The 122,643-nt window shown below is 40.9% G+C and overlaps 7 protein-coding genes across 17 annotated transcripts in view; 2 read left to right on the top strand and 5 right to left on the bottom strand.

The window, feature by feature from the left end:
- eif3d (eukaryotic translation initiation factor 3, subunit D) overlaps positions 1-8,200 on the bottom strand; it is a 10,176-nt gene extending 1,976 nt beyond the window's left edge. Inside the window, exons 1-15 of one of the 2 annotated variants that reach the window (XM_044099847.1) lie at positions 7,879-8,200; positions 6,558-6,683; positions 6,107-6,152; positions 5,256-5,392; positions 5,083-5,168; positions 4,939-5,011; positions 4,393-4,514; positions 3,537-3,669; positions 3,315-3,462; positions 2,146-2,276; positions 1,988-2,073; positions 1,682-1,811; positions 908-1,050; positions 647-839; positions 331-424 (exon numbers count right to left, since the gene is read on the bottom strand). In XM_044099847.1, the coding sequence (XP_043955782.1) occupies positions 331-424; positions 647-839; positions 908-1,050; positions 1,682-1,811; positions 1,988-2,073; positions 2,146-2,276; positions 3,315-3,462; positions 3,537-3,669; positions 4,393-4,514; positions 4,939-5,011; positions 5,083-5,168; positions 5,256-5,392; positions 6,107-6,152; positions 6,558-6,680 (1,645 nt within the window). In that variant the 5' untranslated portion in view covers positions 6,681-6,683; positions 7,879-8,200. The remainder of the gene's footprint in view (positions 1-330; positions 425-646; positions 840-907; positions 1,051-1,681; positions 1,812-1,987; positions 2,074-2,145; positions 2,277-3,314; positions 3,463-3,536; positions 3,670-4,392; positions 4,515-4,938; positions 5,012-5,082; positions 5,169-5,255; positions 5,393-6,106; positions 6,153-6,557; positions 6,684-7,878) is intronic. The other variant, XM_044099846.1, reaches the window with a different exon arrangement.
- A 3,420-nt stretch (positions 8,201-11,620) lies between these two features.
- sstr3 (somatostatin receptor 3) lies at positions 11,621-16,199 on the bottom strand. Its single transcript, XM_044100360.1, has 2 exons — positions 14,226-16,199; positions 11,621-13,691 (listed from the first exon to the last, which is right to left on the bottom strand). The coding sequence occupies exons 1-2, from the start codon at positions 15,702-15,704 to the stop codon at positions 13,680-13,682; spliced, it is 1,491 nt and encodes a 496-aa protein (XP_043956295.1). The 5' UTR covers positions 15,705-16,199; the 3' UTR covers positions 11,621-13,679.
- Positions 16,200-32,776: 16,577 nt separating this feature from the next.
- On the top strand, positions 32,777-43,256 carry LOC122822037 (cytohesin-2-like). Of its 7 annotated transcripts, none has more exons than XM_044100387.1 (14): positions 32,777-33,153; positions 36,871-37,007; positions 37,368-37,444; positions 37,604-37,668; positions 38,374-38,440; positions 39,330-39,448; positions 40,485-40,565; positions 40,695-40,807; positions 40,992-41,140; positions 41,458-41,569; positions 41,644-41,720; positions 41,806-41,877; positions 41,975-42,123; positions 42,868-43,256. In XM_044100387.1, the coding sequence occupies exons 2-14, from the start codon at positions 36,968-36,970 to the stop codon at positions 42,950-42,952; spliced, it is 1,206 nt and encodes a 401-aa protein (XP_043956322.1). In that variant the 5' UTR covers positions 32,777-33,153; positions 36,871-36,967; the 3' UTR covers positions 42,953-43,256. The 7 variants fall into 7 exon arrangements, with proteins under 7 accessions (XP_043956322.1, XP_043956326.1, XP_043956321.1 ...); XM_044100391.1 differs by lacking the exon at positions 32,777-33,153 and adding an exon at positions 36,187-36,273 and having other exon boundaries at positions 36,890-37,007; XM_044100386.1 differs by lacking the exon at positions 32,777-33,153 and adding an exon at positions 36,192-36,273.
- Positions 43,257-46,368: 3,112 nt separating this feature from the next.
- Positions 46,369-55,346, bottom strand: fam83fa (family with sequence similarity 83 member Fa). Its single transcript, XM_044099930.1, has 5 exons — positions 54,829-55,346; positions 49,179-49,346; positions 48,568-48,689; positions 47,537-48,303; positions 46,369-47,288 (listed from the first exon to the last, which is right to left on the bottom strand). The coding sequence occupies exons 1-5, from the start codon at positions 55,300-55,302 to the stop codon at positions 47,239-47,241; spliced, it is 1,581 nt and encodes a 526-aa protein (XP_043955865.1). The 5' UTR covers positions 55,303-55,346; the 3' UTR covers positions 46,369-47,238.
- Positions 55,347-56,744: 1,398 nt separating this feature from the next.
- grap2a (GRB2 related adaptor protein 2a) lies at positions 56,745-71,512 on the bottom strand. Of its 2 annotated transcripts, none has more exons than XM_044100329.1 (8): positions 71,178-71,512; positions 63,725-63,858; positions 63,536-63,627; positions 63,337-63,456; positions 60,756-60,942; positions 59,259-59,351; positions 58,796-58,912; positions 56,745-57,547 (listed from the first exon to the last, which is right to left on the bottom strand). In XM_044100329.1, exons 2-8 carry the CDS (start codon positions 63,800-63,802, stop codon positions 57,368-57,370), a joined length of 867 nt encoding a protein of 288 aa, XP_043956264.1. In that variant the 5' UTR covers positions 63,803-63,858; positions 71,178-71,512; the 3' UTR covers positions 56,745-57,367. The 2 variants fall into 2 exon arrangements, with proteins under 2 accessions (XP_043956264.1, XP_043956263.1); XM_044100328.1 differs by having other exon boundaries at positions 63,725-63,855; positions 71,178-71,510.
- A 4,907-nt stretch (positions 71,513-76,419) lies between these two features.
- Positions 76,420-100,366, top strand: si:ch73-281f12.4 (Ras-associating and dilute domain-containing protein-like). Of its 3 annotated transcripts, none has more exons than XM_044100156.1 (16): positions 76,420-77,059; positions 78,820-79,146; positions 79,409-79,644; positions 81,338-81,666; positions 84,369-85,058; positions 85,140-85,177; positions 85,412-85,578; positions 85,664-85,776; positions 87,616-87,835; positions 88,419-88,591; positions 90,654-90,798; positions 94,349-94,530; positions 94,609-94,903; positions 99,234-99,355; positions 99,430-99,569; positions 99,685-100,366. In XM_044100156.1, the coding sequence occupies exons 1-16, from the start codon at positions 76,932-76,934 to the stop codon at positions 99,785-99,787; spliced, it is 3,408 nt and encodes a 1,135-aa protein (XP_043956091.1). In that variant the 5' UTR covers positions 76,420-76,931; the 3' UTR covers positions 99,788-100,366. The 3 variants fall into 3 exon arrangements, with proteins under 3 accessions (XP_043956091.1, XP_043956090.1, XP_043956089.1); XM_044100155.1 differs by having other exon boundaries at positions 85,409-85,578; XM_044100154.1 differs by having other exon boundaries at positions 94,349-94,903.
- A 21,592-nt stretch (positions 100,367-121,958) lies between these two features.
- The window catches only part of LOC122821600, a 3,833-nt gene continuing 3,148 nt past the window's right edge, over positions 121,959-122,643 (bottom strand). Inside the window, exons 9-10 of the mRNA XM_044099671.1 lie at positions 122,209-122,292; positions 121,959-122,115 (exon numbers count right to left, since the gene is read on the bottom strand). Coding sequence (XP_043955606.1) covers positions 121,976-122,115; positions 122,209-122,292 — 224 coding nt within the window. The 3' untranslated portion in view covers positions 121,959-121,975. The remainder of the gene's footprint in view (positions 122,116-122,208; positions 122,293-122,643) is intronic.

Here is a 122,643-nt window from a genome sequence, read left to right as displayed (position 1 = left end):
GAAATGATAATGTTGTTGTTTTGGAGCCATTTTCAAATAATATGGTAATAATTACATAATAGTGCAAGAACACATTAATTGATTTATTGTGAAAGGTCAAATGACAGGAAGTGGTTGGAGCGCCTTGTTACCGTGTGAACAGACTTATTTATATGTAACTTTAATCTAATTTTTTATTCAAAGTAAAACCATAATTTCATAACTGTGTTTATTCAACGAGCAAAAATTGAACAAATTTTAGAGAACAATATTAATGGAAACCCAGATTCTGTAGCTCCCAGTAAACCAACTGAAGCTACAGAGGAAGGAGATAAAAAACCAGGAGCTCACCTTCCTCCTCCTCGTCCTCTTCATCCTCCTCTTCCTCCTCCTCTTCGTCGGAGCTAAAGGTTCCCTCAGGCAGGCTGTAAACCCGGATCACTTGCTGTAGGAGACAAAGAAAGGCGATGAGCAGCCGATTAGTCGGAGCGGCCGATTGGTCGGAGCGGCCGATTGGTCGGAGCGGCCGATTAGTCGGAGCGGCCGATTGGTCGGAGCGGCCGATTGGTCGGAGCGGCCGATTAGTCGGAGCGGCCGATTGGTCGGAGCGGCCGATTAGTCGGAGCGGCCGATTGGTCGGAGCGGCCGATTGGTCGGGGGTTCTCACCTTGTTGGGGTCCTTCAGGATCAGGTACTTGCCCTCGTCCAGCTTGCGGCAGATGTCGATGACGCAGCGCAGGATGCCCCAGGCGTTCTCCATGCTCAGGTTGATCTGGCTGGCGAACTCGTTGGGTTTGAACTGCTGGGTTCCCAGGATGACGTGGCGGGACGAGTCCTTCACGTGGTAGCGGGAGACGTACCTGCGGGGCGGGACGCTCTGGTTACGCGCTGACCTTTGACCTGGGAGCTAAAGCGGAGCGATCCTCACCCCAGCTTCAGGTACTCGGAGCCGGCCAGCATGGCGCAGCAGGTCCAACGGGCCAGCTTGTAGCTGTTGTTCTTCAGCTCGGTGGCCAGGACGGCGCCTCTCTGGGAGTCCAGCTTCTGACGCCAGTCCACCCCGTTACAGTACTGGGAACAAACCACAGAACCCAGCTCAGCTCCAACTCAACTCCATCGGAGAGAAAAATAAAAACTCTCTGGTTGTTTAAATACGGGAGAAGAGGCTTCAGGGTTTCACCTTATTTTGTCATTTTGTGCTGGAAGTACAAACAACATTTTAACCAAACATTTCTCCAACTGAATCAATCAGAAGTTGAAAAATCTCTGAACGTGGAGCAGCAGGAGGAAATCTCCCAGCATGCTGCCTGGTCATAACATTGTTCTGACTGATTTAGTTACTCTTTGCATAAAAGTGAAAAGGTCTCCACCTGGTGGTCAGGGTGTGAACTGCTGTAGGTCAAAATGACAGATGGCCTTCAGATTTTTCTGTCATTTAAAAAATGTGATCAGACAGAAAATATTCTGTTAAGTTAGAAACACTGCCACCTGCAGGTGAGGATAAGAATCACTTAAACCAAAAGTTGTGAGTATTTTTGATAAAAGTTTGCAATAAACACAAATATCCACTAGCATAAAATAATGTGGAGAGCTGATGATTTTGCGTTAATATCTGTGAACAGCTGGAGTTTTATGAACAGGAAACGTTTTGTGAATGTTTCTGACAGGAAGAGTCCAGCGTGGCGTCGTGGCGTCCTCTTACCCTGGAGTCCCACTCGTTCAGCGTCTTCACGTTGATGAACGACACTTCTCCACTGGCGCCGGTCATCACGCCGTCGTGCTCACAGCGCACGATCAGGTCGATGTCTTCCCCCAGCTTCCAGTGGCGGTACCTGGATCACATGGCAGATCAGAACCGCTCCGGTACCACACAGCGAATCAGAACCACACAGCGGATCAGAACCACACAGCGAATCAGAACCACACAGCGAATCAGAACCACACAGCGAATCAGAACCACACAGCGGATCAGAACCAAACGGCGGATCAGAACCGCTCCGGTCTCTACCTGTACGCCACAGACGCCACCTCGCTCTTGTCCATGTCCTCCTCCACAAACGGGTTGGGGTTGGGGAACTTGTGCCTCTCTCCGCCCTGAACACAGAGGACGAAACGTGATTGGTCGTCAGCGTGAAGCCGTGGGCCGGGCCGGGGGGCGGGGCTTACCGTGCGTAAACACTGCTGGCTGAAGTTGTGGTTGATGTAGGTGGCCTCCATGGCCAGGTTACGGGGGGAGTTGAAGGAGTTCCCTTCGTCCTGCGGAGGCTCGTTGGCCGTTTCGCTCACAGTCAGCAGATCTGGAGAAAAGGACAAACAAACACCTGAACGGGACTTCCACCTGGACGGTGACCTGGACAGGTCCAACAGGGTCCTTTAGTTTCAAAGGGTTTTCATGACTGCAGGAGGGAACTTGGAGAAGCTTCATGTCTGTCCAGGGATCCCCAGATTCAAACTCAGTATCTTCTCCGAAAGCCGCGGCGCCAACAGCTGCCTCAAAAACTCCAAAGAAACATCAGTAACCAGAGTTCCTGCTGTTTTCAAAAAGTCATTTAGAGTTTTAAAAGTTGCTAAGTTGGTACCAGAGCTTCCCTCGCCCGACCCTAATGACTCGCTACACTCAGCTACATGTTTGGCCACGCCCCCACCTCTTGGCTCCGCCCACATTTTTGGTGTCTGCAGACCAAGTAGGCGTTTCAAAAAAAACCAGGTGTCTAAAGAACTGATTGGACAAAATTAATGACCGTCTTTTGAGTTTTTTCTTTAAAAATATGGCTAGCTTAATTATTTCTAGCGTCAGACCTTCATTTATTTATTTAGTTTTCTGTTGTAACTCATTAAGCAGTTAGATATAATAACAGCAGATAGATTTTATCAGCTGGACCGACTTCAGCAACGTCTTCATAACTTCTCTCACAGAACTTCAGCTTACATTTCAAAATAAGAGCATCAACTCAACCACTGTTTTCATAACTAACTAAATCAATTTTTCTAAGATATTTATTAGTAAGCAGGGCTAAACGTTGATTCAAAAAATAAATCCGTTTTGGTTCCTGAAATAATGTGAATCTACAAACAAAATGATCATTCAAAAAAATAACGTTACATAAACTGGATTAGAAAAATCACCTTCTGAACTGCTCTAACTTTGCCTAGCGGGGCTAAGCCTTTTGGGGTGGGGTTACGCGTTTTGGGGTGGGGTTAAGCGTTTTTGGGGCGGGGCTAAGCGTTTGGGGCGCGGCTAGTTCCAATTTAAAGCTGCACTAACAGCGTTCAGCTCCAGAAAGAAAGAAGGTCTGAACTGGAAAAGCCGACATTCAAACTGGTGGAAGTCTGACCGAAGTCGGAGTTGTCCCTCTTGTCGAAGAACAGCTTGTTTCCGACTCTCTGGACGATGATGTCCCAGGAGTTGACTGAGCGTGTGCAGCACATCAGCGTGGCCAGGATGGCGTCGGTGGCGAACACGTTGCCCTGCGTCTTGGCCAGCTGGAGACGAGAGACGGACAGGGTTGACCCGCTGACCTCTGGGGAGCGGCGCGACCATGAGGGGCGGGGCTTACCTTTCTGATGACCGGGTCGTCGGTGGTGGTGACGGTGTGGAAGATCCTCTTGATGCTCTTCAGCTGCTTCTCGTTGCGGGTGGTGATGCGGTCGAAGGCCTTGTCATAATATTCCAGGGCGCCGCAGCACTCTCTGCAGGAAACAGAGCGCCGCTTGAAGGCTCCGCCCCCAAACCACAGGGGGGGGGGGTCACCTTGAGGCTCCGCCCCCAAACCACAGGGGGGGGTCACCCTGAGGCTCCGCCCCCAAACCACAGGGGGGGGGGTCACCTTGAGGCTCCGCCCCCCAAACCACAGGTGGGGGGGTCACCTTGAGGCTCCGCCCCCAAACCACAGTGGGGAGGTGGGGGGGTCACCCTGAGGCTCAGCCCCCAAACCACAGGGGTCACCTTGAGGCTCCGCCCCCAAACCACAGGGGGGGGTCACCCTGAGGCTCCGCCCCCCAAACCACAGGTGGGGGGGTCACCTTGAGGCTCCGCCCCCCAAACCACAGGTGGGGGGGTCACCTTGAGGCTCCGCCCCCAAACCACGGGGGGAGGAGGGGGGGTCACCCTGAGGCTCCGCCCCCAAACCACAGGGGGGGGTTACCCCCACCCCTGCTTCAAATGTAACAAAATTGGTGTCATATTAATGCTTTCAGAGGTCATCAGAGGTCATCATCAATATCTTCAAAGCAAAATCAGCAAACATTTTCAGATTTGAGTAATGGGGAGGGGGGAGGGGGGGCTGGTTGACCTTTCATGACCTCTGGAAACATTAATATCCTTAAAATGACAAACAAACAACTTCATAACATAAACGTAGTCGGATTAATTTTGTCTGATTTAGCGACGGTGAGCGGATCGGCGCCACCTACATGTCGACCGGGTCGGACACCTCCATGTATCTCATCTTCATCAGTCGGGGGAAGTCCATCTCCTCCTTCACCTCCCAGTCGCTCCGAACCTCCACAGACGAGTCTCTGGGCTTCAGCTGGGCCTGCAGCACAAACACACTCACAGTTATTCAATAATCGATTGATCCCAATTGATCATTTCAGCCCTAATACATTTAAATCATTTCTTTTACGTGTATCTTATTTCTTTGTAACTTCATTTATGTTTCAGATTTGATTGTTTTAAGGTTTTTCTTCAGTTACATTTCAGCGACTTTAAAACTAAATAAGCAGCTAAAAATATTACCAAATGTTAGAAAAAGATTTGGATTATTTCAATAATTGATTCATCATGAATGCATGAATTTCTGAAAGCTTTAAAATGAAACCTGTGATGATAATAATGATGTTTTAATCAGCTTTCTCTTGCTGACATGAAGGAAAAATGATTTTTCTGATGAACTTTGATCAGATTTTCAGCTCAGATTCATTTTATCTTCTACTTTTTTTCAGCGTCAGTAAAACTACCTGAGACTTCTGGTCCCACTTCTGTCGGACTCCAAACTGCTTCTGGAACTTCTTCTGCAGACGCATCCGATCCCTGAACACAAACCGGCGTTAACCCGTTGGTCCCCGCCGACTGTCCGCCCGGCGCCACCAGGCAGGTCTCACCTCTCCTTCTGCTTGGCGCTCTTCGGAAGCGTCTGCATGTTGAACTGGGTCAGATTCCTGCGGTCCTTGTCTCTGCGCAGGTTCCTCTGTGGAAACAGTTACAGAACCTTTAATCCGACTGGTTCTGCTGGTTCTGGTGAGGTTCTGCTGGTTCTGGTGAGGTTCTGCGTTACCTGAGCAAAGCGCATGCGGTTCCTCTGGTACGCCGTCTTCTGCGTCTTGGCCGTGTCCACCAGCTGGAAGCTCGTCTCGTCTTCCTCGTGGAAGTAAGCGTACTGACTGCCGCCGCCGAACTGAGACGAATATTTATCTGAAAATAATAATCAGAATAACCAAACTGATAACTGAAACACACGACTGTAGGACCAAAACGATTCACAGAATGATCCTCGGTTATTAAAGTTCCTCCAGACGTCGTTAAACTGTTTTACCCTTTACAGTTTAGTTCATCCACCAGCTAGCTGTTAGCAAATGCTAAGTGCTGCTAGCAGCTGCAGAAAGAAGGGATCACTGAACTAAACAGAAAGATCCCACAGCTCAGCTGGTCCTCAAACGCCTCATCAGGAAACTTCCTGTCTCTGCTTGGAGCTAACGGCTAACTCTTTGCTCCGTTTGTTAAATCTTAACTTTAATGAACAAAGAAACATGACATGAACCTGCTGACCAACAAGAACTAAAATTAATCACAAATATGTTTTAGAAAAAAGTTATTTCATAATTAAGGAACTTAATTGTTCATTAACAGCATTTTCTCTCTTTTCTAGTTTCAGAAGTTACAACAGAACAAGTTTTCATTTGATTACTTGATTAATCATCAGAACAGTCAATAAATTACTTGAATATAAGGCTGAATAATATTTAACCTTAAAATAATCATTTCTAAAATATAAACTAGAGCTGAACCGATTGCAGTTTTCTGTCCGATCTTTAACAAGCCTGACCTGATTCTGGTTTTCTGTCTAGAAGTTGCTCTTCATATAAAACTGTTTATCACATGTTCATCTCAAGCCGTCGTTTCACTCACTCGTGTATCTCTTGTCTTGGTAAGTTGCTCCGGTCCAGTCAGCGACCTGCCAGAACCAGAACACAAACAGAGTGAGGAACCGACTGGAGATCAGAGCGGCTCAGACAGAGCCAACCGATCACCGATCGTCAGACAGGAAGAACCGATCACCGATCGTCAGACAGGACGAATAGATCACCGATCGTCAGACAGGAAGAACCGATCACCGATCGTCAGACAGGACAAATCGATCACCGATCGTCAGACAGGACAAATCGATCACCGATCGTCAGACAGGACAAATCGATCACCGATCGTCAGACAGGACAAATCGATCACCGATCGTCAGACAGGAAGAACCGATCACCGATCGTCAGACAGGACCAACCGATCACCGATCGTCAGACAGGACCAATCGATCACCGATCGTCAGACAGGACAAATCGATCACCGATCGTCAGACAGGACCAACCTTCCCCAGTCGGTCTCCTTTGCTGAACGGTTGGTACGGCATGTCCTTGAACTTCTCTGGGACGGCGCAGGGGCCCCATCCGGACGGGTTGTCCTGGATGACAGGGGCGTGAAACTTCGCCATAACCTGAAGTCAAAACAAACAGATGGTTTATCAGTTTTGAACTTTAATAATCAGCATATTGATCTGCGTATTGGCCAGGGTCTCAGATCGGAGCAGCACTCATTTCTCCAGCAATGAACTCAAACACAGAGCATTGATCGGATTGCGCAGTGGGCTAATCATCACCGACCCGTGAAGGAGTGAGAGAAGTCTGCTGTGATTTAAGTTGGAAATATTTTCTATTAATTGATTAAATTAATTTATCCTTCACACTGAATCATTTCTGTAAATACTTTGAGGTTCAGTGAATCTGCCAACAAACAGAAAAGTTTTACTGAACTGGTTTCCTTGGTGACTATGTGATGATAAGGAGAAAATATTAATTTAAATTAAAAAGACATTATAAAAAGAAGTGTCAGTAAAACTTATTTAAAAATTTTTAATTTCCATTTGTGATTGTTATGCTTTTTAAAGAAGAGTAGCTGCACAATCAGAAGAGAATTAAACAATGTAATCAGAAATTTCCAATCTAAAAGCAAAAAATAAGGTCAGCATAACTTTGATACATTTTTATGAATAAATAAATCAGCTCAGAGTAATTGACAAACATATATGATAAAAAAAAACATTCAACATTTAGACCGGGAATAAACACATCACTTTTAATCAACTTACAGTCCAGCTGATTACTTTCACAGTCCGGAAAAATCTGAATGTTTAAATATCAATATGAAATTTTTCAGAATTAGATTTTTAAATATTTTTTACGTTATTCAAACATCAATGTCACAGAAAATATGCACACGTGATGGCAGATCCAAAACTATTTTGGTTTATTTGTGTATTGAGAAACAATTATTATCGATCTTGTTTAAATATTACTTAAACAGCTCACAGGTTTTCACAGTAATCCTTAACCTGGACTGAATCTATTCACCAACTTTACCTAAATGTTCTGTTTTTTCTCATTATACAAAGAAATGCGTTTACATGAAAGTTTTCGTCTCTCCAGATGGAAACAGTTTTAAATTTCGCATTTTTTACATTTTGGCCTCAACTAAGGCGGGTCGTCTTGCCAGGTGGCTCCCACTGACAATGCTAAGCTAACTAGCTAACTAACTCACTACGGAAACCTTCCGTCGATGATCGACTTCATCTCAAAACATCAACAGAAGCGGAAGCAGATTTCACATCCGTCTGTGTTTCATTCAACACTCACCTTTACCTGCAAACCTTTCAGTGAGAAATTCAACCCAAAAGCCTTTACAACGATGTAAAAGCCGACGGAGCGCCGGTGTGAAAGGAAGTGATGAAACACGAAGAGGCACAAGGCACTTCCTGCCGAAACTGAAGAGCAGCTGGCGTAAAATATAAAAATGGCGCTTTAACGCTTGTTATTATGTTTTCGCAATGTTGATTGTAGGTTTGATAAGCTAAATATAAACTAAACTGGAAAGTTCATATTAAAATACTTGTTCGCTATAAAAAATAACAAAACTACGGTAGTTTCTTTCCACTTTGCAGTTTTTGTCCGTGACCACTAGATGGTAGTAACGAGATATTTATGAACCACTTTGATTTGACTCCACTTTGTTACAGCAGAGAAAGTGTTTTGTAGTAATTAATATAACAGTTGCAGTTATAATAAACCCTCCACTTTTAACAACGCTGTAGTCAGCAGAGATTACTACTAGGGGGCAGAAAATAAATAAAGAGAAATTTGACTTCAGTTTCCAGTACTGAGTGTTGACATAAAGTACGACATAAGGATTAAGGAACAATATGATCATGTATTTGGAATCAACTTGTTTTGTTTTTGTTTTTTTATATAAAAGAAAAATAGGGGGATTTTTGTGGTAGAGAAATATTTGTTTCAGTGTTTAGTAGTTAGAGATTCAGAGCCCATGGGAGGAAACTGTCTGTGGTTTGTAAATAACGCTCTGCAGCACCAGCGTGCAGGGAAACCAAACAGATTATTTCCAGGGTGTTTGAGGTCTTCAGAGACATTAGCTGGCTTTTCCCTGACCTTTGACCTGTAAAAGTCCTGGATGGAGCCCTAATGGAGCCCCAGGTTGGCTGCAGTCTGGTTCTGTCATGTTTTTCAGATGAGCCAAACCACACAGTAATGGACAAACACTTAATACTTAATTTATTTTTATTTAACCAGAATAAAATCACATTGAGATTAAAAATTTCCTTTTAAGGGAGTTCATTGGGAGAGGAAGCAACTAATAAAACAAAGAAGTTACACAGTTAAAATCTTTTAATGTTGTACGGTTCTGAGAAAAGTTTAAGAAAAGAAGAAACAAGTATGAATATTAGTTTATACGGCATCTTTTTGGAAGCAGACATTATAAACATTTTTGAAAAGTTGCTCTGTTATTTTCCTTCTGTTTGTTCTCAACAGGAGCTGCAGCGTTTACAAAATAAAAGTCTGTCTAATTGAAATGTTGCTCATGCGTCTGAAAGGTCAAAGTCTGACATGAACGTCTGGGTTTGTCGTGCCTCTTGGCGGCTTCCTGTTGGACGCTGTGGTGATTAATGATGCTGCCATGTTTGCACATCAGCTGAGTCTTTGCTTAAACGTCAAAGAATCTCAGCGGCTGTAAGACCGAAGCAGCTCTGGGATTAAATCTGATTTCTCATCAAACATGTGGTTGGGCGTCCCTCAGGGATCTGACAGCAGACGCTCAGCTTGGTGTGTGTCTGTAGATATGTGACTGTTATTTTTACCGTCTCACTGAGTTACATGGAAAATAAAAAGTAAAAACAGAAGAACTCAATAAGAGCAGGCTGACCTTTTCCTTTTCTCAGAGCTGCAGCAGGAAAAGCTGCTCTCTGTTTTCAGAACAGAGAAATACTTTCTTTTAAATTATTTATAATTCAGTATTTGTAGCATTTCAGTTTCTCCACATTTTGCTATTTTACAGACTTTCTACAAATTGTTTTAAATTATCTTAAAATTTCTACACACCAATATCCCATTATGACATTTTAATGGTTTTGCAAATTTATTCAAAATAAAAACCAGCCATCTTTAGGCAGTTTGTCCTGTTCTTTGTAGTTCTTTATAGTTCTGCTTAAGCTACAATAACTATGACAATTAAGACCTGTCGCAATAATCAATAATCAATAATCAGTGAATTACATGATAAAACAGCCTTAATAATTTCCATAAACATGATTTATCATGTTTCTATTGATGGTAAAAGTTTCCATCTGGAGTTTTAGTTTCAACTGAAGGTTTTTTTAAAGGATTGTTTTGTTTAATTTATAATTCATTTTATTTATTTTGGATATTTAAAATGTCTTTCACTTCCAGTGTTAAATGTCCTTACAGTTTGAAGTTTGGGAATCTGTATTATGAAATAATATATATTATTACTTGAAAATGGTGTCAGAACAGCAATATTATCATTTATCAGAATAAGGTCTGGGATAATTTATCACCAGTAAAATTAGTTTCTTATTCTTTATTGAATCTGTTTAAACTCTGAGTTTTCTCATTCTGACTCATTAATCGTCCAACACAACATTTCATAAAGTATGTTCTAATATTTTAATATTCATGTTACATTTCTACAGGCAGATTGTTTGATGTGACTGAATGTAAAAGAACAAACAGTAAAAATGAATATTAATTAGATTGAGCAGAAAAATCTGCATGAATGAACATTTGATCTGCTGATTAATTCTGATGGTTTTTAATGCTCAGTTGACTCATCAGATCACAAACATTCATATTTTCTGCCATCCTGCTTGTTGTTGACAGAAACATGTCAGATTTAAACGTCCAGCTCTCTTCATATTGACCTTTGACCCTAAGCAGGCTGCAGCCTGAAACCTAAAATACGACCAGTTTCTGACCTTGTCAGATGTTTCAACTTAATGTCTGTTAAAACATGAAATGTCTTGAAAAGTCTTTTCTTGTCTTCTTGTATATAACACTGTGTGCACATTATTATTATTATCATTATATTTAATCAAAAATATATTCATTTAAATGGCTAGAACATAAAATAAAAGCTGTATGAGGAACGGGAGCGTTCTCATTCTCACTGTTTGTGTTGCTCAGGTTTCATCCTCATTGACATTTTGCTCAGATTTCCATGATTATTTTTCTCAGTTCCTCCTGCTTCTCTTTTATTTTTGTTGTCTCAGCTGGTTTATCCTCCTAATTATATTTTATATTTGATTATTTTTCTGCATCTCTTCCAAGCTGTAAATACAGAGAGCAGAAATCTCTCCTCCAGCTGAAACCCCTCAGAGGAAACAGCAGCAGATCACAAAAACACATTTTATTCCAGGAATCCTGAGAATCTGAGCCTGAATAGAAAAGCTGCAGCAGAAACTAAACAGGAAGAAAACTGGTGCAGGTGCAGGTTTATTTCTCAAGTCTCAAAGCAATAAAAACTCCCACCCTGTTTGCATTAGCAGAGCGGGGATTTTAAAAGCCTCTATAATTTCTGAAAACGCCGCAGTAAACCAGTAGGGAGCCAAACAGAACTGGTCTGTTTGACTGGTTTCCATTAGAGAGGAGCTGATGTGTTCCAGTCGTGTTTCTACTAAAAACAAAACTAAAAAGTTGAGTAACAGCCTGTTAAGTGAAGTTGACTCTGGCTGTGTGTGTGTGTGTGTGTGTGTGTGTGTGTTGAACAGTTCCGGCTCCGTTTTATTGTTGAAGTTATGAATGAAAGGACGGACAGTGAGACTCTGACAGATGATTCTTGTCATATTCTTTGATAAAAACAGTTAGTTTTTTCTTCATCCTCTTCACACATTTACTCTTCCAAACACGTTTCTAAACTCAGAAAATAAAACTTGTTGGATAAATTAAAAGATTTGTGAAGGATTGAAAACTTTCATGTTGAAATGATATTAATAATAAAAATCCACCCTGTTAAGTAAAGCACAAGTGACTTTAATAAGTATATTTCGATTAATTAATCACACAGAATGTAACACATTAAAATGTTTAACACAATTAATCACAAATTTTATTCTACATACAAAAATCCCGAGCTGGAACCTTTGTATTGTGTTTCTGGTACGCCTGTAAACCTGACGCACAAGCTACGTTTGCTAACGGCGATAGAGGATGAAGCTGCTTCTCTCTGGTCCATTAGGGGTTAATTTCTGTTTCTAAACCATCTGATTGGACGCTGGAAAATACTATTGTTGGTTCAAGTTGTGCTAAAAGGAGTTAGCCTAGCAGTGAAGCTATGCTAGCCTAAAATAGCATCGAAAACAGCAGCTAACGCTAATGTTATTTATTATGTTAGCGTCTAAAGAAGCTCCATGAATGATCTCCTGAAACTCTTTGCTCCAGTCTGATGGTTGGAGATCAGACTATAAACTATAAATATCTTTGTTTTTGAGCTCATCTGTCTGTTTATTTAATAATTTTGCAGCAAAAATGTTTTTATTTTGAAATATTGCTCATTTTGACAACATATTATGGTTGTATGTTTTTGACTAAAATGCAATTAATTAATTACAGACCCTGTAATTAACTAATTTTTTGTTTTAATTGAGTCACACAAATAAATACAATATCTCATAATGCTATATTCATATCATAATATTAGATAATAATGATTACGAGATTAAAATCCAAGATTTTATTTAATAAATTTGACATATTTGACAGCTTTGCGTCTCATGAACATTAAATCTCATAACTCAAAATATGATCATTATATGTTGTGGACTAATGCTTTATAAATATCCTAACTCACTTTTCACTGGAGAAACTCAAACTGGTCACTGCTCATTTTTGCCATAAAAAATAATCTGACTGGCTGAAAAATTAAGAATGTTTATGTTAATAATGTTTTCACAATGTACAGTCCTGTATATTTCTGCATGCTTTGACATTTCTGTGGTTTGGGAATCAAACTTTCTTCAGCTTGAGGTGCTGAATGTTTTCATGCTGCTGCTGTCTGACGCAGAGACCGGACCGGACCGGACCGGATCTGGAGCCGTGACGCTGCCAGGCTCATCTGCTGAACAATAACATGTGAATCACACCTAAAGCTGCCGATTGAGAGCTCTGATTACACCGTAATGTGTCTCAATGTGAACCAACTGAATAACATCGACCCACAGAAACGTGCAGCAGCTCGTCAGCGGCTGTCTGAGCTGCTCACAGAAAAAGAGAAAAACATCCAAATTACAGCTTCGCTTTCAAGAAACGGACCTAATGAACTGACAAACAGCTCAACATGAACAACACGCACAAAAAGCAACATGGATTCATTTTAAACAGCACTAATCTAAGCAGATATATCTGTGGTTATCTAATGAACATTCAGTTCTTAGAAATGAGACTTGATGGAAAGTTAATGTAGCCTGAAGGGTTCAAAGGTTAAAAAAGCTAAAAGGATGGAAAACATAGTTACAATGATACCAACAGCAGATAATATATAATATATGAGAAAAAGTTTTGTTTTTTTAACACCTTTTGGTGCTCAATGAAACAGGAAGTCCTTAAAACTTTCTGGTCTAAATTAAACATTTTATTGTTCCGCAATAAAATCTTCCAGACATCTCAGAAGTGAATCTGCAGAGAACATGCCAGTTTGCAGAGCATGCAGCTGGACTGCGCTGTCAAGGGGGCGTGGCCTATAATCAATGGGCGTGGTCTACACTGCAAAAAAGGGTGTGGCCTGCGCAGCCAAGATGTTATAAGTTGACAGATGTTTTGAATTCTCTCTGGATTTTCATTTCTAACTGGAATGTGAAATTTGTTCTTGAATTAGAATCATGAAAGTATCGCTCTCTAAAGAAAAACAAGAAATTCCTCTAACTTTACTGCTGACTCAGGGACACTGTTGTGCCGTTTCTACCTGTTATTTATTAAAGAAATATTTCTCCAAATGTGCTAAATTGCCAGTGATGTAAAATTGTTTACCTGAAGCTTTTTAAAGGCTGACCTTCAGAGCGTTAGCCGCACAAAGCGAAGCAGAACAACTTAACTGTGAAGGACTTTTGCTAACGTCAGGCGCTCTGACAGGCGCTTCAGAAAACCATCTGAAAACAGAAACAAAACGAGTGAAATCCATGAAAAATCACAACAAACATCAGAAGAATCTAGGAGTTAAATTACATATGAAGAAGCTTCACTGTTAAAGTTTTAATCTGTTTGCTAACTTTACTTTTTGATAATCTTTCTGCAACACTTAAACAAAAAAAGAAACTAATCACCCTGACAAAGATTTAACAAAACAAAGTGAACAAAGAAGTTCAAAAATGAACAAGAGCAAAATACACAAAGCAACGATATATTTTTATTGTTTCTGCAGGTTTTGCTCCCGTTATGATTCTGAATAAAGAAACAAACGTTCCCATCAGTTCAGCAGGTTGCAGCCAATCACATCTAGATCTTCAGATCTTAATGCTTTCCTCTTATTTTCTGTTCAAACCAACATTTAACACATTTAAAGGCACAGTTATACATCTATAGATCTACAGATTATAGTTATACAGACTGTATGAACGCCATTGAAGGCCACCATGATGTTAACTATTTTTTTTATTTCTTATTTTACACTATAAATAACTTATCTCCAGTGAGGCGCTCTGGTCCGGGTTTTCCTCCGGCAGAGTTTTCACACTTCCGTTTTTGGCTCCGTTCAGCAGCAGCGGGACTGTCGGAACCGATTCAGTCAGGACTGTCGGAACCGATTCAGTCAGGACCGACCCAGTCAGGACCGAACCAGTCGGAACCGACCCAGTCAGGACCGAACCGGTCAGAACCGACTCGCGGAGGGCCGGCCCATTAGCCGGTTCCTTCCCTCTGGGCTCCCCGCCGCCGCCGCCGTCGCCCCGGTCCCGGTCCGGGGTCGGACTCTCCGCCGCTCTCTCCGCGGCCTGAGGCGGGAAGCCGCTGTTCCCGTTGTGGGTGATCTGGTAGATCTCAGTCATTTCAGAAGCATCTTCATCGTCGTCATCGTCGTGGCGGACGGCCCGCCGCAGGCTCTCCCGGGGCAGCAGCGCCCGCCGCCCCTCGTCCTGCTGCCGCGGACTTTCCGCCGGTTCGTGACTCTCCACCTTCCTGGTGGAGCGGCACAGAGCCTTCCGGAAACCTCTCTTGAAGTTGTCGGACAGGAAGCCGTAGACGATGGGGTTGGCGCAGCTGTTGGCGTATCCGAGCACAACCACGAAGTAGTAAAGGCCCTGGTAGTCCGACGGCAGAGACACCAGCAGGTTGATGATGTTAAGTGCGTAGAAAGGCAACCAGCAGAAGACGAAGACCGCCACCACTATCACCACCATTCGCGTCACTTTCCGCTCCGACTTCCGCCTCTTGGTTGAGGTGGCGTGGACCTTTCTACCCGAACTGCGGATCTTGAAGACGATGAGCAGGTAGCAGAGGCAGATGATGAGCAGCGGGCAGAAGAAGCCCACGGTGGAGGTGTAGATGATGAAGGCGGCCCTCCAGATGTTGGCCGGCTGCGGCCAGCTGATGTTGCAGGTTCCTCCCGCCTTCTGGATGTTGGCGAAGATCACCACCGGCAGAACGACCAGGAAGGACAGAGCCCACACGGTGCAGTTCACCACTTTGGCCACCGGAGGGCGCCGCCACTTGGAGGAACGGATGGGGTGAACGACGGCGAGGTAGCGGTCGACGCTCATGACGGTGAGGCAGAAGATGCTGGTGAACTGGTTGATGGAGTCCACGGTCATGACGAGTCGGCACATGAAGGGTCCAAAGGGCCAGGCCTGCAGCGAGTTCTGGACGGCCAGGAAGGGCAGGCCCAGCATGAAGAGCTCGTCTGCGATTGCCAGGTTCAGGATGTAGATGTTGGTGACCGACTCGGTCTTGGAGTAGTGCAGCACGATGTGGATGACCAGCGTGTTGCCGCCCAGGCCGATGACGCAGACGACCACGTAGATGAGCGGGATGAGGATGGCGGCGGCGCTGGGCCCAGCGTCGTCCAGGGCGGTGGAGTTGGTGGCGTTCAGCAGCGAGTTCTGGTCGCTGTCATTGAACAGGACCAGCGGGACGCCCGGCGCGGCCCCGCCCGACGAGGCGCCCCCCATGTTGAGACGCGGCTGTCGCTCTGCTGGACGGAAAACCAGAGGCGGATTTTCCTCTGGGTCTGATTCACACCGGCTTTGTTCTCCAAGGTCAGCAGAGATCCAGATCGGGTCTGAAGAACAGCAGACGGATAATTAAACTTCAGCTCTATGCATGTTCAAACATGAATAACATGAATGACATGAATGACATGGATAATATGGATAATATGAATAACACGACATCAAGAGCTTTCAGTTATTGAGAAATAGAAAAATATTAAACATTCAGAAGAAAATCTCTGATTTCAACTCATTTATTCCCAGCAGAGATTTGATCAACATAATCTCAACATTTCATCATGTTTTATGTTTTGATTATTTTTATGATGAAACTCAGCAGAAAATGTTTGTTAGTTTCTCCTTTAGCAACGGTTTGATGTTTTTATGATCTTTTGAACAAACAGTAATCGGATCAAATGAACATTTCTTTCTTTTTTCTGTCACAAAGTGTAAAGGTTCAGATCTTCATAAAGCTGTGATGACGGCGGCATTCCTCCCTGATTTTAATATCTCGTCTCTCAGCATCAAGTCAAGAAGCAATTTTAATTTAGCAGCCAAAAAAAAAACAAGAACTATAAAACCTGAGCCTGGTGGAGGAAGCAGACAGGAAGGAGCATCGCTGCTGATTAGATAAACGTGGAGCAATTAAAGCCCGACAGTTTGGAGAAACTGCAGAAAACAGAGGAGGACAGAAAACCAGCGGAAACACCAGATTAATAAATGGATTAATAAATGGATTAATAAATGGATTAATAAATGGAAGAAATGAGGAGGCAGAAAATTTATAGTTCACTTTGTTCTTCACAAAACTGGATTTTGTTTTTGATCAGAAACATCAACATGAAATCTGCAGAAATAAAACAGAAAACTGAAGTCAGAGAGACGAGCCTGGAGGAGTCCAGCTGTCCAGAACCAGAACCAGAACCAGAACCGGAACCGGAACCGGAACCAGAACCAGAACCAGAACCAGAACCGGAACCGGAACCAGAAGCTCTTTATTCACTTTTCATTTAGTGGAGTTAATGTTGGTTATCTGGGCCCAAACATCTCCTCCTCTGCTCACCCTCTCATCTCAGTCTGTTGCGTTTAGCCTCACCCTCCCTCACCACTTCATTCATATTCATTCATATTCATTCATATTCATTCATATTCATGCTTTGCTTTTCCTTTTTGCTGCAGGTTTAGTCTGGAGGTTTTATGTTGACTCAGGGAAAATAAGAGGAATCGTTTCCTGAAGACCAAACCCCAACGCAGTCTTCACCTCCATCATTCATCCCTCATCCTTTCATCCTTTCATCCTTTCTTTGCTACTGAAAAACACATTAATTTTCTCTGAATGAATTTTGTTAAAGATTTTCTTTTTTCTCAGTTTTTCCTCATTTCTTCCTCCAACATGTTTCATGATTCATTTTAAATGATTCTTTATGAACATGTTTTATGATTCAATATTTCAGAGCTTTGGAGTTTAAATCATTTCTTTAAACTGTTGATTTAAATTTAAACCCATTTTATCAGTTTTCACTGCATGGCTGCTTGTTGGTGTTTTAAAGAATTTAATATTCCATTTCTGTGTGAAATTATTTATTTTTATTCTCACGTCCGTCTAAAGATGTGAAGATTTATAAATTCCTCTTCCTCTCTGATTCTCAGTTATCACATCGTTTCTTCCCAGCAGCAGTTTGGCGTTTCGTTGAGAATCAGTTCATCACTTGTGTTCAGAGAAACTAACTGCAACATTAAAGCTCTGCAACAGATCCAGCATAATTATATTATTTATAAAAACGACTCAACATCAACAACAAACCCAGAGTAGAAAGAATAAAACACAAGAAATGTCAGTAAATGTTCAGACTGTCTCTGAGGTTTACAGTAAATGTATATTTTTCAGAATAATTGAGGCTGGAAACAAATCAACAGTTAATGATTTCCAATCCGTCTGCTGGTGAAAACTTCCTATTTAACTCAGGAAATCATTAATCTACTGAGATTAAAGCAGATGGAACAGAAATAAAACATTAAACTCTGGATAAAACTCTTTAAATCAACGTTTCAGAAACAAACCGTTTCCTCCTCAACTCTAACGCTCTCTCTGATTTCTCTACCATTTTCAATAATCTCCAGTTTCTTGTGATTACGCTAAATGTGCCAAATCTGGGCGCCATGGAAACCAGGAGGAGAGAAAGCAGAGGATCATAAATCAGACAAAACCAAATTAATTCAGATGGATTTTTTCCCCGATGGAAACGGTTGAGAGAGGAGAAAGTCGACTCTCAGACTACAGAGAAGAAGAACGATGAAATCCAAAAGGTTTCATTAATTTATTATTGTCTAAAATGATTTTTGTCAGTGTTGCTCCTCACAGGTTGTCAGGAAAGGAAACAACATCTCAGACTAAATTTAACTGATTTTATTACATTTAGATGGTCAAAATAAATTGACAATCACCACCGTCTCCATGGTTACCGTCATCAAGCGTTTCAATATGGCTGCCCTGGTGGTTCACTCAGCTGAAGAACGTTTCCTCCGCTCTGATCAATAACTGATGTTTCTGTTAAATCAATTCAGCAAAAACAAAATCAACAACTTTCAGCTTCCAAAGCAGCAAAACAGCCCAGAGCACCACACTGCCACCGCCGTGCTTCACTGTTTACATAAAAGACGTTTCTGGAAAAGTTGGTACAATATTTAATATTCTTTATTTTCTATGTGAATGAAAAGCGATTTTATCGTCCATCACAGTTTGATGAAACGTCAGTAACTTGTTTTCATGTTTATGATGTAAAAATGTTTGGATTCTTTAAAGTAGTGAAATGTGAAAGGACGGCTGAGGATGAGCTCCAGGTCAGAGGTCAGAGGTCAGAGGCTGTTTGAAGAGTTTCATATCTTCAGAAGAAGTTCACTCTGGGTCAGATCTGCTTTCTGCTCATGTTTCATGGATTCATCCAGACTGCACTGTAAAAAATTAAATATTACTGTATTTTTGCTCTAGTTTTAGAGTAAATTTATCATTTGAAATAAAACAAAACTAACAAATAATATTTCAGAAAAATAAATGAGCTTGTTTTCAGTCAATTAGAAATAAATAAAAATAAAAATGCCAGTTCCTTTGGCAGATAATTCCACTTTTATGAAAATGTTTTGTTTATAAGTGGAACAAAAACAAACGTTTCCATGAAAATCTTTGAACTTTGCTGCTGGAAAATGATTTTCTCTGTTTCTGTTTGAAGGATGGAAATATGGAGACCAACAATATCTGCATATTTTACTAGATAATAAGTTACTTTTATTGATAAATGAAAAACATTTTGTGGCGCCTTAAGCTGAACCTGCCTGGCAGCAGGAAGTAGGACTGCAGTTTAAACTGTTTTAACTCCAGAAGAGTCTGAACCAAAATCACAAAGAAATCTTAAAACAAGGCAGAATCTAAAATCTGGTTGTTTCCTCAGGTTTTCTGTTTCCCTTTGAAGCTGTGAAACGTTTCATAAAAAACTTCAGAAACATTAATATTTATTAAACTTTCAGCATCAGAAATGTTTAGTTTCTGTTTCCAGCTGGAGAAACACGGAGACACTGATCCTGTTGTCACGTTGAAACAATAAAACGTTGAAGTTATTTCCAGATGTCAAAGTGTCAAAAGGTTTTGTGTCTGAAATTTGTTCCAATCAGATGAGATTGTTTTTTATTTCTGGTTCTGCTGGATAAATCTGATGCCAGCAGAGAAATGCAGGATGCCGGAAAACTCCCAGATTAAAAGCAGAAGAAGAACATGAAGCGTCCTGATTGGTGGAGACGCTGCTAATTAGAACTGCAACGATTATTTCAATAATCAATGATTCTATTGATCGTTCTGACCATTAATCAGATAAAAACAGAGAAATTAATAACTTTAAGATTCTGGATTGTAAAGAAAATAATTTGTGAGCTGAGATTAAAAGTCGTACCTGAAAAATTAACAGTTTAGATTAGATAATAATAATTCAGAGTACAGAGTCTCAACCTGAGTTAAAACCAAACATTATGAATATATTGTCTGTAAAAATATGAATCTATAAACTCTGACAACAAATAAAAATAATTCATTATAAAATATTGGACAGTTATTAGATTTGGCAAAATGTTTTTAGTTCATTTCCTAAAAGCCAAATTAATTTCTATAATGGAAGAAAAAAATTCTTTGCACTTTTCACAGATCAAATCACAAAGTGCTTCATAAAACCGTCAGATGAAGCTAAAGCCCGTCTGCACAAATAATCTGCATTTTGAAATAATAAATGGAATCAACGCGACGTAGAAACGACGATCCTGACGGGATTTAAACCGACGACCGGATATCCGGTGAGCTGAGACGCCGGAGGCTGCGATGATTTCTGAGCCGCTGCGTCTCCATGTGTGAACAGACTTCATGTGGGAGGAACTTGGTCTGTCGCCATGGAAACCTGAACCAGTTCCAGATGCTGAGCCGATTCACCGAGTCTCAAAGCAAACGGGTCAGACTCAACCGGAGGGGCGCCGGTTCCCCTCCGGTTGAGTCTGAAAGAAACAAATTCACTTTAATCTGTGATAGAAATGATTTAAATCCTGGAAAACGCTGCGCTGCTTCAGAGCTGCATCTCTGCATCACTTTCCTCTTTTTTCAAACAGAGAAATCATAAATGATGGAATCTCAGAATAAAATCCAAACCTGAAAAACTGAATTCATGTCAATAAACATGTTGAAGAAACTCAACAGCAGAAAGTTGAAACAGTTCCTCTGAACTCAGGAGAGGATTTACCCAGATTATCTGACAGATTAAAGATGAATTAGAGATTCTCCTTTTCAACATTAGATGCCATATAAAGTTATAAAATAGATAAATAAAGTAAACTGGAGCACGTAGATACTTCAGTAAAAAATACAAATTGTACAGGAATAAACTAGATGTTGGTGCAGATAAAGACTTAAAATGATTTCACAGATTATGCAGATAATCCCAGAAGCAGGTTCAGCTGTAAACAGATTAACAGCAAACTGAGACTTTCTCTGAAAAATCTTTTATCTGCATCTTTTAACAGTTCAGAGGCTAAAGCTGTTTTCCCTCCTCATGGTCCGGTCGACCCGGTTCTACTGGAACCAGAACTCCATCTTCTGCTCCACCTCCAGCTGGTTCTGAGTCAAACCAACCTGTTCCCCTCCTGGCCTGTGGGGGCGCTGCACCAACAACCACTGAAGGAAACCACACAAAAACCTCTGAAGACACTGAGAGCAACTTCAGATTTTAGTGTTGGAGGATTTCTCTTTAGTCTTTGGCTGAAGACCAGGAGACATTTCTGCTGCTAGCGCTAGGCTAGCATGTTAGCTTTGGTTGGATTTACCCAGAATGCCCTGTGCTGTAGTCCACTTCCTGGTTTTGGAGCGGTCTCTGGTCCACTTGGCGTTCAGATTTACATTGAAACTGAACCAGAGTTCACTTCAACCGAACTCAGACGAGGTTTGGAGGACCAGAGGTCAGAGGTCAGTTAGCATTCACACCTCACCGACCGGACTTTGACTAGACAACCAGACTGAACATTTCAAACATAACTGTATAGAAATTTAACTTCAGTTGGAGCCGAATCTGATGCCTTGAAATTGGGTCTCTGTCTCTTTAAGAAGCTCCTGCTGCCAAACAGAATCAAAGCAATATCAGAAAAATGTTTGAATCTCTGTGAAATCGGTTTTACTGCGTCTCTCCGTGTTTCTGCGTCCAAATCATGTTTTGCTTTGTTTAACTTAAAGATCTGATTATTAAACATTTTTCACCGACTGAGGAGAAAACGGCGCCACCTGGTGAAATCAGTTGGTTCATCACGGCGGAAGAGACACATTTACTCTGAAAACATAAGTCTGTGTGTGTGTGTGTGTGTGTGTGTGTGTGTGTGTGAGTGTGTGTGCGTGTGTGTGTGTGTGAGAGAGAGAGAAAGAGAGAGTGAGAGACAGAGAGAGAGAGACAGAGAGAGAGAGAGAGAGAAACAGCATCACTCCCCACTAAGGAGCAAATCCATCCCAGTTAACATCCAGGATCTGAATCAGATCATGATCGACTGAGTGGATCTGATGGGATTCATCAGAACCGACCCGTTAAATCAGCTGATCTTCACTGACCAATCAGAGCAGGAAGCTGTTTGGTTCTGCAGAGGAGCTGCACAAAGCAGTTTGCTTGAATTTTTCTATTTTTCTTCCTTTTGGCTCTTATTAAAGGTTTTCATTTTTCCAGCGTTCTGAGTTTCTGTAAATGTTTGTAGCCGATGATGAATAAACTCTGGATCATTTCAAAGCTTTTAATGACGTCAGCTGCAAACATTGATAAAAATTTATTTCACAATCTTCTTAAAGCTGCAGAACCTCAGCTCCCCCCTCAATCACACTTTTTCCTTCCACTGAACCTTCAGTTAATCTGCTTGGAAACAGCTCTTTCTGTCAGACGTATTCTGGCTTTTCTCCAGTCAGTCGCCATCTGTTGCTCAGTAACATTCAGCTGAAATCATTTTAATGTTTCATGTTTGAGTTCAGCCAGAAACATCGAAATATTTAGAAATAAACGAAAATCTGTGAAAAATGAATCCAGCATTTTAGATTTGATCATATTTTATACTATATGATTCATGAGAGTTAGATTTTATACGTTTACACTGCTTTTATTTAAACAATAATAATAATAATAATAATAATAATAATAATAATAATAATAATAATAATAATAATAATAATAATAATAATAATAATAATGTTTTATTATTACAGTAATGTTTATGCATCATGTCAGGTTAATTTGATAGGTTTGTGATAAAATTATCTAAGGAAATTTATCATGTAATAAAATGACAAATATTAAAAGTTAAATATTTCCTTGTGAGCATTGAGATGCTAAAAACAACATGTCAGCAAAGAGGAACAAAAATCCTGGAAATAAAATAACTCAAAACATGATAAACCAACATATAAAAATGTAAACATGACGGAGGAAATGAGAGCAAAACATTTATCATTTTATCTCTGCGCAGCGGGATTTCTGTCTTTCTAACCCATTTCTATTCATTTTATTAATAATTATTTTCAGTCTCATAAACTTTGATGCCTGTGCTGCCTGCATGAAGCTGTGATGAAATGAGTCTCAGCAGAAATTCTCCCTGAACTCCGGCTCACCTCCAGGCGCTGCGCCGTCCGCCGCTCCGAGGCTTTCAGCGGGGAAACCGGAGAGACCTCCAGGCGCGTCCCGGTCCCATCGCGCTCCGCCACGCCGCGCTCGGCGCTCCGCAGCCGGACTCAGTGCTGCTGCTCCGCCCGCTGGTGGCTCCGGCTCCGGCTGGTTTCTAGGTAACAGCGCTGCTGCTGCAGGCGGTGGGAGGAGTTCAGCTGTGTGTCTGCCTCTCAGGTGCTGCAGCATTCCCTCACACACACACGCACACACACACACACACACACACACACACACCACCACCACCACCACTACCCCTCTAATTTCATTACTGCCCCGTTTATTTTTGGTCTCTGCGTGGGGAAGCGTAAATCCTCTCCGGTTGAATGTAGAAACTATTTTTCAGAAATCTTTGGCTCTTTGGCTCCAATCAGCTCTGACGGATTTTAAATCAAACTGCTTGGGAGTCAAACTCTCAGAAATGATTTCATCTTAGAACCACCAGCGATGGGAAAGGTTGATGATAAATGGTTGATGATAAATGGTCTACAACATTTTCACTGACAGAAATCTGAAAAGTGTGGTGGGAATTTGTGTGTTGACAATGTGTCTTTTCAGTCGACTGGTGGAGAAAATCTGAAGGTAAATATTTTAGTCTCATTCTCAGATTAATCTCAGTCTAGACTTTGAATAATTTCAAAGTCTAGACTGAAAGTCTGGGCCTGGATTCTGCAATTTACCTGCAGAACGCAGGCCCACAGCATTATTCTGCCACCACTGTAGTTTGCTGTGGGTGAGATTTCTGAGCAGCTTTAAACTTCTCCACTGTTTTCTGCTCTCCTGTTGCTCTTTGAGAGTTTTTACTGGGAACTTTTGTGTTTTAAAAGCCTTTAAGCTCCACACATTAATCAGAGACGTGGTTCTGTTCGTGTAAAGTCCAAATAATCCATCAAACTTCTCCTTCCTGATCTCCATCAGTTCCTTTCTGATTATTTCCACTCTTTGGAGCGTCAGATGTTTTCTGTACCTTCATGTCGACCTTGCAGGAAAAATGCGCCATGATTCAAGAACAAGAACTATTATCGTTGCTTGAATGAATTCTCTCGCCCTTGAAGGAAATGAATGGAGTGAATTCAGAGAAACTTATTTCTGATCATTTCTGAGCGTGAATAATCATTTTCCATCCTGAACCCTGAAGCAGCAGCAGCTGCTGGGTTTCATTCAAAAGATTTTCTGTAATAAAAAAGCCTAACTATTTTGTTGCTTAATTAGCATTTTTTAATTACAGACTTAGTAATGCTCCTGATGTGTGGGAGTGAGAGGTCTTCATGAATAGAAGATCTCTGAAGCAGGTCGCACACCTGACTGCACTCACCTGATCCTGGATTATGAAGATTTTCATTAATCTGTGATGCTGCATGTTTTAATTTCGATCCAATACTAAGTAAATAAAGGACCATTATCGTCGATACCGATACGATACCGATATATCATCAAACTTCTCACCTTCTGGCGTTTTTATTGTTTTTCTATTAAATGATTTTGTTTAAACCATAAACAGACCATAGAAAAAATTTTTCATGTTTTTACAAAATATAAATAATGACAATTATATTTACATGATAAACAGTAAAATAAAACATATTTGTATGTATTGTTTTGTAAATATCATCCAAAAATGTATCATTTGGGAAATCAAATGTAAAATGGAGAAACTACAAAAAGAAAAGAAAATTCTGAGGGAATATGACACGAACGTATCGATCTTATCATCAGTCTGAGACCAACTTGGTATCGATATTATCGATATTTTGAATCGATTTGCAGATTACAATCTTTTCCTCAGATGTCGCTGAAACCACAAACTGAAGTTTAATCGTTAAAAAACAAACTTTACTTCTGGTTCTGCATCTGTATCTCTGGTCTGCTTCAGACCGCTCCAAAAGTAGGAAGTGGACTCCAGCGCCGGGCATTCTGGGTAAATACAAGCAAAGCTAATGTGCTAGCCTAGCATTAGCAGCAGAAATGGCTTCTGGTCTTCAGCCAAAGACTAAAGAGAAATCCTCCAACTGCTAAAATCTGACGCCTCCATCTTGTTTCCATTTGGTGAAGAAGGAAGTTGCTCTCAGTGTCTTCAGAGGTTTTTGGTGCAGCGCCCCCACAGGCCAGGAGGGGAATAGGTTGCTGCTGGACTTTAATCAGGTTTTTGTGTTGTTTCCTCTAATGTTTCTTCCAACAAAACAATCCCTCCTCTCTCTCTTTACCTTTTTAATTTTTGGGTTATTTTTTGTTTTTTAAATCTGCTTCCACTTTAGTTGTTTTGCATTTCCTCGCTTTGTTTGTGCAGGATGAATTCTGCAGACATTTCTAATGAGGTCTGATCAGGTTGAAGCCTTTTAACAGATATTGCTCTGACTTTGCAAGAGCATCTAATAAAAACGTTTCTGCCAGGCTTAATCAATATACAAAGGCACTTTGTGTTGAACGCTGCTCTCAAACCAATTTTAGTCTGATTATTGCTTTTAATTGAATCTCTGTGCAAACATGTCAACAGCATCATATTTTCCTGGATATTAGGTTTTTATTAATTCATCCACAGGAGACATAACTAGGATGTCGACAAAAACAACCCAATGTTTTTATTAAAGTGTGAGACCATCCATCATCAAAACGTGTTCCTGCTTCCACATTCATAATCCTTCAGTTTATTTATGATTCTCTGAGTTTCAGCTCAGACCTGCTGGGTTTGGACTGTAATCAACCCAACCAACCAGTCCAGTGAGATCAGCAGCATTTAAATCGAATTTCTATAAAATCACAAGATCTAAAAAGGTTCATGGATTTTATCACTGGAGAAATGTTGCTTCAGTCAAATGAAACTAAAGCTGAAGTTTTGGGAATCTTTTCCTGGAAGGTGAAATTCTGCTTCCTGTAACAGGTGAGGCTGAGTCTCTGGTCTATACAAAACCTGATTTTACACAAAATCATAATGAGATTTCAGTCAGAATGTTTTAGGGTGTCTGTCACTTTAAATCAAGCTGCTGCTGGCCACGCCCCCAACTCAACTCAAAATGGCTGCAAACTGACAGTGTCAGCGCCAGAGAAGATTTTTTTAAAAGAAGCGGAAAATTTCTGCTAAAAATGCAGAAATTATTAAATTAATCTCAGAAATTTTCTACAAAACTTTCATGTTTTTTTCTAAAATCTTCTGAGTTTTTTTGGCAGTAATTTACTCTTTTTTTCTGTACAGCGGCCCTGATTGGGCCGACCTGATTAAGAATCCTAACAGATGCTTAATCATACAGCTGTACATCTTTGAAAAGCAGAAGTGGAGCCTCCAGCACAAACAACAAGAATTCAGCAAGTGGTTTCTGGATGATGAGTCAACAACAAAAGTCTTGTGTTTTCCAGCAGCCATTGTACAGCGCACACAGCAGGAAAACCAGTTGACCAAACATACTTGAGCGTTGCTCTGGTTGCTAGGTAACAGAGAGTTGTGACTGGATTATTTTTGAAAAGACTCATTTTACACCAAATATCATCAACTTATTGCCAGAGAAAAATATTTAGGTTGTTTCCAGAAGCAGGAGATCCAGATGGAAATAGAAAAAGATGAAAAAAGTCAATGTTGAATTTTAGATCCCCGTTAAAAACAATAAAAACATCAAAAATCATGTGAGCAAAGATTTAATGAGGAGGAAAATGTAAGTTTGGAGTCAAGAACCAAATTCAAGATGGCTGAAAACACATTATGACTTGAGTCAGAGGACAGCTGCAAAGCAGCCTGGGTAAATTTACAGAGATCCAGTCATCTGCTCCCACAGCATGATGCTGCCATGTCAGCATTTACCAAAATCTATGAGGCTCAAATCCAACATCTCGTTAAAAAATAAAGCTTCAAAATAAAACCTTCTTCTTCTGAATGATGATGCTGTAAACTTGTCTGTTAATCTGAAGTAAAAGAGTAAAACCCTCAGATTTTGTTTTCTGAGTCCAGTTTTCTGTTTATCAGCCTCACAGCGCAGCGGGGAAAGACCTCCGACTGCGACCCGAAGGTCAGACACAGCCCACCACTTCCCAGCATGCATCTCTGCTGCGTGTGCTTTTATTGGACGAAGCGTGGCCCACACAGAGAATCATTCAACACGATGGCTTAAAGTTTCCCTCCTAACATCTAATGCTCGTTCATGGAGACGCTGCTGCTGCTGCTGCTGCTGCAGCTGCTCTACCAGTAGACAGTCCTGCTCCAAACAGGGAGACAATTCTGGTTTCTGAACTGGCTGTGGAAGCAGTGGACGAGTCAGAGGGGAAGGATGACAGGAGAGTCAAATAAAACTTCTTTTTAACGAGTCTCCATGGCGACCTTCAGCTTTTTTAAGGCTTCAAGGAACAAAAGCTGAGAGAAAACAAAGAAACATGGAGAGTTTGAACCAATTAGAGCAGAGAAAATATGAGAAGAGCTGGCATGAGGATTACAACGTATCCTATTGCTGTTCAGCTGTGGAAAGATTCTTAGTTTCTTCAATTATTTTTAGTTTCCTGGTTTGTTAAATTTAGAAACATCTCAACTAAAATTGAATCTCATGAGTCTGAAGTTACCCAGATGCGTCCAAACCAGTGGTGATCTGTTTCTTTGTTGTTTAGGAAGGAAATGGAGATATCGCTAGCATTCGCTAACATCCACTAGCATCCTGTAGCATCTGCTAACAGCAGGAGCTGCTGCTCTCAGCACATTCTGGATTCATTTTTACTTCCAATGCTGCAAAATGTAAACATACTTTTGTTTGTTCACTCAGATTTTATCATTTGGATTCATTTTGTTAAGTAAAATTGTTTGTTTGTTTTTGTTTAATAAAGGAAAAATGTAAAAAAAAAAATATTATTTTGACCCAACATGTAAAACATTTGATTTTTTTTCAGGTGTGTTTTCTTAAAATGAGACAGTCAGAAATAATTGTCTGAAGTTTATTTTCTTTGATGTAATCTTTAAATATTAAATGATCATTTGATCAGTAAACTTTTTACCAAATACTTTTTTACTTTTACTGGAGTTAGTTGAGATCATCTCTTGATTCCTCTGCAGAAAACTGAATCATGATTTAGGATTTCATTTCATTCATGTTGAAACAGAAGTGAATCTCCTTCCTGTGTGTGTGTGTGTGTGTGTGTGTGTGTGTGTGTGTGTGTGTGGGCGTGTGTGTGCGTGTGTGTGTGTGTGTGTGTGTGTGTGTGTGTGTGTGTGTGTGTGTGTTTGTGTGTGTGTGTGTGTGTTTGTCTGTAATACCTTGTGGGGACCATTTACCTGACACCACATTGTGGGGACCAACTGCCCCTTGTGGGGACCGAAGCCTGGTCCCCACAAGGGGAAATGCTGTTTTTGGGTCAGGGGTCAGATTTAGGACTAAGGTGTAAATTGAGTTTTGGTTAGTTAGGGTTAGGTATGTAATGGTTAGGTGTTAGGATAAGGGTAAGGGTTAGACTGTAGAAATGAATAGAAGTCAGTGGAAAGTCCCCGCAAAGATGGCTGTGCAAATATGTGTGTGTGTTTACAGGAGCACTGAGTGCTTCTCTGCTAAATGAAAAAGAGGCGGGTTGCCATGTTCCTCTGATCCCCCCCTAGCAGCTGCTGCTCTGATCAGATAAGTGTCTCTCTCTCTCTCTCTCTCCCTCTCTCTCTCTCCTTTGTCAAATTTCCACCTTCATCATCATCATCGTCATTTCTCTCTGCTGCAGCTCAAATGTCAAGTTGAAGTTTCACTGAAAGGTTGATCTGCTAATTAGATCTGAGCTCTCTGGGTTTTATTCTGTGAACAGTTTTAATCTTCAAATGGTCGATCAATATTTGAATGTGAGTTACAACTTGTTAAATAAATCTTCTGTCTGTAAAAGCTTTTATTGCATGTTTTTTTATGTAATTTATCTTCATGCAGCCTCATAACTTTGGCAAAATAATATATTCCTCATAATGTTTTTCTTTTACTTTAGATTTTCCTGAGAAACAAAAGAAACTAAAACAGAAGCAACAATAAATGAACTATTTTAAGAGTTTAAGAGATTTGGATCCAGATTAAAACCATTTCAGATTAATTAAAGTTATTCTGGAACAAAACTGCTGCTTCTTAATTTGAAAGAAATTATCAGAAAATTATGGAGCATATTGTTTAAAAAGCATCAGCCGTCTTTTCTTTTCGAAAATTAGCTTCCAGTTAAAAATGGAAAACTTGAAATGAATTTTAAAATTTCAACAAACTCCTGCAGGCATCAGAACAAGATGAAGGATCAGCAGGAACAGATATTTGATGAAACAACTTTGACTTCATGTTTCACTTTTTTCATTTAACTTTTTCAGTGTTTTTGGCACAAAGACTTTACAATAAGCAGTTTTAACTGGTTTCTGGTTTCTGGATTGCCAACATGTTTCCATCCAGCACACAACAGAAACCATAAAGATTTATTGGACTTTAACAAACAAACAGGAGAAGAACAAGTTACACAGAGAGGAGCTGATTGTGGGTTTTATAAGTTAATCAGCAGCAGGAGCTGATCAGTGAACAATGAACAGGTGAGGCTGATTACGGACCAGAGTAACAGCTGCAAATGATCCAGAAACCATGAAACACGACAGAGAGACGGAGGAGAAATTACCAGAAGATTACCGTCAAAATGAAGCAGCGAAACAAACCGACATAATTCAGTCCAGTTTGTTTAGCATCAATCCACAACGCACTTCAAGAAACAGAAATCATTTCAAAACAATCCTACATGTTTCAGTTAATAATAGTGATCTATGAGTGAACAAATCTCAGTTTATAATTATAATGAGTTTAAAAAGTTTTTCCGTACGGAAATCCAGCAGAGCCTTGACTCACAGCATCACTCCTCCTGACCAGCAGGGGGCGACAGGGGAAAGGAAATGCTCCCCTCTAACAGGAAGAAAGTAAGTTTGAAGAAACTTACTTTGCTGGTACCGAACTCTTCAGAGTCCCTGGAGGCTGGATGAGGTGCCTACTTCCTGTTTGAGAGGCTAATCATGTTTCTACTTCCTGTTTTAGGAACTGTGACATCACAAAGCCGCTTTGCAGACAGAGGCAATCAGAATCTGAGAGAAACACTTAGCATCACTTTGATTGAGATAAAACATGCAGAGCAGCGTGCCGCCCCTCCTGCATGGCTAATCATGTCAGCGTAGCAGGAGCAGAACGGAGACGGTGACCCTGTGACTCTGAGGTCAACATGGCTGATGGCTCAGGTCCAATGCGCCGCTGCCATCTGGGTCTGCTTGAGCAAAAACACATTTATTAATGTTAGCATGCGGCGCAGAGCTCCAATTATTCCTAAATGAACAAACCAGGCAGCAAACATGTCTGCTCTGCTGGATGGCAGAAAATCAGCTAAATAAAAACAGACCGGTTCAATAAGTTGGAATATTATTGAAAACTTTATTCCAGTAAATCAGTTAATGAAATGAAAGACATTAATTAGATCAATTCCACCCAGACTGACGTTTTCAAGCCATTATTTCTGTTCATTTTGACAGCAAATGAAAACATTTTAATATCCTCACCTTCCTAAAATATTTTTTGCCAAACATAATTAATTTCTTATTTAACTGAGATTAATGCTATTAATCACAGAAAGGGATTGGGAGCTGCAGCATCTTGCATTGTTTCATTACAGACTTTAATCTGAGTTTTGGTGACGGATCTTCAGACTGAAGGAAACTCTGAACATCTGAAGGCTTTTAGACCCAGATTCCCTCCAGTTTTTCTGCAGGATACTCTGTTATGAAGTTGGATAATCAACTTTAATATTTTTGTGCTGTTTGGTCAAAAAAACCATCTGGATAAACTGCAGGTGGCCCAAATTAAAGCTGCATGTATTTCAGAACAAATGTTAATTTTATGCATCAGTTCCTGATTTCATCTTCTTTCCTGTTTTTATAAAATCTGGCTTCACGTTTCCCTTTCCTCAGATATGATTTAATACTAGAAGGACATGTTTTATCACTTTTACTTATTTTATTCCTGGAGCCAACAGCAGCTCAGAACCTTTTCCTTCTGCAACCACACTGATCATTTAAAAAGAGATTTAAAAATCTAAAGCAGAGAATGAATTAAAATTGAAATTATGAAATTGATACATTTATATTTATAGTTTGTTATTGTTTGTTTCCTATCTATCTTTGCTTTTAGCCTAGTTTTAATATTTCTTAAATTGTTTTTATGTATTTTGTGATTGTATTTTTTCCTCCACCTTCTTCAAATCTGACAAAATCATCGTCAAACGTTTGTGCAGCAAAACTTTTCATTGTAAAGATATTAAAGACGTTTGTGGAGGTCATCACAGGTCACCATCTTTAAAGCAAAAGCAGCACAAACACATTTTTTGCTGCTCAAATGTAGCTGAGTTGATTAACACAAATGTAGTTTGATTTGAAGAAGGCGGCTGGTTGACCTTTCATGACCTCTGGACACATTTATGAATATCTTCAACATTTTTGGCACAAATGAAATTTTTTGCAGCACAAACGTTTGACAGCATTTTTGCTAGATTTGAAGGAGGTGGTGTCAGATCTGTTCCGGTTCTGTGTTCATTGTGAGTCTCCGTGTTGTCCCGGCTCCCCCTGATTGCTCCCAGGTGTTTCTTGTCTCCTTGACAACCCTCCGTGTATTTAACCCCACCTGTGTTCTGTGTTCCTCGTCGTGTTTGTCCAGTATCTGTTGTTACGTTTGAGAGCGTTTGCATCTGCTCTTTGTGCTGTCTGGACTTTGTGTTTTTGGATTTTCTGGATTTACTTTCATCATTAAACCATCTTCTTCATCTCGCCCTGGGTCTGCTGCCGCTGCCTCACCTCCCTAATCACGACAGGTGGAGCCGACTTCAGTCAGGTCTGATGAGACTTTCAGGTTTTGATAAAACAGCAGAAAGAACCAAAAACCTCCCAGAGTTAAAGCAGAACCGACTGAGAGCTGAACTTCAACCTCAACATTTCAGCCGCAGAGTTCCTGGAAACTGGAAGTCGATTTCCAGGGAGAAACATTCAGAGTTTCTGATCGACGTAAACCTGATAAATGACAGACTGAGACGCTTTAAACGTTTCATTAACTGCTTTATTCTGCCAGTCTTGACTAAAGAAAAACTATAAACAAAAGTGAAAGTCATTTTCCCATCACTGAGATCTTGTGATGCTTCAGCTGAAAGAAATCAAGACAAGAAGAGAAATGAATGGGATGTAAAACTGAAACCAGATTATTTTCCATCTGGAAGGTTTAAAAAGGCACAATTTATTTTATTAAGAGCTTCTATTATTAAGCTAAAACTCCTGATTCATTGTGAATCTATTCATGTTAAAAGTAATAAACTTACAGTTAATGAAATCATCTTTATGACTCATGTTAAAGTTTGTCCTGCTGCCCACCTTCTGCTGTAAATAGATCTGTGATCCTAAAGCGCTCTGATCTCAAGGAAACATCAACATGGATGCCAGGTTACCGTGGCAACACGACAACGGGGCCTTGAATGAGTTTTGTGATGTAAAGTCAACTTTTCACCAGAGGAAGAAGCTTTGTGCTGCAGCCGGAGGCGGATCGCTCCGTCATTAAGGGGCGTCAGAGATGACCAGATTTATTTTTATTTTCAAAGCTTTCATAAAACAATAAAAAAAAAAAAACTCAGCCTCTAATGATTAAAACATAAATAGAAACAGGAGAGTAAGTTCAACAGACTAGTAAAATTTAATATTTTGTATGTTTTTATTGGTAGTGTTTCCATTACCAATAAATATGTCTTAAAGTTACACATCCCTGTCACAGTGACTTAGTGATAAGGTGGCTACAATATAACTATATAATGAAACGTCAGAATGAAAAGAGCAGCAGAGAAAGCTGGCATTGAAAACAGAAATATTTTTACTGACGCACAGAAAGATGTTTTTGTTGCTGTAAATAATAACTGACATTGAAAAAGGCAGAAATATTTCAGTAAGATCGTTTCTTCGTTTTGGGAGCTTTTCTGTTCGGCCTTTTGTGTGGAAACTTGTTTTCTGGTTCTTTGTGATCTTCCTGCTCGTCTCTTCCTGGCCGTTTCTGAACTTCCGGTTTGATGTGTGAACTCGGAGCTTCAGAGCCGTTCAGAACCGCCGGACTCGGTAATCGGTCCGCTTTAACGAGCCTGCTGCTGGGCGTGGAGCCGCGAAGAAAGCGTCCCTCATTACAGACACCAGACGGACCGGTACCGGAACCGAGCAGCTGCGGCTGGTAACGAGCCTCACGACGGCCATGAAGGTCAACTCTGAACAATTAGAGACGCTGGCAGCCATGTTGGCGGCAGCCGGTGTGAATGATGCGTCTCTACGGCTTTATAGTTAAAACATAAATAAAATACTGCTTCATAGTTTAAAATTAATACCCAGAATCCTCAGCTTTCCGAAACATTCCGGGTGATTTCCGGGTTTTGTTGTTTTGAACTCTGACCTACTTTTCTTCTCGTTGTCACCATGGTTACTAGTTTAGCTAAAACCAACCTGTTGGTTTTTTTCTTCACACTTCTAGTAAGTAGACAAAGTCTGAGATGAAAACCAACAAATACAGCTGCAGCTTTTAGTGAAGCTCCACTAAAACATTTATTTATGGTTTTCTTTTCATTGCATCTTTATCCAGTTTGATTTCCTTAAACAATAAAATCCTTTTAATCGTTTGTGGCGCTCTGCAAACTGTCAGAAAACCAAACCAGAACCAAAATTCATCAGATTTACTGCTGTGAACTGGAACTGTTCTGATTTTTTACATATTTCTCAGAACCAGTGATTTGCAGTCAAGCTAAATCAAAAGTGAATAAGAAATAAAGTGAAAATTAAACTTATTGAACTTTATCTTCTAAATTATGAGCGCCCCTCTCCCAGTGCTGCCCTGGGTAACTGCCATATGACCCATATTAATGTGTGTGTGATTTATTTTACAATAAAATAAAAAACAATATTTGCAGACTCACTATGTTGCCTCAGCATGGCGGTTAATCACATCCTGATTGGTCAGCAAAGTGTTTCCTTTAAAGTTAAATGAGGAAACAAAGTCAGGCTTTAAAAATAGTTTCAAAAAAATCATGAAGTTAAAAGTAGCTCTGACCTTTAACCTCACACCCCCTCACCACCTAAAATCTATTTAAGGTTTTATTACTGCTCCTCCCCGACTGTCTTTATTTACAGAGGAGAATCATTTACAGGAAGTGATGTCATTACTCATATGTTGATGAGTGAATCTGTTGGAGCGGAGGTCAACGCCGCCGCGCCGATCATCAGTTTCCTCCTGAATCCTAAATTCGAGATGCAGTGACTGAAACCGACTTGTGTTTCTAAAGAGTCACTAAGAACACGATTCACACGAATCCTGAGCAAATCAGGACGAATAGACCAGATTAAACCAGATTAAACCAGATTAAACCAGAACTTCTGTGATTTCACTCAGGAAAACAAGAAAGTCTGGACATGCAAACTCTCATGTATGGAATATATTAATGTTTTTAAAGTGTTATGAGGTAATTTAACAGATTGAGTCTAGATTAATCTGGATTAGGATTATGAAGCAGCAGGCATCAGGATGGAATTATTATCGATTAATTAATGTTCTCCATTAAAGATCAGCAGCTCAGTAACTTAAAATATAATTGAACTAAATAATTCAGAATAATTACATTTTTACACATCAATAAAATCAAGAAAAAATCTGACAAATTATTCATCATCCAGTTATTAAATAATCTAAAGTTTTTATTTGAAGTTAAGTCTTCAGTAAATCTTTATAAACATGAGAGAAAGTTCAGAATCATTTAATTTCATAACTTTTCTATCATCACTTTTTAAAATATGAATTCTTTCATTAAACAGAAACTAAAGTAGATTTTTAGTCTCATATTAACATTTTTAAAGACGTGTCTACATCTGCTCTAAAACAAGAACCTTCATTAATAAAACAATATTAATTGTTTTATTAATGAACAATAATATTCATTAATATTATTATAATATTGTTGATCCAGAACATAGGATCTGGATCAGATTCTATGTTCTGATCCAGAAAGTCTCAGTTTGACTTCAGGAGGAAAATCATTTTAAAAACTCCTGGATTATTCATGAGATTAAACGGCAAAGGTTGGAAGAAGAATTTTCACTTTAATCCAGAATAAAAGTCAGAGAGTTGTCACATCAGAGGTTCTTCTTTTTGTTTCATAATCTGGATTAAATATGAAGTAGAACAGAATAAACACACAATCATAAGGGAGATATATCGTCATTTTCCTTTAAGAAGCGACCAGAAGCTCAAATCTGTTTGTTTTGAAGAGCGAAGCCTCGACTGGATGGAAGTGAAAGTAACTCGGCTTCCTTCCTGCAGAGACAAAAATGACAACAAACAGAAAACAAGATGGCGTCCAGCAGCAGAAACACGTTCTGCCCTTCAGACATGCAAAATGGGCAAATTCAATGAAACATTAAATATCATCCAGTTATGAGTCGAATGATTCAGATTTAGTTATTCAGTAAAATCATAAAAATTGATGTTTGGTTGATAATCTGGACTACAAAATGTTTGGTGAGTGAATGTGAAGCACGGTGGTGGCAGCGTCATGCTGCAGTGATGCTTCTCTTTAGCAGTGAAAAGATTTGATGCCTCCAAACACTCACTGATCAAACTCCAGCTTTTATTGTGAAAATGAATCAGAGTAATGTTTCACCATAATGACTGAAGGAAATCTTCCTCTTGTGCAGAAACCAAACCAGGACATTTTAAAGGCCTGCTGCTGAAACTTTGGCTTTTATTTGGGAATTCTTGGATGTTGGCAATCATGTGTGATGAATAGCAGCACTGTGTCAAACACAGACCCACAATGGAAGCATGTTCATGTGTTCAAATGGCCCAGTCAAAGTTTAAGCTACAATTCAAACAGGAATTTCTGGCAAGACTAGAAAATGGACGATTGAGCTGAAAGAGAGGAAACAATCAGGACGTGAAACCAGAGACTCTGCTGGAGAACGGACTTCTATTCTCCTTCATCTTCTTTATGGCGGTTAGATGTGCGTTAGCGCCACCTACTGGAACGGAGATGATAAAAGTATTTTACACAGATTTTAAAACTAAAGATAAATAACTAACAATAATAAAACTACAATCAAACATGGCAACAAACTTCAGACCAATCACAAATAAAAGAGGTCATGCTGCTGCTCACGGTTTTCACAATCAAACCAGAAAAACAGAAAACGCGGCACATCCGGCGTCGCGCTGGTACCAATCCTATGAACACTGGCTTGGCTCTACGTGTTTCCGGTGAACTTTGACCTCGGTGAAGCTCGTCTTCAGCTCGGTTTTCTTCCTGTTAACTCGGTAAAAAAAAATGAAAATGAGTTAAAATCTTTTCCGGTTGAATCTGTTCATTTTTCTGCTCTCCGTTTTGTTTTGGCGCTTTCACGCATGCGTAGTCCCAGTACCGTCTCCATGGCGACGTCAGAACGTCCTGTCGCTACAAGATGGAGGCCGACAGACAGCAGATTAGTTTTAATTTCATTCTGAACTGTAGTAAAGAATACTCGCGATTCTCATTAGAAATTTTTTTTTTTACTCATTTCTACTATAAACAATTATTCATGTTTCTGACGAAAAGGTAAAGATCTGACTGACCTTTAACCTCTGAGAGGAGACAGAGTGAATACAGCTGGGTGAAAAAATTAAACATTTAAATGAATAAGATAAGAAGGAAAGGATGAAAGAGTGAACTAGGTATGGAAGTATGTTAGTGGCAAACAGAAAAACAACCAAAACGATCCAAATACAAACATCTTAAATTCTCCTTTTTAATTCTGGTCTGTTGTGAGTCTTTTTCAACTTCCTGATAATAGATATTGACAGCTGGTTTAAAATGAAGTTTCTGATGTGATGATGAAAATATTTCTACGGTATGATTTTCTTTCTTTGCGTCATCAGAGTGTGGGTTTCTCAGCAGCAGCAGCGCCGGCCCTTTTTTCCGCTCTGACTCGTCGCTGGGCTTCCTGTGCCTCCGCCAGTCGCTCTGCACTCCAACATGGCCATCAGCAGAAAAGACAGCTTCCTCTGGGGCAAAGGTACGCAGCATCCAGCTTTTAACCTCAACATTGGTAAAAACGCCTTTAATTCTGGTGTTTCCACGGTTTCTCTGCTTCCAGCTGACGAGGATGATGATTTTTACAGATTTCTGGTGTAGTTATGGAAACTTCTCTCATTTGAATGTTTCTGTTATAATTGTGACTTTTGGATCTCATTAATGGTTCAGTTCCTCCAGGCTGAGGGCGAACCTCGGGTCTCTGGACTGACTGCTGGTGATGAGGCTGAGGGTCCGCTGGTCGCTGCAGACCAGTGGTGTGTGTGTGTGTGTGTGTGTGTGTGTGTGTGTGTGTGTGTGTGTGAAGGTCATCCAGCGCTGAATCCTTTTTGCCCCCCCACAGCGCCACCGAGGCTCCGACTGGCTGAGAGGAGGCAGAGCGACCGCAGCGGCCAACCTGAGCTGCTGGACGACCTGCAGGTACCTGACCTGTCATTAAAACACCTGCTGACACACACACACACACACACACACACACACACACACACACACAGGAACAAATCCTTTTATATTTCCTGACTGAGAATCAGAAGCAGCTGCAGGTTTTCACAACAAACTTCGTTTCCATTTTTCCCCCAGAAGCTGAAACTGGAGCTGAATGATGGAGCGGCCGGATCCAACAACCCGGACCTGAAGCGCCACAGGTGAGGCTGCGCCCAGGTGGATCCGGGTCCCACCGGGTCCCGCCGGGTCCCGCCGGCGCCGTTCTTCAGCTGAGCTCTGCTTACTGTGTCAACTTGAACTATTTTTAATCTGAAACTATTTTCAGCTTTTCTTCACTTCCTTTGCTAGTTGCAGTTTTTCTTCCTAAAGAATCGAGCGCTTACTGACACTTTATAAAGTTTTAGATCATAAAATAGTTTCAGGTTCAGTTTCTCTCCGACCTGCTGTGGTTTTTCTGCCTGCTGGTTCAGTCAGTCGGTCTGAGGCGTCGGTTTCACAGCCAGAGAAAAGAAAAGGTGTTAAATGGTTTTCAGATGACTGGTGAACCTGTTTCTGTTTCTGCACTTCCTCTTGCTTTTGTTGCTGCGTCCAGCGGCTGATGGTAAACGCTGCGTTCACTGCCCACCAAAACCAAACACTTTACTGCAAACTGAACCTCAGACTGCAGAGAAAATGAAAGATCAGCTGATGAATGAGATGAACTGAAACGTGCAGAATGAAGCTGGATTGAAATAAATAGTTTGAACACATTCAGTGAACATCATGCATGAATCTGTTGTTTGAGCCTGTGGTTCATGTTCTCATTTTATTCAACTTTGTTTAAAATAAAAATGCAAATTGATTTTGTTTTTCAGGTTAACATGAAGCAAATAATGAACAAAGTTCATTTTATTGTCTTGTTTTAGTAAAAGTGTCGTGAGGAACAGGAAGTTTCTACGAGGGAAAAAGAAATTCAACATGGACCCAAAAGTGGTGAGTTTTCATTTTCCTGCACATCCAGTGACTGTGGGGCTGCATCCCTCTCCAGAGGTCAGAGGTCAGAGGTCACTGACCTGCAGCAGTAACTCCAGAGGATTTTACGTTAATCACATTGACGGGATCCGTTCGTCTCGGTTCAGTTAAAATCAAACCTGACAATTTTCTGCTTCCACTCAACTGGTTTTAATGGTTTTAATGGTTTTAATGGTTTACATCAAGCTGGAGCTACACTGCAAAAACACTAAATCTCACCAAGTATTTATGTCTAGTTTCTGCTGCAAACGTCTCATTACTCTACAAATAAAATGATAAATGGATAAATAAATAAGACAACACTGAAGATTGTTTAGTCAATAATTATTGATTAAAAAGTCGGCAGGTTATTTCACTTATGAAATAGAAAAAATCTTTTAATCCAAGAGAAATAATCTGAATATTGATTTCATCGATATCAAGGAATTATTGACCTAAACCAGCTTCTATTTCTGCTGAAAAGTGACTTCTGAGTTACTTTTGTCTAGTTTCTAGTTTACTGAAACATTTCCATTAGTAACTAAACCAGACGTCTTGGTAAGATTTAGTTTTTTCAGTGCAGCAGCTCGGTGTGTGATGCAGTGAAGGAGCTGCCTGCAGAGCGGCGCAGCAGCCAGAAAAGCCACATCCTGTTCCTCACAGAGCCGCGCTCGGCGCTCTGAGTTTCACTGACACCATTCAAAATGGAGAAGCGATCAGTTCGCTCTCTGCTTCTCTACTGAAGCAACGCAACCTGACAGCTGCGACTCAAAACGTGGACAAGATGTCGGATGAGATGCTTCTGGTTGATTAGAGCACAAGCAGCAGACCAGGCGACCCTCATTTCCTGTGAAACGTTGTTTTCCTGCAGGGCGTCCGCTACCTTGTGGAACACGGCGTCCTGGAGTGGCGAGCCGAGCCGGTGGCGGAGTTCCTCTACAAGGAGGAGGGGCTTAACAAGACCGCCATCGGCAACTTCCTGGGAGAACGGTACGGCAGGCCAGAGGTCAAAACGAAGGTCAAAGCAGGAGGAACCAGTCCAGCTTTATTTATTAAAACCTTCAAAACCAAAGTGCTGCACAGTCAAAGTAAAAACAGAAAAAAGGTTTTATTCAGCAAAAAATCAAACATTTGACTGTAGAGATTTTCACGACTTACAAAGTAAAATATAAATTGAAACGGGAAAAGTTGTGCTTTGAGTCAGGAATCAAAAAGAAAAAAAAACCTGATTAAAAGAATAAAACATTTGGTTTAATAAAATAAAATGATGAATAAAAATTTATTAATTGATAAATATTGAAATAAGTTAAAATATGTAAAATAATAATGTACAGTAAATTAATTCTAATTTTAATGTAAAGTTAGTTATAAATAAATTTAAGGAAAAAATAAGAGGAAAATATTAAAAAATTCAAATGAAGCAATATAATAAAATCTGAAAAGCATAATTAAACTAAGATTTAAATCAAATCTTTTTGATTTTGATATTTCCTATCAGAAACTCCCGTTTGTATGAAATTATGATTAATAAATCTACAATCTTATTTATACTTTGCTGTTAAAATTAAATGCTTAAATTTTGTATGAATTTTTTCTGGACAAATCAGGCAAAAGGTTTCAGTCTGAAACTTCTTAATGTTGTTCACTAATATTGTTTATGCTCATGTTGTTATTATTCTGATTTCCAATTGGTCTTGAAGGCATCGTCAGCATACCATCAATATTCCACCGTTACATTTTCTATTTTTTTCAAACTTTAAAGCACCAATGAGAGGACAGGAAACTTTTGGAGGCAGGGCCAAAAGTGGGCGGAGTTACAGCAGCAGCATTTAGCCACACCCCCTGGGCCCGCCCACATGTTGTTCCTTTCAGTTTGAAATACTGTAGCCTGAATTTTACTCCTGTAATTTGTTTAGTTTTTCTGAAATCCTGAATGAAATGAATCGGTTTGGAAGTTTTCTCTGCAGGTTGTTGTTGCTGTTCTCAGTCTGTTTCCTGAATCTGATCTGCTGTAAATGTCTCTTAGGGAGGAAATGCACCTGAAGGTCCTGAAGGCCTTCGTGGCTCTGCATGAGTTCTCCGACCTGAATCTGGTCCAGGCGCTGAGGTTTGTGACAATCGGATGAAATATTCATTTTATTTAACTTTATTCTGTTTTTCTCAGTATAAATAATTCTCTCTGTGTTTTACCAGCGTTGTCTTCTCTTGATGTGTGTTTGAATAAATCTGTTGTCAGGCAGTTTCTGTGGAGCTTCCGGCTCCCAGGTGAAGCCCAGAAGATCGACCGGATGATGGAGGCGTTCGCGGCGCGTTACTGCGACTGTAACCCCGGAGTGTTCCAGTCCACAGGTACCACTCACTGCCCAATAGAAACGCTCTGCTGCTTCACCGTCCAATAGAAACAGAGAGCCTGGAACCTCTGAGCTCATTGATTCCTCACTGCCTTCTGCACACAGCCTTTACTTTGAATAGACCATCGCGGCTGTGCAGCTGAGGCAGCGATAACAAAGCAGCGCTGCGGTTTCTCTTTCAGACACCTGCTACATCCTGTCTTTTGCCATCATCATGCTCAACACCAGTCTGCACAACCCCAACGTGAAAGACAAGCCCAACCTGCAGCGCTTCGTCTGCATGAACCGAGGAATCAACAACGGCGCCGACCTTCCCGTCGACCTGCTCACGGTCCGCTCACTTCCACCGTCCTGCTGCTCCCTCCTGCCTTCAGGGGGCGCTGCAGGAACGTTTAGCCTAAAACAAACATCTGCAAACAGTCTCAGTTTTTTCTTCAGCTTCACTGAAATAATCACTTTAAATTCCCTTGTTGCTGAAAATAAAATGACTGTACAAGTCAGAATTATGAAAATAAATTTGCTAAGAAGAAATTAATTTTGGACATTTTTGACCATAAATTTTAGGTGTTTTTTTGGTTGTATTGAATTTTTTGAATTTTATAAAACAATAAAACTCTTTTTTGACTTCGCCTCCGTTTTTTCCTCCAGAAACTTTACGCCAGCATCCGCAGCGAACCCTTCAAGATCCCCGAGGACGACGGCAACGACCTTACTCTGACCTTCTTCAACCCGGACCGCGAGGGCTGGCTGCTGAAGATGGGTGAGTCCGACGCAGCAGCAACGGCGAAGCGCCTCGTTGTGCCGCGTTTCTGAACGTGTTTGTTGTTGCTGCAGGCGGACGGGTCAAGACGTGGAAACGCCGCTGGTTCATCCTGACCGACAGCTGCCTCTACTACTTCCAGTACACAACGGTGAGTTTCTGCGTCCTGCTGGTCAGAGCGCAGCAGCAGTGTGTGTGTGTGTGTGTGTGTGTGTGACGTTCGGTTTGCCCTGCAGGATAAAGACCCGATCGGGATCATCCCTCTGGAGAATCTCTGTGTCAGAAAGCTGCAGGATTCCAGCAAACCGGTAGAGAAACAAACTTCCAACATCATCTGCAAACAGAACCAGAAAATATTGTTCAAACATTTTTGACCTCTCATTACGGTTCCTGTGTTTCCACCAGTTCTGTCTGGAGCTGTACAGCCCCAAAGGTCAAAAGGTCAAAGCCTGTAAGACGGAGAACAAAGGCCGAGTGGTGGAGGGGAAACACCAGTTCTACCGGCTGAACGCCGCCAGCGAGGAGGAGAGAGACGACTGGATCAGCGCCATCAGGTGGGCCAAGGTCACACACACACACACACACACACACTCTCACACACTCACACACACACACACACTCACATACACACACACACACACACACTCACATACACACACACACACACACACTCACACACTCTCACACACACACACACACTCACACACACACACACACACACACTCACACACACACACTCTCACACATACACACACACACATATACACACACCCCCAGTCCTACAATCCTCCTCTGACTGAAACTGATCAATTAATTATTAACAATATTAATAATAATAATGGCTCATTATTAATATTAATATTATATATTTTCAGACTCTAAAATAGACAGAAAACGTGATTAAATAAAAATACAGTTTCTGATTATGAATTCACTCAAAGGATGGAGTTTTAGATTTATGCTGATTTATTTGTTTTAAATGTGAGGAAAAATCTAAATAATGAGAATAAAGTCAAATCAAAACTTTAGTTCAGATTAAAAGTCCAGTTTGTTCCCAAAATGGCCGAATTTAAACAAACCTGAAAGATTTAACTTTTGGATAATTATCACTAACATTTGATGTGTTTATCAAATTTATGAGGTAAACATTCAGCTTTTTCTCTTTAACAAGTCAAATAATTTAACAATTCCTTTTTGCATTTCCTCTGGTGATTTTATCCTAAAATGACCTCAAATAACAGAAGAAGCGTGCAGATCAGTTACGATAGAAAATGTTGATAAACTCAGTTTTTTTCCAGGGCGAGCATCACCAAGGACCCGTTTTACGATTTGGTGTCGATGAGGAAGAGGAAGGTGATCAGGAATGCTTCATCATCGGACTGAAGCATCCTGAACGAAGCTTCACGACGTTTCACAGAAACAAGCTGAACTGGAGAGACAAAGAGGAAACGGGAACTCACAGAAACGAAGCGTCCACGTCACTTCTGCAAACTGCAGACAGACGGTTCCTGGAAGAATGTGTTAGCAGCGTTAGCGTTAGCAGCGTTAGCAGCGTTACATTAAACTGACCTCATTCTCTCCATGTGAAGGAAATGAACTAAAGTTATCACAAAGAAGCTTAAAAATGAAAAACGACGGACAAACAGCAGCGAAGAACCACAAAGCTAAAAGAGACGAAACGAAACTGGAGCTGAAAAAGAAGCTAAAGGACAAAAACAAAGGAAAGATGCTGAATGTTCACTTTGAAAAAGAAAAGTCACTGAGATGCAAAACATTCAATATTTCCACAAAACACAGAAAAGTGACAGAAATAGATAGAAAATGATGCAGTTTAAATACCAATAAAAGAACTGAAGAGTGATTACAGAGAATGAAGCTACAGAAACAAAAACAGAAACTACCACAGTAGAAACAATAAAACATTTTTTAAATAACAAGCCATCAAATATTAAACACAACTGTCTGATTATTTATTCAGTCTGGAGAAACGATGCAGCATTTCTTTATAAGTATAATAGATCTAAAATCTCAACTTCTTTAATTTATGAATCGTTGAATGTACAGTTTGTTATATTTTTATGTTTAATATGTAATTTAATGATCGCATAATCAAACTTGTAGAATAAAGTTTATTTTTTCTCAAAGCTTGTCGCCTTTTCTCCACCAGGTGGCGCCGCAGCACCGCCATGTTGAAATGAACTGAAACGTAAATTTATGCTGAAATTTGAGTTTTATTTTCTATTTGAAGATGAAGAGAAATCATGAGAATCTTCAACACAGCAGATCGAGTTTCCAGTCCACCTCTAGCGAGTCATACTGGTTTTACTGGGAGAAGAAAACTCCAGTAATTAGAAATGAATAATCCGGGTTTCTAAGTTTCCCATCGATCCCTTTGCAGTCCCGTTGCTCCACTGACTTCATTTTTGTCCTGGTTTCCTCCTGGATCTGAAATCATTTCATTGAGTTTATCTCTCATTCCTCCTGATGGACTTACACAAAAAATTAAAATCAAAAAATATCACATCATATACGTCTTTAAATTCAGATAAAACTATATTTTTTTGTACAGCTGCCACTCCTGGGCAGACTGATCCACATTTTGTTTGTATTGTATCAAAACCTTAAAAATGGTTCATAAAAAGGAAACTGAAGCTCACATGATCTTGAGTTTCTAATATCAGGCTCTCCAAGATCCTCAGCCTACTTCGTGTCGTCAGTCAGACACAGTGGTAAATTAAACTGATTCCAAAAAATGTGGTAAAAACAGAACATTTAAATTTGACAGGGTAATTAACAGTATCATGGCTTCTCCAGCCACATGGAGACTTTTTATACCACAATCTAGTAACTGTATTACCTTTATATAAAACGCTATTCATGATTTGACTTCCTGATTAAACACTTTGAAATTGGGCCTCTGTTTCTTTAAGAAGCTCCTGCTCTTTCTGAAGCTCCGCCTCCAGGAAGTCATCCCAACATGGCTCCTCTATTAACCCTTTAACGTTTTCACCAGCGTCGCTCTGAGCAGCAGCTCCTGTAACGAGCTCAGCAGCTGTTTGCTAATCACTGCTGGCTAGTCTGAAGGAGCGGAGCTGCGCCTGGGAGGCGGGGCTAGGTCCACCCAGGCATTCTGCACAGCTGACTGGTTGCCATGGAAATTAAAGGATCTCTCAAACATCACAGAAACCCTGCAGGTTTGTTTCTGATGAAGAAAAAATATAATATAATAAATATAAAAAATAATTTTACATAAAACTGTTTAATAAATGAAGTCATTTGAAAGCAAGTTATTTTTAAATTACTTCAGTTTTCTTTTGTATTGAACAAAATAATTTAAATTATGTGTTTATAACTTTTTATTCTTTGTTTTAGATGCTTTTTATTCATTATTCTCTTATTTTTTGGACGGTAGTTTGTCTATATTTAAATTGATTTCACCTGAGCGACTGCAGGTGAAAAGAGTTTTATGGAAAACTCAATATGCTGTTTTCTTTGTAATGAGGAAAAGTAAAACCCACAGAAGAAAAAAATCATTTGGAAGTGAAATAAATCTGATTATTTTCAGACTCTTGACACTTTAATTTATTGAAGGACCTGGAGAATGTTTTAGCCAAAGTTTCTGTCTTTTATTTATTTTCTGTAACAAAGTTGTGATCATTTAAACTCCATCTGCTGCCACACACACTCTCATATCATTCAGTGTGTTCAACACACCGACTGCGTTACCCAGACTGATCACCTTTCCAGTCTCCATAGCAACCAGGTGTAGCATAACACACCATGTAAAGTTTAGGCTCCAGTAGAAATGATGGAAAACACTGACCAGTGGAAAAATTAAAAATAAACTAGAAAAATGTAAAAGGGTCGACCCAGCAGGGCTTTGGCTCCGGAGGTTTTCCGTTCAGAAATGTTTCAGTAAAAGGTTTCAGTAAAACGTTTCAGTAAAACGTTTTAGTGAAACGTTACAGTAAAACATTACAGCAAATGTTTCAGTAAAACGTTTCAGCAAATGTTTCAGTAAAACGTTTTAGTGAAACGTTACAGTAAAACGTTTCAGTAAAACGTTACAGTAAAATGTTTCAGTAAAACGTTTTAGTGAAACGTTACAGTAAAACATTACAGCAAATGTTTCAGTAAAACGTTTCAGCAAATGTTTCAGTAAAACGTTTCAGCAAATGTTTCAGTAAAACGTTTTAGTGAAACGTTACAGTAAAACATTACAGCAAATGTTTCAGTAAAACGTTTCAGCAAATGTTTCAGCAAATGTTTCAGTAAAACGTTTTAGTGAAACGTTACAGTAAAACGTTACAGTAAAACGTTTCAGTAAATGTTACAGTAAAACATTACAGCAAATGTTTCAGTAAAACGTTTCACTAAAACGTTTTAGTGAAACGTTACAGTAAAATGTTTCAGTAAAGCGTTTCAGCAAATGTTACAGTAAAACGTTTCAGTAAATGTTTCAGTAAATGTTTCAGTAAAACGTTTCAGTAAATGTTTCTGTAAAACGTTTTAGTGAAACTTTACAGTAAAACGTTACAGTAAAACGTTTCAGTAAATGTTACAGTAAATGTTTCAGTAAAACGTTTCAGTAAAACGTTTCAGTAAATGTTTCAGTAAAACGTTTTAGTGAAACGTTACAGTAAAACGTTTCGGCAAATGTTTCAGTAAAACGTTTTAGTGAAACGTTACAGCAAATGTTTCAGTAAAACGTTTCAGTAAATGTTTCAGTAAAACGTTTCAGTAAAACGTTACAGTAAAACGTTTCAGTAAAACGTTTCAGTAAATGTTTCAGTAAAACGTTTTAGTGAAACGTTTCAGCAAATGTTTCAGTAAAACGTTTCAGTAAAACGTTTCAGTAAAACGTTTCAGTAAAACGTTACAGTAAAACGTTACAGTAAAACGTTTCAGTAAAACGTTTCAGTAAAACGTTACAGTAAAACGTTACAGTAAAACGTTTCAGCAAATGTTTCAGTAAAACGTTACAGTAAAACCTTTCAGCAAATGTTTCAGTAAAACGTTTCAGTGAAACGTTACAGTAAAACGTTTCAGTAAATGTTTCAGTAAAACGTTTCAGTAAATGTTTCAGTAAATGTTTCAGTAAAGCGTTTCAGTAAAGCGTTTCAGTAAAACGTTTCAGTAAAACGTTACAGTAAAATGTTTCAGTAAAACGTTTCAGTAAATGTTTCAGTAAAACGTTTCAGTAAAACGTTACAGTAAAACGTTACAGTAAAACGTTTCAGCAAATGTTTCAGTAAAACGTTACAGTAAAACCTTTCAGCAAATGTTTCAGTAAAGCGTTTCAGTAAATGTTTCAGTAAAACGTTTCAGTAAAACGTTTTAGTGAAACGTTACAGTAAAACGTTTCAGTAAAACGTTTCAGTAAAGCGTTTCAGTAAATGTTTCAGTAAAGCGTTTCAGTAAAGCGTTTCAGTAAATGTTTCAGTAAAGCGTTTCAGCAAATGTTTCAGTAAAACGTTTCAGTAAAACGTTTCAGTAAACGTTTCAGTAAAACGTTTCAGTAAAACGTTTTAGTGAAACGTTACAATAAAACGTTTCAGTAAAACGTTTCAGTAAAATGTTTCAGTAAAACGTTTCAGTAAAACGTTTCAGTAAATGTTTCAGTAAATAGGTAAACGCTGCAGTGACGCGGTTCTTCGCTGCTCCTCCTCTCAGGACTGGATGCAGTTCTTTCTCTGATGCCGCCAGCGGCTTTTCAGTCCTGGAGAAACAAAAAGAGAAACTTTACTTGAAGGCAGAATCAGTTTTCTTTTCTTTACTTGTGAAAACGTCACAGCTCAACTTTCCATAACCTTTAACCCCTGATGTTCTGCTCAACTCCACAGAAAGTAACATTTAGAAAAAATTATTTCTAAATCTGGACCTGATGACAATATATTAATATTTGGTTAAAATCCTGAGGAGTTGTTTTCCCAACAGCTGAGTAAAATGTTGGCTTTGTTTTCGTACCGTCTTGCTCCGCCGTGTCGATGGTCTGCAGAGAAACGCTCCTCTGGATGTTCTTCTGCGACTTCTTGGGTTTGAACTTCAGCGGTTTTTCCTGAACCTCAAACGAATCCTCCGCTTCGTTTCCTGCGACGCCATTGGCCTCAGACGCCGTAGCAACGGGGGCGGGGCTCGGAGGAGTTGCCACGCCCTCTTGTGGAGTCTCTGCGCTGTGATTGGCTGCTCTGTTTTTCAGGAAGTTCCTGAAGGAAGTGCGCGGCTTCTTCACGGCAGCCGCCTCGCTCTTCCTCACCCCGCCACGCCCGTCCTTCTCCTCTTCCTCGGCGGTGGCGCTCGGACTCGGTGAGGACACGCGGTGCGCCGTGTCCCCGTGTCCCTCCGTGTCTCTCTGGCTGGTGCCACCGAGCAGCGAGTGGTTCTGGGTGGACAGGTCCTGCAGCGAGCCCGTCAGGCCCAAACTGTTCCCGAACACCAGCGAGTATTTGGGGTTGTGGTATTTGTGCGCCGGCACTTTGAGGTCGACCTGTCTGGAGTCGCCGACAGACACCTGGAAGCGGGACGTGGAGACGGGCGCGGGGCGGAGGTGCTCCACCCGGGGCTTCAGGACGGGGGTGGGCAGCGGCAGCTTGCTGATGTTGAACTCCTTGTGGAGGTCGACCGGTTCCGACACGGCGTACATCTCTCTGAAGTCGCTGTCGAAGAAGTCGACGATCTGACCCGTCATCACCGTAACGGCGCTGCGGTCCAAACGAGACGAACTCCACGTGAAGCTGGAGGTTAAAACCAAAAATCACAAACATACCAACATTCAGCTCAGCAGCAACAGCCGACACGGTGAAAAAATGTTCATTACTGAACAGTTAGCACTAGAACTGGAAGACATTTTAAATATACAAAATAAATAAACAAATCAAATAAACTCTATTATGAAGTGAGCAAAATAGCCTGTCCAAAATGTTAGCATGAGTCACATTAGCATGAATCACATTAGCATGGGGATATTAGCATTAATAACGTTAGCATGAGGCGCTAACCTGTAGGAGCCGAACATGACCTTCTCTCCGTCAACCAGCATGTATTTGGAGCAGAGCGAGCCGGGCAGCTTCCCAAAGGACAGGGCCAACCCTGCACCTCTCACCATCCTCACACGCAGGTTCTGCACACACACACACACACACACCTGATTACACAACGCCCTGAGTCAACACACACACACACACACACACACACACATGGACCAAGTGGGAGGCGGCCAGGCTGTGGAGCCTCCAGTTTCTGGGATCCGTTCTCAGGAACAAAGACTGTTCCTCCGAGAGGAACGGAGCCCTGAAAACCGAGCCGAACCGGGCCGCTGCGCCACGACCCGGCCCCACAGCGCTGGAAAAACGCTGCAGGCTGCAGATAAGGCCGGTTTGGTTTCAGATCAGATGTCAGAGGATCAGAGAAACGCTCTTCCTCCTCCAGAGGAAACAAACATCCTCTAAGCTTTTCACCAAGACGTCTGGAGGAGAATTCAGCTGGTCGAGGCGACTTAATACAAAAAGTGAAATATTAAATCAGATCATCAGAAGAAGGTTTAACTGCAGCAGAGGAAGAGGAGCCGGTGGTTTGAGCCCTGCTCTGTGTGCGCGGCTTGGCGTCTCACCCTCAGGTGCATGGCGTTGATCTGCAGCCGGGAGCTCATGTCCAGGAAGTGGGGAACACCGCGGGCCTCCAGCACCGCGTACACCGCCACGCCGCGCCGCGCAGCCGCATCCAGGAGGTCCTGGAGGATCTGCAGGTCCGTTAGGAGATCCATGACGATGGCCAGAACCTGGGGCAAACACACAGCGGGGCATTTTTACTGCCCTGCACTCGTTATGAGCCTGAAACAAACAGCTAGCATGAGCTATAATAACACAGCTAGCATGAGCTAACCGCTGAAATATAATAACACAGCTAGCATGAGAAAAAGTTTGAAATAAAACAAGAAAATAATAAGAAAAACTTGGTAATAATAAGAGAAAAGTCTTTATAATACAAAAATTAAAGTCACAGAATTACCAGAATAAAGTTGTGATATTAGTACAAAGGGTGACCAGATTTGGGTTTCTGAAAAGTAGGACACTTCTTTTTTTTGTTGGGGGGGGGGGACACACATCGGCGGACACACATGTGCTACCGATTTCTTTGCCATACAAAGAAACCTGGAATGGAGTAGTGGAACGGAGTGGCAATGTAATCACAATGCACTGTAAGCTATGTAATGTGTTTTGAGGCAGTTGACCAAAATCCCGGAGGATTTTTAAATTCCCCCCGGACATTTTTTTAGGTCTGAAAAGTAGGACATGTCGGGGAAAAAGAGGACGTCTGGTCACCCTACAATGAAGTAGCAAAAAAAAACTTAAGATAAGGAATATTGAACAACTTGTGAAGTTTGACTTTGGTACCAGTTTAACAAATAAGAAAAAATGAAACTATTAAACATATAAAAATCAAATTACTATTATCAGCAGAACTCTGAAACGACCAGAACTAGAACCAGAACCAGACTGAGCTGCTGACATCAGATCATTTCCTCCAGTAGTTTTATGACTTTCCCCTGGTAACATTAAGAAAAACATTTTCAGTTCCTGGCCCAAGTTTCCGTCACCCAGGTTACACCCAAAGGTCCCTGATTTTTTTTGGTTTTTTTCAATTTAATCAAATGTTTTGGATCATTTCAAAATAAAACACATTCTCAGCTTCCTGCAGAGACCGCCATCTAAATAACAATCATCTATGATGTCATCCATGCTAAACATCTGGAGGAGAGTCAGGCCCGCAGCATCACTGATCCTCCTCAGATGATAAATTCTGAGTAAAGTCAAAGTTTATCCAAGAATCAGAAACATCAGATTTGCAACTTTGGCATAAGAGTTTTATCCTAATCAGAGTGAAGAATTAATTTAATCAGAATTAAGTACCAGTTAAAAATATGGAAACACTTTAGTGTCAAAAATAATCTACCATAAGAAAGAAAAAAACCCCCGGGATATTCTGCAGCTGGAAAAAGATTTGGATTCATAATGGAGGATTTAGCAGATCGGATCAGGTTTCTGCTGAACTCAGCGGTTTGGTGGATCTTTATTCGATTCCCCAGCAGACTTCCTGCAGCGAGCGGCTCGTTCTTTGGAAAAACCCGTTTCTCTGGAAACAGTCTGGACCAAATCCAGAGTCGGTTATGAAATCATTTATAAACCGATTTATGCTCACATGATTCCCCATGATGGTTCTTTAATAAAGGTTTTTTTCCTCTCTCTGATAATCTGGGTCCAGTTTAAGGCTTCGGTTTCGTTTCCTGGTCGCCTGTTCGACCCGATCAACAAAAAGCTTTTTATGCAAAGCAGAAATTTAAATGAAAGAAAACCGGATGAGATGACGGATCCACACTCAGTTATTATGAAGGAAGATGAGACAAAAGGTTCATAATGTCACGTTCAAAAATGTAAGAGGGAATATTTCTGTGTGAAACTAAAGAGGCTGGAAACAGGAAGTTTGCTGAACTACTGGGACATCAAACAGCCTGGATGTTCACTGATTCCCTGCTCGGCACGGCGGAGGCCCCATGATGCTGTGGGCTGGCATCAGTTCAAAAAACTGTTTTCTGTTTCTGTTATTGAATAAACAGAAACATGAGCTCAATATAAAGATATTTATTGTTCTTAATGTTTTTCATGTTTGTCTGAACTCCAATAATTTAGTTTTTTAACTCGGTGAAACGTTTCTGGATAAAAAAACGATGAAAAGTTTGTTTACAGAAATCTCCTGGTTTAAAACTTCTAAACATTTTTATATTTGCTTTTTTTAATAATTGTCAGAAAATCTAAAAATCTTAATGAGTACAGATGGTTTTAGTGTTGATTTTAGAAACATAAAAGTTAATTAAGTTAATCCTGACTGGAAGACAGTCGGCCATATTGGATGTTGGTCCTGTTTGGGTTTTTATTGAGGTTGGTTCTGGTTTGCTTTCTGAGCTAACAGAGCAGAAACGTAGCGCCTGTAGCTCAGATCCTGCAGATGATGTCTGGTTTTTGCAGCTCTCTGCCCTGAAGCTTTATTGTTTTATGAGAAATCGAGCAGCGTGGCCGATTGGGGCAGGTAGAAACTGGATAACCGTTCAGGTTCCCTCTGGCTGCCGAGGCGTTTTCGTCTCTCCGGGTGAAACTCAGAACCTGAATGACGTTTCCTGCAGCTCAGAAACTCATTTTGTTCCAGCAGACGACTTGCCTTAATGGCCTCCTGTAAAACGTGCGTCTTTCTGCAGGTTCAGAGACGCTGGAGTTCAAAGACTGACAGGTTGATCTACTGAGCCTGCGGGGCAGAAACAGCAGCCTCTGATTGGCCGATTCATTTCAGAGACCAACTGTCCCTTTAGAGGCGTTTCCACCTTTTTACTCTGCAGCTCCAGTTTTGGGAGGTTTCCATGGAAACGGCAGGTTAACATGAACACCTGACCTGTGGAGGGGTGAGGGTAACCATGGCGACTGGATCATGAGATTAATCCCGCTGCTTGTCCCGACCTGTTGCTTGAAACTTCCTGTTTCTGGAAACTTCAGACTGAACTGGAAACAGGAAGTGAATCCAGAACATCCAGGAATATTTCTGACGTTTCTGAGTTTAGATGAAAAGTTGGATCCTTTAAATCAGGACTGAAAAATCTTTCCAGTAGATTTTTATAAAAGAATCTGAATAATAAACTCCATTATCAATGTGATGTTTTACTACTTCAAGCTAATTAAATTATTAAAGTACATTTGACATTACAAATAATTTAAAGAAAAATGAAAACAAGAAATATAAAAAAAACAAGTCTGAAATTCATAAAGGTTTACTGCTGCATATTTATATAAATATTTTCTTTACCTTTAAAAAAGAAACCAAGAGCTGGTGATTAATATTCTAACAGAGACAAACATTTATGTTTATTTTTTCTTTTGTTCCTAAAAAATAAAGGATTTGATTCAGAAATGACTAAACATCAAATTATTCTGTTTTTAACTGGCCCACATTTTAATACCAGCAGCAATAAACAGTTGGAGTCTGGTGTAAACTGAGAAAACATTTAAACAGAACTGAGTCATCACGGTGACGTCACCGAGTCACATGATCCCTCCAGCCAATCAGAGGAGTCGGTTCTGTTACAGAAAAGTCTTAAAGTTACAACTTTTACAAAAAGTAGATCTAAAGTTAAAATCAGGAATCAGATTAATTATGATGGATATTTGTCGTTTTATGTGTCATTATTTGGAGTTATTCTGTTAAAAATAATGTTTTTATTGCTGGTTTCTATGGAGAAACAACAAACTGTTTCTAGTTTCAGGTTTTAACTCATTTAATCCTTTTATTGTGATGACCTTCATTATCATAACAGTATTAAATTCCAGGCTTAATAATAAAAACACTCCAACAGTTTAATGTTATAGAAGATTATGTAAAAACATTTTTAAATTATAAATCATAAAGTACAAACATTTATTTCCTTATTTGCAGAGGTTCAGAAAAAAATCGAGACTCAGAGAGAAAATTCAGAACCGACTGAAAATCCTCAAAAATCTATTTTTCTTTGATATTTGTTAAATTAACAAGCTAATGTAATACTGACTAATTAACAGAATTTTATACAGAAACTTATTTTTGTTTAAATAAAAACCAGTATGAAACATTTTATCCATTTGCTGCCAGTCGCATCATTTAAACTGAATATTTGAATCGGCTGAATAGAAAAATTGGTTCTGAATCAAAAACCCTAAAAACCTGAATAGTTTGAGGAAGTTGGAAAGTCTTTTTTTTTTTGTCCTTCTTAATGGAAAGTTGTTTTTATGTATGATCATCTTCCTAAAACAACTGCTTAAATTGGTTTTAGTTAAAACTCTTGACAACATTTTAGTCAATATTTTATGATTTAAACTAACCAGCAGTGATGTCAGTAACGCGTTAATTTGTAACGCGTTACTGACATCGGACCACTTTTTTCAGTAACCAGTAATCTAACGCGTTGCTATTTCAAATCCAGTAGTCAGACTACAGTTACTTATCAAAATCATTTTGTGTTACTATCTTCTTTTGTTATTTAATCGTATTTCCTCTACTCGTCTTGTCGAGTGACCGACGTCTCTATGCAACAGAAATGTAAACAATGGAGGGAGATGCGCATTTTGTTGGTGGAAAAACTGGAACTATTTTGAGTTTCTGTCGCCAAGTCCGATTATTATAAACGGCTTTGGGCTTCATTTTTTTTAAAGTTGCTTGCAGATTTAATGAGTTGCTGGTTGCGCCTTTTTGGGCTCGTTTTTGAACGTGAAGTTGCTCATTTGGGTTTGGAAATAAGCAGAGACTCATAATAAATCCCAGAATTTGTCCGTCATTAAGGTAGTTTTAGTCCGTCTCTCCCTGTCCATCATTTCCCCGATGATCCGTCCCGCTGTGTCTTTGTTAATGTCAAGTTAATATATTACCTCTGAATGACGTCGAGCTTCGCGTTGCGCTCCAGAAAACTGCAAACATCGAGACCAATATGAACAGCGCAATAAACGTGAAAACAGCCACGAATGAACGTGTCCGTAGTTGGCAATAATTATAATGGCAACTTAACGCCATTCTAATTATTAATATTAAGATAAGTGTCACCAATCTGTGCAGCCATCTGAGTTGTGGAGCTGCAGGAGGAGCTCTGGGCTGTGACACCAAACGCAGGGCCGTAACACAGAACCTGAAGGTGGGGGTTTGGGGGGGCTTTACAATCCTTCTTAGAGTTTTCCAGACAACAGTGGACCACACAAATTACTCAGGTTTTTTATTTTTTGTACTGTTTTTTGTACAATCTCCTCTTCAGTTCAACCTTATCAGTGGAGACACATTGTTGATGTTACCATTATAAAATAAATTACAATTAAGTATTGGCAAAGATCAATGTGATTTTCACAGGAGGAGCGTTGTTGTTAGCAGCTGCTGAAAGTAACTAAAAAGTTACTTTTAGTGTAACTTAGTTACTTTCCAAGTCAAGTAGTCAGTAATCTAACTAAGTTACTTTTTCAAGGACTAATCAGTAGTCCGATTAAAGTTACTTTTTCAAAGTAACTATGCCAACACTGCTAACCAGTTAGTAACTAGTTACATCTGAGCATTTTTACTTTTACTTGAAATACACTGAAGTAGTTTTGTTCTTAGTGAGTACTGATGGTTAATCCAACATTATTGTCTGTAGATTATATTTCTGCCGCCTCTGGTTAAACATCATGATCCACAGATTATTTCCCGGCTCTCCGGCCGGTTACCTTCTGGGCTCCTTGGATCAGCCTCCTCACCACCTCCTTGATGTGCGGCCCCGGCTCTTTGGGCGGGTGTGTGTACACGGACACCCGGGTCACCCCCTTGTACACGCCGCTGCAGGCCGGCCAGCCGATGTCCAGCGCCGGCACCTCGGTGTCGGACATCTGCGGCCAGTAGGTGGAGTGGACCCCGGAGTCGGCGCTGGTGGCCTCCTTGGGCTTGTCCGGCTCGCCGGGCTCCGGCTCGCTGTCCAGGTCGTACTCCTGGAAGCTCTCCCGGATGGCCCGGACCTCCCTGGCGCACAGGAAGTCCCGGATGTTGTCCTCCTGCAGGCGCATCTTGAAGGCTCCGTCCCCGTGGCGCAGCAGCTGCTCCAGCGCGGCCCGCTGCTCCTCGCTGTAGTAGAACTCCGGCCGGGACTCCGGGACCTTCTCGTTGACGTGCTGGTTGTCTAGACACAGCAGCTGGGACTCCGCCATGGCCGCGACGCGCTGCCTCTGCAACGGCTGCGCTTACCTGGGCCAACAGGTGAGGAGGGAGCGCAGGTAGGAGCAGGGGGCGGGGCTAGGGGACTGACACGAGGCGGAAAAGGCTTCCTGCTGGAAAACCTTCAGAATAAAGTCAATAGATTAATAAATATTGATCAGTTTCATTTATAAAGCATCATTCTACAAGCAGCTCAAAGTGCTGCTGCATGATGACAAATAAAGAAATGATCCAAACAAAAAACTCCTTCAGACCCGGTTCTACTGGAACCAGAACTCCACCATCTGCTCCACCTCCAGCTGCTGTGGTTCTGAGTCAAACCAGCCTGTTCCCCTCCTGGCCTGTGGGGGCGCTGCACCAACAACCACTGAAGGAAACCACACAAAAACCTCTGAAGACACTGAGAGCAACTTCAGATTTTAGTGTTGGAGGATTTCTCTTTAGTCTTTGGCTGAAGACCAGGAGACATTTCTGCTGCTAGCGCTAGGCTAACATGTTAGCTTTGGTTGGATTTACCCAGAATGCCCTGTGCTGTAGTCCACTTCCTGCTTTTGGAGCGATCTCTGGTCCACTTGGTGTTCACATTCAAACTGAACCAGACCGAGGTTTGGAGGACCAGAGGTCAGAGGTCAGTTAGCATTGACACCTCACCAGTCTGACCGGACTTTGACTAGACAAACAACTGGAATTGGGTTGAATTACATCAGAACGTTTTTTAAATGTCTGTTTTTTGTTTTCAGATTAAAGTTTCTGACTATAATCTGGTTTAAAACTGTGCAGATTGAAAGTTTTTACAAACTTATCAAGATAAATGTAGGATAAATCCAAATGACTCTTAAAATAACTGAGGTTGAACTTTTACTGACGGAAATCATTTAAAACTTGATTTTGAAATTTCTTTATAATTTAAAATCAGATGAAAAGAGAAGGAAGGAAAATACTTTTAGTTTTGATTTGTTTTTGTTCGATACTTTGATTGAGTTTCCTCTGGTTGAAGAATTACTTTTTTCAGATATTTAATCCATTTTTATTGTTATTATTTTGAATTTTATTTCGGTGGGAGCAGCTGATTAGTATCTCAAAATAAAACCTGACCTTTGACCTGAAATCCCAGAGGAGTGGGACAGGAGGCTTTATGATGCTAGAAGTTGGAGATAGAAGGAGGAAGTTGAAACCATCACTTCCTTTTCTTTCTAACCAATCAGATTTGAAGAAGAGCAGCAAAAACAAAGGAGGACGATTAGCGGACCTAGCTAACCGTCTTCAGTCAGAGGCCTCTACAGATTAATTGCAAGACTGACTGCTACTGGAGATCAGAGCATCACTGTCTGCAGTGGCTGATAATATTTAGTTTCTCTTTTTTAATTTGAGTTGTGTTATAAATAAAATCTAATTAAATATATGACAGTCATAGAAACAAACCACAAAAGTGGAATAAGGACAAAATGTTTTATTAATAGAGTAGCTATAAATGAATCCACTGCAGGTGAAATGAGCCGTTTTTATTCATACATTTATCACAGCGTAAATAATTCAGCAAAAAAAAAATATTTATGAAGAAAAACTGAGAACATGAAGTCATGAAGCAGCAAAATGTTTTTTCTGTATTTCTTTACTGAAATGTGGAAAATGTAAACGTGAAACAGGAACAAAACTATTAATCTGTGCAGCTTTTATTTTGAAAACCTTATTTTTACCTTATTCAGTTTGTGCTATATTTATGCAGCTCAATGAGGCAGAAGAATAATAAACGGTAAAACAAGTTCAGAAGGAAACATCAGGAGATGAAAAGTAACAAAGTTTCTCATCAGTGAATTTGATGATCAAATGAAACGTGAGCAGAAAGAGTTGACTGATCCGGCCAACAAGCATCCATCAATAAATACCTGCAGCTGCGTTATAATACATACGGTAAAAAACATGGCTTCTGCAGCACTTCCTGTTTAGACACTTCCTGCAGGCCAGAAGGAAATGTTCAACCTGCAGTAGCCTCGCCGGTGGAGAAGTGTTTAGAAACTCAGCCGCCGCAGCCTGGCCTGCAGGGGGCGCTTCGGCTCCTCATATCAGAGTTGTGTGGTTGGCAGGAAACAAGCCGCTCTGGCCCCGCAGCCGTCCTCTCCACCACGCCTGGTCCGAGCGATCCAAAACCTCGATGATGTCACCGGCACAGAACCCCAGCTCGTCGTCTTCCTCCGCCGTGAAGTCGTACAGCGCCTTCACCTGGACGCCGCCGGCCCTCTGCAGGAAGGAGGACAGACATTTGTTACGATGCAGCTGCAGAACGACGAGCTAACTTAACGATACACTTCCATGAATCAACAGGAAATTCAAAGTTTAACTTTATCAGGAACAAACATCAAGTTAGGCTTCAAACAACCCAATAAACCCATCATCCATCATCCATCATCCATCCATCATCCATCCATCATCCATCATCATCCATCATCCATCCATCATCATCCATCCATCATTCATCCATCATCCATCCATCATCCATCCATCATCCATCATCCATCATCCATCATCCATCATACATCCATCATCCATCATCCATCATCCATCCATCATCCATCATCCATCATCCATCATCCATCATCCATCCATCATCCATCCATCATCCATCCATCATCCATCCATCATCCATCCATCATCCATCCATCATCCATCATCCATCATCCATCCATCATCCATCCATCATCCATCCATCATCCATCATCCATCCATCCATCATCCATCATCCATCCATCATCCATCCAACATGCAAACTCCATGCAGAAAGACCCCGGCCGGGAATCGAACCCAGGACCTTCTTGCTGCAAGGCAGCCGCTCTACCAACTGCACCACTGTGAACCCACAACCCAGTAAAAATAAACTAAAACTAAGTTGATGCTCTGAGGTCTCACACACACCCACACACACACACACACACACACACACACACACAGATCTCTGCCACATTGTTTAAAAATATCACAATAATTGTTGAAAAGACGGGATCAGTTTTTCATCCACCTGTCACTTGGTCTGTCAGATGTAAAGTGATTCTGATTAATTGATTAATTGATTAATTGCAAAAGGCTCATCTGAAGCGGCACCAATACGCCTCTGAACAATGTTTTCAACATGCCAAACCAACAGGGGGCAGCATAGAGCTAATCAGATTGTATCAAGACAAACAGGACTTGATTTGTGTTGCACATTAAAATAAACAGTTAGTAAACTGACTGGGAATCGTGCGGGTGTGTTGGTGTGTTATTTGTTGCCGTCTCTTGAGTTTCTGCGTTTTCTTTTTCTCACCCAAAGACAAATACAGAGTTTTCTCAAATCTCCACTCCAGGTATTAATGATAAAATCATGTCAGCTGAAAATGGTTTGGTGACTATAGACAGAACGACCCTCATCAAGTGATTTCTGCCGCCCTGGGTGGGGAGCCAGCGTTCTGTGTGACATGCTAACAGCTAGTAGCTAGAAGTAGCGGCGCTAACCGTGGGCAGCGGCATGGTCTCGGAGGTGCGGCGAGGCTGGCAGGCGGCGCTGATGGGGCTGCTGCGGCCCGTGTGTCCGATGGTGTGCGCTCGCTCCTCGAAGCCGGAACGTTTAGCCTGAAACAGAAACACAAACTAACAGATTAATGTCGAGCAGTTTGGAGAAACTAAGACTCTACGTCGTGTTTTGGGTTTGTAAACTCCAGTTAACAATTTGATCTTTTCAACAAACGATTAATCTGACGAATCGTTTCAGCCTCGTTTTAATCAAAGATTCTGACTGAATTGACCAGATTCAGTCAGGATATGAATTTAAAATTAAATCTGAAGTTTTAATATATTGTAACATTTATGAAGCCTTTGATCTCCAGCAGACCCTTCAGTCTGGACGCTGTGCTGCAATAAACACTGAAACAAAATGATAAAACCAAGTGGTTCTGTAATGAACAGCTGAGTTTGTTACCAGCTGGCTGAACGGCTGGTCGGAGGCGCGGCGCGGCGCCGCGGCAACGGCTGCAGCAGAGTTTCGATGCTCAGGCAAACTTCCTCTCTTCACCTGCAGGAAGGAAGCAGCAAAATGAAAACACAACCTCGGCTACTCAGGCGCTCACAAATCCAAAACTTTCTCAAGCTTTCGGCTCAACGACAGTTACAGCTGCAAATAAAGTTAAACTTCATTTTTCTGAACGATGATTCTCAGAAGTGCAGATGAAATGATGGCGGTTCTGATCCGATCAGTCAGATTTCACAGAAAACGATCAAAACTGCAGCAGATTCAGAGAAAAGTTTTTACGCCAAGATGGAGAAACAAGTTATTAACAGATTTATTCATTTATTAACAAACTGTTATTAGATCTGTTCGTTTTTTAATCTGCAGCACGAAAACAACATTAAGAAGTTTGCAGTTTAAAAACTAAAATTACAACATTTTATTTTGTGTTTGAGAAAATAAACAGAATAAATTTAAATTTAAGCTGAGAGGAGAAAGGGACTAAATATGCAACTAGAAGTGATTTATGTGAGATCTGTAAAAACTACATATAAAACATTTATTGCACATTTTTTTTTAGTTTCGCTGCACTGAAAAAAACCAGGCGGTTCTTTTAATTAAATTAAATTAAACAAATTACTAATAAAAGGATGAAATTATCATAAGATTAAAAGAATCGATGACGTGATTCCAGGAAGAGCTGATCAAAAAACCATTTCCTTATTTATCAGAAACGCAAGAAATGTTTTCATGCATCCTGAAAAAAACTAAAATGTTTCACAGAAAATTATTGATCTGAATAAAGCAACAAATTATAAACTGGGATTTAAAGTAAAAAAAAGAGACGTTATGTTTCTGTTGATGGGTTAAACATTGACACGTTTAAAATTAAATGATTACATTAAAATGATTTTTAATCCTTTTTATTAAGCTCAAATTCATGTATTTTAATATTTTTATTGCTTTGATGTAATATTATAATTTTAATATTACATCAAATATTTAAATCTTGCTGTTGACAGAAAATCATCATAATTAATAGAAATAAAATCTTTAAAACTTTCTTTGTAGTAATTAATCTAAATAATGTCTGACTTCATAAAATAAATCAGCAGTTTAGAGATATTTTAATTTATTAAAAATTAAAATGAATATTATGAGTGAATGTTTATGTTGGTGTTTTCTTCCATGAATTAAAAAATAAACACCTCAAATTATTCCTGATTATTAATGAATAATATTCACTAAAATATTTGTGATTTCAACTCAACAATTTTAGCAGAAACTTATTAAAATCATCAAGAATTTTTACACCAACATATAAAACCAGGAAGTTCCTCTCAGATCCTAATAATAACTTCATTTAGCTTCATTCGGTAGCATTAACATAAAAAGAGGCGATGTTTGAGTGTCGCCATATTGAGAAACGGCCTGTTAAAGTAAAGGGGGCGTGTCCAGGTGTGTGTCTACCTGGGGGGCCGGGGGGCTCCTGCCCTCCTGGCAGCCATCTTGGAGGCAGATCTGTCTGGTTTTGGAGATGGACGTGGTTTTATAAAACTCCACCAGCTTGTTGAGAGACGTGAACTTCTCGGACCACAGGAAGTACTGGCCCTTGTTGTCCCGCATCACCTTGAAGTGCTGAACGTCGTTCTCGTGTCTGAAGCAGAACATTTATCAACGTTTAGAAACTTTAGGTCTGAAGCTCAGGATCAGATCCATAAACAACAGTTTCAATTTTTAAACACATCAGTTAAAACTCTCTTTTCACTCAGACTCACATTATTTTTATTTTTTAACAAAAATCTCATTAACTAAACGTCAACGCTGCAAAATATTTTCTCTAGTTAAAGCGTAAATATCTCAGTAAACTTGGAAAAAGACAAAACTAAAGGAGGTAATTTTTCAACAAGATATGGGAGATTATTTAAAGTCAATAATTTCTTAATATTGATGAAAGTTTTGGTAAAAGTTCCCCTTCACTTCGTTTTGTCTGATTTCAACTTTACTGAGATATTTGCACTGGAAGCTAAATAAAAATACTTGACAATATTTTGTGCTTTTGCAGTGAATGTTTTCCTAAAATCATAATTCAACGTGAAATCGTCTCATTGCTGCAGATTAAACGTGTTTTTGAAATTAACGATGTTTTCATCTACAGATCAGATTTTTGCGTCCAGAAACTTTTAACATAGAAAATCAGATTGTGTCGGTGAACTGAATCTAGATGCTGTAGATCTTCGCCTGGTTTGTTTTGGTGCAGAAACGAAAAGCTGCAGAAGAAGAATCCCAGTTTATTCCGGAGGATCAGCTGCACTGCCCCCTGCTGGTCAGCCTGCAGAACTGCAGCTTCAACTAAAAGAAAAAATAACGATCCACAGAAATAAATGGTTTTAGGGTTTTATAAGAAATGTTATTTTACTCATTTTTAAATCTGGATGGAAAATAGAAGATGGGAAAAAACTTTTCACATTTTATCTGCAGTAATTTTTGTAGTTTCCATCCAAATATTTTTACCTTTTCATAAAATCGACATTAAATGCAGTTTGGTAGTAACTAGTTACATTTATTTAAGTAATGTTTTTGGAAACATGTTTATTATGCTGCACTTTTCACTGTTTTATATTTTATCATTTCTCTCCTGTAGTAAAATTTCTAGATTTTCTTCCCACTGAAGGAAAAACACAGAAAGTCACCAGACGAAAAGCTGCAGCTTTTTACTGACAGCATTTTATGTTGCCTGACTTTGTTATTTTTTGTTACTTATATGAATTATTTTCATTTTGGTTTTCAAAATACCAAAATGTCCACTTAACTTTATATTTTGGTCCAACTGATTATGTAATTTTACATAATTTGATTAGTTACTTAAATGTTTTACTTTTGTTTCATACCTTTAGAAAAACTGCTGACATTTAAATCTGGATGTTTCAGACATTTTGACATGAAAAAAACCTCTGAAGATAAACATTTTAAAGTTCATCTTTAAAGAACTGAATGAACTCTGAGTTGAACTGATTCAGCTTTTATTTGATCAGATGAACTGAAATCCGTTGAGTCGGTAAACATCTGGATTTCCGTCCAGCTGCAGTTTCTGTTTATCGTTCCGACCATAAATGGTCACATGGAAACATAAATACTTCTGCTGGTAAATCTCAACATTTTCTACTAAAATAACATCTTAAATTAGCTTTAGGAGTTGAAACCTCTCCACAGTTTTTGGATAATTATTTAAATACTTTTATTCATGATCATCTCTGCATTCTGGAAATATAATAACTTCACAGCAGCTGTGAATATTTTCAGGTTTTATTTTTGTCCAAGTCTGGATTTTTTTCCTTTTAAGTTAAAATTTTAAATCTGTTTAAATGAAAATTTGTTGCTTTTCTTTGTTGAGTTTAGTTTCATGTTTTAAGTTTCAACATTTTTAATGATTTTTCTGTCATTTAGAAACTTCAAAACTTCAACATCCATCATTCAACAAACGTTAAAATCCTAAATAATTCTCCAAACTTTTCACTCATTACTTTAAATACCAGAATATGAAAACATATTAACATAACATGTTAATTAAAATCAAGGCCAGGATGTTTAGATTATATAATCTGGATATAATAAAAATAAATCAGATCAGAGATTTTCAGGGATAATTCATTTTAATCCAAAGTTTTAAATTTTGTTTCGAGAAGAAAAACCTTAAAGTTTGGAGGATCAGATCTGATTTAAGTGGCTTATTAAATAAAAACATTTTTCTGGTAATGAATGCAACAGATTTAAACCGTTACAGCAGCAGGAGCCGTTTGTGTCAAAAATAAACATAAAAAATACAGAAAAAAATGTAAAACTGGATGAAAACTGACCAGAAAATCAACAATAAAATTAAAGTTTGTGTGTTTATAAAAATACCAGAGAAAAACGAGAATTAAAACTAACAATCAGTAAAGTTTGATAAAAAAACTGAAACTACTACTTAATATCAGGGTGTGAATACTTAATATCAGGGTGTGAATACTTAATATCAGGGTGTGAATACTTTGCGTTTGGCTCCACCTACTTGACGGAGATGGAGAAGTCTCCCGGCGAACTCTGACATCCTCGGATCACGAAGTCTCCGACCGTTTTGTGCCTCAGCAGCTCCTCCGCCTGGCTGCGGCTGGCGTCTTCCTTGAACCAGCTGGAAAGCAAAAAGTTTTCAACCCCCAACAGATTCAGGTGGCTACACGGCGGCAGCCTCATGGTGCTGCGGGCCTTACTCTGGAGTCTGCAGGTCGATGTAGTTTTTGGGGATGAATCCTTCCTGTCCGTTCATCTCAGCCTTGCACCAATCGTCCTCCAGGTTTATGATCTGACCAGAAACAGGTGGGGGAGGGTCAGGCAGGCAGTACTCATCAGAAACAGGTGGGGGAGGGTCAGGCAGGCGGTGCGCCGCACGCAGGCCTCACCTTCAGGATGTCGTTCTTCCTGAAGCTGAGCTCGTCGTCCGCCGTGGCGGTGAAGTCGTACTTCCCTCTGGCCTCCATGTTTCTGCTCCAAAAAGTCGGACGAAGGTCGGAAAGATGAGGATGAAGATTGTCTGCTGGGAGGAAGAGGAGGAGTTACGGCTCTGCTTCTGGGCAGCAGGACGTTTATCGGGACGCGCAGCTCTGGAAATCACTTCATAGCTTCATAAATAAACTTTCAGCAATATAAAGAACTAAAAAAAGGAAATGTAATAAAGTATCTGCAGACCAAAGCAAAAGAAGATAAAATATAAACATGAACAAAACAAAAATTTGCTGCAGTGTGCTTTAATTGTCATTAATGTCTTTTTCTGCACTCAGAACTATCTTTCTGTGACATTTCATGTGAATTTGTTTAATTTTATTTGGCCTAAAACCGTCTCAGTGCTGCTCTGAAATGGAGGAACCCAGAAAGACCAAAGATAAAAGATTGGATCAAAACCCGGCAATTGAAAAACTGACTTACATAACAAAAGGAAAACTTGAAGACTTTTATGATATTTGGTTCCCCTTCCTATATTTTATTGAACAATGTGACATGTAAACTTAATCTTTCCTTTCTTTTTGTGTAGATAGTGAGCCCTGGGATTATTATTATTATTATTATTGTTATTATTATTTTATTTTTATATTTTTGGGGTGGGGGAGGGACGGCATTGTGTTAATTATTTAATTTTTGTTTTGTTTTTTCATGTTCTTTTCTTGTATGTCTATATAGCAGAAAACTAAAAAAATATTTTTGAAAAAAAAGGATTGTTTTGTTGAATTTATGCAGAAATTTATTCTGAAAGGAAACAGAATCTGAAAATATGAAACACTGAAGTTTAAAAAAAAGAAAATACGACATTAAAGATCAGAGTTAAGAGAAGAAGAACCCGATTCCTGCTCAGAAAAACAGCTGCTGTTAACTCTGAAATGTTAACTAATATTACTGTGGAAAGTTTCTTTTTCCATTTCTGAACAGCTGCTGCACTTTGCTTTATTTTGGGAATCAGATTAAATGGGGTTGAAAACATGAAACATATAAAAACTCAATTAAGGTTTGTGGAGAAATTGGTAATAATAACTTCCTCATAATGTTCAACTTCCTGGCAGCTGCTCCTTATTTGGTCGAGAAAACAGGAAACGAAAGATTAAATCAAATGAGATGAATAAAGACGCTAGAGAACATCGGGCAAAACCTTCTGGGGTAAAACCTTCTGGGGTAAAACCTTGAGGGGTAAAACCTTCTGGGGTAAAACCTTCTGGGGTAAAACCTTCATCAGTTTGTATTTGAGCAGCTGATTCCCATCACTGCTGCTGCGTCTTTCTGGCGCTGGGTTTTCCCACACTCTTGAACGCGTCTCAGTCTGAGGCGGCGCAGCGACGGATGTGGTGAGTTTATCATAAAAACTAAAAAGTGGTTCCTGCTTTGGCTGCAGCTTTGCAGGCGAACTCTTCTCAGCTCTAAAAATATCTAAATCTGACGCTCGGCTCGTTTTCCTGAAACTGAACTAAAACTACGATTCTTACAGAAATACTGTCTGTGGTCTGAGCTGCGAGGAAACCAGAATGTAAATCAGATAAATGTGAACAGTTTGTGACGGTCAGAAAATTTACTTTAAGATATTCTGTGAAGCAGAAAAATCCTGGTGAAACTTTTCTCCTGGCGTTTCCCAGCATGCACTGGGTCAGGAGACGGGCTGGAACAGCAGCTCCGGAAACCCCGGGGAAACTAAAACATGGCCTCAATATTCAAAAATTATCTGAAATTTGCAAATACACCGAAAATGCAAACTCCAAGACACAAATAGCATAGAAATGAAGAGAAAACTTTTTTTTTCAAAACCTAAAATAAAAATGTTACAACCAGAGAAAATGGGAGCAAAGCGAAGACACAGCTGAAGCAGAATTCCTCCAGGCCACCAGGGGGAGTCTGGAGTCGGCAACATTACATATGTTAATGTCTGTAATATTCTAAAAACTGCTTGTTTGAAAATTGACACTTTCCCAGATAGTCTGGGGATTGCATTTGTTTGGTTTATTGTTGGTTTTTGCTTCTTTTTTCTCTGATTGAAGCATTTTGTTGTTTTTTTGTATTTGTGAGTTTTGGAGTTTGAATCATTCATGTTTTTGCTCCTTTAGGCCATCAAACCAAATCGCCCCAACAACAGCAACCGTTCCAGGTTGTAACGGTGAAGGATGGCGAGTTCAGCTGTGGATCTGTAAATATGAACATGCAAAGCGACTCTGGATTCATGCAGAATTAAAATAATCTGGTTTGAATTGCAAATCATGTTGCTGATCCAAAACGAGCCAAACAGTTTTAAGACGATGGATTCAGAAATGCAAACGGAAAACCCAAACCTGCAGCTCCGACTTCCTCAGCGCAAGGTGGTTAAAAGGTGTGTGTGTGTGTGTGTGTGTGTGTCACACAAAGTAGGTTAAAGAGGCGCAGCAGAAATCCAGGCGGTGCTGTGCAGAACCTCCTCATGTTTGCTGAGCCCTCGGTTTTAATCACTATGAGCTGAAAAACTCCATGGATGAAAAAATTCTGATCTTTTTGTTTGTTTCAGTTTGTTTAACAGAAAATCTGATTTTTACACAAATAAGGTGAAGTTCTCAAATGCAAAATAAACGAAATGATGAACAAAATGGAAATTTGAATAAACTTGTGTCAGAAATATTAAATCCTTCAATGCCTGACATTTACAACATGAAACTGTGGAGTGAAATGAACTCCTGAATTCATTTCATAACGAGTTCATAACGAGTTCATGTCAACATCGTCTACTTTACACTTTACTTTGATAAAATCTGATCTCTAAAAAAGGCATTTTTAACAATGTTTGAGTTCTAAAAAGAAAATCAGACCTAAACAAAGTTTTCAGGTCCAGAATCCTCCTGGGTTTATTTGTGAAGATTACTTTTAAAGATGAAGTTATAAAAATAATCCACATATGACAGAAACAGATCATCTTTACGGTCAGATTCAGTTTTTTTGCAGTTCCTTTCTAATATAAAACAGATCGCAGCTTCCTGAAACAACTCAATGGATTTCTGTTTTTTACTGATTACATTTAAGCTGCGGTTTAGGAGACAATGACTCTTCTGTATTTTTACAGCGACTCAAATAAATGATTTACAGTCATTCGCCGCAATAAAACATGTTTTCCTCTAAACCTGTTTCTATTTTTTAACAAATCGTGTTTCTGTGTGGAGAGAAGCTGCCAGAACGGCCAAACGAAGCTTTGAACACAATCTAACAATTATATCAGAATATTAGTGTTTTGGGTTTGTCATAAACAGGATGTTTATAAAAAAATATGAAAACATGAAACTCCTTGGATCTTTGAAAACAATCCTTTCAAAATAAAATCCTTTTCACTCTGGCAGAAAAATGTTCAGGATGAAAAAACATGAAAATAAAGTGAACATAAAATATAACGTTTGTTTTTACGTAATCACATTTTAATGGTCAAAAAAGGCAATATTTCAAATCAGAAAACTTTTTTGACAAACTATTGAATAAACAGACATGAGAGTTTAATAAAAAAATAGATATTTATAGTTTTAATCTGATCTTCAACCATCAGATTGGAGCAAAGAGTTTCAGGAAATCATTCGTGGAGATTCTTTAGAAATGCTGACATTAGCATTAGCTGCTACATGTTAGCATTGAGATGCTATTTTAGGCTAGCATAGCTTCCCTGCTAGGCTAACTCTTCGTAGCACAACCTGAACACAGGAACAATGGTTTCCAGCGTCCAATCAGATCGATTAGAAACAGAAACGCACTCCTAACGGACCAGAGAGAAACGGCTTCGTTCTCGCTGCTGTTAGCGAATGTAGCTGTGCGTCAGATTTACAGCCGTACTGGGAACACAAGACAAAGGTTCCAGCTCCCGTCACTGGTAAATAAAAACAGAGAATGGGATGAAATCCATGTCATTAATTGATTAAATGACAGTCCCAGTTTGATGGTCCTGCCTGTTTTCCAGGCACAACTTCAGTAACTATTTTACCTTCAGTTTTTATGAAAAAACTCAAAATTCAAACATCACTTTAAAAAAAATAGGAATTTACAATTTGATGCCTTGAAATTTGGTCTCTGTCTCTTTAAGAAGCTCCTCCATGATGCCGTTTACATTTCTTAAATGTTGGACTGAAAAGAAATGAAATAATTTCTGAGACATTCTCAGAAAGAATCAATCTGTTTTTAACGAGGGACAAACATCCTGCTTCAGAAATCATTACGGATATTATTCCAAATTCATAATTTTACCAGCAGGCCACAGAACAAACATTAAAGCTGCAGCACGTAACTTTTATAAAAATTTTACATATTTATTAAAACTGTCTCCATGTTCAGACAGTAAAATATGAGACAAATAATCAGTAAAATAAAAACAGATTCTCCCTGTGGTCCAACTGCCAGCTGCAGAACCAGGCGGTCAGAAACAGCCAATCAGAGCCAGGAGGCGGGGCTATGCGCTGTCAATCACCGTCAATGCCTTTTCACATTAATGAGTCTCTTCTGGATCATTTTTAAATAAGTTTTTAGATTTTATCTGATCTTTATGAAGGTTCAGGTTCATTAAGGCGACTCAGCAGAACGACGTGTTTCCTGAACTTATTGATGACAATAATTATAATTTATTGATGACAATAATTATAACTTATTGGTGACAATAATTATAACTTATTGGTGACAATAATTATAACTTATTGATGACAATAATTATAATTTATTGATGACATTAATTATAACTTATTGGTGACAATAATTATAACTTATTGATGACAATAATTATAACTTATTGGTGACAATAATTATAATTTATTGATGACATTAATTATAACTTATTGGTGACAATAATTATAACTTATTGGTGACAATAATTATAACTTATTGGTGACAATAATTATAACTTATTGGTGACAATAATTATAACTTATTGGTGACAATAATTATAACTTATTGGTGACAATAATTATAATTTATTGATGACATTAATTATAACTTATTGGTGACAATAATTATAACTTATTGGTGACAATAATTATAACTTATTGGCTTTTCAGGCAGAAACAGTTTCGACCTCGGAGGAACGGCGAGTCGCTGTTTCAGCGTTGAGACGTTTCAGCAACACGAACCGTTTACAGCTTTGATCTTTTTTTCTGTTTTAATAAAATGATAAATGATAAATAAATGATATTATTATAAACAGTTTTTCACTCATGCGCTCCGTTCGGCGGCGGCCTGAGGTTCAGTGCCTTGCCCAGTGGCACGTCGTCATTTACAAGGAGGAAGCTGGAACTGAACCCACAACTTTCAGTCTAATGCTTTTTGGAGGAAGACCAAGGCCTAAATATTAGTTAATATGTTATAACTAATATTTAAAGTATTATTAATAACTGGACCTTCATTTGTTCTCAGAACTCTTGAATTTTCCGCCTGAGTGTGAAAACGAACTGAGTTCAGGGATGATCTGGCAGTTTCAGAACCAGCAGGTGTTGCTTGCAGCGCTGCAGCAATGCATGAAGTTTCACTGCAGCTCTGCTGACAGAATGACTTTAGAAAGTCAAAGTCAAAATGTTTCTAAAAAATGTGATGGATCATTTTAGAGAGTTTAAAATCCAGCGGAACCGAAGGGATGATGTCAGTTTTAGAGCTGCTCTGATCAGTTTCATATATTTCATATTTTATCAGAGCTGAACATTTTGATCAGTAAATGATGAATTCATCACTGGAATCCAAGCAGAAAAATCACCGATAAGTTCAACTGTTCTCATCAAACTGTCAGAGGTTTTTATCTGCAGGATGAATATTAAATATCAGCTTTAACAAAAATAAAACAATGAATTTAACACCTGGTCAGTTTTTAACGTTTTCTCCATTCTGCATATTTAACCTGCTGGATCCATCCAGAAGAAGGAGGCCAACGTGGCCTAATCAAAGTAAATATCAAAAAAAACATTTCAATTTCATATTTTGCTGATAGGAGCAGTCAGTTTTGGGCCGCGCTGTGGAGGCGCAGTGGATACTGAGGCCTTCAGTCCTCGACGCCGCGGGTTCAATTCCCGGCCAACGTTTGCCGCATGTCTTCCTGTCAGCCTACTGTCATATAAGGGACACTAGAGCCCACAAAAGACCCCCTGCTGCACACTCCTGCTCAGCTGGCTGAAAGGGCTGATGAACTGAGCTGCAAACACACTCAGAGTAAAGAAACTAAACCGACACGCCGATTAACCCCGTAAACTAGTAGCAGCACATCTATTAGGAAGCTAACGCTGCGCTAACGGCATTAGCTTCACTAACTCACTGAAATCAGCTTCCAGAGTTTCTGAAACGAGCTGAACGGAAAATAAAAATTCTCCTAAAAATTCTCCTAATGAAATGATAAATGACATTTTCATAACGTCACAGAGCGTTGATGCTTTACTGTTCAAACTGAAAAGTTGTGATAAATTATTGAGCTCATGTTTTCTCTGCTGATTTCTCGTTTTCTTAAATTAAATTAATTTAAACATGTTTCATATATTTAAAAGTATTTTTCTGTTCATGGATCTGCTGTAGTTTCGCCGGCTTTACAAACGGAGGCAGAAAGTTTCTCAACAATAAAACTGAATAAAATGAATTTTTCTAAGGAGAAACGTAGATTTAAATGATCAGATAGTCAAACTTTTAGCTCCACTGAAGTAAAACCTTCGCTCCAGGTGTTTGTCTCTGCTTGTGGGGCGGCAGCAGCAGGTCAGGGTTGACCTTCCTGAGGGGTCAAGGTCACAGAGCTGCAGATGAAGGAGCCTCAGCAGCTTCAGTCGTTTCTGTTTGCAGAAAACCTTGAAAGCGGTTCGTCTCTCCGCCGGGAGTTCTGCTTTTCTACAGCAACATTCACAGAAAAACTCAGAAAAGCTGATTTCATTTTCTAACGGAGCGTTAGGTGTGTGTGTGTGTGTGTGTGTGTGTGTGTGTGTGTGTGTGTGTGTGTTTCTGAGCTCACACTTCCTCAGAGGAAACCGTCCTCTCTGCAGCTGCTTCGGACTGAAACCACTAAATAAGTTCAATAAACTCGAACCGTTTCTGTCTCGTTTTCTCTCTTCTCCATTTTCTGCTCAACACTTTTCAAAGCGACCAGAAAACAGGAAAATATTCAACTTTTTATGTGTCCAGAAAGTTTTTTTTTATGGTTTTCTGGCTGAACTGCAGTTTTTAAAAATCTAGTTCGAGATAATGTCTGATCACTTCAAACATTTAATGACCCAGAAAGTTTGTAGCGGAGAGAAAAAGAAAGTCTGTGAATCGCTTTCAAATCGTTACTTCGGCAGAGAGAAACAGAGAAAGAGGAAGAGAGTCACCTGACTGCGAAAGGAGCCTCTCTGTGCCTCATGTTGTCAGTTTTTCAGCAGTTTTTACCTTTTCTCTTCTCTTCCTGCTGCCGAAGAGCCGCGGAGCTCCTAAACCCGGCAGACGGTCCCCGCTGGGCGGCAGCGCGGCGGCATCACCACGGCGGAGAAAAACTGAAGATCCGCAGTTCAGAGGAAGACTGGTGGTGATGAAGATGATGATGATGATGATGATGATGATGATGATGATGATGATGGTGTCCCGGGGAGAAGATGGAGTCAGCCGCAGATGAAGCAGCGCAGTGTTTGAGATGAACAGACAGCCGCTAAATAAATCAACTTCCGTCTGAAATGAAAATATAAATTCAGAAAAGATGGAGCTGCAGACTGACCGCGCAGCGCCCCCTGCTGGACTCACCGCCACTTTATTACTGTTTGTGGTTAAATATTTGCATTGAGGTTAATTTTCCGTTCAGCAGAAAATGTTAAAAATCTGCATCAACAGGTTGCAGGTTAAGGTAAGCAGTTACTTATTTAATCAGCTGTGGAGAATTATGAAACGGAAAAATGAGATGATGTTAGTGAGCTGACGCAGAGATCCCAGCATGCACCGGGAGAAAATGCAAACTGCATGAATGAAGACTTTAATGCTGCAAAGCAAAAATAAAATATCTGGATTTTATTCAAAACTCGATTCAGCAAAATGACAGAAAAGTTTTTCACAATTTAACCTCGACGGGAAACAAAAGCAAAATGAAACGAGGCTTTTTAACGAGGCTTTTATTATTTAAGATCTTTAAAGTGTGGCAGGCGTGTTTTGTAGAGCCGCGTTTATCAGAAGTTACAGCTGCTCACCTGAGTCATCTTTTCCAACTTTATTAATATTCACACATCCTCCCGGACATCAAGTCCAAATTAGGAATTGTTTCTAATTTATTTTATTTTGTTAGAATAAAAACGTTTTAATAATTATAATCTGAATGAACCTTGTTTTATTGTTCAGATCTTTTATTACTCAGGATGTCAATAAATCCTCATATTCAGGCCTTAAAGGAGCCGCAGTTATTACAGGTAATATTATCCATAACACTGGGATGGTTCACATATTTTGTGGGAAAATAAAGTAAAAATTTACCTGCAAAGAGCTAAAAAGTTGAAAGTCTTTATTAACTTGATTTCAGACGTGAGCTAAATGTTTCTGCAGCTGTTTTTTCCTGTTGAGTCAGAAATGAACATTAATCTGGAAACTTTAATTTAAGTTTTCTCTGATCCAGAACCAAACCAGCAGCATTTTGTTGCTGCGCTGCTGAACCACAGACTAACTAATAACTGAAACTGGAAATAATGAAAGTTCAAACGTCCTGCGCTGATCAACTTCCCTCTGCGTAACAAACATTTGATTATCATCATTATTAAATTACAAACAAAAAAAGCTTCTCAGTTTTCTCTATTTTCATTTAAATTAAAAACAAGTTTGTTAAATCTGTTATATTTAAAATTCTCAGGATGTTTATGGTTCCAATGATTCCAGTTTAAATGTGTTTGATTATCCAACAACATGCTGCTGGAAATATTATAAAATTATGAATAGAATTAAAATATTTCTTATAATTTATTCAGATAAAAAAACTAATCCAAAGGAGCCTGGAGAAAAATCAGCAACAGTTACATTCAGAAGAATCAATGTTTAGTTTAAAAGTATCAGCTCATAAATAATATTTTTTATATTTTTATATTTTGTCTCACTCTGGAGAAATTCAGGAGCAGCAAACTGAGACATTTAGATTCACATCACATCAAAAAATGAAAAACAGAATCAGAAATTACATCCTGGACCACAAATAATTTAATGAAATTAATATGAATAAATCATCTTTTCTTATTAAATGATTAATAGAAAAATAAAAAGTTATTACAACAAAAATATTTTATTTGGAGGTAAAAACTATAAAATTAAACGTCGTTTCAAACTGTGTAATTAATTAACATGCATGTGGCGACAGTGGAGAGGAAAACTTCCCTCCCACAGGAAGAACCCTCCAGTAGAACCAGAACCAGAACCAGAACCAACCAGAGGTTTGAGAACCAAGAGAAGATTTTATGTTCAGGAGATTTAAAGACTTGATAAAAGAATTAATGTTTTACTAATAAAGATAAACAGTTTTAATGTGTTAGCATAGCGAAAGAAGAAATGAATGCTTCATACTCACAAACTCTTATTTCTATATAATTTAATCTGAAAGTTGGGAAAATAAAATGGGACTCAGTGGAACAAGTTGAGTTTCTCTCCAGAAAACCTTTTAGCAATTAGCTAATTAAAGCTAGCATGAATGGATACGATTAGAAACAGGAAAGAAGCAGAAATATTTACTGATTCTGAATGAAATGTGTCAGTTTGACTGGAGGAGACATTTCTGTCAGAACCGCTCAGATAAACTGGAGTTGGTCAGATTATCACCACTGGAAACCTTCAGTCAGACGCTTGTTTTACGACCTCTAGCATGTTTGTTGCATTAATTGAAGAATTTTCAGCTTTTTAAACAAGAACTTTAAATCAGAGAAAAATGTTCCAGTCATAGAAAGAACCTGAGCTGCAAACTGCAGCATCCTACAGGCTGCAGCATCATGCAAGCTGCAGCATCCTACAGGCTGCAGCATCATGCAAGCTGCAGCATTCTGCAGGCTGCAGCATCCTACAGGCTGCAGCATCCTACAGGCTGCAGCATCATGCAAGCTGCAGCATCCTACAGGCTGCATGGCGGCTTCCAGGAAAGAGTGAGGCAGTGAGCGGCTGACCTGAATCTCCAAACCACTCTCAGACACACACACACACACACACACACACACACACACACCCACACACACACACACACACACGCACACGCACACGCACACACGCACACACACACACACACACACGCACACACACACACACACAGCAGCTGCAGGTAGAAACACACATCCGCCTCACACCCTATTACTCAACACCACAACTCTTCTCTCTCTCAGAGGAAGAGCTGCAGGTGTAGCTGCTAATAATTTAACTCATAAAATCAGTCACTGGAACTCTTTTCTCCTCCTCCTCCTCTTCCTCCTCCTGCTCTTCTTCCTCCTCCTCTTCCTTTTCACTCTGTCTCCTCTGTGAAGTGATGTCTCATGTCTTACTTTTCGTTATCAGTCTGTGGTTCCTCAGAAGTCAGTTCTTCTTTTATTTGTAGCCGCCTCCTTTTGGTGTTTGTTCTTAGAAAACATGGCGCCTCATTCTGACGGCTGATTTTTCTCCTAGCAACCAATAAACCATTAAAACCGCACTAAAGGCTTACTACAAAAACACAAACTCTTATTGAGTTTTTTTCTGTCTCCTGTCTTTGAACATTTGAAATAAGACAAAGTTAAAGATGTCCAGTAGTTTAAGTTAGTGAAGGTAGTTAGTTAGCTTCTGTATTTTCAACAAGATATGGAGCTTTGGTCAGTTACTCATGAATATTGAAAGTGGCTCCACAGTAGATTGTTTCACTTATAACAAGTCAGCATGTTAGAAGCTCCTGTATTTTGCTGAAAAGTTACTTTTAAGTTTGTTCTTTTATTTCTAGTTATTAAAACCTCTGTACTGAAAACTGAACAAAAACACTTGGCTTGATTTTGTGTTTTTGCAGTGCAGGTAGCTCTCAGTTTGAGCTTTTTATTCGAGTCATTTCATACAACTAGTGGGAGATTTCTCTAAACTGCAGCGTTTCCTTTAAGTGAATTTATTTTTGTAATTCCAATTTGTGCAAATATATGGTCAATACAAATGAAACTTATGTTGGGCATTGGTAAATTTAAAACAAAAACATTATATCTAAAAGCATAATAACAATTTGATCTCAAAAAAATCTTCTCTAAACTTATTTTCATAAAAACTCCCAAAGCGCACACGCTATGGATCTCTGTCGCCCTCTTCTGGACATTATCATGTTAACAGATCATCTCAACAAGAATTTGAAAATTAATATATACTGTATATAACTTTTTACTATTTGCACTTTTTTTCAGAACTTGTACTTTTTTACTTTTTCCAACCTGTACTTTACTTTCATTAGAGTGTCTGTACTTGTACTTAGAGAATGTGATCCTTTGAAATCTCTGTCCATGTTTAATAAGTTTGTTCATGACTTGCTTATTAAAAATTGTGGCTAAGGGCCACATTAGAAATGACTGATTAATGATTAAAGCCAAGGGTTCAGCTTTAGTCAAGATTTTCCAGACCGTCCTGGAATTCCAGGCCTTGAACCGAAACCATCGCGATTAAATTACAACCTGCAGCTGATCCGTTTATTGTTCTGTCAAGATTCAGTCTTCCAGGAGAAACCGGAGGAATGCAGCTGTAACGAACATGTCCGCCACCAGGTGGCGATGTCGGTGCAGAAATCCGTTAAAACTGTAGAAACAGATTAATTACCTTGCTATTATCTTCCTTGATCAAATATATGGAATCAATAAGGATTCATAAAGTAAATATTTATTTTTGAACGAGACTTAGATATTTTCAGTATTTTCTGTACTTGTTTTAAAATAAACAATTTCTAACTTAAATCTGTTTTGCTAAATGAAGTAAAAAAAAAAAAAAAGCTTTTTATTTTCTGTTGTTACAAAAATTGTATCTGGATATATGCGCTCACAGTGCGATATATGGTTCCTATTAAATATTAAAGGAGATAAATGTGAGGAAGATAGATTAAAAACAATAATTCAGCTGATTCTGCACGTTCAGCAGCATGACTGAAAATAAAAGACTTCATCAGGTTCAGGTCCTTATTATATTTTTATGTTTTTTCATATCCACAACTTAAGTAAATTTTTTGAATTTTCATTTTTAAGAGTTAAATTTTTTAAATTAAGTTTCCAAATGAAATGAAGCATAAATGTTTTAGCCCATGATATTTCTAAAATTGGCAAACAATAAAGCAGTCAGTTTATCAGTCACATTTATTTGTATTTTTTAAATCAGCTTATCTAATATCTCCTTAATTAAAATCAAATCCTTCTTCAATCTTCTGCAGCCGTTCTTTTAGGGTTTGTACTTTAAAATGAGTAAAACATCCCCAATAATTGTTTGAATACCAGCAGCTATGTAAACATTTATTGATTTTGCTGGGAATAGTAATGTTATAAAATCCGAAAATTCTATTATGATTATGGAAATCTCAAATATTCGGTTTTCCAATGGATGGTTCATGTTCAAGTCTGGCCATTAAATGTTAATTTAGCTTGCCATACAATGAGAGTGTGTGTGATTTAGCCCCGCCCCCCCGTGCTCGTGACGTCACGGAGGAAGCTCGCGCTCCAGCGGCGGCAGGTTGCTCCATCCACAGTCCGCTCAGGCAGCGCTCCGCATCGGACGTAACGGCTGCCAACGTGACCCGGGATGGAACTTCACCGCTTCCCCAGAAACTTTTTCCCGCAAACGGACTGCCGGATTATTGCATTTCGGATTCCAATGTCGACGAATTTTAATGTAAACTTCTGAAACTTCTCCGGGTTTCCTTCTTTTCCTGTGAAGGAATATGAACTTACGGTGGGAAACGGTTCGGGTAACGGTCTGTGAAACGGAAGCACAAGCGGCTGTTGGAGCGGTTTTTCTGCTTCTTTTTACGTCTTCTTCGGGGGGAAAAGGTTGCCTTGTGGATCAAGCTTTTTTGTTTTAGAGCTTTTCTAATTCCGAAAAGTTCCCGTCTCCCACCGCTAGATGTAGCGGGGCAGCGGAGGGAGAATGCGAACCTCTGCCCACGTCGGCTCTCTCGGTGGTTCCGTCGTGTTTCTGTAGACAAACTGAAGTCCAACGATGATTTCTGAGGAGAGAAGCAGCCACGTAAATAAACAAACCCTCAACTTCCCTGTGGGTTTGCTCATCCGCTCTCCCAAAAGGCGCCTGGCCAAACTGGGGAGGAAACCCAGCAATGGATCTGTCCAGTAAGTTCAGTAATTTACACAAATTTACTTTTAGCATTAGATTTAACTGTGTTTTAGCCATATGGTTACAGCCATCTTTCATCAGAAAACAGCTGCATATACACGTTTAAAAAGTGGACTGATTAGCATCATGAAATAATTGAATTTATCTCACAATATAAGAGATGGTTCCACCTCAAAGTCCGCTAAAGTAGCTTGTACAGGTGTTGTAGAAAGTTAACCTGACTATATCAGTTCTCAAATATTGATTTAATTTATTAGAGAACTTTTCTGTTTGTGAAAAGGTTCTTGGCTCCTGCAGATAATAATAATTGGTTATCTTCCATCAAGTGTTTGGAAAACTTGAAAACAGTTTTTTTCCTCATTGTGAAGGAATGTTGACTCTCCTTTTTGTAGAAATGCTTCAATCAATCCGCATTCAAAGGATTTTGAGCATAATTGTCTGTTTCTTTAAATCGGGGCTTCATTTGTTGCATTTGGATCGTGCAGTCTGGTCTACTTCATGTTGTCAGACCAGTTCTGTTGATTCTACTCATTTTGTGTGTTCAGTGGGACTGAACTTAAAAAATGTGGTTAAAAACAGTTCATATTTTTAACTCCATAATATAACGAGGGGAGATATTTATTTTTTCACATAGGGCCGGCCAGGTTGGATAATTGTTTCTTCTTTAATAAAGTCAATTAAAAATACTTTTAGAATGCAGTCAGCTGGGAATGTCTCTAAAATCCGGATGGTGTCGGGATTTAAAGTCATTTTCTGTTCTGGTGTTTTGATGTCTCTTTGAACAAAGTTTAGGAGGAGATTAAACTTATTTAAACCCTTTACTAGACTCCTGGGTGCACACTGGGCGGGTTGTGTGTTTTTACAGAGCTAACCCGCCCAGACTGGGAACACAGAATTCCTTTGTAATCTGGAAAATGAGGAAAGTCATTTCCAGTCTGGAAAACTGGATAAAGAATAGAAATATCCCAAACTCTCCCCAAATGGAGTAAGGCTGGAGATCAATCTGGTCTTTCAATTTTTAAGATTGAATTTTTGGGAAATTGATATTTTTGTCCAAAGCGTTCATTGGGTTTCGTACTTCAGAGTGATGTCAGCACGGCCATCTTGTTTTCTGTTTCACTGCTTGTTTTTATTTGGAGTATTTGGGCCAGGATGACATTGTTTTTTAATTACAAGAATAAAAACATACAACAATAGTCCAAATATTATCAGAGTAAAATTGCAATATTAGGAGAATAAATTTGTAATTTTATGAGAACTCTGACATAAAAAATGAGAAATGTTAGTGATCTTGTGAAGTTTTACTTTGGTTTAAGTTTTACTGGTAGAAAATATTTAATCTTCTAACACATCAGCATCAACTTATTAACTTATTAACTTATTAACAAGCAGAGCTTTGAAATGATCAGCCAAACGACTGAGCTGCTCACAATAACTATCAAAACTTTTTTCTCGTTAAACCGATATAAACCTTGTAATTTTAAGATGTTTTTTCTGGTCAAATTGAGTCTTTATTCTCCTAAATTTATGTCTATGTTTTGTTAATTAAATTAATATTAATACAGACTAAAATAAAAACGCTGTTCAGTAAGGCCAGTTTCAAAGTAAATCCCATGCAGTTACTATAAACAGCTGCTGCCGTCCAAAGGACTCAGAGATATTGTTAGATATTGTTTGTTGGAAGCAGAGAGTTTGTTGATGCATAAACAGAAATGTAAACAGAAACTTTGCAGCCTGACTCTGCTCCTCCGCTCAGGTCCAACAAGTCGGACAGCACCGTCCGCTCCACAGAGAGCGTCGGCGTCCGGCAGCCGGCCAAGAGCAAGATCCGGCGTCACAACAACCGCCTGTCCACGGTTTTCAACTACAGCCCCAACCTGCGGGAGGGGGGCCGGCGGGGCCCAACCCGGGGCGGCCCCGACCCCCAGGCTGCCGACGACCCCGCCGAGCTCTCCAGCCAGCGCTCCGTCCCGGGGATCCTGAAGATCTTCGGCAGCGACATCTGCCAGGGAGCCCACTACAAGAGCGTGCTGGCCACCAGCCAGTCCAGCGCCAGGGAGCTGGTGAGGGAGGCCCTGGAGAGGTGAGAGCGCCCCCTACTGCCCGCCTCTCACAGCTTATCAAATAGAATATATTGACAAGTCTTCCAATTTTCACTGTAAGATAGGAGATGAATATTTGCAGTTTAAGGAAAACATTCTGTGTTTAGCAAAAGTATAGTAGAGCTGCAGCTGACAATTATTTTATTGATCGATTATTCTGATTAATTATTGGATAAATAGCAATCACATTTAACCACTAAAACCTGCTTAATTCAACGTGACGGCTGTGCTCCTGTCGGCCAGGTACTGTCTGGAGAAAGAGGACGCCAGCGACTACGTGCTCTGCGATGTGATTGGTCAGACGGGGGCCGATCACCAGTGGAAGAGGGAGTGTTTCCGGGTGGTGGGGGCCAACGAGAGGCCCCTGCTGCTGCAGGCGCTGTGGAAGCCCAAGGAGGGCTTCCTTAGGCGCTTCGAGATCCAGCTCCGCTCCACCGTGGAGCAGCAGAGCCTGAAGCACCAAGACACCATCACGGCAGGTAACCCCGTACCGACGGGTAACCCCGCCCCCGTACCGACGGGTAACCCCGCCCCCGTACCGACGGGTAACCCCGCCCCCGTACCGACGCGGCAGCAGAGTGGGGTGTGAAGTGTCTCTCTGGACATTCCTCTGTGCTTCCCGGCTCCAGCAGGGCTGAATGGTGTTTGTGTTACGTCAGCGCGACTGAGCGGCTGTTGATATCAGATAGAGCCGCCCCGCCCCCCTTCTGTCCTCTGGTTCTGCTGCATCGAGGCGGCGCCAGAGCAGTCGAGCATTATGTTTGGGTCAGTTTGGTTTACCAGAGCAATTTCAGGGGAATTTCAGCCACTGTAAACAAGATTTCATAAACAAAAGCTCTCTTCTGTTTGTGTTTTAGATTTAGTTCAATACTACGGCGATCCAAGGATGGAATTTTTTTCTGTTCTCTAAAACCTAAAATATTTTAGAACTTTTTTTATTTAATAAAAAAAAAATGGTAGTATTTACGGGTAGAGTGCCTTCTCCGGGTCAGGGGAGGTGTCCTGCCCCAAGTGGAGGAGTTCAAGTATCTCGGGATCTTGTTCACGAATGGGGGAAGAAGGGAGCGGGAGATCGACAGGCGGATTGGTGCAGCGCCTGCCGTCAAGCGGGCGCTGTACCGGTCCGTCGTGGTGAAGAGAGAGCTGAGCCAAAAAGCGAAGCTCTCGATTTACCGGTCGATCTACGTTCCCACCCTCATCTATGGTCATGACCGAAAGAATGAGATCAGGGATACAAGCGGCCGAAATGGGTTTTCTCCATAGGGTGTCTGGGCTCTCCCTTAGAGAGAGAAGCTCAGTCATCCAGGAGGGACTCAGAGTAGAGCCGCTGCTCCTTCACGTCGAGAGGGGCCAGTTGAGGAGCATCTGGTCAGGATGCCTCCTGGACGCCTCCCTGGTGAGGAGTTCTGGGCACGTCCCACCGGGAGGAGGCCCCGGGGAAGACCCAGGACACGCTGGAGGGACGATGTCTCTCGGCTGGCCTGGGAACGCCTTGGGATTCCTCCGGAGGAGCTGGAGGAAGTGGCTGGGGAGAGGGAAGTCTGGGCCTCCCTTCTGAAACTGCTACCCCCACAACCCGACCCCGGATAAGCGGAAGATGGATGGATGGATGGATGGATGGTAGTATTTATGGGTGATGTGGTTTTCTCTCTGAGGAACACTGTAAGGTTAACGAACCATCATGTCTGTTAAAACAGACTCGGGTTGTTTAGAGCAGTGGTCTCCAACCTTTTTAGTACAGCGGACCGGGCCAAGCCTTCGTAAATTTCCTGCGGACCGGGGGGTTCGTGCAGCGTTGAAAATCGAACGGGAAGTGCAGCGTTGTGAGCTGGCGCATGACTCAAACCTCGGCATCCGGTGTACGATTTTCAAAATAAAAGCTCCTCCATACTCAATACATAGAACGGACATATTTCATTATTTCTTGCGCGGCCCGGTACCAATTGGTCCACGGACCGGTGGTTGGGGACCACTGGTTTAGAGTCTGTACATCTTTAAAGGTACAGGTCTTAAATTTCATTCATTAAGGTTTTATAAAGGTCTTTCAGTTGGTGACCCCTGTCGGTGACCCCTACAGATCCTCCCATTGTTTCTCCACATGCTGCAGCTGCTTTGAAACCTGTCAGACGGTGCCGGAGGCAGAAAGCGTGACGGTGCGTCTTGTGGTTCCAGGGGTGAACGCTCAGGCCCGGAAGCTGCAGAAGAACCGGTCCAGAGTGGCATCCCTGTTCGTGGACAGCGGGGGGGAGGAAACGGAGGGCCTGGGCTTCTGGAGGAGCCTGAGCGACATGGACCTGTCTGCCACAGAGAGGGAGCCGGGCCGGGCCCAACGGATCACAGTCAGAGAGAACCCGGAAGCCGAGGCCGACACCGAGGTTCTGCGACTCGGCCTGGAGAAGGAAGAGACGGAGAGCAGCGACGACAATGCCACGCAGTACTCCATACACCCACCTTTTGACTTCCCCTACTTCCTGCTGCTACAGGGCTACGACCACAGACAGGTTGGCTATCGACCGGAGGCGGGTTGGTTATCGACCGAGGCGGGTTGGCTACTTGTAGACTAAATGCTACTAGTTTGGACTTAGAGCAGACCATCTTTAATATTGATTTACCTCCATGTTCCTTCATTTGTTGTCCACTATTAGTGTTTATGTCAACTCCTCTGAAACAAGATGATTACTGATGAACAAATATTAGAAAATTGAATCTGATCTTCATCCATCATCCAACACACTAACACCTGGTAGAGCTGCCTGGGGCTCAGAGGTCAAAGGGCGAGAGGCGAGGTCACCTGGACAGGTCTCCAGTCCATCGCAGGACATCACAGAAAGAGACAGGACAAGCAACCGCACACACACACACACACACACACACACATATACATTAGGAGAATTTAGAGAGACCAGTCAACCTAACAATCATGTTTTTCCATATTGGAGGATCTGGAGCTCCTGGAGAGAACCCGCTATGCACAGCGAGAACATGCAGAAAGCCCCGGGTCGGGAATTCAGCTTAGCATTTCATAAAGACTGTTAGTTAATAACGTGAACTCCTACAGATTAGAGATTACATTCTGACTTCTCTGTTTTAAAAGCATTTTCTCCCAGGCTTTCCTTCCATCAGCTCTTATTAATAACTTTTATTAATATCAGAGACGACGCCCTGGCTTGTGATGCTGGAAAACATCTAGCATGGCTAGCGCTTAGCATGGATTGCACTTAGCATGGCTAACGCTTAGCGTGGCTAGTGCTACCTAACAACAGACTGTATGTTCCCTCTAGAGGAGGAAACACTGAGACTTCCAGCATGAAGCTCTAAATAAACCCAGACACTCTTATTTCCATTAGAGCATCAAGTAACAAGACATTTAAAAAACATGATTAATTCCCGTGTTGCTTGTTTTTTACAGTCGGCTGTTTTGCTTGATGTGGCTGCTGCAATTTGATGTGTACAGCTTTAAGCATTCCCAGATGTACAACCAAAGACAGACAGAATGTACAAATACTTTAACTATACACAAGCTTTCATCATTTATGGGAATAAATTAATAAATGCCATAAAATACTGTCGTAAAGTTTGGATCTGTTCTCCACTTGAATCTTTAGAAGTTGCTCAGAAAAGCCCTCCAGTGTGTTAAGAGACAACGTGGAGAAAAGCAGCATGAGAGCTCTGGATTATCATCTGTTAATCCCTGAGCTTCGTCACATTTGGTTACCTGGGTCCAAGACGAGCGCTTTCTCAGGAAGGAGTTACAGAACCAGCAGATCTATTTCTGAATATCTGCTCTGTCATTTCGTGCCCACAGCAGTCCAAGTAAAGAAACTCCAGAAAGTTTGACAGATGCTGACCACATCCTGCTTCTGAAACAATAATAACTCGGCAGCGTTAGAGCTTTGTTTCCTGGACTTCAGGGCCGGGTCGAACCACTTTCTCCCCCTGACCCGGTTCCTACAGCACAGCGGCTCCGTCCAGCTGCAGGAAGTGCTGCATGTTTATCGCTGCAGCTGGAGGAGGAGATTGCTGACGGTGCAGGATGGCGCTAGGGCTGCCGGCTCCTTTCTCCTGACAATAGGCCAGAACCAGAACCAGAGCCAAAGCAAAGAAACAAGGCTTGTCTGTGTTGTGTCAGTTGACATAAAACAGGAAGCGATAGCTGATGTTATGAATGCTGTTCCAGGCCGGCTGAAGGAACTTTACAGGCAGCGATCCGTTTTCCTGACTGTTCGTCATTTCATTGAAAGAAGGAAACTGGCTCATTCTGCAGTTGTATTTCAAAACTCAAGATTATTTTAAACAACTTTGGAAATTCATAATAAATACAGATTAATCATTGAACTGCTTCCTAAAAACAGAAATGAAACATTTCACTGTGTAAAAGTCAACGTTTGATCATATAAATCCTGAGTTGTTGCAGATCCAGAGGAGACTGTTCCTGCTTTAGGTTAACTGATTAATAACTGGACAGCAACAAGTTTATTAGGAGATTTCTTTACACAATTTGAACCAGGTGAAAACAAAACGCTGGTTGAGAAGTTCTGGCTAAAACCTTCTTAAATGCAAAATGTTTATATATATTTCTTAGTTTTGGTTAATTACAGCTTCGACTGTGTTCTTTCAGCAAACTGCATTTTGTTTGAGTCTGCATGCTTCAGTTAATGATTAATTGATTATTACATTAGTTTTCAATAATCTATTAATCTGATGAGTAGCATTTAGCCTCGCCGCGCCTCATCCTGCCGCTCCAGGTTGTATTCTTAGAGCCTCATCCTGGTTTCCGTTCACACTGCTGGCTGATTTCCTGACTGTTGCACAAGGGGATCAGTGGAATCCCAGAGACTCTGGGAGATCCAGACGATGCTCCACGTCTGCTGGATTAGCAGGACAGAACGGTGACAGACGCTATACTTAAATCTGTGACAGTTTCCAGCTTCTGTAATAATATTAGCAGTTTCATCTTTACTTCATTTGTTTAGTTTAACTCTGTCTGGCATCATCAGTTATCAGGTCTAGGCTAGGCTAGCGTTAGCATGTTGAACTCTGTTTTTACTGGAGTTGTTGATTATTGATCTGTAGTTATTGGCTGATTATGCCAACACAAAGGAGCAACTTAACAACTACTTCCTTTCTTATTTCAAAATAAGAGTCCTGAGCAGATGCAGCCTGGTGTTGCAGGATTTGGAAGTGATTGATTTTGATCTTTTAGGATTTTGTGATCTACCTGATGAGTGGAAGCAGCACCATCTTCGGCTGCTGCAGGGAGCACAGTACCGGAGAGGATGAGGAGCGGCTGAAGGTCGACATCCTCCTGTTTGCTCCTGACGTGTCGCCACAGCACTGCTGCGTCAGACGCCTGGACTCCAACTCCCAGAGTTCCTCAGGAAAACAGAGAAAGACTGTGACCTTGCTGAAGCCCCTCCACGGGGCCCCCGTCACCAGAAACGGTTTCCTTCTGGATGAGGAAGTAGAACTGAATCCTGGAGATCTGATTGGTTTGGGGAAGCACTACCTGTTCCTGTTCAAGGATCCCACCAGCAGGTCGGGTTCTCCTCCTGCTCCGCCCTGGATGGCCCGGGTCCGCCCGGGCTCTGACGCTAGCACTTCCTGTTCGTCCTGCGGCTCCTGCATCACCGTGAAGCGGCTCCAGGGGAAACCGCCGGCATCCTGCTGGAGGAACCTGGAGGGAGCCGAGGCTTCGCTGCGCTACGAGCTGCAGCAGGAGGAACGGGTCCTGCAGGAGATCCTGGACATGGTGGATCCCAGTGAGAACAAGCCAAAGCTGACTCCTGCTTTCCTGCTTATTCTCTGCATCCAGCACTCCGCCGGCTCCTTCCAGCTGACTCACTTCAGGCAGCTGCTGCTCCGGATCGCCAGCCAGATCCAGCTCATTACGTGGGTAAGCAGCAGGAACGCTGATCTGAACTCCACCGCATGTTTTCTACAGTTATTCATGTGATCATGTGATCTAACCTTTCAGGAGAGGACAAAGGAACTCGCTGCAATGCAACCAGAAACGTGAGTCCACATCATCGAGATGTTTAACTGCTGTCTATAAAGAGAAACCAAACTAATATCTGTGCCTTTCAAAAGTAATCAAACTCCTTAAACTTTTCTACATTTTGCCACATTAGAGTATTTTATAGGTGAAACATTTCAGAAACCTTGTTTCATCACATGAAAGGCAGCTAAATTAAATGCAGACGGTCTGCAGATGAGCTTCATCTGTATTTCCTGTCTGTTCATCAGCAGCTCTGTTGACGACGCGTCTGATCAGCTGCAGCAGCTCAGCATGGAGGAACTGATCTCAGGTCTGCAGCCGCTGGTTCTGTGGATGGCCAACTCCATTGAACTGCTGCACTTCATCCAGCATGAGGTCCCCCAGCTGTTGCCATGGAGACGGGAAAGCATTGACCAAGGTGGACATTTTGTTTGTCTCTTTAGAGCCGTCAGGCCCTCCAGTCCTGTGAAAGTGGTAACAAGCGTTGTTGTGGTTTCCATCAGAGCGGCTGCAGGCTGAGCTGTGGTCCACCCAGACGGCCTGCGAGGAAGCCATGACGGTCCTGGAGGAGGTCATCATGTTCGCCTTCCAGCAGTCGGTCTACTACCTCACCAAGGTCTGCCCCCCACTGCCACGTGTGACGCAGGAAGCCTGGCTGTGTTAACACAACAGTCTGTTTTCGCTGAGCGTTTTCCAGACCCACAACACAATAACAGCATGGAAACACTCCGGCAGGAAACAGCAGGGAGGTAGAGAGCGGGGCGTCCTTTCCACTCTGCAGTGTAAACACTGACAGCAGTTATCTGCAGCTGCACAGTTTCCACCGACTGGACCTGCTGGGAAACAACCAGTCACATCATCGCTGTCCCAGACTCACTACCTGAGAAAACATTCTCACATCACGCAGGATTCACTGGCACATTTCAGCAAACCAGGGAAACCGATGGTTGAACTTCAGATTCTGTCGACTGCAGGAAGTTCAGAGTTTCTGTTTTCATTTTCTGGCACATTCACGGCGCCAGAAACGGCTCCCAAAAATCCTTCCTGTTTCAGACAGGACAGTCGGAGTGACCGCGTTTAATGTCCAGGTTTAATATTTATTAATCTTCTCATGAAACAAACAGTGGAGAAAACAGAAACATACATTTTCAGATAATACTGACAGATTTTTAAAACCAGTAATTGAAATTTATCAACAACGATAAATCAAACTCTTATGGACATTTTTCTGATTCTGGGACGATGAGACTGGGGTCAAAGTTCACAATCTGACCAACCAGCTGTTTAAAGGTTTTCTCCATCAAACCTGACTGAGAAACAGGCAAACGTTTCTAGCCAGATGTGCAGAACTGGTAGAATCAGAACCAGGATAACCTTCCACACTGAGTCAGTTGGTCATGATGCTCTTAAAGATGGCCGCTTCCCTGCCGGGTCTCAGATCATTATTGCTCTTATCTATGGTTATGATTCCAGACAGAGCGTCAGCCGGACCGTTTTACTGGAGAAGATCTCAGGACTTTATCTGACTTCAGGTCTGAACCCAGCAGCAGCTGAGCCCTGACGTCTGACGACTTCCTGTTTGACGATTCTGTTAAGGGGCGGAGCCAGAGGTTTCACGCAACAGGCAACCTGATTGGCTCTTATGAAGTTTAACCTGATTGGTTCTGATGATCTGAACGTCTGCAGGTCGTCCTGCAGCTCCAGCGCCTCTACAGTGAAGGAAACAGGATCAATCTGCTCTTTTCTTTTAAACCAGCAGATTTTATCCTGAACTGAAGAAATGTGCTCCACTGATCCTGTTTTGATTGATAGGTTATTGATTGGAAATCAGCAGCTGTTTTCAGTGTGGTGTTTAGTTCTGCTGTGCTGGTCTGTATTTTAACGTTCGGACCTTTGGGGCGTTTCCTGCAGAGGGAAGCAGCTGTCATCACAGCAGGGAGGAGCAGAAGCAGCTCTTCCCTGTGATTTCCTGTGGATGACTGAATGTTCACAATGTGCAGACCGGATTCCTGAGGTGAAGCTGTCAGGTTTTCACTTCGACCCGTTAAAACCAGCCGCCATCTGCTGCTTCCCAGCAGGGGTCCAACATGCACCTCAGCTGACCTGCTGGCTCTTCCTCAAGTTTCTATCTTACTCATGGTGTGTGTGTGTGTGTGTGTGTGTGTGTGTGTGTGGGCTTACAGTGCCATAGAAACACAACATACATGCCAGAAGAAACAGATATTCAGATAGTTTAAAAACACACTTCTACCCTTTATAACCTTTGACCTTTTTAACAGAAGGAGAGTTGTGCTGAGCCGCTTTGCCTTTTACCAGATTATAAACTGAGGGTAGTTTTAGCTCATTAAAACGAGAAGCTTTGTCGTTCTAACAAAATTCTGCTGCTGCATTTATTTCAGTTGTGTGGTTAAAGGCCTCCTCAGTGTTCAGTCGTCACGCCTTTGTCCCCCTGCAGAGCATGTACCCGGCCCTGGGCGGCCTGCTGGACGGGAACCCGTTCTCTGAGGACGGTCAGCTGCGACTTCCTGTCAGCCTGGGCAACATCCTGCAGGTCCTGAAGGAGGCGCTGCAGCTCCTCTCGGCCTTCCAGGTGCATCCGGACATCTCCCTGCAGCTCTGTGCCTACCTGTTCTTCTTCATCAACGCTTCGCTGTTCAACAGCCTCATGGAGAGAGGTAGCAGCACACGCTGTTAGCTTTAGCTTTAGCGTTAGCGTCCCCGGCCTTCTGAATGTGGATCATGGCCGTTTGATTGTTTCTCCGTTTACTTTAACTTTTAACAAACTTCTATACGTTTAATATCAGCATTAACACAGACTGGATGTTTTAATCATTCATAAAGTTTTTACTTTGAATACAAGTCTGACTTTATCTTTAAAATCAGATTTATTTTGAAGGTGGCTACTGTTTCTTGTTTTGGTTGCTATGTTACCACCATCATGCATGTTGTAATGTCTGAGACTCTTCAAGATCTGCCCTCGGGTTGCCATGTTCTGGTCCATCTTGTCAATATGTTATTATTCATGGAAACAGTTTCAGTGTTTGCATGATTAATAAAGTGAAGATAAATGTTGGCTGGTTTCCTACAGGAACAGGTAACATGTTGAAATGTTCGTCATCAGACTAGATTATTAGAACTGAACCAGCGGTTCAAACTGAGCCGCATCACTGCAGCTCCTTTTTGTTTCTCGTGTTTAATGTTTGGGTTCTGTTTATTCCTTATGGGCTGTTTGGCTAACTGGAGGTCCTGCTTCTTCAGGGTCCGTGGCCGGGTTCTACCAGTGGTCCCGCGGCGTGCAGATCCGGGCCAACCTGGACCTGCTCATGGACTGGGTCCAGAATCAGGGCCTGGCCAACATGGCCGCTCAGTTCCTGCAGAAGTTCTCCGCTGCCGTCAATCTGCTGGCCACGCCCAAAGAAACGCTTCTGCAGGTCAGCTCACACCCGCTGCTCCTTTCCTGTTGCTCTGAGCGCCGGTGGGCGGAGCCACACTGAGCCTCAGGGCTTTTATTTCCTCAGGTTTCCCATGTTCCTCTTTTAACTATTCACAGCATCTGGATCTTAGTAATCAGTTCTGATTCTGGAACCGACTCGCTCATTGTTCTTCCTCTGGGCAGAAGGAAACGGCCTGCGGGAAGCCGGCCAGGAAATGTTCCTGTCATGACATCATGAAGCTGTAGCCGTTCCTGCAGATTATATAATCCAGAGTAAATCCTGGAGCGGAGTAATGTTTAACCTGGGGCCGCCTCACATCCTGTTTGCTTTTATCCAGCCGTTCAGACCAAACATGCAGAAAACCGTTCGTCCAGTTCTTGTCAGGCTGCTCTAACTCCTCATCCTCCCTAAGCAACACATTCTCTTCCTCACCTGTTCAGGTTCAGCTGCAGGTAAACAGAAAACACCCACCGCCCACTTTACCACTGAAATCTGATGGCTTGGGTTGCCATGTTGTGGTCCGTCTGCTCTCGGGTTGCCATGTTGTCTGTCTGCTCTCGGGTTGCCATGTTGTGGTCCATCCGCTCTCGGGTTGCCATGTTGTGGTCCGTCCGCTCTCTGGTTGCCATGTTGTGGTCCGTCCACTCTCGGGTTGCCATGTTGTTGTCCGTCCGCTCTCGGGTTGCCATGTTGTGTCCGTCCGCTCTCGGGTTGCCATGTTGTGGTCCATCTGCTCTCGGGTTGCCATGTTGTGGTCCATCTGCTCTCGGGTTGTCATGTTGTGGTCCCTCCGCTCTCGGGTTGCCATGTTGTTGTCCGTCTGCTCTCTGGTTGCCATGTTGTGGTCCGTCCGCTCTCGGGTTGCCATGTTGTTGTCCGTCTGCTCTCTGGTTGCCATGTTGTGGTCCATCTGCTCTTGGGTTGCCATGTTGTGGTCCGTCCGCTCTCGGGTTGCCATGTTGTGGTCCATCTGCTCTCGGGTTGCCATGTTGTGGTCCGTCCGCTCTCTGGTTGCCATGTTGTGGTCCATCTGCTCTCGGGTTGCCATGTTGTGGTCCATCTACTCTCGGGTTGCCATGTTGTCTGTCTGCTCTCGGGTTGCCATGTTGTTGTCCGTCCGCTCTCGGGTTGCCATGTTGTCCGTCCGCTCTCGGGTTGCCATGTTGTGGTCCGTCTGCTCTCGAGGTCTGGACTTGAGCAGCCCTGCCTTAGACTGAACAGAGCGTCCTGTGGCGGCCATCTTGTTTGTTAAGAACTATGAAAATCTCCTTCTTTTGTAAAACACAAAGATAGATGTACCTCAGCTCAAATACAGCTTATTTGACCCTGAGGGGATGTTGTAGTACAAGATGTTAGTCTGGCATGTTGAGTTGACACCTGTTTCCACAGCATGACTCAAAGCAGCAGCCAGCGGCTCCACGCTGCTGACAGGCTGAGGATTACAGACATATCACCGCTCTGGAATGACAAGACTTGTGGTCGCTGCAGAACGGGACACGCCTCTGTGGCTTTTAGTTTTCCATCTGCAGTGGCTGAGTGGTTGCTGCTGCTGTTGCTGCTGCTGCTGCTGCTGCTGCTGCTGCTGTTGCTGCTGCTGCTGCTGCTGTTGCTGTTGCTGTTGCTGTTGCTGCTGCTGCTGTTGCTGTTGCTGTTGTTGCTGCTGCTGCTGGAGCTGCTGTTGCTGTTGGTGTTGGTGTTGCTGTTGGTGTTGCTGTTGCTGTTGCTGTTGCTGTTGGTGTTGCTGTTGCTGCTGCTGTTGCTGTTGGTGTTGCTGTTGCTGCTGCTGCCAGACAATAACTGGCAGACAAACCATCCAGAGACAGTTTTATGTTTCTGTTGTGAACCAACAGATTTAAATCACCGCCTCCAGTTGAACTCGGCCGTCACACCGAATGTCTTACATCCTCTAATTCAGCTGGAAACATTCAAAAAGAACCATGTGACATTTCTGCTGTAATCACTGAAAATCTCCACTGAATCGCGTTTCCTCGGGTTTTTCCTCATCTGTTGATGTTTTTCACCACCAGCAGCAACGACCTTTCTGTCTGTGCCCCTGCAGGCGTCCTGGGCGTCCCTCAGGGCGGAGTTTGCTGCCCTGACGCCGGCTCAGCTGCACCACATGCTGAGGGAGTACGGCGGCGGGAAGCCCCGCCCCCCTGCGTGGAGCCCGCCAGCGGAGGAGGTGGAGGACGCGGTCAGGACCGGTGAGACTTCTTTATTTTTCTAATTGGAGTCTCACTGGACTTCCCAGCATACCTTGTGTTTGGCTCAGCTTGCCCCCTGCTGCAGGACAGCATTATTACGCTGCCGCCCCGAATCAGTCAGGCCCAGTTCTATATAGCAGTGGTCCCCAACCACCGGGCCGCTGGTACCGGGCCGCGCAAGAAATAATTAAATATGTCTGTTGTATGTATTGAGTTTGGAGGAGCTTTTATTTTGAAAATCCTAAACCGGATGTTGTCGGTTCCGTCTTGCGCGCCAACATGCAGCAGAATGAGTGAGAAACAACGGCATCAGTCTCCATCCTCACAGCAACCGCAACAACCACCCCGTCATAGAGAAGAACAGCATCGATGTCGATCCTTATAACACATCACCATGCTGCCTTCACCATGTTTTCATGTTGGCCAGAAAGTTGAGTTTTGTAGAACCTGGATCCTGACCCGTTTCCTAGGTTACCGGGTCAACACTGAGGTTAAAGAATAGTTTTAGAAAAACTTCCTGATCTTTACATGTTGGATTGATTTCTGTAGCTGTAATTTCTGTGAAACCCGTTTGGACCCGTTTGGACCCGTTTGGACCCGGCTGTTCCCAGGATCTCACTGTTGACAGTAAACTGGAGCAGCAGGAATCCCAGCAGCTCTGATGTGGCTGGCATGTTTGGACCTGATGAACGGAAAGCAGGCAGGAGAAACACGATGACAGAACCAACGGGAACACCACAGGAACCCGGCTGGACCGGACCGGACCAGACCCAGTTATTTTAACCCAGTTGTTCTGATCCGGTTCCAGCTGGTTTCATCGATTCTGATTCTTTTTAAAAAGCTTTTTGTGTCGATGAATCGCTGAAGAAACTAAATACTGGAGGAAAAAGATTCACTGCTGACGAGTCCAGAGCTGCAACTATCGATTATTAGTAATCAATTATTCTGATGATTAATCGGGTGGAAATATTGGCTTTGAGCCACTTTAGCTTTTTATAAAATACACAGAAATAAACAATTAAAACTTTTTAAAATGAGAAAATAAACATTTAATTTCCTGAACGACAATAAGAGCAAAACTTTAGTGAAGAAACAGATTAAAAATATTCTTATCAATCATCAATACAGTCGGGCTGATCTCTGTTATTGATGATTATTGATTTCTGATTGATCTCTGTTATTGATGATTATTGATTTCTGATTGATCTCTGTTATTGATGATTATTGATTATTGATTGATCTCTGTTATCAATGATTATTGGTTACTGATTGATCTCTGTTATTGATGATTATTGATTTCTGATTGATTTCTGTTATTGATGATTATTGATTTCTGATTGATCTCTGTTATTGATGATTATTGATTATTGATTGATCTCTGTTATTGATGATTACTGGTTACTGATTGATCTCTGTTATTGATGATTATTGATTATTGATTGATCTCTGTTATCGATGATTATTGGTTACTGATTGATCTCTGTTATTGATGATTATTGATTTCTGTTATTGATGATTATTGATTTCTGATTGATCTCTGTTATTGATGATTATTGGTTACTGATTGATCTCTGTTATCGATGATTATTGATTATTGATTGATCTCTGTTATTGATGATTATTGGTTACTGATTGATCTCTGTTATTGATGATTATTGATTTCTGATTGATTTCTGTTATTGATGATTATTGATTTCTGATTGATTTCTGTTATTGATGATTATTGGTTACTGATTGATCTCTGTTATCGATGATTATTGATTATTGATTGATCTCTGTTATTGATGATTATTGGTTACTGATTGATCTCTGTTATTGATGATTATTGATTTCTGATTGATTTCTGTTATTGATGATTATTGATTTCTGATTGATCTCTGTTATTGATGATTATTGGTTACTGATTGATCTCTGTTATTGATGATTATTGGTTACTGATTGATTTCTGTTATTGATGATTATTGGTTACTGATTGATCTCTGTTATTGATGATTATTGATTTCTGATTGATTTCTGTTATTGATGATTATTGGTTACTGATTGATCTCTGTTATTGATGATTATTGGTTACTGATTGATTTCTGTTATTGATGATTATTGGTTACTGATTGATCTCTGTTATTGATGATTATTGATTTCTGATTGATTTCTGTTATTGATGATTATTGATTTCTGATTGATCTCTGTTATCGATGATTATTGGTTACTGATTGATTTCTGTTATTGATGATTATTGGTTACTGATTGATCTCTGTTATCGATGATTATTGGTTACTGATTGATCTCTGTTATTGATGATTATTGATTTCTGATTGATTTCTGTTATTGATGATTATTGGTTACTGATTGATTTCTGTTATTGATGATTATTGATTTCTGATTGATTTCTGTTATTGATGATTATTGATTTCTGATTGATCTCTGTTATTGATGATTATTGGTTACTGATTGATCTCTGTTATTGATGATTATTGGTTACTGATTGATTTCTGTTATTGATGATTATTGGTTACTGATTGATCTCTGTTATTGATGATTATTGATTTCTGATTGATTTCTGTTATTGATGATTATTGATTTCTGATTGATCTCTGTTATTGATGATTATTGGTTACTGATTGATCTCTGTTATTGATGATTATTGATTGATCTCTGTTATCGATGATTATTGGTTACTGATTGATCTCTGTTATTGATGATTATTGATTTCTGATTGATTTCTGTTATTGATGATTATTGATTTCTGATTGATCTCTGTTATTGATGATTATTGGTTACTGATTGATCTCTGTTATCGATGATTATTGATTATTGATTGATCTCTGTTATTGATGATTATTGGTTACTGATTGATCTCTGTTATTGATGATTATTGATTTCTGATTGATTTCTGTTATTGATGATTATTGATTTCTGATTGATCTCTGTTATTGATGATTATTGGTTACTGATTGATCTCTGTTATCGATGATTATTGATTATTGATTGATCTCTGTTATTGATGATTATTGGTTACTGATTGATCTCTGTTATTGATGATTATTGATTTCTGATTGATTTCTGTTATTGATGATTATTGATTTCTGATTGATCTCTGTTATTGATGATTATTGGTTACTGATTGATCTCTGTTATCGATGATTATTGATTATTGATTGATCTCTGTTATTGATGATTATTGGTTACTGATTGATCTCTGTTATTGATGATTATTGATTTCTGATTGATTTCTGTTATTGATGATTATTGATTTCTGATTGATCTCTGTTATTGATGATTATTGGTTACTGATTGATCTCTGTTATCGATGATTATTGATTATTGATTGATCTCTGTTATTGATGATTATTGGTTACTGATTGATCTCTGTTATTGATGATTATTGATTTCTGATTGATTTCTGTTATTGATGATTATTGATTTCTGATTGATCTCTGTTATTGATGATTATTGGTTACTGATTGATCTCTGTTATTGATGATTATTGATTTCTGATTGATCTCTGTTATTGATGATTATTGATTATTGATTTCTGATCGCTCCTCGGCAGCCGACGTCCTGCTGAGTCTGGACAGCCATCCTCCTCTCATCCTGCCCAGCAGCTGCTTCCAGCTGGACCCGGGTAAGGTTCTGTCTGACCCGGTTCTGTTGGAGCAGCTGGCCCGCCTGCAGGACTGGATCAGCCGGCTGTCGCTCAGTGAGACCCAGAGCCCGGGTTCTGTTCTGGAGCGGGTAAGGAGGTTCTGTGACCCGGGTCGGGTCAGGAAAAGCTGTGGCGTCTCTGACCGGTACCGTGTCGCTCTGACTCAGGTTCCCGACGGACCGAGCGGCACCAGACCCGCAGCTTCCTGTCCCGGTCCGGACGGGGAGTCCGACCCGCTCACCTCTGCAGAACCGGGTCAGGGCAGAGGGTCGCACGGTGACCTGAACCACTGTGAGGCGGTTCTGACCCAGAAGCTGAAGAACCTGCAGCTGCGGAACGTCCTGCCGGGTCCGGCCGGCACCGGATACCACAAGAGCCTGGCTCTGGACCCGTCCTGCCTGCTGACGCCGCCCAACACCCCGCAGGGCCCGGAGCCCGGCGAGCCCGAGGAACCGCACACAGGTAAGGTCAGAGGTCAGCGGGAGGCTTCTGCCTCCATGAGGCCAAACAACACGGCGAACACGACCCGGTTCTATGACCCGGTTCTATGACCCGGTTCTATGACCCGGTTCAGCTGCACGGCTTCAGCGCTTTATGAGAAGATCCAGATGTTTCTGAGCCTCAGAGGAGGAAACATCTGCAGCGCCGCAGGAACTTCCTGTCTGATCCGCCTGCTGGTCGGAACATTAGAACCTTAAAATGTTCTTCTGTTCGACCGTCGGCCTGCTCCAATAATCCATAAATAATCCATAAATAATCCAGAGATTAACGGAACGCTGAAGCTTTCAGGGACTGGAGTTTGTTTCCGCCTGCAGGTCGTTTCTCTTTTATTTCAGCTCAAGTAATCAGTTATTAATAATCAATTATTCAGATGATTAATCCTGTAAATGGATAAAAAAAATCAACCCTGCAGATTTTTCATTGAATGTCTGGAGCTTATTTTATAAAATATTATAAATACATTTAAAATAAAGTTTTTAAAAAATCAATTTGTCTTTCTAAATAAGAAAATGAAAGTTTTACTCCCTAAGATCCAATAATTAGATAATTAGATTAAATGCAAAATGTTTATATATGTTTGTTCAGTTTTGGTAAAATGGACTGTTTGCTCTGATTAATGATTAATGGGCTCAATAATCGATTCATTGTGATTAACCTGATTAATCGGTCCAGTGCTGATCGATACCAGGAAACAGGATTAAATGGGATTTTTTGTCTCATCCATGCTTCAGATGAAATTAGAAACATTTTTACTCTTAAACCAGAGAAACTTGTTGGTTTAAACCAGAGCGTCTCAATTCCAGTCCTCAGGCCCCCAGCCCTGCATGTTTTAGATCAGTGGTCCCCAACCACCGGGCCGCGGACCAATTGGTACCGGGCCACGCAAGAAATAAGTAAATATGTCTGTTCTATGTATTGAGTCTGGAGGAGCTTTTATTTTGAAAATCGTACACTGGATGCCGAGGGTAGAGTCTTTACCAACGTCTGGAACCAGAACCGGCTGGTCAACCAGAGCAGGGACCGGGTTTCTGTTGGATCCAGTGGTCAGACATGATTTACTCTCCATGGAGGTCAGGAGGTTAAAGGGCAAAGGTCAGCCAGTGGGGGGGTGGCTGGTTACTAGTCAGCTTCTCCAACGTTTTCTTTTACAAAAGGAACGCAACCTTTTGATAATTTTGTGAAAATTGAGCAATAATTTAAAACTGAGATTGACGTGGCGCTAACCCGGAGCTAACCAGGCGCTAACCCGGAGCTAACCAGGCGCTAACCCGGAGCTAACCAGGCGCTAACCCGGAGCTAACCAGGCGTTAACCCGGAGCTAACCAGGCGTTCCAGGACCGCCCTCGCCCCCTGCTGGGTGTTTGTCCTTTTTACAGGCGTAAGCAGGAGGATTTGTTTGATCTCCATCAGGCATCTTTACTCTGACAGTTTGGCTAAATGCGTTAAGACGTTAGCCTGAAAGCGAGCCATCTGGCGCCGTCACCATCTGCCTCTAATGACGGCTAATTCCTCACCAGTAATTACAGCCTGGTAACAGTCACAGTTCAGTCACTTACATGCAGAAACAATACAAATGTTTTAGTTCTCATTAAACATTTTATTGTGACGTCATTTATTATCTGAGATAAAACAGAATTTCTCAGTAATTTAAATATTTTGCCTGATTTAATGTGATCATCATTACAAATATATTCATGTGTTACTGTAGTATTAACTGTATTGACTAACATAGATAATGATCTATTATTTAATAAGTTCTGGTTATTCGATATTAACCGATATTAGCTAATATTTTCTATATTTTATACAATTTTCCCTAGTGCTTGGCAACCCCGTTGGCTTTGCCTCTGTTCTCCGTTTCACCTGTGAAGGTTTAGCCCCGCCCCCAACAAAATGTTAGGCGGAGCCAGGGGAGGGGCTTAGCTGGGGCGTGGTCAGGATGGGGGATTGTTGCTGCCACTATGTTGCTTTATTTAGCAACTTTTACTTTAAAACAGGTGTCAAACTCCAGGCCTCGAGGGGCGCTGTCCTGCAGTTTTTAGATGTGCCACAGGTACAAAACACTGGAATGAAATGGCTTCATTCCCTCCTCCTTGTGCAGATCAGTTCTCCAGAACCTTAATGACCTAATTATTCTATACAAGTGTGGTGCAGCAGAGGCACATCTAAAAGTTGCAGGACACCGGCCCTTGAGGACTGGAGTTTGAGACCCCTGCTTTAAAACATCCCCTGGCTGCCAGTGTAGTAACTTATTTTTCTGTTGTGTGAATCACATTTCCGCCCACAGAGGGCAGCACTGACACGGGTTCAGGCCAAATATGACAGAATCAAACACATTTATACAAAAATGTTCAAATTTGCACAGAAATAAGTTACAGTTTACCTGCAAAAAAGTTGATTCAGCTTTTAGTTGCTTTTTAAACACCCACAATCCTTTGCTGCATGACCAGCCCCTCCCCTCCAGAAATAAGTCCAGTTTTACCCACTGATGCTGACGTGAACGCTGACAAGTCTTGCTTCCTTATTATTATTGATAACTAATATTTGTGCCATTTCTTCCTGGTGGGAGCCGAGTGGCTGGATCCTGATGGATCCCAATGGATCCCCGACCCGACCTGGTCTCTGTGGTTCTGCCCAGATTAGTAATCCTTTAATCTGTGATGTCAGGACGGGCAGCAGCGGCTGGTCATGAGCATTTCCAGCTGGGTTGGTGCGTGGAATCTGAATGTGAGCGGCTTTGTTCAGGACCGGCCTGGGGGGCGGCCTCCATGTTGGGGGGGCGGCCTCCATGTTGGGGGGGCGGCCTCCATGTTGGGGGGGCGGCCTCCATGTTGGGGGGGAGGCCTCCATGTTGGGGGGGCGGCCTCCATGTTGGGGGGGCGGCCTCCATGTTGGGGGCGGCCTCCATGTTGGGGGGGCGGCCTCCATGTTGGGGGGGCGGCCTCCATGTTGGGGGGGCGGCCTCCATGTTGGGGGGGCGGCCTCCATGTTGGGGGGGCGGCCTCCATGTTGGGGGGGCGGCCTCCATGTTGGGGGGGCAAGGATCGGAGGAGGAGGATGAGGAAGGACGTTAACCTGATGCTGTTTGACTGTTTAAAGGTTTCATGGTCGGTGATTGCTGCCAGATAAAAGCTTCATGATGTCACCACTGAGTCATCGGCTCCACCCAGTAATGAGGGTTTCTACTGGTTTGTTCCCAGTCTAACCACTGACTTTGGTTCTTCATTCCAACAGTCTGAGAACAGAAAAACTCCATGACCTCATAAAATCTGTGACGAACTTTATTTGTTTACGCAAACTAGCAGTAGGTCTGGGCATTTATTATAAAAAACTTCCTGATTTATTTAGAAACTTCAATTAATGTTTAAAAAAACAAACTGTTAACATTATCAAAAAATTATTTACATTTTTTTTCACTTTTCAATGAAACCAATAAATATTAAAACTTTGATCTGAATCCAGGGAATCTGTGGCAGATTTTAAATTTAACTTTAATTTACTGACTGTCCAACATCTGGCTGACAAACTGGAGACAAGAAACCAAGCACCTCTGGACGTCTCCAGGAGGACATGTTGTCTCCAGGAGGACACGTTGTCTCCAGAAGGACATGTTGTCTCCAGGAGGACACGTTGTCTCCAGAAGGACATGTTGTCTCCAGGAGGACACGTTGTCTCCAGAAGGACACGTTGTCTCCAGGAGGACACGTTGTCTCCAGGAGGACACGTTGTCTCCAGGAGGACACGTTGTCTCCAGAAGGACACGTTGTCTCCAGAAGGACACGTTGTCTCCAGAAGGACACGTTGTCTCCAGGAGGACACGTTGTCTCCAGAAGGACACGTTGTCTCCAGAAGGACACGTTGTCTCCAGGAGGACACGTTGTCTCCAGGAGGACACGTTGTCTCCAGAAGGACACGTTGTCTCCAGAAGGACACGTTGTCTCCAGGAGGACACGTTGTCTCCAGAAGGACACGTTGTCTCCAGAAGGACACGTTGTCTCCAGGAGGACACGTTGTCTCCAGGAGGACACGTTGTCTCCAGAAGGACACGTTGTCTCCAGAAGGACACGCGTTGTCTCCAGAAGGACACGTTGTCTCCAGGAGGACACGTTGTCTCCAGAAGGACACGTTGTCTCCAGAAGGACACGTTGTCTCCAGGAGGACACGTTGTCTCCAGGAGGACACGTTGTCTCCAGAAGGACACGTTGTCTCCAGAAGGACACGTTGTCTCCAGGAGGACACGTTGTCTCCAGGAGGACACGTTGTCTCCAGCTGTCCTCTCTGCTCTGTGCAGTCGGTGGGAGCGGTGATGTGGAGCCGGGAGACGCAGCAGCAGAAGAAGACAGAGAGGAAGTTTTCACAGTGGAGATCCACAGAGGGCCCCACGGCCTGGGACTGGCCCTGGTGGACGGGACGGTGAGACACCAGGACAGTAATCACTCCTTACTGTCTCTACATCAGAACACCGTCTTTATTCTGTGATGTTGCAGCAAACGGCGCTGAGAATGAGCGGCATCTACGTGAAGTCGGTGGTTCCCGACTCTCCAGCGGCTCGCTGTGGGAAACTGAGGACCGGCGATCGGATCCTGGCCGTCAACGGCACCAGCCTGGTCGGAATGGACTACAGCACGTAAGACAGCAGAAACAGCTGCATTCACCATGCATTCACTCTGCATTCACTCTGCATTCACTCTGCTAATGCTAACAGTTTAGCTGCTTCCTAACTGGCTGCCATCTGCTTTCAGAGGCAGAGAGCTGATCCGTTCAGCAGGAGACGTTCTGAGGCTGCTGGTGGCAAAGATGGACACCGGCTGCAGCAGCAAGAATGCAGCTGCAGCTACATGCTGAGAGCAGAGAGAGTCTTCTCCTCCAACTGCAGCACCGAGCCAAAGTTCACTGGATCCCCCAGACGCAGCCCGGGGCCCCTGCTAGAAACCAGCTTCTGTCTGGCCCACAAACTGGGAGGAAAACCTGCAGCTGCTGCAGCTTCAGGCTCAGATCCAAATGTTTGCTGTAAACACGTGAAAGAAGCAGCAGCTCAGTAATCTGTAAAACGTTTTCAGGTTCTGCTGCCTTCATGTTTTATAAAAACTGAATTGTTTCGTCTCTGTTGTTCTGCTTCACAGAAAAGTGAAACTGGATTTATTTAAATGTTCCTTTGATCTCAGAAAGATTTGACTTTTATCAGCTTCATTATTTTAACGTCTGTATTTACTCCGGGTTCATAACTGTTTTTATAGTTTTGTAAAAGTCATAATTCTCCTGAAGAACAAAGTTTAGTTTCTAATCGTCTCATTTAACAGGAAGTTTTAAATGTTTGGTTTTATTCTCTCTAACTGGAAACCTGAACAAAGTTCATCTCCATAAATTAAAAAGTTCATTTATTTCACTAACTCAGATTAAAAATGGAAACTTGATCAAATCTGATTTTTGTTGATGATGGCTTCCAGATAAACATTGCTGAGTTTCTGCTGGAGGAGCTTCTGTTTGGGCTGAGCAGAACCGGGTGGAGCCACCGCCGGGCCGCCTTCCAGCGCCCTGCGGTTTCCAGCCTGGCACGCCTCGGGGCCCCGGGGCCCTGAGGTTAAACACTCCATAAACACTGGAACCACACTAACCTAGCAGGCTGCTGAGCTGCTGCCCCCTGCTGGTCCTGCACTGAAACGCCTCGTTTGTTCCTCAGTCAGAAAACCTTTTATCACAAAGTGATGAAATGTGACTTTCATTTACAGCAGGACTTTAAAAATCTGCCTAAAGATCCAGATAATTTTCTGGATCCAGAAAATTAACCCAAAATTAAAGATCATTATCAATCAATCAATCAAATTTTATTAGTATAGCACATTTCAGCATCAAGGCATTTCAAAGAGCTTTACATCAAATCAAACAGAAATACAATGAAACATAGAATCAACATTAAAAAAACAACATCAAGTCAGATTCCATCAATAAATTTATAATTGATTACGTTTCGAATAAAACTCTAAACAAGTGGGTTTTTAGTCCAGATTTAAAGGAAGTCAGTGTTTCAGCTGTTTTACAGTTTTCTGGAAGTTTGTTCCAGATTTTTGGTGCATAGATGCTGAATGCTGCTTCTCCTCGTTTGGTTCTGGTTCTGGGGATGCAGAGCAGAACCAGAACCAGAACCTGAGAGTTCTGGAAGGTTGATACAACAGCAGCAGATCTTTAATGTATTGTGGTGCTAAACCATTCAGTGATTTATAAACTAGCAACAGTATTTTAAAGTCTATTCTTTGAGCTACAGGGAGCCAGTGGAGAGACTTTAAAACTGGTGTTATGTGCTCTATCTTCCTGGTTTTAGTCAGAACTCCAGCAGCAGCATTCTGGATCAGCTGCAGCTGTTTGATTGATTTGTTGGACAGACCTGTGAAGACGCTGTTACAATAATCAATACGACTGAAGATAAACGCATGGATGAGTTTCTCTAGATCTGGCTGAGACATTAGTCCTTTAATCCTGGAAATGTTCTTCAGGTGACAGAAGGCATAAATTATGTCAAAATCTGTCCGAATGCGGAAACAAAGATTTCTACTGTCTGGTTTTTGGTTCTGGAGCAACATTGCAAACTGGTTTTATCTTCTTTCTGAAACAGTCGTGAAATCATTTCCCACGTCTGAAACAACTAAACTGAAACTCCATCTGTCAGCATTATAAATGAAATATTCTGTTGAATTGTGCAATTCTACTTTTTATCACCAGTTTTTGCATTTTTATTTCCAGGTTTTAAAAACCTGGAAGATCATTGACACTACAGACCGTGCTTAGATCCTTGAGTTTTGGAAATATTGACTTTTAAAGTTTCATAAGGGTGTTTCAGTAATGTGGGATGAAGTTTTTAACCTGATAGAAAATCAAATGTTTTCTTAAAGTGTCAGGAAGCTCCGGAGAAGCAGGAGGTTCCCAGAACAAAGCTCCAGTTTTCTGTCTGGACAGAAGGAATATTGTCCTGGAGAGTTTCCCACAGCGTCTTATCGGTGAGGAGAGCGAGAGGAAATGAGGCTCCGCTCACATTACTGAACGTCTGACTCACCTCAGAAAACCCCCGTCTGTTTTCTGAGGATGAACCACGTCTCTGGAAATATGAAAACATGCTGCGATACAAAACATTAATTAGTGAGAAAACTGCAATTCTGGAAGAACCAAAAATACTGTTTTCTCTGAAGACTGAAATATTTTACAGAAATCAAATTTAAGCTCCAGAAGCAGAAAAAAGATTTTTTTTTCTGTTTAATGTGTCATAAACTCACTTTGCCACAAACCAAACGGGTCCAAACCAAACGGGTCCAATCCAGTGTAGGAATGAGGTCAAGAGCTGATCCGTTTGGTTTGGATCCGTTTGGTTTGGATCCGTTTGGCTCGAACAGTTAAGAGTTTCAAACTGAGACATTTCTGTGTAAGTTTGTTTAATTTTGCCACGTCTGGCCTCAAAGCGCCTCAGTGCTGCCCTCTTTGGGTGAACAGTGGCTACTGCAGTTGAATTTTCCTTTTGCTTCCATCTTGGGGCCTAAAGCTGAATCCCTAAAGTAGCAACGGCTGAAAAGAAGGTGTAGCTACGCCATAAATACCGTTTTCATCCCCTTCTCCTGATGGATACTTTGGTACGATGCAGTAATATTGATCCTTTCTAAACTTTTGTAACTTTTAATTTTAAAAAATCCTGGCGTGCATTTTATGCTTGTGTCACTTTTCAGTTCTGAATCACTATTTTAGCTGGATTGTCAGAACATGAAACACCCTCGTTGTCCCAGTGGTTAACTTTCTGCTTTTCTTATTATTTCTGATCATCATATCTGTGTTATGTAAGTTTAAGAATTGGAGTCCAAATCCAGCAGCTGTGTTATTTCTACCAAAGCCGAGAACCTTTTGGTTCAGTCTGCGGTTACCAGATTAACACGTTTCCTTATTGATGCTTAGACATCTTTATATTTACTGTTCAAACACAAGTAACGCTGACCTTCAACAGAAAGTGAAACAAACTGTTCCTCTGATTCTGTTCTCATATGTGCAACATGCAGCTCTTATTCTGACCGTTCCTGTTTGTGTGAGAGGAAAACCGCAGAGAAGTTAAACTTCTGGTTAAACTGCAGCACAAGCAGCTTCACATCACACAATATCAGAAATACAGGTGAATTTCCCCTCCTGGAAAGTTTAAATGGTTTTTACAACCCTGGATTCGAAATCCAACATGTCTGCTGTCCGCATGAAATGAACCAAATGTGCTATTTTTTTGGAAAGTTTAAGATATTTTTTCCAACCTGGACATTAAATTCCAACATGGCTGCCACGTTCACCAAACTTACTGATGGCTGCATTAACGACAGTTTGTCATAAAATCAGCACTTTCTGTTTGACTAACATTATTAGAAAAAGATGACACTCTATTGAAACTGATATTTAGTCATCCAACATATTGGATTCATCCATTTTCTTCCACCCTTTCACCCCACTGGGGTCTGGAGGGAGCGAGTGTCTCTCCAGAGGTCAGGAGCCGAGAGGCAGGGTCACCTGGACAGATTGAATTCAGATTATTATTCATTTCCAAAGTGGGATTTAGCAGTGAAACTGGAGTTTTTGGTTCTTTCCTTATAATCAGAAGCAGGTAATCCAAAGATCTGTTATATTTGTTGTGGATATTTGAGTCATTAAATATTTAAGCTGCAAGACTGGAAATCTATTTTTGGTTTTTCTGTTGCTTCTTCTAGGAGACACAAAACCCCTGCAGAGGTTTTTCTGCTGACAGCTTTTCACGTTCTGAGTTGACTTCCAGTTTTCCTCGGCTGAATTTGGATCAGAACATTTTATCTCTGATCAGCAGCGGAGACAGAAGGAAGCAACCTGGGATGCTCAGTGACGGCTCGTCTTTCCTGCTGGTCATGAACAATGGAGACAGGAAACAGAAACTGTGGCAACCAGTGAAAACACACCGCTGGCCGCCACTTCCTCGGTTCTACCAGAACCAGGACCTTGGAGGGCCCAGATGGGTCTGCTAGACTCAGACAGGACGTCCTGTCTTCAGACCAGGTCAGACTGACATCACGTTGTTTTGGTTAAAATGCTTCTCAGATGTAACTTGTGGCTCCTTGTGAAGCAGGAAGAGCTGAAAAATAACCAACTGCTGCCCTCTGGTGGCAGCAGAGGGAAATTACAGAAACTACACAGTGAATTCAACAGATGAAGACCATCGACCAGTCTTTTTCAATTAAAGCAGAAAGTTTATATTCATTTACTTGTAACATTATGTTTCATATACCAGACAAAATTATCAGCAGAGGAAGAATCATCATCAGAGTTACAGGTTCAAATCCTCTGTAAAATGTTTCAGTGTAAAAGTTTTCTGGTTTATAATTTACTGTTAAAGCTGCAGATTGCAATATCATCATGAAACATGGTGGCCTGTTATTGTTTGACCCAGACTGGTCTTAAACTCCAGTCCTCCAGTCGCTGTCCTGCAGGTTTTAGATGAGCCACAGCTACAAACATCTGGAATGAAGCGGTTTAATTTCCTCCTGGTGTGGATCGGTTCTCCAGAACCTTAATGACCTCATTATTCTGTTCAGGTGCAGCAGAGGAACATCTAAAAGCTGTAAGGCAGGTAATAACATAAAACTTTTCTTTCCTTAAAAAACAGCAGAACTGAAAAAATCCAAAATTGTACATTATTATTATTATTGTTATTATTGTTATTATTATTATTATTATTATTATTATTATTATTATTATTATTATTATTATTATTATTATTATTATTATTATTATTATTATTATTATTATTATTATCATGACTATTTACGTTATTACTTCTACTTATTAGGTTCCAAAGGTGGGAAAAATATTGATCAGTTGTTAATAATAATATTTTTTTCCATATTTGGAACCTGGTATCATTGAGCACATGAGTTTAAGTTAGTTTCAGTTTCTGCTTTTGATTAAAATAAAGAAAACAGAAGCATAAATGAACCGTGACTTCCGGACAAACAAAGAAAATACATTAACACTCTCGACCAAAGTGCAAGAGAAACATGTAAAGAAAATGGCTGCTGTCGGGATCGACCCGTATGAACCGGAGGATGGAAACATGGAAACAAGCGGCCTCCGATCTGCTCCTATGACGTCACTCACTAGGAAGAAACGCGAACAACAAGGAGGAAAATCCACAGATGCTAACAGTCGATGTTTAAACGGACTTGAAAAGTACTCTTCATGTGAATAACAAGGTTCTGGTGACTGGCAGAGTGAATAATGCAGCTGCTCCACCGAGCAGGTTTGTCTTTCTGCTCTGCTGTGACAGATTTTCCAGGCAGGAATCAGAATGAACTGAACCTTTGGTCCTGATCGGGCCGGGCCGGCGGGGAACGTCCCGGAGCCCCGATGGCCGTTTGGACCGTCAGCAGGGCCGGAAACCACAATGAAACTGGGAGGCAGAAATTTAAACTTGTACTGTCGAGTTTGTCCACTAGATGGCGCTGCTGCGCCAGCTGATTCTGATCCTGAATCGTTTCTCGCAGCACAGAAATCATCAAACATTTCCATCAATCTGCCAGGACTGTCCGCCGTTCGTTTGGTTCTGTTCTGGTTTCTCCCAAAGTCAGTGTGCTGGGTCAAAGGTCAAAGGTTACTTCATAATGTGAAGGTCTGGCTTTAGATCTGCTGTAACAGAAGAAAACCACCAGAGATGTGAATTATTGAGGAAATTCATGTTAACTTTCAGAGCTGTTTTATCATACAATAAGAAGTGGAACCAAAATAAAAACTTTAATTTTAAGAAAATTCAAATCCAATAAAAACAAATCAGAAATAACAGATTTTATTTTCTTTAAGAATAAAATCGCTGCCAGGCGACATGAAAACATCATTTTGGTTTCATTTGTTCCATCGTTTGTTTCTTTCCTACTTTCAGTTAATCAGACATCTGAATCTGGACTTTGACTAGACCAGTGCAGCACCTGGAATCTTTACGTTTTCAGCTTTTCTGCTGTAGATTTGACTCTGTATCATCATCCTGTTGATGATAGTTTGGACTGATAACCAGCCCAAATCACCATCCTGCCACCGCCGTGCCTGACTGTTTATGAATTTTACTTATGAATCTCTTTAAAATTTGTTGAAATGTTGCTTAAAAGCAAATAATCCTTTAAAACTGATGATGATGTGGAGCTAGCAGAGCCAAAGCGTCCACACATAATGATTAATAATCACAGTTTATCACGAAGGATCACATTTATTTTAATGGATTCCCTCTGTCCTGGTTTACTGTCCTGTTGTTTCAGCCGAGAGGCGAATTAAAGACGTTAATCTGCTGAGCCTCAGAGCGAACCCACAGCGTTCAGAGCAGCCGGTCAAACTCCAGAGCCTCTGCTGCAGCCTTTAGATCAGCCTCTGCAGCACCTGAACAGAATAATCAGGTCAACAAGACTGGAGAATTTATCTGCACAAGGAGGTCATGAAGACGTTTCATCCCACTGTTTTGAACCTGAGGCTCATCTAAAACCTGCAGGACGGCGACTGGAGGACTGGAGTCTGACACCTGTGGTTTAGAGAAACTCCGACCAATCAGGACGTTTAGAGAAACTCCGACCAATCAGGACGTTTTCTGACTTCAAACAAGCTGCAGGAGCCACAATAAAGGTTTTTCCTTTGGTGTTTTCAGGGAGAAAAAAATAAAATATTCTGAGGAACAGGAGAGCTTGTGTGTGTGTGTGCGTGCGTGTGTGTGTGTAGGTGGGGATTTGCTTTGTTGTGCTGCACGTGTCCCTGCAGTACTGTGTCTCCTGGATGCGCTGCTCTAATTAGTTGGAGTGCTGTGTGTCCTGCACGGCGGCGACTAACACACATACACACACACACACACACACACACACACACACACACACACACACACACACACACACACACACCCCGTCGCCTCCTGGCAGATGTTCTCCTGTCTCCTGAGCTCTGACACGTGGAGCAGCAGAACATTTAAATCTCATCCCACAACAAAGACAAACTGTTTTATGAAATCAGGATTTTAACTTTTATAAAATATTATTTTTTTCTTAATGCCTGTCTGAATATATTTCCACCCATCCAACCTGATTGGACTCGACTAATTGCAATTCATTGATTGATTGATTGATATTTTAATTGAAAACCATTTATCAATAAAATCAGCAACATTTTAAAATCAAAATCAAATCTAAAATAATTCAATTAATGATTAGAAGAGGAATCAACAGGAGCTGCTGATCAAAATAAATAGTTCATTTTAATATTCATCACATTAATTAAGATCTGCCAGCTAATATTTACACTGTAAACAAGTCCAAAGCGGTTCTGTTGGTTCTGGTCCAGATGTCGTTGCGACTCGCCTTGATTTATGTAGATGGAGGAAAACTTCAGCTAAAAGTTGATCAATGCAGAATCGTTCATTTCAACTGGATGCAGATTAATTAATTAGAATCTATGTTAATAAAATCAGAAAATATGTGAAATGAATCTCAACAGTTTGGATGAAAATGTTCGGCAGACGGCTGGATCTGCAGAGAAACACTCAGGAGAAATGCTGCAGCAGGTTTCTTCTTCTTCTTCTTCTTCTTCTTCTGCAGTCTGAAGCTTTGAACCAGGCTCCTCCGACTCCACGGTGCAGCGTGGCATTCTGGGAGTTCAGCAGCTGTTGGCTTGGCGGTGAACATGCTGGAAGGACGAACGTTAAACACAAATCCTCCGAGGTCACAGAACCGCAGAGAGTTTTGTGTTTGTGCTCATTAGGGAGGATCGATCCAGTAACAGCAGCTGCTGATCGGAGCTGGCTGCAGGAAATTAGAAAGTTTATAAAGGTTAGCATCATATTCAGAGCTGGTAGAGTTTTAATTAGCCTAATAGGAACAGTTTTTACAGCAACTTCCATTTCAACAATATGACGGGTCATCAAATGAGCAAATTTTCACCGAAAAACTCTCACATTTTCAGATTAATCTTTTCTAGAAAAAATTGGAAATTTCTGAATTTTAGAAGTTGAAAATCTCCAAAGTTTTTTCCAGAAATGTCCTGAAATGAATCTGAGCTCAGCTTTCTGCTAAAACCTGAAGCTTTTAGTTTATTTTCTCCAGAGTCTGCTGCAGGAACCTTCCTGACCAGAACCAGGCCAAAGCTCTCTGCTAGCATTAGCGTTAGCATCAGTCTCGCTGCCCCCTGCTGTCCTCAGTCTGGATTTTGCTAGAGAATCAATAATAATATTAGATTAAAAATATATTTTTCACACATAAACTTGTAAATTATTACCAGTTCTTTAAAATCTGAATAAATGTGAACTGATTTAATTAAATAATATTTTTTCTGTCAACTGTTAATCATTTTATCAAATATTTATTTAATGGTTTAAAAAATGACCTTTTAATTCAGCTTCTGTTTGGTTCTTTAAGTTATTCTGTTAATAATGTTCATATTTTATATTTAATGTAAACAGAACCTGGGAAATAATCAATTATGGCAACAAATGCAGGTTTGGTAGGAAAGGAAACTTCTTTCAAAATCTTTTCTTGTTTTTGTTCATCTTACATGAAGTACATTAATGTTTTGTTTTTTACAGGAAGTTAAATTAAACAATTTTAATCCTGAAAAATAAGTTTTATATGATTTGTGTTTCTATTGCTGTCAGAAAATTGCTTTCATTTCCATCTAAATCAGGATTTATTAAAGATAGAAAACTTTTTTTTAGGAACATATTTAATCAGGCTGGACTAAATCTGTTTCCCAGATTGAAACTATTTTCTCAGCTTGAGAAGTTGGAGGAGTAAAATAAAAACAGAAACTATTTTAGAGAGACTCTATAGACACCCTTTAGTCAAATTTTAATCGGGAGTGATTAATGACCCTAATCATTTTAATTTCCGGTGTATTACCGCCCCTCCCCCACTTCCGGTGTATTACCGCCCATCCCCCCTTCCGGTGTATGACCGCCCATTCACCCCATCTGTTATGACATCTATGAGTTTGAATGGACCAATAGAAGCAGAGACAGGGGGTTCGGCCTTTAGTGTTTCTACTATAAGTAATGTCTGAAAAATCCAGCACTCTACTTGTAACAGTTGTTCAAGAACTTTACAATGAATGGAACTAAACGAGTTCATACTGCTGTTGAGAAAAATGGACCTACCTCCTCCTCTGCAGCATCTGATACGGATTCGAAGTTACCTAGCCCGGAGACATTCGATAAAATGATGAGGTTAACGCCGTTGACGAATAAATACTTGCTTGCTGAACAAGGTCCTGCTGTTGTATATGAGATCCCAATAGCAGTGAAACCACATTTGGGCCCTGTGATGGATAAACCTGTGAGCTCACCTTCATCGCCTGAAGCATTTGCCTCAAACACTGCGGATAAAAGAGAAATACCGACAGGAGGAACATCTCTTCTATGCGAGACCCCAATATCCATCTACAACTCAAAGGTTGGAACGGATGCCCCCAAGAAAACGACATTTTATCTGTGTCGTGTGCAGAGCCCAGAACTTGGATCACTCAAGGCAGAATGGTCTTTAAAACCTTATGGTCTATGGGGGTCATGGGGTTATGTTTTCCGTTATGAGACCGGAGAGCTTCACCTGTACCAGTTGGATAAGGATGAGGAGCTTTCACCAATAACGAAAACATGCAGCCTTACCTATAATGACTGGGCAGTCCTAAGGCTCGCAATTCCTCGCGCCAATGAAGATATGGAATTGGCCTTAGAGCAAAATACAAGACAAGATGAGTCTGACCCTCAACCTGTAAAGAAAACCAGACTACAATGTTTCCCTACCGATACCGAAATTGGAAAGGGAGAAATTCTCTTCAGCGCAGTGTGGGAATCGAAAACTACTGAATCTGGCCGCTGGTTCTTATGGGCAGGTAGACGGAGGGGGGAGAGTTTGAATTCCCCAGACCTGTTTGTGTTGGAGGCTTTCAACGTGGAATGTGGTGTATTCAGAACCATGCTGGCTCTCCCATTTGATGCCTGGTCTGAGAAAATGACGGAAGTCGGGGATCGGATTTCTGAACTGTTCCGAAAATCTCGCTGCTGGCTCGATATTTTGTCAGTAAAGAAAACTCTGACATTTTCTGCCCAACCGACCTCTTTTGGCCCAACCCTCTTCTGAGGACCCACCCCACCACCACCCTATATAATGAGAGGGCTGCAGGGACATTTGACACCAAACCTTTAGAATGGAAGAAGTAAGGAGCTATGGACTATGGGGATCCAGCTGGGGCGAGCCCAGTTATTCGACAGAGACCCTCTTCAGTCCTCCGTCTCCTGGAAGCTACAACATGGACCCATATTATCCGCCTTCTCCTGTTTTGTACTCTTCCTCATCGGCATCATCCGCTGCACCCTCTCCTTCAAGTTTTCTGATACCGTGTACCATACCTGAAGAGGGTGCCCTTCCAGCAGCAGCAGCAGCAGCAGCAGCAGCAGCAGCAGAGGACTCTGGAGATCCTGCACCTATGGCAGAGGATTCTGGAAAACCCGCTGCCGATTACTCCGATCCTTCTCCAATGCAGGTGGGGGATGAAATTGACGGATGGTTACCGAGCTCACTGATTGCTGGTGTGAAAACAGCCTTACTGCATCTACTCAGTTTAATTTGTGTGAAGTATGTCAAGGAAACCTGCTACGGCTGTAAAATCGATCATCCAAGTCAAAGGCAGCATCAGTGCCTGGAAATACCGGAGGAAGATTATTACCAATTACATTTTCATCGCATCACACAGCGACTCCTGACTCCACGATTCATACCGGCTGTCCAGAAACTCCTGAAGCAGCGTAACATACAAGTCGAGGATACAAAAGTGAAGATGATTGCAGAGACAGTTTTACACGAACTGAAATCGGGATACGGAATCCAGGCTGCAATCACTGACATGTATCAAAACATGACCAGTGATGAAAACCTCGGCCAGCTTCGTTCTGTTTCAGAGTGTTACACTCAGAGTGAAAAGTAATCTCTCTTTTGTGCTGACTTGTATTTTTTTCTAGTTCTATAGATTTAGTTTAAGTATTTAATCTGTACATGTATTATCCTTTTTTAAATCTTATTTAGCATGTTTAAGTATGTTATTCATTATCCTTTACTTGTGGTTTTTTTCTAGTTTTATAGATTTAGTTTAAGTATTTTATGCATGATACTTGTGTTTTATTACTGATTGACTAGTATTAAATTTATTTTTATACGTATTATAGGTTAGCATTTAATTTCTATTAAATAAATGTATTGCTTATGGTTTCTTACTGTTGAAGGAAGAATAAATAAATCCTTTATACCATGATCTTGTTTCCTCATTATTTAACAACCGCTCACCAAAGCAGGTGACAGAAGGATGGCTGAGAAAAGGTTAATGAAAAAAGTATATTACACTCCTTCACATCCCGGTAGTTTAGGAGGAATAGATAGACTGAAACGAGCTCTGCAAGATGAAACGGGAAAGAAGGTTAAAGTGGAAAAAGTACAAGATTTTTATCGGAACAAGACACTTATACTTTGCATAAACCTGCATAAATTTCCCAAGAAATAGAGTTTTTGTCACGAGGCCTTTAAAACAGTTTCAAGCAGACCTTTGTGACATGCAAGCTTTGGCTGAGGAAAATGATGGTTATAATTATTTATTAACAGTCATACATATTTTCTAAAAGAGCATACGTAGAGTTTTAAAAGGAAGACCGCTGATTTATGGTAAAAGCCTTTGAATCCATTTTCAAAGACAGTCAGATTCCTAAAAATTGCAAACAGATGGGTAAAGAATTTTTAACAAAAATTTAAAGCTTTAATGAAGAAGCACGGTATTGAGCATTTTGCCACATGAGCTAAACGAAAGCCTCTGTGATTGAGAGATTTAACCGCACATTAAAAACAAGAATGTGGAGATATTTCACCGCTAATAATACCCGTCGTTATGTCGATGTTTTGCAAGACTTGGTGAAAAGCTACAACCACAGCTACCATACAAGTATTAAAACAACCCCTATGGAAGTTAATTCAGAAAATGCCTTTCAAATATTTCAGAACCTGTATGGTACATCCTCAAGCAAACGTCGCAAGAATTCCAAACCTAAGCTTAAACCCGGGGATCTGGTCCGATTATCAAAACTACGCGGCGTTTTTGATAAAAAATATGAACAGAGTTTTACGGATGAAGTATTTACAGTGACTGATACCATACTTCGATCTCCTCCTGTGTACAAACTCAAAGATCTAGATAACGAACCTATTCAAGGTTCTTTTTATGAGGAGGAGCTTCAGAAAGTGAAACTGTGTAAAGACAAGATGTACCAAGTGGAAAAGATATTAAACCGACGCACCGTTAGAGGGGTTAAACAGGTTTTTGTGCAGTGGAAAAATTGGCCTCAGAAATTTAACAGTTGGATCAGACTGGCTGACCTTCAAAATGTATAAAAGGCACCTGCAGTTAAACTTAGCCTGACACAACCTGCCATGGAGCGCTCGATGGAGGATGAAGGGTTCTACGTTACTTTACCCTCAAACGCTGGTCTAAGCGTTTTTAAGGATAATACCATTTCAAGTTTTCGTGTGAATTTAGCTCAGCATATTAATTTAGAAGGTTCCTGGCAAGTTGCCTTGACAGAGATTTCTTATCCTCACACCTGGCATAATGTCCCAGAAGATTCTGCTTACTTTGAATGGAGAGACAAAAAAGTGAAAAAGTCGTTTCGGCAAAATATTACACCCGGATACTACAAAAACATCGTTCACCTGATTGGAGAAATCGAACCTATTCTTAGAGAAATAAAAGCTGATGTTTCCTTTGAACCGATTTACACAATTGTAAATAAAATATCCTTTAAAGCAGGAGGGCAATATCAATTACGTTTTCATTCTCCAATTGCTTACATGCTCGGAGTACAACCTGGAAGATGGTTAACTTTTGATAAATTTGTTTCTCATCCAATTGACATGCAGGCAGGGTTTTACATGATTTATTGCTACAGCGACGTGGTTGAACACCAAATGGTGGGGGATAGTTACGCACCTCTGCTACGCATACTTCGAGTGGAGGGAAAATTTGGTGATATAATCACTCAAACTTTTAATCCACCCGACTATCTTCCTGTCGCTCGAAAACATCTCGAATCGATTAAAATAGAACTGAAATCAGACCAGAATGTTCCGATAAATTTTACCTACGGAAAGGCAATCGCGAAATTGCATTTTCGACCTGTGAGGTCACGAGGAAGCCTGAGATAATAATTCTATGAACTCTGATCAGAAACAATTGTATAAAAAACGGATGATGACAAGGTTATCATTCATACCAGCTCACCTCTGCAGTCTGAAAGAGAGTATTTACCTCAGCAGAAGGATTGTATAAACCTGCAGTAACATGACTCGGATAAATCTGAGAGATGATCCTCACCGGTTCGTACATTATTACCATAATCAGGTCGGTGGGGGGGATCGCTTCCAGGGAGCCGCTGTACAGTATGGAAGAGGCATAGGGTCAATATTTTCAAAATTATTCCGTTTTGTATCGCCTCTGGTTAAATCAGGTTTTGCCCTGGCAAAACCCCACTTAAAACGAGCAGCCACCAACATTGCTTCGGATGTCATAGGCAAAGCAATGAATAAAATAACTGGTTCTAAAGAGGGTCAAGAAGGTTCAGGAATTATGGTTCTGTCAAGACCAAGGACGCCCACCGGGAGAGCGTGTGCGAAACTTACAAATACGTAGAGCACTAAAGCGAAAGAAGTCAAACGGAAAAAGGAGGGCTAAAGCGAGGAACTCTGCTCGTAGCAAAGATATATTTCAATAAAACATGGCTCTTTTGCATCACAAATCACCGGAATGTACTCTAGCTGAGTTGGATTTATTTTCCCCTATGACCCAGCTATCTATAGAGGACAAGGTCTACACTGAAATCTTACCATTGTCAGCTCTTACAGACAGCGGACCTATTGAGTTTATGATTCCGGGAGGCGAAATATCTGGATTTAAACGATACCCTCCTCCATGTACGCCTTAAGATCGTTAATGCTGATAACAGTGACCTGGCTAGTGACGGCTGTGGGATTAATTAATTATCCTCTTAACACAATATTTTCCCAATGCGACATCACACTGGGAGACCGGCTTATATCTCAGTCAAGCTCCACCCATCCTTATAGAGCAGTGATCGAAACTTTACTTAACTTCTCCGAAGACACTCTAAAAAGTCAATTTAGCGCAGGTCTTTTTTACAAAGATACAGCTGGAGCCATAGATTCTATAGTTACTACAAAAGGGCCTAATCATGGTTTGAACAAACGGGCCTCCTTCACCGCTGAATCCAGAGAAGTACACTTGTTGGGAGCACTCCATGCTGATATATTTTTCTGTGAGAGGCTGCTGCTTAATTCCGTGGATTTAAGGATTAAATTAACGAGAGCCAGCGATGCATTTTGTTTGATGGGAGCCCGTGACTCAACTTTTCGATTGAAAATTTTGGGCGCTTCACTTTTTGTGAAAAAAGTGTCTGTTTCTCCCGCGGTCCGTTTAGGACACGAGTCTGCTTTAATGCGAGGAAATGCGTTGTACCCGCTTTCCAGAGTTAATGTTAAAACATATTCTATCCCTGAAAACTCAAGAATATGCACTCAGGAGAATCTATTTTTGGGAGCAATACCAAAGTACATAGTTTTGGGAATGGTTCATCACGAGGCGTTCACAGGAAGAAGAGACCTGTCCCCTTTTCATTTTAAACACATGGACGTTGAGTACTTGGCTCTGTGTCAGGAGGGTAGACAGATCCCGGGCAAAGCTTTCCAGCCCCAATTCAACCACGGAATATCGGTCAGAGAATTTTACAACATATTCTCCGCAACAGGCCGTCATCTTAAAGACCTCCCATTGAGCATCGCGCGTGACGATTATAATAACGGATATTCTTTATTTGTCTTCAATTTAAATGCCACTGAAGATGCTGACGCTCTTTCACCCGTTTCTAACGGTAACTTAAGGTTAGAGATTCGGTTCAGAGTCCCATTACCGCATACAACGACGCCACGTAGTGTATACCTGTTATGATAGCATTCTGGAGATCAATTCGAAAAGACAGGTCTTGGTGGATTATTATTAATCATGAATAATCATCAACTTGAGAGTCTGCTACATCCTCTGTTAGGGAAACGATTTTGCGGAGTCTGGGCATGCGATCAACTGCCTTTGCTCTCACACGAGTACACAGGGCCCTCATATTTTATTGTGAACACGCATCCTGCTCATATGCCGGGAGAACACTGGCTGGCTCTGACTTTGGAAGGGAATGGAATCGCCACGTTTTTCGACTCCTATGGCTTTAGCCCTGAATTTAACTTCTACCCTAAAAGTATTGTAAAATTTTTGAAAGATAGATCTTCAGAAATAATATATCATAATAATCAACTTCAAGACACTCTTTCTGCTGTTTGTGGTCATCATTGTGCTTATTACTTATGTAATAGAGCACGCGGATTATCAATCCAACAAGTACTAGACTCATACCCCGGTGATGTGATAAAAATGATATGATGGTTTCAGATTTTGTGAAAATATATCAGCTTTCTGTAAAAAAACTAAAGTTTTGTTCTTTTAACCACGGAACATGTTCTTTGCAAATGTTTAAAGATTGTCACGATTGTTAACATGATTTTCTAATATTGTATTAAAAAAAAACAAAAACAAGAGACTGTACACTCTGAAAACTTTTCAATAAAATATTTTATTGAAAAAATTGTTGTCAGAGAGTTTATGGAGTAAAAGCAATCCATCGTGATGGTTTTGTTCTTTATGCTGCATTTTGTCTGTTTCTGATCTCATTTTCTAGCTGAAATTTAGGGATAAGATAAATTTCTTTTTGCGTACTTTTGACATCCGTGATCTCATCCCCAAAATCAAATTTAGGGTATAGGATAATCTATATTTCTTTTATAGAAGGGATATTCACAACGTCTGTCTTGACACGCAGATATTGTTCACGAGCTTGGGTTATTTACAGACGACACCGGAAAATTTAGTTCATCTAGTGTGGAAAGGAAATCGGTCCATCCTGCAGGCGGGGTGCTTTGGGATTTTCTTTTAAATGGGAGCAGAAGGTTTTTCAGTAAATCAACTAAATGAGAGCCTTTGGCAACATTTCCGTTATAAACAAACTCTGCTCTGGATGTCCATCCGCTGTTACTCTTGGCCAGCTTTTTCAAAATGAATTCAGCATTTTTACGATCTCTTTCAGGAAGGGCTTTTACAACTTCATTCGCAGTTTCATCCAATTCAGGTTGTTTAGAAATAGAATCAATAGAATCGTCTTCACGGTTTGTAGGTTCAGGCACAAGATCATCCTTGGCACGCTGCACAGTCACAGATAACTGAGGCTCTTCTAATTGTCCTTGCTTAATTAAAGATAGATATCTTTGTAACAAAGAATCATATTTCTTAATTTTCTCATATGGAGTGAGCCCTGATTCATTCAAAATCGCTCTCATTTGAGAATCCAGATCCTCCTCCGCAGTTTCTCTGATTGAAGTCTCTGAGGGGTTCATTCGTTTAAACTGATGAGGTGAGATGAGAAACATCTTTTGAGATGTTTTAAGAGCCATTGCTTTTTCTTTTATCTGTTGAGGTTTCCCCACCAAGTTCCCAATCAGAGGAGTAAGAGCAGCGAGGATGGGAAGAATAAACCCTCCTCCTTGACTTTTAAGAACCAGCTGTTTACGTTTTAATCCGGTTCGTTTATCGGCCAACAGTCTGATGATTTTCCGCTGCTTTTTCAATTTCTGGTGTTGAGAAGGTGTTAGTTTAATATTTCCTTTTAGAATGTTCAGAGCAATCTCACATAAAGTTTTAAGGAAATCCGGTGAGCAATGAGCTAAAATATCTTTACGCTTCTGAGGAGTGGCCTGGTAAAGAGCCCTGAGCAAAGGAGCGTTCCTTTTTAAGCGTGCAGACATTCTGACTTACTTTGTTTTAGGTACATATACCACCGGCCACTCGTGAGGTAGTACCCCTGTCCTTAATCTATAATGTTCTGGGCAGCTAGGAGTAAGATCGACTAATAAATATCCGTGAGCTTCTTTGGTCGCATCTTCAAAACTCTCCAGGAAACTTGCCTTTGCTGATGGGAAGATTTGACGCGCTAGTATGTCTATTTGTAATTTATCTCTAGGGTTCTTAAAGAGCACCATATAATTACTGTTCAGACTAATGGTGCGACTGTACTTTCCCTGCTGAAATACATTCTGGGTGAGATATAGAACAGACATATTTCTATGATGCCGATATTGAGTAAACAATTTGGCTACTTCAGGGTGGTTTGAAGCCTGGAAAATGACATCGTCCAAAATGACCAAGTGACTTTGATTCATAGGAAATACGTCTTCATCATCAAAAGAATTAGGTAGTCCTTCCACAAATTTAATATTTTTATTCAGTTTTTGTAATTCAGCATACAATGGTTGAAAAGAAGTAAAAATCCAGATAATATTGTCCGGTACAACATTCATGACATGCTCAAGATTTTGCAACATTTTCCCTACAAAGTATGATTTTCCACATCCACTCGCACCAACAATCATACATGAGAAAGGTGTTTTGAATCTAGGGTCAAAGTTTACCTCTTGAACATCACCGGAAAAAGACATTTTTTTTTTTTTTTTTATTTTATTATTTTTTTTTTTTCTCTTAAACTCTAAAAACCAAAAGGTAGAGTTGAACCATCAGAAAGAAGCCTGCGTTTGTCATATACGACCTTGAACTTTTTAAGAAATGTTGAGTTTCTTAAAACGAACCCCTTTTTATCACGTTTGATGGTGCGTTGAGGTACCTTGATAACTCCATGTTGGGACCCTTCTAAGTACCCGCTCACCAAATCTTTGATGCTGTCAAAATTGACTCTCTCGCTGCACTCATGCGTTTGAGTGATGCCTTTCATACGGATCACTACTTTCTTTTGTTTTTTTGTTTGGTAAGCATAACTTTTAGGCCCCGCTGCCACAAATTCTTGAATTGTGTCACCTCCTAGCTCGTCGGTCAAATCCCCGAGATAATTCCCCAGTGGCAGAGGAGTATCACCATCTTTTACTATATAAATCAGACTGTCTGTATCTATGTAGAGAATTTTTTCCTGCACTTGCTCCAGACAGCTGAAAAGTTTTAATCGAGCATAAGCTGTGGTAAATGCTGCGATGAAAACGTTGTTAGACCGGTTGGGAGGGACAATGCAACTTTTATGGTAGTTCCACTGAATTAGACAGGTTTCAGCATTCAAAAAATGAAAGTACTTCACCACGTATTTGCCTGAAAACAAGAACTTAAAGAACTCATCAGGATCACTCACAAAGGTGGTCTGAGAGAGATCATTTCTTTGCGCAAACTTTCCCCAGAAGCTATTGAGACACAGTTTAGCTACTTGTCTTTTAGCCGGGTTCACCTCAATTTTGTCTGCATCCAGCCGGATGCCTTGGTTAAGTTCGTAATCTCTCACATATTTCAATCTACTCTCCTGATCCACCGCTTCAGGCGGATAACCGCTGGCTTCCTGTTTCCCCTTCAGAAAAGTGTGAATGTAGCCTTTAAAGATTGAGCTACTGCTTCTCTCAAAATGCCAAACCTCAGTGATTTTTCCAAGACGATACCCACATTGCAATGCTTTTTGAAACTCCAAAGTCACCCAAACAGCTGTCAGAGCCCTCTCTTCATCCTCATGGGTGCAGGACCCTGTTTGATTGTTAATTTCAGCACATGTGCGGCAAAGAGTGAAAACTAGCTTACCCCGAGATGTTTTGTAGGGGAGAACTGGAAAAAACAGACCCCGTGGGGGATATACTGTGGCTCTGATGAGACCAAAGTAGTTGTTGGGGTCATCAAAATCTTTGTAAATGATGGTGGGGTGGCCTAGCGGATATGCAAATGTGGCATTTACGTAGGGGTAGAGAGATGTGAAATCTACATAATGCACAGACTCACCCGGCCCTGCTGTGTGTCTCAGCTTGAGAGCACAAGTTCGACCTCCGAATAGAGCTTCCCGCGGCTTTAGAGGCTCGGGTGGATTAAATCTTTTCAGGAATCTGATTACCTCCGGATCAGACTTTTTCATTTCATTCCACTCATGTTCCCACACAGTCTCAACACGAACGCCATAAACGGTTTGGAGAATCTTAGATCTTTCAACCGTAGCTGCATAAATTTCTTCAAACGGTACTTTTCTCAAAGGACATGTTTCAGTGGGCTGAAAACATTTAGGACAGCCGTGATACAGACATCCGTTGAAAGAGAATACAGTGGCTGAACCTGAAATTACTGCAAATCCATCTACAGAATAAGGTCCGATTTTGCGTTCGCCAGAGTTCAACGCGTGTTCAATGTGTAAGTTCTTACTTTCCATCTGCCACTCTAGCCACTGAATGGATGCATTAGAGAAAGTTTTGAAGCCACGTTTGTAGTCCACAGGAGACGGGACCGCCAAGGATTTCTCTGAAAGAAAATTGGCCAGAAACACCTGCATGCATGCGGATGCAATTGTGATGCTCTTAAACGGATCGACATTTGTCTCCTTAAAGAACTCCTCTCTGAATTTAACACAACCTTTAAAAAGAATGTCCACATCATTTTTGCAATAATGCAGGGATTCTTTCTCAAAGTCAAAAATGCCTTTGGATGCTTCTCTGTACCAATCAGTAATTTTCTGTCGCTCATCAGGATTCATATGTTTGATCCCATAAGAATCTAAAGGAGGAAACACGCCCACATACTTGAGATGCTCTTCAGCCGAAAAAAGGTGCGGGAAATAGCCTTTTGAAGAATCTGTGAATCCTAACGCTTTCGGAATGGCACTCAGTTTCATGGTCAGAAATGACAGGCTATCGATAAATTTCAGATTGTAGTCCAAATCCGTGAAACAGAGAACTTTTCCTCCTTGCATGATTAGATGAGGTTTTATTCCTAACTGCACCATCGCATTAAGGATTAGATAACTATCGTACCCGCGTGAGTTGTGAGCGATAAACACAAACCCTTTGTACAAAGGTCTTCTAAAATGCAGAAGAAATTGCTGTGCACAATCCAGACCATAAGCATGCCATTCAACACCTTTCACTGTTTTTGAACAGACTAGAAAGGGCTTATGTGCGCCGCTCTGATCAAAAAAGGATTCGAAATCGTAAAACACAAGTTTGTCATGAAGTTCGGGATCAGTAGCGCTGGTTTGAATGTAGCATTGGTGTTCATTAAGCGTTACATCTATACCTGGAGGTAGATTTTTTTCACCGCAGATTACACATTTAGATACACATACGTGTAAAGTTTTCTCCTTGGTTATGGGAACGTAATATAACCTTTTACAGGTAGAACAATATTTGATCATTTCACAATTACTCACAAGCATTTCAGCACGAGGTTCTTTGTGTCTATCGAAACACGTTGAGTTTCGGCAGATTCTGTTACAGTCACTGCATTTTACCGGTTTGTACTGAAGGTGTGTGCAAGTGTAACTGCAGCAAACACCGCAAAAGCCTTGACAGTGGTGGGTGTTAGAATTATTATGACTGCTGTAACAAAATTTGCAGATGTATCTTGATCCGGTGAAACCAGCAAGATTCTTAATGCCATAGAAGTGATTATTATGGAGGAGTAGAAAGCAAGGATTTGATCGATTTTGGAAATCTGTTTCAAATTTAGAGAAAGCCCTATTGTTTGAGGTTCGATGAAACACTACAATTTTTCTTTGTAGAATGTTTTCAAACTTAGCAACGTCGCTGAATGTAACCGGTGTCTGATCAGATAGACCCGCTTGATGCTGCCAGTTTCTCCCCTGTTCGAAAGCTTGTTTATCTGTAAATTCAGGATGAGCGAGATGTGCGAGACTGATTGCAAAACACAGTTGGTTACCGGTATTTTGTACAATATACAGGTGACGCCTCTTCTTTTTTATTAATTCACATTCCAATGTTCTTTCAGCCTTGCGTTTGGTACCTCCAGTGGGATTTGTAACTATCTGCAGAACCAGCTCTAAGTTACTTTCTGAAGGCAGCTCTGCGTTAGATTGAACCAGCTCATCTAAAAATTCCTCAAACGCAGGCAGGATTGCATCATTGTCAGTAACAGAAACAGTTATATGATGAGAAATATTATCCCCCACTAATTCTAACTGTAGGACATCATTACGTGCAGCTATAGAACTTGCAGCGTCAGCCAAATCAGTTAAAACATTCATGACTGTTGTGTAGAATTCTGCAATATCGGGTATGCCATGAGTTGGAGGTGGGATTGATAATGATCTCCTTAATTCAATGTTATTGAAGCGCTGACGTTCAACCCTCTGATCTGTATTTAGACTACCTCCGTGTTGCTGTGCTTCATCCTCATCATCATCTTCATCATCTGTCTCAGAAACTGCTTCAGATGGTAACCCTGATTGTGTATTTTGAAAACTTTCATTCAACACTGATGAGGCAGCGGGTGAGCCAATAGGTGAGTTTAATGGTGAAATGTAATCAATTAGACCACGGAGTGCATCTTCAAGGCGTTGGAAATAATCTGACACTGTAGACGGATTTAAATCAGGGAATCTAGCAGGGCTGTGAGCAGGACTCTGTGAAGGGTTATTTTCCCCAGTACTCAATGCTAATGCAAGTGTTTGTAGAGTTTGAATATTGTTAGCAATTTGTTGAGAATAATCTGATTGAGATTCTGTATTTTGAAAACTTTCATTCAACACTGATGAGGCAGCGGGTGAGCCAATAGGCGAGTTTATTGGTGAAATGTAATCAATTAGACCGCGGAGTGCATCGTCGATCCGTCGGAAATAATTTGACACTGCAGACGGATTTAAATCAGGGAATCTAGCAGGGCTGTGAGCAGGACTCTGTGAAGGGTTATTTTCCCCAGTACTCAATGCTGATGCGAGTGTTTGTAGAGTTTGAATATTGTTTGCAATTTGCTGAGAATAATCAGATTGAGATAATTCAATTCTACCTTCTTGATCATTCATTTTTACTGAGTTATAAGAGACAAATCATACATGAAATCATACATGAATCATTTCACAATCACCTTTGCATCAGAGGAAACATTATGCAGCACTGTTCTGATGGCTCGTAGCAGGATTTTAACTTTGTCTCTGTTGCGGCCCAACCCTCTTTTGTGTGCAGGACGTTGCTCCAACAGTAGGAACGATTCTGTAATAAATAAATAATTGGGAATAAATAATTGGGAATAAACTTCTAACAGTTATGAGATGTGATTTTACAAGATAAATTCAAATAATATACCTTTAATCAATCCGTCCAGCAAAACAATTCTTGCTTGCAGATTTTCTGCTGAAATCCTCTTTCGTATTTCTCTGGCGCTCAAAGCTGTGAAATATAATTACGTGATTACGATAAGTTAGGTAAGGCTGCTTTAATTCTAAACAATACTTTACTGAAAAAGCATTTTAAAAAAAAACAGATTTTGAGTTACAGTATGGTATGGAGAAATCACACACAGAGACACAGACCCACACACACACACAGAGAAATGACCCCCCTCCCTTTTGCTGTGTCTCTGGTCTGAGCTAGAGTTTCACACACACACACACACACACACACACGCAGCCATACAGAGACATAGACCCACAGACAAACAGCAGAAAGGGAGGGGGCCATGTCTCTGTTCTGAGCTAGAGTTTCAAAGAATTGCTGCCTCCTGCAAAAACTATTCACACC

Source organism: Gambusia affinis, linkage group LG19 (genome assembly GCF_019740435.1).
Source record: "Gambusia affinis linkage group LG19, SWU_Gaff_1.0, whole genome shotgun sequence".
In the NCBI taxonomy this organism is placed as follows: Eukaryota; Metazoa; Chordata; class Actinopteri; order Cyprinodontiformes; family Poeciliidae; genus Gambusia; species Gambusia affinis.
The sequence above is the reverse complement of the archived record's forward strand: the minus strand, read 5'-3'. Positions and strand labels throughout refer to the sequence as shown.

Bases quoted from the DNA above. Each gene is read 5' to 3' on its own strand.
- grap2a (XM_044100329.1), bottom strand. From the start codon at position 63,802: ATGGAGGCCAGAGGGAAGTACGACTTCACCGCCACGGCGGACGACGAG. The intron at 63,457-63,535 runs GTAAGGCCCGCA...TTTGCTTTCCAG, and splicing joins ATCGACCTGCAGACTCCAGA to CTGGTTCAAGGAAGACGCCA. The intron at 57,548-58,795 runs GTTAGCGCCGCT...TCCTTCCTGCAG, and splicing joins AGACCATGCCGCTGCCCACG to AGGGCCGGCGGCGTCCAGGT.
- fam83fa (XM_044099930.1), bottom strand. From the start codon at position 55,302: ATGGCGGAGTCCCAGCTGCTGTGTCTAGACAACCAGCACGTCAACGAG. The intron at 49,347-54,828 runs GTAACCGGCCGG...TGTTTGCCCCAG, and splicing joins TGATCCAAGGAGCCCAGAAG to GTTCTGGCCATCGTCATGGA. The intron at 48,304-48,567 runs GTTAGCGCCTCA...TTTAACCTCCAG, and splicing joins GTCATGTTCGGCTCCTACAG to CTTCACGTGGAGTTCGTCTC.
- si:ch73-281f12.4 (XM_044100154.1), top strand. From the start codon at position 76,932: ATGATTTCTGAGGAGAGAAGCAGCCACGTAAATAAACAAACCCTCAAC. The intron at 79,147-79,408 runs GTGAGAGCGCCC...CCTGTCGGCCAG, and splicing joins GTGAGGGAGGCCCTGGAGAG to GTACTGTCTGGAGAAAGAGG. The intron at 85,777-87,615 runs GTCTGCCCCCCA...GTCCCCCTGCAG, and splicing joins CGGTCTACTACCTCACCAAG to AGCATGTACCCGGCCCTGGG.
- LOC122822037 (XM_044100387.1), top strand. From the start codon at position 36,968: ATGGCCATCAGCAGAAAAGACAGCTTCCTCTGGGGCAAAG. The intron at 41,570-41,643 runs GTGAGTCCGACG...TTGTTGCTGCAG, and splicing joins GGGCTGGCTGCTGAAGATGG to GCGGACGGGTCAAGACGTGG. The intron at 42,124-42,867 runs GTGGGCCAAGGT...GTTTTTTTCCAG, and splicing joins GACTGGATCAGCGCCATCAG to GGCGAGCATCACCAAGGACC.
- sstr3 (XM_044100360.1), bottom strand. From the start codon at position 15,704: ATGGGGGGCGCCTCGTCGGGCGGGGCCGCGCCGGGCGTCCCGCTGGTC.